This window comes from Cavia porcellus, unplaced genomic scaffold, assembly GCF_034190915.1.
Source record: "Cavia porcellus strain 051 isolate PalLab524CR breed Dunkin Hartley unplaced genomic scaffold, mCavPor4.1 scaffold_8, whole genome shotgun sequence".
In the NCBI taxonomy this organism is placed as follows: domain Eukaryota; kingdom Metazoa; phylum Chordata; class Mammalia; order Rodentia; family Caviidae; genus Cavia; species Cavia porcellus.
Genome location: NW_026947491.1, coordinates 93,689,971 through 93,823,808, shown reverse-complemented (window position 1 = coordinate 93,823,808; position 133,838 = coordinate 93,689,971). Strand labels below are relative to the sequence as shown.

The window sequence follows — 133,838 nt, the reverse complement described above, 5'->3', positions numbered from 1 at the left end:
GAACAGTGGATCCAGTTCAGGCTTCTCACTTAAGAGACAGGAAGAGGCACCGAGATACTCAGGCTGCGCTGAGGCTTCTCCTCCCGAGCAGGCTCCCATTGCTCTCCCTGGCTGCCTCCAGCAGAGCGCTGGCTGGTGACAGAACCAGATTCTGAGCTCCTCTCAGGCAACAACCAAGTCTTCCTGCATCCTCAGGGACCCTGTGAATCCCCTGGCCCTTGCTTCTGCCTTATTGACCAAAATTGTGTCACACGCCCACATCCAGCTTGAGGGGGAGCACAGAAGACCCTGCAGCTGCCCCTTGGGGCCTGGGGGTTCGGTCCCGGGGCCTCCATTGAATATCACCTACCGGGCCGGGCCCTTTTGCGAAACAGCTTAGTACTGGAATAACCCAGCGCATCTCCCTGTACTTTGTCGCCTCTGTGTTGCCTTGATTTGGTTGCAAACACCCAGAACTGCTACCCAAGTCATGCCACTCTACAGCTCAGGGAACAATGACCAGGAAGAGCCTCTGGTTGTTCATGTCAGGCACAGCGATTGGGGGTCTTGTTTACAGCACCTGGACAAGATAAGAGGTGGACGCTCAATCTGTGAGTGCCGGGGTGAGTCCGGGATCGGGAATGGCGGGGGGCTGAAGCGGGGGGCCCACATATCACGGCGTGTATGTGGAGGCAGACTGGCTTTCAGTACACGGAAAATCCGAGTTTGGGTTCTGAAAGTGTTTTGGAATTTTTTTCAGATATTTTAAACCTGCAGTTGATTGAATTCCCTGATAGGAAACTGTGGGTGCAGAGCACTGCCTGCCTTGAGCTGAGCGTGTTGTTCCCCCAAATGAAATCAGGGTCCCACGAGCAAGGCAGGGGACACGAGTTGGCTATTTATCATGGATACAGCCTGCAGCCACAGTAGAGAGCCGGTGAATTTCGTGACTGAATTTCAACATTAGGCATTCAAAGTGGGGTGTGTAAACTAAGTGTGTCCCAGCGGTAGAACCGGGGCTGGGACTAGGTGTGCACAGTTCCAGCCTCCAGCTCTCTCTCCTGCTCGTCCAACCTCTGGGCCGTAAATGTACCTGGCAGGCTCTGTGGCCTTTGTAAGAGTCACCGTTCACTCTCCGTAGCGTGCAAATCTCCCCGAGAGGCAGTCAGCCAATAGCGCTGAGGGTCTGCGCTCAGAGCCTCTGTGCAGCTACCCAGACACCTTAGAATTAGGAATGTGACATTGATGGGGATCTAATAAATATAAATCTTTGGGAGTTGTGTGGGGACTTTCCCAGTTTTTTACTTCATTTATTTCCAGACTCAAATTGGGTAGGACAGGCCGGGCGAGCTCACCCACCACCACAAGAGTTATTAATACCATGCCCTGCTGAATAAATCAGAGGCCCTGAAAAAAGTGTGGAGTCAGCGTTTGTCATGCTCGCGTGGGATTTACCGGGTTCCTGCATCTGAAGGTCTGGCATTAGGATTCACACGCCGTGCGCAGCTCTGCAGAGGGAAGGCACCCCCTGTCTCCTTGACTTTGAAAACAGGGTACACTCTGCATGCAAACAAGTCTGTGTGTATACTGGTTTTGAACAAACAACCAAGAAACACAGTTTCAGTAAACTATAGAAAGTGTATTTCCAGATCATTTTAGCAGGGGGAACCCAGCACCGGGGTGTCCAGGCACTGCTGGATCAGAGGTCGCCAGGCTGCCCTTAAAGACAAGCTCTGCTCCTAATGAGCGGAGTGACCTTGTGGGTCTCCTGTCACATGGGGGCTGCAGTTGTGTCCAGGGTCCCCCCAGCCTGCTGGCACCAGGCACCAGGACAGCTTATTCGTGCCTTTCCCTGAGAGCCAGGTCCCAAACAGAGCGTGCTAACCTTCCGCAGCGTCACTCTGGATTTAAAACTGATGACCTTTCGTTTTTACTTAGATGGGATTGTTGCTATTTTGGCAGATTTTTCTTTGCAATTTACAGACTCGTGATCACTGGGAACACACCGTTCTTTTCACTTAAGGTTTCATGGCATATGTCTGCTCACCCCTCACAGTCTTCTTCGTCACTATGGCTGTGGTGGTTCCACTTGTGTGGCGTAGGGTTGGGGCTGTCCCTTTTCCATCTGCCCTGTCCTCAGATTACACATCCTGGACCCAGGCTCACCGCCACCACCACAGCCGTGCCTGTCCAAAGCGCTCCCCGCTGCCTGATTATTTTCACGCTTCTCCAGCTGGAGTCGTTGCTTCCGAACTTGCCCTATGGTGTGCGCTTCGCACACGGCACCCGGAGAGGACTTTTCACACCCTGAAGCTCTGTCCTCCTCCTCCTCCGCTGGAGTCTACGCGGCCAGGTTTCCCTTCTCTGCTCCTCTCTCATCCCCGTCCGCTTCACTTGCTCACCCTGCACAGCCCTGCTGGGTCCCCCAGCGCTCTGACAGCCTCGTTCCTGTCCCCAAGCATTGCAGTGTCTGCCACCTGGGCCGGGTGGGTCTCCTGGACCCCACATCCTCGTGGCTCTTCTCTCTCACCATTTTCGGGTCTCTACTCCCAAGGCATCTCATTAGAGCGGCCTTCTCTGTCCACTCTGTGTAAAGCAGGAACTCCGCTAGGCCTCACCATGCCATTTAGTACCCACATATCATCATCTGAAATACCATTTGCTTATAGACTCCCCAACGCCACCACCCATGTCCCCAAATGGCAAATCTCCAGGACAAGGACTTTTTTGCCCACTGCTGACCCCGTGCCCAGACGGTGAGGGTCAGTCAGCTTTGCGCAGTGGGTTAATTAAGTCACTTGTAAGTTTGGTGGCAGGACATGTAGGAGGGGGCAGGAGGGGAGAAAAGGCCGAGAAGGGTTTCTATCACAAAGATCCCAGGTGCCACACGACAGCTTTGAATTTCATCACCGCCTAATCAGGAACCATAGAAAAGCTTTAATCACAGAAATGGCACGATCAGATTTGCATTGAGAAAAATAAGCACTGTGGCACGGGGGAGAAGGCATCTGACGAGGAGACAGAAGGCAGCAGGGGATCTGCTGCAGAGGTCCACGGGAAGCCAAAATCAGAAAATAGCCTGACCCTCTGGGACACTGCAGCACATGGCGAGCTCGGGGTTCAATTCCCAAACCCAGAGCCAAGCAAACAAGCCAAAAATAGAGCCACCATGCGACCCAGAGCCACGGAGGATGTCATCAAAAGTGCCGTCCGCAGAGGCAGTGAGCCACAGCTGGCAGTGGGGACAGCCTGGGGCCACCCATGCAGGACACGATGGGCCAAGGTGGTGGTGAGGGTCGGGGAGGTCACTTGACCCAAGAAGGAAGGAATTTCTGACCACTGCTACCCCGAGGATGAACCTTGAAAACATTTCCCCAAGGGCAGTGAGCCTGCCCCCAAGGGACATGTCCTGAGAGCACCCTCGTCCCTGGCACGGTCAGATCCACGGGAACAGTAAGTAGAACCGTGGTTGACAGAGAGACAGGCGGGGAAGGAGAGTTTCATGCGAACGGAGGTTGGGTTTTGCAAGATTCATGCAGATCCTGTGGAGGGGTGGTGGAAATGGTTACGTAGCTGTGGGCTTGTACTGAGTGTTATTACACTGTGCACCTACAATGATACACACGGTGAAGTATAGTTTATCACAGCTATAAAAGGATAAAAAGTCCCCAACAAAGTCCCCAGAAAGTTCCAGCAAGCTGGAATCGGGGCAGTGGAAGGGGAAACAGTGGAAGGGGAAACGGATTCAAGATACCTAAAGGGAGCTGGAGTCTGAAGGCTTGGGGGTCTGCTGGTTAAGGAGACTGAGGGAAAGGAGCCCAACCGCGCACCCAGAACGGGCGGACACGCCTCAGCAGAAAGAAAGGGGGAGGAGGAGGGAGAGGAGGAGGAGGAGGAGGAGGAGTCAGCTGGGAGTGATCAGTGCGTTCCCAGCGGGAGATGCCCACTTGCTCCTCTAGAGACAATGCAGGGTCTCGGGGAGAAGCCGGCCTGGGGATGGGGATGGGGATGCGGTGTCCCCCGGTGAGAGGCACGGATGGACTGATGTCCCTCGGAAAGTAAGCTGGCGAAAGAAGAGAAGAGGGCTTGGGGCTGGAGGTCTGGGCTGGGGAAGGAAGCAGCGGGGACAGAGGAGAAGAGGAGGAAGAATCAAGAGAGCCGGGAAGCACAGGGAGCCTGGTCTCACGGCCGGAGGAGGGGGCACCGGGTCCGAAGTCACAGCACGTTCGGGGCTCTGTGGGCCCTTGATTCTCATGGGAGAAAGTCCCTGGAGACACAGTAGGAGTCATCTTAGGAGCGTGGTAGGTTTTCAAGACAAATTTCAGTGAACCCACTGAGAAGAAAGAAGCTAAGTCACGGTAGGAATTTGAGGGGAAGACACATAGAATCTGTGCAGGTGTGTGTGTGATGGGTGTGCACAGGCCCATGCGTGTGCACCGTACAATCCGTGCAGGTGTGTGTGTCATAGGTGTGCACAGGCCCATGCGTGTGCACCGTACAATCCGTGCAGGTGTGTGTGTCATAGGTGTGCACAGGCCCATGCGCGTGCACTGTACAATCCGTGCAGGTGTGTGTGTGTGTGATAGGTGTGCACAGGCCCATGCGTGTGCACCGTACAATCCGTGCAGGTGTGTGTGTCATAGGTGTGCACAGGCCCATGCGCGTGCACTGTACAATCCATGCAGGTGTGTGTGTGTGTGATAGGTGTGCACAGGCCCATGCGCGTGCACCGCACAATCCATGCAGGTGTGTGTGTGTGTGATGGGTGTGCACAGGCCCATGCGTGTGCACCGTACAATCCGTGCAGGTGTGTGTGTCACAGGTGTGCACAGGCCCATGCGTGTGCACCGTACAATCCGTGCAGGTGTGTGTGTCATAGGTGTGCACAGGCCCATGCACATGCACTGCACAATCCGTGCAGGTGTGTGTGTGTGTGATAGGTGTGCACAGGCCCATGCGTGTGCACCGTACAATCCGTGCAGGTGTGTGTGTCACAGGTGTGCACAGGCCCATGTGCGTGCACTGCACAATCCATGCAGGTGTGTGTGTGTGATAGGTGTGCACAGGCCCAGGCGCGTGCACCGTACAATCCGTGCAGGTGTGTGTGTCACAGGTGTGCACAGGCCCATGCGTGTGCACCATACAATCCGTGCAGGTGTGTGTGTGTGTGATAGGTGTGCACAGGCCCATGCGTGTGCACCGTACAATCCGTGCAGGTGTGTGTGTGTGTGATAAGTGTGCACAGGCCCATGCGTGTGTACCGTACAATCCGTGCAGGTGTGTGTGTCATAGGTGTGCACAGGCCCATGCGCGTGCACCGTACAATCCGTGCAGGTGTGTGTGTGTGTGATAGGTGTGCACAGGCCCAGGCGTGTGCACCGTACAATCCGTGCAGGTGTGTGTGTCACAGGTGTGCACAGGCCCAGGCGCGTGCACCGTACAATCCATGCAGGTGTGTGTGTCACAGGTGTGCACAGGCACACAGAGAGATAAAAGCTGCTGGAACACAGAAGCCCAACCTTGCTGAAGAAAGAGTGGTCAGCTGATGGCACCATCCCTCCTTAGCTGAGGGTTTAGCTCTGCAGAGTGAGTAGCTTACGTCCACTTCCCCAGTCCTGAACAAAAGCAGGGTAACAAAGCCCTCACTGGACAGAGCTCTCATACCTGTCGTGGACGTCGCGGCCTTCTGTCCTCCTCAGCCTGCATGCCAGGTACAGAACTCTGCCTTCACCCAGGGAGCAAAGGCGACCTTCCCTGTCTCCCCTGCAGGGAGGGAGTCAGGAGCGGAGCCCTCAGGGTATTCAGAGAGCTCTGCCAGGAAGACTAAGGGGCAGGGCGGTGCCTCTTTTTGTCTCCTGCCTTTTCTCCCTTTCTGGGAGGAGGATGTGATGGCTGGACCTGCGGGAGCCAGACTGGACCCACCAGCTACTGTGAAGATGAAAGTTATGTGCCAAGGACAATGGAGACCCCTAATGCTGCCACCAGGTGCCACCCCTCCTCTGTGGTGTCTCCCAGCAGGTTGTCACATGTAGACATCGGCCTCTGCCTGATTGGAGATGGTTCTCTGCCACCCTCACTGAGCACGAGGCCTAAGTGATCCGTCTGTCATCCTACACGCCTGGCTGTGCATTGCTAACACAGTCTGGCTCTGGCCTTCTCCAAGAGCAGCCACTAAATCACTGCAATATTAAGAGCTCTGCAAAGCCAGCTGCTTAAGAAGTGTACTTACCTGGTTGCTGAGGCCTGAAATTCCTGGGGTTGTGGCCTGGGTCTTATTTTACCACTTGAGAGAAGGCTTAAATTGCAAACACCCGGGGAGGGATGTCTCGTCAGGAACTGAGTTTATTCTCCGAGGCTGTCCTGGGTTTTGATGGGCTGGGAAGGAGTGGGATGGGGGTGAGTGTTTGGGGAAGACAAGGCCATGGGGAAGGGCCCATGGAGCAGGGGTGCTGCCTGAGGCACAGTCACTGGGTCCAAAGTTCACCCAGAGCCCTCCCAGGTGAAGGCTAACCTTGGAATAACTTTTTCCGAAGTGCCCCCCACAAAGCACCATGCATTGACTGACATTATTTCATCGAATTTTTCTGGGGTCCGGTGGTACTATTCTCTGCTCATTGTACAGGTGGAGAAACTGAGGCACAGCAATGTTAAGTAAACAAGAGATCTGAAATACAATCCGAGATCCCGGGCGGGGACCTCAGCCCTCGGCAGCCATGGTCAGTAAGGCTCGGCCCAGAGCGAGGCAAAGGGAAGTTAAGCGTCACTCAGCGGGAGGCCTGGAGTGTGCTGGGTTTGTCTCACCCCAGAGCTGGCAAACACTCAGGGGAGAGGTTCCTTTTCCTAAATGTGTTCGAGGTCCCACAACACTTTTCCTTTTTTTTTTTTTAAGACAGGGTCTCTACATAACCGAGGCCTGCCTCAAACCTGCGGTGACCTCCCTGCCTCAGCCTTCTGAGTGCTGGGATTACAGGTGTGCACAGTACACCAGTCTGAGTACTCAATTTTGAACCCATTATAAAGCTAGAAAATGCAGTGCATCTCGCTTTTCCAGCACTGCCCTGCTGCTAAGCACAAAAGCTGCATAAACACACGGCGTCTGTGACCCCCAGGGCCGCCGCTATTCTCCTCTCTTACTTCACAAGTTTGGAAGTAGGCTGGTCATGTGACTTGCTCAAATATAATAAAATGATCAGATAAGAGCCCCAGGGGGAAGCAGAGCACCCCACTTCGGGTGGCTTTCACACTGACACACAGGGCTGGCTCTTCCCTGGAACCCAGAGTTCATGAAGAACCCACAGACCTCGGGCTTGAAGGTGGTTTGAGGATGAAACCATCTCCCCTCCTCCTCCTCCTCCTCCTCCTCCTCCACCTCACAAGTTGGGAGCAAAGGTTCACTTTCCACCAGCTGGGAGCTCAGTCACCACAGAGGAAAGCCGGACACACTGGCCATGCTTGAAGCACGCGGGAGCCACGATCGTAGATCACCCTGACCTTGGACAGCACCTGGAAAGAGGGTGGACAGCGGGATCCCCAGGTGTGTGCACTGCCCGTGGACAGGCAGAGTCACAGCGCAGGTGCAGCACACAGCAGCCAGCTGAGGCGCCACCTGCTCTGGTGCAGGGGGAGGGCTCACCAAGGTGGAGGGAGGAGTCTGCTTTCTGTGCCCACCCGTTAACCCAGCTGGCTGGATGGGACTCCAGACCCATACTTGGAAAGGTTTCTGTATGGAGACACGGCTGCTCACCCCGAACCCTTAGCATCACCCCGCGAAACCACCCCAAGGCCAGGACTGGTAATGTCTGTGTCTGTTACAGCTGGTTTTTGCTTAGAGTCTGGCTCGCTGGGTTTTCATTTTGTTTTAAATTAACACAGCAGCAAGAAACCATTCTCTACGATTCAACACTTGAATTTTGTTATCGTAATAAATGCTCAGAAGGCATGAGATGCTGTTTAGTGCTCAGCAGGCAGAAATAAAGATTGGCGAGAGCTTAAAAGTGTTCCTATTATTTTACTTGAGAATTATCCTAAGAAATAAGCAGAGATAAAAGTCATGATTGGTGTAGAAACAAACAGCTCTTCTGAAATCTGTCCAGAACACTCTCTCCCTCCCTCTCTCTCCCCCCCCTCTCCCTCCCTCTCTCTCTCCTTTGTAGGGATTTCCATTCCCCCACTTAAGGACATCTTCTCACCCATCACTCTTTCTGGCAGCCAGGGATTGGAGGGAAGGGAGGAGCCTATGGTGGCCCCACCCCGACCAGGCACTGCTCATTAAGACAGAGACAGCTATTACCCAGGCTGGGTCTGCACTGCGTGGTGCTCCTCGTGCATTAACTATCACTGCACAAGCCTGAGACGCCAGCGTGTCTCCTAATGCAGCACTGGTTAAGTAAGCTGTGCTGCTCCACCGGGGACTGCAGAGTCACACTCAGCATCACCAGTGTCGAAGGACAGCGTCCTTCACCTGCCGCAGCCCCTTCCTCCTCCCTTTCTGAAAGCTGGGGAAACTTCTCCAGACTCACAGTGGGCGCTACGCCCTCAGCCCTCCCAGCGTTCCCTGTCGGCCTCCCCACCACCAGCATCACCCTTGTCAAAGCCGCCAGGGACCTCCCAATTGCCCCGCCCGCCGGCCACCCCATCATCTCGCCAGACCTGAGCCTCTGGGGTTGGCGGGATCAGGGGCTCACGCGTTCCTGACACTCCTTCTCCACTTCGCTGCTGAAATCCAACCTCTCTTGCTCTGCTAACTCCCTGCTCACTCTTCCTTCAACTTCTTTTTCTGGTTCCCCCTCACCCACCTACTTCTGGACGTCAGGGTGCCCAAAGCCCAGCCCTCAGGTCATGGATCTGTGCATCTCACACATGTGTGGGGGCCTCCTCCTGCCGATCTGCATGCTTATGTCTGTCTCCCCTGAACTCGAGTCCCACATCAAATGCTCCCTCTCCTTCTGCATCTGGGTGTCTGACAGGCATCTCACAGTGTCCCAACGTGCTCCAGCACCCGTCCCTGAAACTTACCCTTGCAGCTGTCCAGTCCAGGGAAATGGTGTAACCACGTGCTCTGCGGCTTGGATCTGCACAGAGTAGATCTGTCCCCAGATAGCAGAATGATATCCAACCCTGATCTGGGTGAGCAGCACTGACCAGAGGAGGGAAGCCTGCCACACTGTAGACGGGGAAGAAGTTAGGAATAAGAGCTAACCACACTCTTAGTGACTCGAGGGAACTGTGCAAGACACAAAGATTTTCTTTCTCAAAAAGGCAAAATTAGGAGGTGAAAATTAGAAGCTGCAGGTTGTTCACATCAGCCAGAGGCCTCAATTAGGGCCCCAACTCTCTGGATTCATTTGCTTGTCTGCCACCAAATGGCCACCAAAATGAAAAAACGAGTTTATTCACCATGTGGCCAAAGATCCACTTTACTCTCTCAAATACATCCTTACGAGCAGAAGGCAAGGTGGCTAAGAACACCGAGAGCTGACCACGGGGAGCGGGAGGTCCCTAGGTCAGGGTGAGACGGTCACCGTCTGGGCTGGGCGCAGGCTGGTGACAAGGCCACCAAAGTCCCTTCTCTTTAGGATTATGTCCGGAGGAGCGCAAAGGGTGCTTCAGGGACGGGGCAGGGGAGAGGACAGGGCTCCCCAGTGCTCCTGGTCCACTCCGTCTGCATCCTCAGTATAGTACATTCTCCTCAGACTTCTGCACGGCCCCTGGTGTCTTGATTGAATTCTCTCATCAAAGGCACCCAGGACTGAGGACCACGGAGGGGCCAGTTCCTCTCACTGCTGCAGCAGCAGCCGCCCAGTACTTTGCTCCCCCAGCTCGGAGAGAGACAGCGAGACGCGGCCCGGCTGAAGGAAGTGGCTCCAGGTCACAGGCGTAGGCGGACACAGCTCACGTGACCGCCCAAGGCAGCCATTCTGTCTTTCAGCCCTGTGGGTCATCCGCACCCGAGTGCCAGAAATCCTGCATCAGGTCCTCCCCAGCCAGCTCTCTGTCACTGTCTCTGTCTCCGCCTCTGTCTCCATCCCTGTCTGCTTCAGGCTCCCTGTGGAAAGGCCAGCCATGGAGATCTGTGCCCATCGGGGTACTCCAGAGAACAAGAACCGCCAAGATCCAGTCCCTAAGGGAGGAGAGGGAGAGGGAAAGGGATTTATTCTAAGGAATTGGCTCTCCAAGGTGGAGGCTGGGCGAATCCACAGCCTGACCCCAAGGGCCAGGGCTGAGTCTCCAAGGATCACGGTGGCTGGCCAGGTCCAAGGCCACCTGCTGGGAGACACCTTCCTGCACAGGGGAGCCTTCAACGCCCATTACAGAAGGTTCCACTTTTAGTCTGAAGACACTGATATAAGCCCCACCCAAAAGACACATCTCAGAAACGTCCAGAAGGTGTCATCAGATTACTGGCCGCGTGGCCCAGCCAGGTCTCCAGATAAAATTAACCCCTCACCCGGGCTCCAGGAACTCCCCTTCGTGATTAAGGATGACAGGAAAATGATAGTCTGCCTTAGGAGAGTGGCGCAGAGACACTGGGGAGCGTTTCTGTGGACATGTGTGATTATTATAAGTGGCTTAAATTGAGCCGTGCACTTTAGAGCTTCCACGGGAGGCTCTCGTTTCTACTGTGGACTGTAGGGGAAGCCACAGAGCTAATAAACCACACATTTCCGTGTTCTCCCTCCTCCTCTTCCCATCACACCACTGCCCGGGAGGGAGCTGGGGACAGAGAGGGGGACACCCAGTCACCCCTGCGGTGAGGACCCCATCCTGGACCACAGCCAATGCAGTGACCCGCTGGTTAGTTTGCTGTAGCCCCAGAGAAGAAAAAACCTGAATGCATTGCTGGAGAAGAGGAAAGCAACACATGCTTTGGTATTTTGTACAGTGCCTACAGAGCAATATTTTTATACAACAACATGTTTCAAATAATGAATAGTTTTAAATATACTTGACAAAGAAGAAAAGGCAGTGAGAGAGCCCAGGTTAGGGTTAGGGTTAGGGACAGGAGAGAATGGCAGGACCGGGCCAGACGCAGAACCAATTTCCCCAGTGTTCCCGCCCAACACCCGGGCCCAGCTGGCCGCCACGGCTTTGTTCTTGAACTCTGCCATCAGCCTGACTCTGAATCCTCTAATCCTGGCATTTACCGTCATTGGGTCCTTGTCATCTGTTCCTCTGAGCTTGACCTCTGAGACTGAATCTGATTAACTTTATAATAAACATTTACAGAGAAAGTCTGAGCCTGTTCCCTGGTGGAAGAGTGAAGTCACGCTGGGAACATTGATTGTTAAAAGTTCTTTGTCATTGTTTGTCTATCATATCATAAATTACAGGGCTGGATGGTATTTTGGGGTTCACGGGGTTCAGCTCTCTGGGGATTCAGAAGCTGAGGCCAGAGGAGGCCAGCGGCTTGAAGAGGTGAGAGGGGAGCACGGTGCTGGCTCCCTAGGGTCCTTGGCCCTGAGCTGCACCCTGGGGAGGAAGAGTTCGCAGACTGCAGATCAGACCTGGGGAAGCAGCTCTGTCCCTTCCGCTGCAGAGGCCGGTGCCCCACCCCCATGGTGCACGGACATCACACTGGGAATCCGTGGCTCAGTTAGGCCTCAAACCAGCCGGCTCACCAGGCTGACCTGGCCCACGTGAAGGATCAGCAAAACGGAGGCTCGTGCCTCTGATGTCCATGAGAGCTGTCCCCAAGGGCTGGGACTGACTCACCGTGCCCGTCTGCAAAGCCAGTTTGGGGTGGTGGTCTGATTGCCAGATAAATCATGCAGGGAAATTGAAATGAGCCGAGGAGGCACAGGCGGGGCATTAGAGAGGAGAAAACAGCTCTCCACGCTGCTGTAGAGGAGCCCGGTCAGCAGCCGAGGGGGAAGCGGGGGAGCGGGAAGACAGGAGCGAAGATGAAACGCAAAAACCAGAAGGCAAAGATGAGGGCGAGGGGGGGAGAATTAAAAGAAGGTGAGGAAGGCAGAGCTGCAGGGCGGGCTGCCGACCGCGGGAGCAGGGACACAAACCCCAGAGGCGTTCCACCTCTCACCACGCCAGCTCGGTGATCTGTTCTGGGTTCATGGAAAGCCAGATGGGGCTGACGCGGCTTGGAGCCAGGGCGCCGCCCTTCCTCCTCACTACCCTTGCACAGGGGGTGACACTCACTGAGTTCTAGCTATCTGTCACTTACTGATTGATTTGTTGCTGGTGTGGTCACACACACCTGTCATCCCAGCACTCAGAGGCTGAGACAGGAGGATTGCGACAAGTTCAAGACCAGCCTGGGCTACAACATGAGCTCACGGCAGCCTGAATGCATAGGGAGACCCTGTCTCAGAAAGACCAAAATCAAAACAAAACAAAAAACTGAGTACCTAATTCACACCAGGCACTGTGCTAGGGTATGGTAATATTCACAACTGTCCCGGCCCCTGTGCTTGGTAAGCTCGCACTCTAACTCCAAAGCTAGGGATTTGCTACAAAGTCACAGAGAAGCAGCTGAGGCTCTTAGCCATGAACCCACCTGGGTCTCAGGACTTTTCTGCACATAAACCTGAATAAGAGAGGTTTTCATGAATAGAGGTTCATTTCATTCATATAAAAAATACTAGCAAATGGAGGTCTGTTTCACACTTACAGAGCAAACAGAGACATTCCAGAGAAGCTGCAGCCCGGGACCCCTCCGGGTCTGTGGCTCGGTGGCTGAGTTCAGGGGTGTCTGCACCAGGCTGCCTGAGCCAGTGCCCCGCACTAACTCTCATTAAATCTTATCGTTGAGTCTTGGCCCTGCTACTTATCGGTTGTGTGATGTGGGAAAGCGACCTGATCTCTCCAGTTCTCCAGCGTCCTGAGCCACGGGGAGCGGGGGAGAGGCCGGAGGCAGTCCATCCCCTGGCCTACCGGAAGTCGGACTGTTTAACAAGGAGGTGCTGCTGCATGGTGAGGACAGGGTGGGTCACCGCGGCTGGTATCAGTGTCCTGCCAGCCTTGACAGGTCAGACTTTGTCCTCGCGCCTGGCTGGGCATCCTTGGACACCATAATCCTGCACAGGAAGAAGGGGGAAGGGTTGAGGACAGGCCAGTACAACCGTGCTCTTTCACAGTCTGGAACGGAGACGCTTTCCTGACCGTCCCCTGCCGAGCACTGCCATCTACCAGACAAACTGTGTCTCGCGGCCACCCCTGGCTGGAGAGGTGTGAGCTTGACACACCATGGTAGGGGCGTGGGGACCAGGATGCAGGTTGGGAGCTAGCGGCGGTGCACAGGCGCCAGACCCCCCTCCCAATGTCCCCTTCCACCCAGGTCACAGGACTGGAGCTGGCGAAATGAACACCCTGCTCCTCACCCGCAGTGGCCCGTGGGTCACACGGCCTCCACCGAGAAAAGGCACCCAGAGCTCTTCAGTTCCAAGCAATCGACACAGCTGTCGACCCCGCTCCAGGGCCTCGTTCCTCCCTGCCCTGCGCTGCAGGAAGCCCTGGAAACTGAGAAACAACGCCTGCCTCCATCGACCACAAACTCTTCCTGACCAGAGGCGACCTCGGAGAAAGATCTCTGATCCCTGGAGAAAGAAAGCTGGCCGCGAGAAGCAGGAGCCTTGGAAATGTTCATACCTTTAGCCCGGCAATTTTATCCTAAGACTTCTCAAAAAACAGTTGGAAAACCGGACAAAAATTATATTAATAAAGATACTGACCACGTGCTGTTTTCAAACAGGTCACACAGCTGATTATTAAGTAATCGCAGAATTACGTCTATAAGAAGTTTTCAATGGAGTAAGAAACACTATGGGCCAGTCCTTGTCACATGGTCTGCTCGTGTTTTTAGGGTTTTGAGACACTGTGAGAAAATGCTCAGCACACATCCCTGAGCCGGGTGGGAGCACACAGAGGGGCTCAGCCGCTGCACGGTCTGTGGACTTAATTAGGTCCACACGCCGCCTCTGCAGCTCAGCCGTGACTTACTTTGGGTCGGTTTCTGCTAACCTCCGTCTCTTCATACAGTGTGGAAAGATAGAAGGAGAGAGGGGAAAACTGCAGGAGGAAAGCAGTCCTCAGCAAGGTGCCGCTGGGAACCGAGGCAGACTGCTGCCTCCCGCGCTGGGGTGCGCTGGGGACTGAGCTGGGCTGCCTTCCAGGCGACTGCTCTGCGCTGGGCCTCGTCCCAGCCCTCCCTGCTCCCTACCATCAAAATCGCGGTTGATCCGCTGCAGCGAGGCGTCCGCACTCACCCACCCTCGGGGCAGAGCAGAACATGCGTTCCTTGTGGTCACCGGGGACATCCAGGTTGCTGTTTCATTGGGATCTAATTTATCCCCGTGTGTTCATGGCTGGTCCCCACCTTGGTCCTACTGGGAGTGGCAGAAACTTTAGGAGGAGGGTCTTGTGCATGCTCTTCAGGCCGTGCAGGGCGTTCCCTCAGAGAAACTCCAGGCCCCCCTCCCGCTTCACTCTCTTCTTCTTGGTCACAAGGTGAGCAGCTGTGTTCCACACCAGCTCCCGCTGCGATGTGCTGCCCCTACAGGCCCAGAGGAACCAATCCGCCGTGGGCTGGACCCTCCAAAACCATATCCAAGGCAGTTTTCTCTTGCTAGGTTAACTCTCCTAGGTGTTTGCTACAGTGACAGAAAGCTAAGTCCCCTGCCAAACCCACTGTCGCCGTGCTGCCATCCCTGGCTCTAACTTGGCCGCTCTGAGGGACGGAGGACCATCCGCAGCTCTTACCTCTTGAAACTCTCATATTTCCTGCTTCTTCCCCCTCTCCTGATCCTTATCTTTCCCCTCACTGATGGCTTCTTACCTTCCTCTGCAGACTCCTACTCATCTGCTCCATCCCTAACAGTTGGGCATTCTGGATCTGGTTCCTGAGCCTTCACATCTGTCTGTTTGCTATATTTCAAGATGACTCTGAATTTTTACTTTTAATCGCCAATCAAATTCCAACTGCCTTGACCCAACATCTCAGGCATAGCAAATCCAGAAGAGAAATCTGTTATTTCCCACTGTCTCCTGTCTTGGTAAATGACACCTTCATTCGCAGAAGTGCTTAAGCCCAGACCCCAGCTTCACCTCTGATCCTCCCGCTGCTCCACCATATTGGATACACCAGAGTCCTTGCCACTGGACAGCCTACCCCTCATCTGGGGGTGTCACTCCCTCATCTCCTGAGTGGCCCCAAAGCTCCTGGTTCTGAGTGGACCCAGGATGTGGAAAAACTCTACAATAAGCCGAGGCTGCTCTGTAAGCTGCTCTGTGTCTTGGGCCATTCTGAACAGCCAATGCAATGGTGCTCCAAGTGCTCTGGGCTGGTTGGGGGACATTTGGAGCCTTGATCAGGTCCCTGTGGGTGGATCGCAGTGTAGGCCCTCGGGCCCCTACACATCCGTCGGTCCTGTCTCTCTGAGAACTTTAGGTCAGGGAGGCTGCTTGCTTCGGGCAGGTTCCTTTCAGGGCTGCCTCACGCTGACCTCTGCTCACCCTCACAAGGCCCTCCTTCCTTGTGTGCCTGCTCTCCCCCCATTTTTATAAGGAAACCTGTCCCTGATTCAGGGCCCATCAGTGAATCCAGAATGATCTCAGCTTGACAGTACAAGATCCTTAATTATATCTTCAAGGTAGCTTATTTTGCAAAATCAGGTCACATTCACGGGGCTTGGGGCAGATCTTTTTAGGGTCACCATTCAGCCCACTACGGTCCATCCTCTTTCCTAAGGGACAGTGACCTTTTATCACACAAATCAGTCAGTGTCACTGGACGCCCCTTAGTATTTCCCAGCGAGCTTCCTTTGTACTGAGAAGCAAACTGCACTCATGACCGAGGCCGCCAGCACACTTGGACCCGAGCTCCAGCACACCAGCCCTCTACCTGTTCCTCAGCCCCCGCTTCCTTCCACGTGGGATATTTGTGTTTTCCATGCGCTCTATTATGACACCACTTTGTGATTCTCTCGATGCCATCTTGTCATTTAAGTCACAGCTCACACTCCTCCACCACAGTGACAGCCTTCCCAGAGCACTCAACTAAATTAGCCCTCTCTTCCCAGACTGGCAGCCTCTCCACCCAGTTTCACATTTGCTTACTAATTTATGGTCCGTTTTCTACGGTCACAGAGGCCTTATCTGTCTCACTCACTTCTGTATTTCCCAAGGCCTGGCCACAGCGGAAGTGTGAACTAGGTACAGGATAAATAGTACGTTCATTAATAACAACACAAGCCACACTAAGAATAATGACTTTCACAGTGCGGCATTGTTCTGTGCAGTGGTGGGATGGTTGTTATTCTGGAGGTCACGGTGCAAACCCGAAGACAAAAGTTGCTAACAACCCTGAATTCCAGGCTCAAGGATCTTTCCAAAAGCCTCTGTCCACTGCAACCGGGGACCTCCCTGCAGGGCTTGGTACACACACTCCGTCTACCACTGCTCAGCCCTCACATGGGACTCAGAGACCATGGGGAGAGGGGAGAAACCATCACGGGCTTCAGAGGCAAGGCAGCATCTGTGGGAAGAGGCCACCCCTTCCCCTAAGTCAGGGAAGCCACGTGTGACGTCAGAGGTCACCGCCTGATTCATAGTTCCTTAGCTTTGCTGCAGCAGATTTAAAGATGGAGCCTTTGGAAGGTCATCAGTTTAGATCAGGTGATGCGGGTGGGCCCTGAGGATGGGACTAGTGCCCGAATTAGAAGATAAACAGATCCTTGAAAGCGCTCTCTCTCTCTCTCTCTCTCTCTCTCTCTCTCTCTCTCTCTCTCTCTGAATATAGAGAGAAGGCAGCAACCTGTAAGCAAGAAAGATGGACCCACTGGACCCAACCAGGATGGCACCTTGACTTTACAGTCTACAGCATGTGAGATTTAATTTCTGTTGTTTAATCCACCCAGTCTAGGGTGTTTTGTTACAGCATCCCAAACTGGACAGAACACTGGTGATGCAGTAAGAAGAGCTTCCCCTTCTCTGTGATTTATCTGTACATCCCTGGGCCCTCTATCAAGCTGCCCCCAAAGATAATGTGGTGAGAGGGCTCTTGGAGAATATTCCAGAAACCTAGGAATGCCCCACTGAACTTTCCCCTCCTCTCTCCACAGGGAAAGCCGAGCACTTGGTGGTGCAGGCTTGTATCTGGAGGCCTTTAGAAACACACTAGGGTGTGCGTGACTCTTATGCAAGCTGGATGTTTCAGTGAAAGGGAAGGAAGGAGCAGAAGGATCCATGGTGCCGTCTGGCACCCCTGGGAAGGAGACCGGGCAGTTCCCTCGAGGCCTTCGGCCTTCGGGGATGCAGAAGGCCGTGGACATTCCTGAGACCCTGAGCACTGCTTACAAGGTAAGGAGGGAGCAGAGTCCTTGAGCAGAAACTCCAGGACAAGTAACGGGGGCCAACAGGTGGTCCTCAAGCCAAAGGATCCGGTGACCACCTTGGGGAACAGCTCCCACATCGCCCGCAGGGGGACCGCCCCTCAGCACAGGGCCAGCCTGGGCCAGAAGCAGGCCGAAGAAGCCAGAGCCGAGTGCCTTGCACTGCCCCCTTGTGGACAATTCCAGAAGGCCTCTGCCCCCGCCTGCCTTCCTGGGGGTCAGTTATGCAAAACTGGGAAAGCAGGCAAGGAGGTTACCTCAACAGCATCTCAGCCTTGGCCAAGCCCCCAGGACCACAAAAGGCGTGATCTACCTGAAGCCAAGAACTTTTAATCGAGCTTGATATTGAGGTGGTGGAGAGGAACAGAGCTGTGCCTTCCAGGGAAAACCCAGAGCTGGTATCACCTGGGAGACTAGAAAGTTATTAAATCTGCCCAAGATGAGGAGCCCGAGCCTCCAGTCAACGGCCTGAGCTGCCACCAGCCCTCGGGAACGCACTGAGCTTTTAAGTCAAGGTCCACTGTGCTACCCTGCACGAAGTGGTTATACCGGAACCCAACCCTGAAGAGGAACTCTGGTCCCTGCAGCCGCTGGATCTGGAAATTGCCCGAGGAGTCACGGTGAAAGCCGGACCACATCTTGCAGGCTCTCGCACCATCCTCAGGACTTTCCTCCAAGGCAGGCTCCGCCTCTGTCACTGCCAGAACCCAGCACAGCCATCTGCAAACCCTGCATTCGGAGGGGGAGAGACACAGCTCCTGCTTCCTGCGGCTCAGTGTGGGGCAGCTGACAGCCAGGACAAAGAGAGACACACGGACCAGTCGTGATCTGCAGTGTGATAGGACTCAGAGTCCTGTACCCTGCACAGCCCAAGGTCTCAGGCAGGAGGCAGAATTCCTACCCAGTCTTTGACGCGTCGAAGGCTAAGAATGCAGTATTAAGCTGGGACCCCAACAGTCGGAGTAGAAAACTAATCAGAAAAGGCATAGACATGAATTTCCAGCACATCAAGACGTCCAGCCTGGATCAAGACGAACCCTCAAGGATCACTGTCCTATGCACACTACTGCCCTCTCCCTGTGCACTCTCCCCATCTGCCGGCTCCCTGCTCCTGGCCATCACTTCTGCCAGTTCCTCCACTGCCAGGGCTGCCTGCTGTGCTCGCTCCGTCTCGTCTCTCCCCTTCCTCTTGGTGTCCGTGGCTTTGTGATTCCATCACTTGCTTTCCCGGAATCCCTCACCCGTCCATATGCTGGGATGCCGTGTCATTCACCGCTCTGTGTTTGGCAGAGTCTGGGACACTTGATCCAAAATTCAAGATTCTAGAACAGAAGGGTGACACAGCAAAAAACTGAAATGTTAAGAATACCCTTATTTTGGAATTGCTTTGAACCTGTGAAAGGTTGGGAAGCCAGTACAGAGTGGCCCCAGGTAGCTCTCCTCCGGTGATCCTCATTGTTAATATTTTACAGTTCTCATGGCTAAGAAAACACATCACAACTCATGCTAACTAAGCATGCACGCAGGTTCCAGCAGCTTTTTCCTTAAGGCCCTGTACCCTTCCCAAGATGCACGGCGGGGGCCACTGTGCCGCTCAGGGCCTCGTCTCCAAGGAGGCACTGTGACCTTCGAGCTCGAATGAGGGTGGGCAGCCTGGGGCTGGGGCAGGAGATGGGGATGGTTCAGATCCTCACTGAGAAACACAGCCCAAGGAGTGGACGAGGGGAACTACGGACAGAGCAGGGAAACACATCGATCCGAAAAACAGCCTGCCCCTGGTTAGAACTTAGAAATCCTCTGTTGGTCCCTTGCTGTTTCTGGAACCCAGAGCCGCCCCCAGTTGGGGGACGTGATTGGTGAGGTTTCCCTGACCCCACCTCCGTTCTGCCCCTAACACGCTGTCTGCTTCTTCCGTGGTTTTACGTTTCTCTCCGTGTCACTCATCACTAATATGCTAAACTATCCCTTCTAGACACCGATGAAAGCCTGCAAAATGCCCCTCCATGAGGAGGTTATTTATTTTCTGTTTCCTTCAAGAGAGCAGGGCTTTTTGTCTGCTTCATTCACCTCTATTCCCTGCAGCCTAGAATGCTGTCACCACGCTAAGGGTCCAGCCCCAGCGGCCCAGGGACTTGGGTCTAGTGACGAGGGAACAGTGCTCTGCTGGCAGAAGCAACACCCAGGAAGGTGCACCTGAAGAGAAAGACTCGGCACCCGACTTCATCATCCAGCCACACCAGAGCAGCAGTACGGAAATAAAGAAGAGAGAATCCTGGACGTGCGACGTCCACCATCCCCAGGCAGGCCCGTCCCCCCACCCACTCCTGCGTCCCCCGCACTGCACCCTGCTGGAGACCACTACAAAGCGGCTCTGAGCAGGATTTAAAATCAACCAATTGGCTTTCTGTGTTTATCTGTGAGTCTGTCCTAGGCCTCGGCCCCTTGCCTGGTGACGGGAGCTGATTCATAGTAAGTGAACCTCTATGAATCACTGGTCCTGGCTGAGGTCTGTAGTGGCCTGTGAGGACAGAGATACCTCAAAGGGCAAGATAAGGCCACAGCTGAAGACACCTTGCTCCAGCACTAATTAAGTAAATAGAGTCTGCAGCTGAAGGCATCTCACTGCTGCAGTCTCCATCCTACCATAAATGTCATCCTGGAGATAAGACATTCTCCTAAATCGGCATAATTTACTGCTTGGAGAAGTCTTTGAAATGACTCCCAAGGTCCTGCTCATTTCCCACACTTTCCTCAGTTTCCCTGCCCTTTGTTTTGGACCTAATAAATGTGGGCAGTCCAGAGAAGTCTTTGTCTTAGCCCTCAGAGTCTCCAGCTCAGCTAAAGGGTTCTGACCCTCCTGGAGCCCTAAAATCAGGCCACGTGTCTCACTTTATTTAAGCCTTCACTGTACACCCATTGGAGATATCGGGGATCTAGGACAGGACCTGATAATGCCCTGCGATGTAGAGCTAGTGATGAATCTCCTTTTCGGTCTCAGGTCCTCATCAAGGCAATGAGCTGCTGCACAGATTCCCTGGCTCCAGAGCCACAGCCTGCAAGCCAAGTCCTTCCTGGGGAGACGCCCCTGCCTTCCGTCCGGGGGTGCTAGGAGGGCTCTGTGGCCCGCATCCCTTTCTCAGACAGCAGAGCTGGCAGCCGAGGCCAGGAATGGGCCTCCAAGGCCACTGCAAAGCTGCAACAGGGTGCCAGACAGAGGTGCAGTTTTGCGTTAGCCTGATGCTGGCCTCGCGGTGGGGTGTTCTCATTCTGGGAGTGCCACCTGCTGGACAAGAGCTTGTCAGCCACCGGTAACGTGAGGAGGCAGAGGGCTGGTCCCCCACCTCCTCCATCCTGAGCGTTAGTAAGCCTGTTCCAGGAAGAGTAGCCAGGAATATTTAAAAACAAAGCCTCCTCCATACAGGGGTGTCTTTTTCCACAAAGGAAAAAGGTAGAAGTGTGCAGTGTTTAGAAGGAAGAACCAAGCCGTCCACTCTGCTCTTCTCCCTTCCCAGCAATCCCTTGCTTCATAAAGGGAGAACTTTCCGGAAAGGTTGCACATGTGAACCGAGTCTGAATGGGGGGATTTACATTTTAGCTGCGACAAGGGACATCACTGCTTTAAAGGGTCCCCAGGGCAATCCTGTTCCCCAGAATAAGCACCCAGAATGTTTGCTTTTAAACTTAGCCTCCGTTTAATTTGGTTCCACTCTGGGTCCACCTGCTCGTGTGACGTGGGCCCGGGGAATTTCCAGTGACAGCCTGTAGCTCACACCCTCTAGGAGAACCAGCCAAGCCCACGTCCAGCCCATGTCGAGGGTGCCTGGAGGGGGTCATTCATGAGGTGTTGCAGCCTGGTCTGGCGGCAGCTCCAATGGCTCACACTTTCCAGAGGTCCCTGCCCACCATCACAGGCTTGTCCAATGCTGTTGGCAGGGGCCATCTCTGTGGGGGGCTTGAAATCATGGTTTAAAGTGACCCTGCCGTGGCCCCACCACCAGCTACCCCCACAGGGAAGAAGCCAGGGCGAGGCAGGCCGGAAGAGCCCGTCACTGTGAGCAGGGGACGCTCAGAGGACTCTGCACTGACCACTGTGGCCCGGAGTGTCAGAGCCATCACAGTGAGATCGGAAGGCCTCACCGCGATGCTCTCAGAGGCTGTGGGTAATTCCAGGCCAGGCGCTTTTGAAAGATGATTTTTTTCTTTTTTCCCCTAGGAACAGCAGGTTTGGGAAATCTAAGGATTATATAAAGTAGTTAAAAGCTTGAGTTCTGAGCTCAGGAAGAACTGGATTTAAAATGCAGTCCTGCCTTGTACTCCTTGTCATCTAAACTGCCGAGTAAATTGTGTCTCTCTGTGGGACTCAGTTTTCTCAGCTATAAAATGGGATGACTTTTGCCATGAGGCCATTGTCAAGATCAAGTGTGAAGGAGACGTAGATGACAGTGACCTTACCAGTAAGAATGAGGCCAAATCCCATCGGTCCCTCGGCAGCACGGGTAGGGGATTTGAAGGCCAGGGGGAAGGGTGCAGGGGCCAGGACATCGGACTGGAGATGGGAGATGGAAGGGTGACCGGGGACAGTCCCCGCAACTCCAGAGAGTCCAACCCCTTCCTTTTGGGCCTCGGTTTTCTCATTTGTTAGATGAAATCACTTTCTGCTTTGAAATTAAATCAAATGATATCTACTGCTTTAAAAATGGTTTACAGGGCTGGGAACAGAGCTCAGGGGCATAAGAGCCTGGCTGGCAGGCGCCAAGTCCTGAGTTCAATTCCAGTAAAAATAAATAATAATAATAATAAACAAATAAAAATGGTTGTGCAGCTTTGAGTCCTGGATGCATGCTATTATTACAACTGGTACGGTTATTCAGAGCTATGAAACTTCTACCCAGGCCTTAGGTCCTTAGTGTTTTCTCCACGTTGGAGCCGCTGTAAACACGCATGTTGGAGCACAAAGATCTCGAGGTGGGTTGTTATTAAACGTCTGACTGGAAGTGAGCTCAGGGAAGCAGTGTGTGGGCATTTGTGGGGGGATGCGGGGACACACACTCAGGCTCTGCTGGTGCCAGGCAGCTCCAAGGGTTCAGTGCGTCAGCTTCTCCCAGAGCTTCTGATCCTGGACAACCCTATGTGAGCCGGAGGAGCTGCCCAGAAGAGGAGCACAGACTCCCCAAGGGCTGGACCCTCCAGTGGAGTCCAGCACACGGGGAGTGACCTCGTGGCCCAATCAGAGTGAGGTCGGCCCAGAAGGGAAGCGCGTCTGTAGCTAAAATCCAGTTTATGGCTTGTCTTATTCTAACAGCTGGGCTATTGGTTCTTTGAGTAGACTGGGCCAGGCACAGTCAACAGCCAATTTGAAGGCAGGCAACCTGCTGAGCAGAATTCTCTTTTCTAGAAAATTTGGCTCCATCTAAATAATGAATCAATCCAAGGGAAGAATCTTAAAAACCATAGAAAGCCAAATTGTAGATACTGTGTATTAACCTTGAAAAGAACCCACATCAGAATAGAGGAGCTTTCCAATAAAATCTGTATTTCTTTACCAGCTAACGGGTTTGACTAGCTGTGCTTTAGGAAAATAAGTGGATCCCACTGTAAAGAACGCTTAGCCTTGAGAACTAGTCTCTCGCTCCACTTAGAAAATCAACAACATGCATTTTGAATATGATACTAAAACTACACATAGGAAAATTGTATCAACATAAACAAAGACTTCCTTTAACCCCCAAACCCAAAAAGAACCATGAGAAAGGTCTTGTGGTCTTCTTGTGTGCATTCGTATGTTGGTATGAATGAAATGGGACTAGAATCTCAGCTGATTTTTTTAAATGGCTATGAAAAACATTCTGACCTATTTTTGAAAATCAAAGAGTTCTGAGGAATGAAACTACTCCAGACACAGGGAGGCAATGACTGTGTCAAGGGCTCAGAAAATGCCACCCCAAAGGACTGGGGACCTGCGGAGGAGACAGCCCCCGAAGCAAGGTCGAGCTGCCCCTGCCCTGCCTTCCTGGTTAGAGCTGGGTAGAGGGCAGAGAAACTCTTTGACCTGCACTGTTGGGAAAAAGGCCTGAAGGTCCCAGCAAGGTCCTTCCTTTACCCAGGGCTGAAATCCACCTGAAAAATAAGGATCCGGACAGGCAGCCTCGCTGGCCCCTCGGGCCGTCTGCTACCATCCTGTCAAACCCCTTTCCCCAGACACATTTCTACACAGCTGTCTAATTTTCCTAAGTCCCAAGCATAAAATACAGCAGACACTTTCCCTTGGGTCTTCAGACGCTAATTTCCAAAGCTCCAAGACACAGACAGCGTTAAGTAAACATAGGACACTGTCCTTATTAATCTGTGTTTTTGACAGGAATGGTGGCCGCGACGTTTATGATGGGGGAGGAATACGTCTGTCTGTCCTGTGCCTGAGATGCTGCAATTCATCATCTGTAGTTTAAAAAGCATTATCTTCTTTTCGGAAGTCCTTTGTCTTCCGTCTGGACTTGTGCGGGGCCACAGCAGGTTACATCAAAGCTGGGGGTGTCTGAAGACACACAAAGGACACAAGCCTGTCAGGGCACAGGTGCAGAGTGGGGTATGCTTCTGCAGCCATGACGCAGCGCAGGCCACCGTGCAGGAATGTCACTGTGTGGTAAGGACATGTACGAGGGTTCGCCCAAAAGGACACAGGCTGCTCTGGCCCTGCCCTGCCGCCCGATGCTGCTGTGCTCTGATGAGTGCCTCTGCCACTTCCTCTGGGGACCTCACGAGTCAAACTACCCTGTCTGCCCCCTTGACCCTCGCATGCCTATTTTTATATTTTTCGGGGTTTTTTCCCTAAAGCTTCTCGTTTTTACCATAGCTGAAACCACTTCAGTATGTCCTGTACATCTTTCTTGTGCTCTCATTTTTCCAAAGAGACCTCAAAGTACACGCATCCTCATTAACCATAAAAGTCCTCGTTTAAGTCAGGGAAAGTTAGTGCAGACAATGCTATGCAGCCGAAGACGGGAGGGACTGGATTTTCCAGTGAGAATCCAGGACTGTAATTACAACTGAGTGGATAAAAAGACACTACAAAGATCTTCTGTAGGTCAGTAATGTTAAAATAAGTCTGCCCTTTCCTTGCGTAAGGTCCAAGGATCTGGTTTCTATCAAAGTGGCCGTGTGGTCTGGGACAGGGAAACTGATGTTATCCCATGAGTCATAAGCTGTTACGTGCTCGGAGGTTCACATGTCATGTTGTGTAAAACCTGGGCAGGAACCAGGAACATGTATATATACGCAGCAATCCAAGCTGTGTTTTTCAGCTTTCCCATTGCTGGGATGCAATACCTGGCACCCACAGCTTAAGGGAGGAGAGGTTTAATTTGACTCAGTTCATGAGAGTCAGTCCATGGCCTCTAGCTCCACCTCAGAACCATTATGGCGAAGGTCATGGAGCGGGAAGCTGCTCACCCGTGGAGGAAGCCAGGACACAGAGTGATGCGGAGGGCCAGAGAAGGAGATGCACCCTCCAAAACACAGCCACAGTGACACCCTGCTGCCGGCCAGCCCTGCGTCTTCACAGCAGTGCCCCAAGGTGGGCCATACTTCCACAAGAAAGCTTAGCGGTTTGGGCCCCGTTCCCTTGGCAGGGTTTGGTTCACAGGGAGGGAACTTTTTTGATATGAAAAAGAGTCAAGGTGCAATGAACACCACTGAATATTCCAGTAAAGGATGAAGACCGACACATGTTAAGGCTTATCCTACACCAGACACTTCCACGGACTGACTCCCCTCGTCCTGACGGCACTCCCTGCGGTGAGCTCTGCTAGCATCCCTGCTGGGCAGAGGGAAGTGGAGAGGAGCCAGAAGAGGTGAGGTGTGGCCTGGACCCCGGAGCCTGGTCCAGAGCCTGTGGGTCTACGGAGCCTCGTCCTTCGTCCTGCGCAGAAAGAACAAAGCCCCTGAGGGCGGACCTCAGGGTTTGCCCTGGCTCTCGGTCTCAGAACCCGCTAGAAACCGAGCTCCCTGGAGAAGGCTTCTGGCTCCCTGGGCTCTGCTGGGCCCGTTTTCTTTAATTGCATTCCTAGTGCCGTGAGCTTTAGCCACCACAGTCCAGATGGCTGCTTTCCGAAATGAGTGACTTTTGATGAACTGTGCTCCTCAGGAGAATCGCCCAAGAGGGCAGAGACGGGCTGCTGCTCATGCCGCGGTCCCAGGACAGGCACAGGACAGAAACGCGAGAAGCGTCTACTGCCTGGTGAGTAAATAAGCTCACAGATCTGCCCTTGATCACCAAACACAGAGAACACATGGCCAGTATGCCAGGAAGCGTGTGGCCATGTGGGAAAGCACCGTGTTGGGAAAACAGTTAAGCAAAACAGACAGCAGGTCCACAAGACAGATCACACGCGACACCTGCTGGTGACTCGCTGCAGAGAGCAGACACAGCCCGGCCCCCTTGTGAGGGCTGGCACCCGGCGCCTCCTCCCTCCGGCTGCCAGCCTCTGCTTCCTGGGTGGGAGGCGCGGACAGTGCGGAGTAGAGGCAGCCTGATGAGAGCTGGCTGTGACCCTGAAGGGAGGAGGCAAAGCACCCCGCTGGCTCCCACCGGCCTGGAACTGCTTCAGCCCATCGGGGATTTCTGTTACTCAGGGGCTTGTACAAAGAGAAGCGGCTTCCAAGGACTGTAATTTTTTTTTTTTTTTTTTTTTTTTTTTTGAGACAGAGTCTCAGTGTGTAGCACAGACTGGCTTTGAACTCACTCTGTAGCCCAGGCTGGCCTTGAACTCACATCCTCCTGCCTCAGTCTCCCGAGTGAGTGCTGGGATTATAGGATGAGCCACCACACCGGGCTCCAGGGCGTACGGTTTATCTCTATGCATTTCACCATGTTTGTTCCATTCGGAAACCTGACTTGTGGTCTAATTCCTAATTATTTATGCACTTAACGCTTATTTTATTTTATTTTAGATAGGCTCTGGCTCTGTTGCCCAGGCTGGTCTCCATCCCCTGAGTTCAGTTCAATGATCTGCCTACTTCGGTCTCCTGAGTAGCTGGGACTTCAAGCTCAGCACCACCACGCCCAGCCATCTGGCACATTTCTCCTGAAGGCTCGTCCTGTGCCACACACTGTCTTCATCACCGGGACAGCAACAGTCACAGCTCCACCTCTCAGCACAGACCAGCGTCCCAGGGTTAACAGGCAACTGCAAAAGCAGCCGGAATCCACGGCCTGTGGATGAAATCCAAGAGTTGACTAAACTCCCTTAATTGGTCAGCGCTGGATTTACACTTTTTTGTGCATTGCTCACTGTCTTCAATTCTTAAACATCCCCAAAGTAATGGTTGAGGTGAGACAAAAATACATGCAAAAGTCACAACCAAAGCACACACAAATCATCCCGCGGGGCAGTTTTAAAGTAGGCTCAGCATGTAATTGGCGCCAGGAGGAGACGGTTATGTCGGAGTTTCCAAAATACCTGGTTTAGAAATCCTACATGGAGGGCTGGGCATTTAGCTCAGCAGCATAAGCGCCTGCCTTGCAAGCGCACAGTCGTGAGTTCAATCCCTGGTACGGATTTTTTTTAAAAAAAAAAAAAGGAATCCTACGTGGAGACTGTTATTGAGGAAAATAAATGTTGGGTGGAATAGAGATTGTGCTCTTGCCCCCAACATCCTCTTCTCTCTCCCTGTGATATGATACTTGCACGCTCACACACACACACACACACACACACACGCCAGGCTTGTCCACACAGCGTGTTCTGCCACATGAACTGTGCGTGGAGATGTTGGTGGCCTCATTCAAGCAGAAGCTTCAGAGGCTTCCAGCGACTCGCCCTGATCTGTGCCGAGCGCAGAGCCCTCCTCGGCCCACACCCCAGCCCAGAGTGGAAAAGAGCACAGCGCTGCCCAGTGTGTAGCCGAGATGCGAATGAGAGGTAACGCCTGGTGGTCCCTGAAATCAGGGGTGGTTTCTATTGCACATAACCTGGCGAGAGAACCGGTTTCCTCACTACTAAGTAGGGTGCAAGTGGGGGTCGGGCAGATGCTGCATCGACAGACAAACACCATGTCCTGTAGCAAGCCGGAAAGTGAACGTAAGGGGGGGCTACGGTCAGCCGGAGGAAGACGTCAGAGACTTGAAACACGTTTCCAACGACCGTGAAGCCTGTGGTGTAATCTCTGTCTATAGTACACTGAACCCAGGGACAGTAAAATATGCATTGTTTTCACACGCCACAGAACAATGTCTAAAAGAAATGACACATGTACCACTGTGGCTGTGTCTAGAGGCAGAGGCAGAGTCTTTCCCCCTTTAATTTTGGGTGTTGGGTGTTTTTCTCAGCAATGACAAAAGACAGGCATGTGCTAACCATGAAATACTCTCAGCAAAACTCTCTCTGACTATAAAATTTAGCAATCAGTTTTTTAAATAGAAATGCCCACACATTGCTTACTTCTACACAATTTGTGGAACAAAGAAATTATACTTCTGATCTTAAAATATTTAGAACTGACCACTATGACTATTTGTTAAAATTACCTTAAATGCATTACTACAAAAATACAAGGGTCACTGACCTTTGAGCCTTCCCCACGCAGATCCTTGACACAGACTTGCAAGGGACATTGCCATGGACTCTCGGCCTCCAGCTGGACTCGTGCAGGACATTGCCGTGGATCCAGGACCTCAGCTGGATTGTTTGGGTCTCTAGTGTGTGGACAGATCTCCTGCACTTTTCTCTTACATATGACTCTTTGGGTGAATATTATGAAATAATCCTATAAATTATGTATTAAATCTGTTCCCTTATAAGACCTGACTACAACACCCATAACAGGGTGAATAGATTTAAAAATGTGGTATTTACACACAATGGAGTCCTCTACTGCCACAAAGAAAGATACATTTGAGTCATTTGTAAAAAATGGACCCACCTGGAGACCTTAAGTGGCGTGAAATAAATCAGACACAGGAGGTTAAATGTCACACAGTTTCTTTTATGTTAGAAACCCAAAGCACAAATAAAGAAGAAATAACAGATAACAGGAAATAGAGAGCTGGATATCACTCAGAGAAGAAAGGGATCAAGAGACGGGGGAGGAAGATGGGAAGGAAGGGAGGAAGAGCAGCTGGCGGGTTACACGCATGCAGCACTCCACGCAGGGGATGCAGACATTCCCGCCACAAACACGGACAGATACAAGGGCCAAAGTCGGGAAAGAACGGAAATGCACAGAAGACAGCGAATAAGAAGCATACCTTAAAAATAAAATTTTAGAGCAGAGAAGTTTAATTTCCTCTTTCACGCTCCCCAAAGCACTATGCAAAAGGACAGCTTAGGTTTCCTTTTATTTGTCTTTAAATTTTAAAGAGAAACAAAAACACAGAAAAACAACAGAACAAACAAAACCCCTAAAACAATAGCAGTATAGGCTTTAAGACAAGATGATAGGATTTAACAGTGGTCATTATGTGTGTATTGGTATCTTCGAAAGAGTTGCTGCAGATTACCAGATACAGGCGTGCAAAACTGACCACACAGTGTGAGCACTAACCGCTGCTTTCCTTGAACCAACAGGATTAATAGTGCAATTATCAAAAAATTAAAAAATAGTACAATTATCTTAGCTAATATATATATTAGCTATATATTGTATATAAATATATATATATATATATTTTTTTTCTCCTTTAATTTCTTTCCCCGTCCTATCTGGTTTTCCCCAGTAATTCTTTCGCCCTGTCTTCAGGGATTTAAGAATTTAAGGACTGGAGAAAACAACGCATGTAACCACCTGAAAGAAGCTTCCAGACCTGGGACTAAAACAGACAGAGAAAGATGAATTGATCTTTGACCCGGAATGTTGAAGGGCACCAGGCCCCTCAGGAAGGCAGCTGCGTGGCTGCCCCCCAAGCCTCGCCTTTGGGCAGCAGCTGGGTCAGGGTGTGGCACTGGCGTTACTGGCATGTGGGACCTGAAGGCGTTTAGCCCAGTTCTGGGCGTGGACAGTGGAAGCCCCACCCTGGGTGCGCTGACACCGTCACCAGGTTTAAAGCCTGGGTGGACTACAGAGGGTGGACGGGAGGCAGGTCCTGCACCGCCTGCTGCCCTCCCGCTCCCCCGACCCTGCGGTGGACAGCTCCTCCCCTGCGAGGCCCCTCTCCCCTGCACCCTGCCTTGGAGATCGCTGGCTGTGGCCTGGGAGCCAAATAAACCTGAACTCCTCTAACTCTGGTGTGAGGATTTCGTCTCAGCAATGAGAACAGGAGGGCAGCGACAGCGCAGCCCCTCCGGTGGCCCGGGACCACTGTGTCCAGCCTGCAGCCCTCCCCAGCACCGCCCAAGCCCGCCTCTCGCCTGCCTTCACCCTTGCTAGTAAAGACAGCCAGGCTGTGCGGGGCCGGCGGGCACAGAGCCCCACATTCCCCACTTTTCAAATGTGTTCCCTTTTTGCCATGCTTGCCCCTACGCACCTCATTTCTTACCTGGTGGGGTTTTCCTGCCTAATCTCGACACGGAAGTCAGTCTTCCACCCTGCTGCCGGAGATAACTCTGCTTGTAAAGTACACATCAGATCAGCCCCTGTTCAAAGCCTTATTAACTCCCTTCTCTCCAGGCGGTGTCGGGGTCCTCGTCCTGATGTTTTCGGAACCTGCTCCGGCCAACCTTCCTGCTCCCCGCCTGCGCCCTGTGCACAGCCTCAGAGAACTGAGTTCTCACCGCCTGGGCTGGGGAGGAAAAGGTATTCGATGGCATTGTAAGAACAGACGTTAGCCACTTCCCTGTCCTGAGACACAGTACCCGACACCCACAGTTTAAAGGAGGAGAGGTTGTTCTGGCTGCTCCTTCTTTGGTCAGCTCCCCAGAAGAAACGACCTGGCAGAGAGGCGTGACAGACAAACATGGACCGCAGAAAGCCAGGGGAGGGCAAGGAAGGGAGATGTCATTTTCCAGGTCACGCATCCCGTGACCCCCACTTCCAAAGCTGCGGTGTCCTGATAGTTCATCACCTTCAGGTGTGAGGCTCTCGCTGAACTACAACGGCAGAGTTTCTTCAGGACCATTCCGACAAGGATGGGAAACCCCGGCCGTGGAGTTGTGCATTGGGGGTACACACAGACAAGTGGGAATGTACAGCAGGGCTGTGGGTCACGGAGGGAAAGGCACTAAGAATTTCCCCAAAACCCACCTGAAGTCAGGCCGGGGAATGAGACATCAGCTGGGGCAGGGGAGGGGGGAATCCAGTCAGAGTCAGACAGAGTCCCTGCCGCTCTACCGTGCTGAGGTCCTTGTTACAGCAGATGGCACAGGGCTGTGCACAGATGGACCTGGGTTAAAAACTGGTGGGGCGAAGATCTCAGCGTGCATGTGCTGTACCTGTGTCTCTGCACTTTTTCCAAAGCACCTGATTTCCTGCACATCCTTCGAGCCCGAGCTCAGAGGTTAGCAAGCGCCATCCGCATGGTCACTGGTGGGATCTCGGCCCAGCCACAGCACCTGCCACTGTTCACAGGAGGTTAGGAAGCGGGGGTGTCAGGTATGCTGGTCACACTTTCCAGTAATATGCTCGGTCAGTCTTCAATCTCCAGACACCTTTCCAGGAAAAGAGCTGCCAAATTTAAAGCAGAGTTTGTTGTTTAATCTAACACCACTGACTGTGCCAAAATCTGAAAACAACAAAATATGGATCGTTTGCTGTCTGCCAGTTCTCTTTACCAAGCCATGCATTCCTGAAGGAAATGCTTTTTAGGCTTTCTCATACGGCTAGTTGCCAACAGAAGTTTCAACACAAAATAAGCAAGAAATAAATGCTTGAGAAATAAATAAAAGAATATATAAGTTCAGAAAAATAATAAGTAATATATTTTATTTACAAATACTTAAGACATTTTCCTGTTATGGGTTAGAAATAATGTACAATAATAAACAATGCTTAAAATAATGTGGTCAGACTTTATTAAAAAGATCACAGATTACTGACTTCCCTGGACAATGAATGCTTTATACTATTTTAAAATTTGTACATCATGGCTGTATGGACTATGGAATGCAGGGTAGGTGGCTTTCTGAACTTGGGTCATTATCTGTTTCTTTGCATGAAATTTCTCCTACAAACACTAGGAAGGTCCAAATCATACTTCAAGTTCAAATCCTTTTCTTTTGCGAGTAAATTATTTTATATTTAGGAGAACTCTACAAAATACATTCAATTGACCTGAACACAGGTAAGCAGTTAGAGACCTAGGTAGCCAATAAAATTTAACTTTGTCCAAGAAAAGTGTACCCGGTCTTGAGTGTCCACTAGCGCCTTCAGACTGAGGGTTCCTCTTGGCCACCCGAGTCCTAGTGAGCTTAAATCTTCCTCCCCGGAATCTCTGGAGCCACCTCCTCATCTTCCCTCCTTCAAGCGAGGACTGTGCTTTCTGCACACCTGGATCCTGAAGCTCCTGGCCTCTCCGGCAACCGTGAGATCTCAGAAAGTCCCCTGAACGCTCTGCATTTCGGTGCTCACCTTCACATGGAGAAAACAATGCTCACCCAGAAAGGTCACTGTGGGAGTAAAGCACAGTCAGGTATCACAGACCTTTTTGGGTCAGGAGTCACCCCAAACCCCTCTGCTTTGGAACCACATGGTGGGCATGAGGCAAGCTCGGTGTGCTAAACTGAAGCCTGGGAAAGGGGAGGCCTGGGGAGTAGCATCCTGGGACATGGAGTTCTCATCTGACCTAGGTGTGTGGTGGGCAGAACTCTGAGGACGACCCCAGGCTGCTGCCTCCTGTACACGTGGGTGGGCCTGGGAGTGAGGTCCCACACCGCCAGCCCCTGTGGAAGGCTCGTCTAATTGCATGGGCCGGGGATGTTTTTACGTGTTCATTTTGCATGAGGCCTTTAAAAGCTCAGAGTTAGCCTACATAGCCTGTAATTCCAGCACTCGGGGAGGCTGAGGCAGGATTGCATATCTGAGCTCAAGCTGGGTAATTTAGTGATTACTGAGACCCTGTTCAAAAATAAAAAATGGGTTGGGGCAACTCCGTGTAAGGTCTGGGGTTCAGTCCCTAGTACTACTAAAAACTAAGTAAACAAACCAATAAATACATAACTGTGGAGTTTTCCCAGCTGATGGAGAGCAGAAAAGCAGCTCTCAGGAGAGGGACTGGGAGGTGCCAGAGCAGGACGGAGTGAGCCGCCCACCCGTGCTCACCAGCCAGGCAGCCACAGACCTCCACACCCACGCGCTGGCTCTGGTCATCTCTGCCTGTCGGTTTCTTGGGCTGGAAAAAAGGCAGAACGGGAGGCATTTTCCTAAGGGAGAGGCGTTTTCACGTGGAAGGAAGCAGAGACAGAAAGGTGGGGAAGAGCACCTCGCCCCAGCAGACCGTGAGCTGGTGGGGCCGAGGGGTGCCACGCACAAACAGCCCACCTTAGAGGAAAGCTTGAAGGGCGCCAGGCCCGGACCCCTGCCCAGATCCTCAGGCACCTAAGGGCTGAAGTCCAAGAAGGCACCTGTGGGCAGACTGAGCAGCCTGAGCAGCCTGGGCATGCCAGTGCTGGGCAGAGGCAGGGCAGGTCTTCTCCAAGCAGCTGTGTAGACACAGGAAACCGAGGAGAAGGAAGACGTGAGCCGTGTCTTAGATGCAATACGGAGGGTGCAAATAACCAGGGCTACTCGCAGAGGGCAGGCAGGTGGAGGTGAGCTACCAACAAACAGCGCCCCTCACCCAGCAGGCATCAGGGCCCTGCTGGAAAGCGCTTCACTCCAGGGTGCTGTGGAGCAGGCTTTTCCTGAGGGCAGACCAAATCTAAGCATCCGTTCACTGGGAAGAGCGTGCTACAAGTCCGTCTCCAAAGCCCCTCCCTGGCCTCGCCGTCTGCCTGGCCACTCGGACAGGAAGTCCTGCCTGCCCACCACAGTCTCTTCCTGCCTCGAGGCCCGAACTCTGCCTGTCACTGTTTCCCAGGAGTGAGGGGGACACCAAGTTTGGAGTCAGCCACCACGACCGGGCAGATCTGCTTTGGTTTGGCACTGACTTTGGCCTTTGTAAGGCGGAGGAGCCAGACACTGACTTTCCCGTCTTTCCTGCCTTCTGGAGTAGGCATACGATCAGTGACCGAGTGACCACGTGCTGCTGTCAAATCTCACTAGCCTGCAATGTCAGAAATGGACTAAGCTGGTTCGCAGCCATTGTTAGTACCTGGATACAAGCTTCTAAATACAGGGAAAGGTTTAGATGTAACTCAGGGAAAAAGCGATTTGTGTACTTGGACTTCGATTCTCACCACTCTGTTGAAGTATCAAAGTGTATTTTCAATGTATGAGAATAAAATACCAGACTAATGATTATGAAAACTCTGTGCAATTAAAAATCTGTAATGCATAGATAACATGAAATAGAAAAAATTAGGAAAAATACCATATGCTTTTTGAACCAACAAAGCTTTATAAAAGTTTAAACAATGCAAGGCAGGCTGGGTGCCACGGTATATATCTATAATTCCAGCCATCTAGAAGGCTGAGGTAGGAGGGTCACAAGTTCAAGCCCCATCTGGGCACTTTAGCAATTTAGCAAGATTTTGTCTCAGGACTAAAAATAAAAGATCTGGGGGTGTAACTCAGTGCAAAGACCACGGGTTTAATTGCAGGTACTGAAAAAAATTTAAGAGGCAGGACCACAGAAATTAGATTTTGCCATAGCTCTACTCTTTACTGAAGTATTTGATATTTTGACATTCATGACAGTAAATAAAATAACCTCTAGGGCTGTATTTGCTTTTCAGTTGTTTCGTTCCATCTACACTACACATTCGGTTCTGTTTTCAGAACATAGTTAGCGTGCAGCCTAATGAAATTGGGTTGCTGTAAACAGAAGGATAAAAGACACTTCCATCATCAATTTTCAGCCAAAGGAAAACCACAAGGCAGACAAGGGGCTTCAGAACTGCCTTGTCATGAACTTTTACAAGTTGTGCAAACCAGACGAAACAGTAGCCATTATATTTTTTAAAGGCTGCTTGACAGAGAGAGAGAGAGAGAGAGAGAGAGAGAGAGAGAGAGAGAGAGACAGAGACAGAGAGAGAGAGAGAGAGCCTTTAATGTGACAGGGCTTGCTAACCGCCAGAGACTGCCCGCAGAGAAAGTGGCCCATGGACCGGAACTGGCTGGAGAAGAAGCCAAACAACGTCCCTTGAGAGTAAGCTTTTCCTGTCTACAAAGATGACCCCGTCCAGCGCTGTCAGGGACAATGCTAAAATTGGCAAACAGGCCATAAAAGCGAGGTTGGAAATGAAGAGAACAGTGACCTTGGATCCAATTAGACTGGCCCACGGCCCCGGTTCTGGGCCCAAGATTAAGGACAAATTTTTCTCAAGTGCGGTAGGAGGCAGCAGGACCCTCAAGAATATTAAGTAAACACGGGAGCCGTGTGATGTCTGCTTCAGAACAAAAGAGAAAATGCGCAGAGCTTCTGTTTGCAAAGTTACCTCAAAAAACTGTGTGCTCCCCGGTAAACAAATCTCTAGTTCAGGCGTCGAGCGAGTCTTCACCAGGGTGGAGCAGAGAAAGGAAGCTTTCTGACTCACTGGCCACACGTCCATCCCACTTGGGTGGTCAGTGAGGCTCCCTGGCCAGCGGGGAGAACTGGGGTCTTCCTCCAGGTGGCTTTCACACCCGTCAGGCTGGCCTGGGCCTGGCTACTTGGCGTAGTCACCGGGATCCAAAAGAAACAGGACAGCAAGATGACCTCCCTCCAAACCAGCAGCCACCCAGCTCTCGTATGCCCTCCCCACAGCCAGACTCAGGGGAGCCATTTCAGCGTGTGCATAGCTCTCCTGAACGACTCGTCCCTGTGATCCAAAAACCAGCAGCTTCTGTTGTGAGTACACTCCGGCAGCTTCTCTACCAACTGAGCTGTAGCTACTGTCCCCGCCCACGGACAGCCTTGGGTGACAGCTTCAGGGACCAGCTGCAACACACAACCCAAGAGTAGTCGGATCTTAGGGTCACTGGGGGTTCACGGCCTGCCTGGACGCTGCGCACACGGAGGTCAGGAAGCATGAGAAGGAAAGGATGGGGTGGAGCTGATGCTCCAGTGTAGCCCAAGCTGGGCTCCCACCCGTGGGTAGACAACCTGGCTGTTCGTAGGTTTCTCGGCCAGTCGAGGACTTCACAGTCACCTCAGGTTTTCGTTCAGCTGGTTTTCATTTTTCCCCTCTGCGCCCTTTATCCTCTCTTCCCGATGCTGACCAGGGGTCCAAGCAGCTTGGAAGCACAGCAGGGACCAGCCTGCTTTGTAACTGTCGCCGTGTAGCTCCCACACACGTTCTGACACCCTTGAGGGACCCCGGCTCACGCAGCCCCTCTCGGAGGTCGAGGTCCTGTCAAGGCAGGACTGCTGACCCCCAGCTCAGTCCTAGGTGTTCTCTGGGGCCGACTTCCTAAACAGATCCACAGAAATGAGTGAAGTTAATTCTTTGATCTCTTTATTTTTAACTTCTTTATTGTAATAAAAATAAAGCCACAGTACTAATAACCTCACAAATGTAGAAGTGAGTGAGGTATTTTTAAATGAGTACCTGGGTAATTACACCCAGGTCAACAAGGAAGACTTGGCTGGGCATGGTGGCACATGCCTGTAATCTCAGCACTCATGAGGCTGAGGCAGAAGGATTGCTGCAAGTTCCAGGCCAGCCTGGGCTGCACAGCAATCTAGACACACACACAGCCATCTTGGGTACCTCAGAGCTGTCTGTATGTGCCCTGCACCAACCACTACCTATTCCTACCTTCTGCATGTTAGCAAGCTTTGGCTTCTTAGTTTTTTAATTAATAGACATTTATTTATTTATTGTATCATGGGGATACAATAAGCCCCAGTCTCCTGCATGCTAGATAAGGGCTGCACCGTTGAGTTATAGCCCCAGTCCTTGAGGCTGGCTTCAGACTTGTATCCTCCTGCCTTAGCTGCCTGAGCAGCTTTAATGACAGGCGTGCACCCCTATAGTCAGCTAGACTTTACTTTTCTAAAAAGAGTTTTAGACTTACAGTGGGAAAAGATACACATAGTACAGAGGTGCCATACACACCCACAAGCAAACTCAGTTCCCCTCTTGCTAACATCTTTAAACAGTGATACAGATTATAATTAATGAGTCAATACTGATACATTGCCAGTATCAGATGTGTCAGGTGAAGTCTAACACACTCACATTTCCTTCCCTTCCGCTCATCTTTTCCCGTTCCAGAATCCCCTCCCAGAATCCCCTCCAGGCTACGTTACCTTTAGTTTCCCGGCTTCCTAGGCTCCTCTCTGCTTCTATAATTCCTCACTCTCTTCAGTTTTGATGATGCTGACATCTGAAGATTGTTCCTCAAGCATATGGGGGGGGGGCAGGGTGCTCCTCCACTAGAATCTGCTGCTCTCCCCCTGACTAGAATGGAATTATGGGTATTTGTGGTGATCACATGCGCAAAGTGCCATTTATTACATCACATCAAGGATTGTGGGAGACCAGAGAAGAAGGTGAAAACCGGACTGGTCTCCTGTGTGAGAACAAAGGTGAAAGGCGTCTTACAGGGACAAGGATACTGCAGGGTCTAGGGAAAGCCAACCCAGGTGAGATTAAGTTGTTTACCTGCTCGTGCTAATGGATCACAGAAGCAGATGGTCTTAATGGTTGATACATTGTGTCAACTTGAGGGATTGGGGGGGGTAATTAAGTGACTCAGGGGGATTCAGGGCCCTTACTTTGCAAGGCCCCTGAGCATCCCAGGCAGAGATGAGGTGGGCGTAGAGGACCCCTCCAGGCAGAGCTACTCACAAGCTGAGGGAGGAAGAGCGGCTTGCTTTCCTCTGCTTTATGCTTGGCTGCTTTTGCTGTCTTCTGTTGCCCTGAAGTGTTGCCCCTGTGCCATGTCACCTGCCTGGATCCAGCTGATTATGGGCTGAATTTACCACAACCTGTGAGCTAAATAAACCTTTTTTCCCTTAATTTGGGACATCGGGTATTTTGTCTCAGCAATGAGAGAAAAGTAACTAACACGATCTCATGTTACATTAATTGCTTGTTCTTATGTCTGAATAAAGACAGGACAGCCCAGAAGCTTGGGCTCCTCTGCCTAGAGGCAAGAACCCCCGGCTGCCCCTATGTTAAAGTAAGTGTGTCGCTTTGTCGTTCACCTGGGTCAGGGAACAAAGCTGTAGCAGGACTAGGTCCCTACGAGTGGTTCCTTGCATGGGGAAAGATCAGAGGGTGGGCTGCTTCCCCATGGGCGGCACCCGGGAAAGGACCTAGGACCAGCGGAGCAGGTCCTACAGAGGATGTTGGCCTTGACCTTGTTGGCTGAAAGAGAAACTGATTTTTGTAACTATTTACTTTCCTTGCTACTGTCTAACATACCTGAACGTGTAATCACTATAAGAAGGATTAATGAGATATTTACTTTTCTTACACTAAGACATCAAAATCAAAAGCATTTTATGCTCAAAAGCCGCAGGTGGTGCTGGCTACCGCGGGTCTAGGAGCCCGCACTCCTGCAGCCAGGTCCCCAGCATATCTGAGCATTTGATCGTAGCCCCTCCCGCATGGCCCTAGCTAACCCAGAGATCTTGGCAGAAGTAACATTTTGGTGTCTGGTCAACTTCCTTTTCGCTGTGTGGGCCCCCCACTTTCCCCTGCCCATGGATTCTTTGAATAAGTAGAGGGAGAAGTGTCACCATGGCTCAATATAAGTTGTCCAAAAACCTGCTTGGTGTGGCGTGTGTGTGTGTGTGTGTGTGTGTGTGTGTGTGTGTGTGTGTCTGCATTATTCTACCTAAAAACCAAGAACCTGGACACTGTTCCTCCTCTGGGACAACTGAAGTGGTCCAGTATGTTGGAGGGGATGAGTCTTATGGTGGGTATGAAGAAATCAGGAGGATTTTTTAAAAGGAGTAAGATAAGAAAATACTTTAGTCAATATTTTACAATATTACCTCATTGCACTTGTCAATAGGTCTTAATAAATGTAGCTCTTTAAAAGCAGAAGTGAAAGCAGGAACATAAACACCTCATGATGGTTAATCTTGACTGTCAACTTCATTAGATCAAGAAAAAGCTAGGGAATTAGCAATGTGTGCTTGTAGGTGCGGGGGAGTGTCTCAGGGATGATTGGCAGGTGGGACAGCAAATGGAGAGAGGAGACCGGCGCTGATCGTGGTAGTGCTGTCCAGTAGGCTGGAGGCTGGAGGGAACAAAACTGGGAGGAGAAACCGGCCGGCGAGGCTCTGCCTCCCTTTCCCTCTCGGCTTCTTGGCTGCCATAGTGAGCAGCTTTCTTTGTGACACCTTTTTGCCTTTTTCACAAGCTTGAAACAGTGGAGCCAGCAGCCCAGCACCAAGCCTCTGAGCAGCCCAGCCTCTGAGACCAAGAGCCAAAGTAAACCTTAGCTCCTTTAGGTTGCTCATCTCTTGGGAATGTTGCAGCAACCGGGAGCTGTCTCATGCTCGCCTTTGCAGTGCATCGGTCTGCTTTGTTACTGTAACAAAGCAGGCCAGATGATCAGCTTACCAAGGGAAGAGGTTGACCTTGGCTCACAGACTTAGAGGTCCAGTCCACGGTCACGTGGCCCTGTTCACCGGACTGTGGCAGCACAGTGCACCGTGGTAGAGTATATCGTGCAGGGGCCAGAGAGTGTGGCAGGAAGCACAGAGCAAGGGCTGGTGCCTCATGTCCCCTTCGAGGGCCATACCCAGTGCCCTGACTGCCTCCTCAAAGCCTGGAAACTGGACCTTTACCCCTGGGCCTGGAGCCTCTCAGACCAAAGCACAAGCCTGCTCTCTGCAGTGGGCTCTGTGGGAAGGTGCATCTCTGCCTTTGGGGAAAATGGCTCTTCCTGGATCATCTTGCATTTTCCCTGCTTGGTGAAAGTCAGTACTTGACTTCAAACTCACAAACAATTTGTTTTTAAAGTTCTCAAATGCTGTAGCATTTCATTCCAGCCTGTGCAATTTTGTCAATGGTTACTTTCCAGGCAAGTTTCCCAGGCATATTTAATTCATATTGAAGCTGACATAAATTACATTTAAACTGAAAATTACAGGAAACAATACTTTTACATTTTTAAAGGGAGTCCTCAGCCTAGAAAGCCACACGAATGTGTGTCCCTTCTGTGAAAGCTCCTTTAGGGAAAGTGAATCTCACTGAATTGCTTTCCTGGTCTCAGCCAATCTCCTTTCCCTCCACGCTTTTAAATGCTTGGGATTTTCATGGCCTCCCGGAACTCTGCCCTGTTTGCCAGTCTTGCTAGTGAAAACCACAGTGGTGCCTCAGCCCATGAATTTAGCTCCTCCTGCCATCCTGGGGAGATGCCAGGTCTGCTCAGCACCAGTGCAGAGTTGGCTAATTTTTGCCAGCACGTCTGTGCGTGAAACAAATTGTACAGGAACAGAAGCATCTGCAAAGCGAGGTAGTATTACTGTACTAAAAAGAAAAGCTGAAAAGATTGTTCTTGTAGCTTTTGGAGGGCAGACGATGAAGGGTCGGTGATATGAACAGGGAGGCTATTTTTAAAGTTACATTCAAAGTACTGAAAACAGTGATATTTAAAGCCCGGTTTCCCTTAACCTTTTAGGTTCCACATGCAAATATTATTCTGTTGATGATAAGTCTAGAATAAGAGGGCTTTGATTAACATTCTCAAGTTGAACAAACTAAACTCACTCCAACCAGTTCTGTTTATAACCCAAGTTTAATTAAATTTCCCTAAAACATTTTAAACTGCATTCATAAATTTAATGTTTTCAATTTTCTTTTTTTGGCACATTAATTACCTACCCTGACAAGCACAACTGCCTAAGCACTTGCAGACTAAGTGAATTTCGAAATACAATGAATCTCTTAAGCATTCTAATACTCTACTGTTTGCAAACCATAAAATCCTCTCATACCTTTCAGCAATAAACTACAAATCTAAACCCAATTTCTCCCCCACATATTCCAAGTTGAAATCAGAAGACTCATCTCTCTGACATTGTCTTGCACCCAATTATTTTAAACATTACAGGTACAATAAATGTGAAACTTGCACAATTGCTCCTAAATTTAAATAGAGAAGTGTTCACAGTGTGTGCTTGGTCTCTTGATCATTTTAGATTTACCCATAAATCTTCCCAAAACTAAAACACTGGTGTTCACTCTAACATGGGAACAGTTATATCATCTCAGACTGAGCTGCTGCCTCCACCTCACGCAAGTCATTTTATTGTTTCTGTCAAAGAGTCCTGGCCCAAGGCAGGATGTGAATTCCAGGGCGATTTCTCCAGCATCAAAAATGGAGACATTGGGTCTTTAGAAAATTAGTCATTTATTCCAGCTGGGGACTTCGGGTACAGGTCTCTGCAATGGCGATGGTTGATTTTGTGAGCCTGCCTCTGGGGTTTAAGGTTCCCCATTACCTAAGGCCGTGTTCCAGTCTCAGTTAGAAACCTAACCCCAGCCTCCACGTTACTTTGCCCCTTGGACTGGATTCAGCTGACGATGGCACTGCCTGGCGACCCTGAGTACATTTGCAAATGGTGGTCCTGGTCGGCTCTCCACACAAGCTCGAAGTCTTACTGCCGGCACACGTTTGCCTCAAGACAGGAGCAGAGTCCCGGGAGCGCTGAGCTGCATGCTGACTGAGGGGATGGGAAGGAGAGGGAGCCATCGGTGCCTGATGGCAGAGGACAGACTCAGAGGCTCGCGCTTCAGGAGCGAGGCGCCAGGGTAACTGCCCGGGACAAGGACACTCTGCCCTGCGACCCCTGCTTGTCCCTTCCAAAGCCCGCCCTCGTTGTCCCAGCCGGTGTCTGGGCTCGCAGTGCTGGTGATGGGCAATGATCTGAGCAAGGTCTCCCCTCTCTGCACCATAAAGACATACCATGCATTTCCGGCACCCTGGTGCCCCAAGGGGAGCTCTAGGTGCAGCTTGACTCCCTCGTCCTTCTGTGCAGGCAGGTCTGTTTTTCTGCTAAACAATTCCTCTCCGAATCGTGACCTCTTCGGCCTGCTCTCTGTGGCTGTGAGGCCTCCGACCTCTTTCCCGCCATCCCGTTTTCCCCTTCCTGCCCTGGTGGCCTTTCCCGTCTACTCTCTCCCGCGGGACCTTCGTCTCAATTCTCTTGCCCATCTCCACCCCCTGCATTCACCCTCAGGTCTTGGTTTGGATTCCCCTTCAGGCTGCGTGAGCCCGTTCCTCTGCAAGCACACATGTTCTAATAAACAGCCTCTTGGTCAAGCCACGGTCAGCTCCAGGGCTGTCCCAGCGCTGTGTTCCCAGTGCTGCTGGGCCGCACCGGGGTCAGCGCCCTGCTTGTTGGTAGTGAGATTCCACCTGCTGACGTGTCTGGCGCGTGGCCACGCCACAGAAACTCTAAGACACCACGATTCACTTGAGAACTCTGATCTTCAAGATGAAAGAAGAAACAACGCCTGCGGGAAGCTGGTTTTGAGATGTACAGGTCGAGTGAGGAGTTAAGAGACGATTTCTGAAGATTCAAAGCAGCCTAGAGAGAGTAAACGGTTTTTATTTTATTTTGAAGGTAGTAAAAACACAACAGAACAAGACAGAACAAAGCCAATCGAGACGATGCAATGACACTGGTGCAGAACTTCACAGCAGGTTACCGGGGTAACAGCAATAGGGACCACAGTATATCTCGTTATCTTCACAATAGCTGTCCAGTCAACTAGGTAGAGAGAAATCAAACCAAATACAGAACATTAAAAAATCAATTGAAAGAGAATATTGAATACAGCAAAACAATCATAACAGAACAAAAAAATGAAAACAACCCTTGCCTTCAAAGAGAAGATAGAAGGAAATCCTCGTATTTGCTATATTGCATATGGCCGTCCTCCCAAGACATGCTCAGGCCTCTGCCCCCAGTTCCTAATGTGGAGGGGAATGTTTTATTGAAGTCTAGGTTAAGGCTGACATTTTTCCTTTGAAGGCTTAAGTTGGCTGCAACACAGAACCAAGTAACAAGAGAAAAGGGGAACATGTTTGTTAACCTGTTCATGGGCATAGGAGCCACATGAAACGTGAGACTCAGGACGGGCAGGTGGCTCAGGTCTAACCACTGTTTACACAGGGGAAGGAAGTTAGGGCAGGGGGCAGGCAGGCTCAGGGGGCAGTACCCGACGTGAAGGAGTACAGGCCTTCCTTTGCAAATAGTTCTCTTTGGAAAGTAGCAACAGCTTGTCCCAGAGTCTAGGCGTGGTGACAGTTCTCAGTCTTCCCTCCTGTGACATGATTTCAATCTTTCTGTGTGAAAACTATCAAGGATGGGATGAAAAGCAATTGTGTTCCTTTCAGGTGGATCTAGTCTTGGCAGATAAGAGAGCTTCACATAAAAGCCTCTCCCTGTGCTTGGGTAAGCTTGGGTACGGGAAAGTCAGACAGACCTATTTCTGGGGCGGCTTCTAAGCCCTCATTTTCTTTCATGCAAAGTGCTCAGTTTGTCACAGTGCCATACTTCTGGGTATCATTTTCTGAGTCTCGATACCAACACATAAAAAACTGCCCAGGTCCTCCCCACACAGCCCAACGCGTGTACACAAGGGAACACGTGCGGTAGTGAGTGCCTCTGCACCCCAGACAGCCCCCCAAGTCCCCTGAGAGTGGTGTCTGTGGATTCCAACTTAACAAAAAAGATTTTCTGGTTCAGTTCCGTTGCCTGCAGACATCAGTAGTTCTGAGAATGAACTGCTCCCCCGTGTTTCAATTCTCCTATCCGGGAAATGGATTCCCTACTGGGCAGTACTGGGTGGACAGTAAAGTTAGTGATCCAACCTATCAGGAGTGAGCGGGAAAGAGGAACCTCTGTAAGTCTTTTGAGCAAAAATTTTTTTTTGTCTTTTTCCTTTTTATCCATACCAGGGATCAAACTTACAACTGCCTGCTTGCAATGCAGGCACTTATGCCGCTGAGCTAAATCCCCAGGCCCCTTTTGAGCAAATTAAAAATAACACAGGGAACTGGAGTTGGAGGAGCTAAGAAGCCCAACAGTCTAGTGAGACAGAAGGTCACCGCAACGGTAAGCGTGCACTTCCTGGACCCAGGACAGTAAAAGGAAGAAATCGCCCCGGGCTTGGGTAGGAGGCCAGGAACAAGGGAAGCCAGCAAGCCCTTGGCAGAGCCACCATCTGCTCTGTGCAGCAGCCAGCAGCCTGAGCGCCGCCATCCCAGCCCATGGAGGCAAAGCAGAACTCAGAGGAAAACCAAGCCCAACTCCCCTCCCTGAAAGCACCTACCTCCGAGAGGCTGCAGGTAGGGTTAACAACTGCATCTCCGTGACGAGTCCTGTGGCGTGCTGTCCCCCCCCCATCTGTTTCCTGCAGGCTGACTCTGCTCTGTTCCTGATGAGAAGGATGATTATGGTCCTGAAGAAAGTCCTGTATTGCCCTGTGGCACCTGCAACCTGCAGGCTTAGGACATATGGTCCCCACAAGATGCAAAGGTTCTGTTTTTCTTCCGAGGCTGAGTTACAAACCTGTCCCCAATAAGTCCCTTTGTCTGTACCCCACCTGCTTTCCCATCACTAAACAGGCCAACCCTTGGCCACATGTTCAGGCTCAGTCCTTTGGACAGAAGTCTAACTGAGTCAAGTGCACTTAATAAAATCCTCGTCTCCCAGTGATCTGTCCCATCTCTTAAACTCTGCAGAATATCTAGTATCAACCACTGCCACAGAAGATGTCACAGAAACGGTGGTGGCAGACAGTAGGGTAGGTGGAGAGGAACCCCAGCCTCCCTGCCTCCCAGTCCAAGGCCAATCCATCCGACTGGCCATACATTTCTGGAAGCCACTTGGTGAGGTGGTGGGGATGGAGGGTGCTTCAGGGTTCAGAGCAGAACAGATGTTATTATTTAATTTCAAGATACCTTTGTTTTTAATTTAAAAGTGTTCCATTAGCATTATTTTTGCATGTATCAATTAATACGAGGATTTCTCACAAGCAGTGATCCCCAACTACTGCTGTATAACAAACCATTGCAAAACTGAGTGATTTAAGATAGCGACATTCCTAGTTGCTCATGAATATGCAACGTGGGCAGGTGTTGGAGGACAGTTTGTCTCATTCCATGTGGTAGCTGGACTGGGCACCAGAAGACACAAGGCTCAGCCCTGAATCTGCTCAGCTCAGGCCCAGGGATGCAGGAACACATTGCAAAGTGCTTTTTTTGATTAGCCAGATCAATCCCTGCCTGAAAGAAGCCCTAGGTTGTTTAGTCATGTGAATCAATATACTTTCTTTTTAGTGAGTTTGAGCTGTATTTTTGTAGCTCACAACCAAAAGATTCTTAACCTCTAGGAGGGACAACAAGATGGCAAGCCAGAAGAAGCCAAAAGTGGGGTTCAGATTATCAGAGATTAAAATCTTGGCCCTGGCAATAGATGAGGAACAGATTTCCATGCATTTCTTGAAGTCGTTGCCCCCAGGAGATGGCAGGTCCCCAGGGAAGCAGAGAGGTGGACTTGGGAAGTGGGACGTGGCCCGGCTTGGGGGAGGCCTGGACAGCAAAACAAATTAATGCAAATGGTCATCAGACGATGTCTGGATACAAAACTAGACATCACAAAGCTCGGCAAGAACCATGTGACACACACACTGGCCGTCTCTGTAGAGGGGCCCAAAAGCAAGTACTGCACAATGCACTCACCTGCATGTGGCCCCAGGAAGCAGGAGGGCAGCCCCAGAGGGACAGAGGCCAACGCCTGCCACCTTGGCAGAATGCAGGCCTGGCTCAAGAAGTTGAGTCATAGAAAATAAGTTTCGGCACCTCTGGCTTTGTGGCCTGAGACTCATATCAGCTAAAGAATGATGGACCGGGGATACAGCTCAGTGGCACAGCACCTGCCTGGCACGCACAAGGTCCTGAGTTCGATTTCTGGTACCACAAAAAAAATAATGAAGGCTTTCCTGAAGGGGAAATTGTGTCACAAACCCTGGAGAAAATGTAAGGGGAGTAAAAAAGAGATCTCCTTAGTACTGCCAAGGAAGGTGATTTACAGGCTCTTCCACTGCAATAGGTGTTGTTCCCAACATGCAAATTAGCTTATCAGGATTGGTCGGTAAAATTTTCTGATATGCAAATTAGCTTATCCATGATTAGCTAATTGGGAAAAGTGATCAATTAGCATAATTACACCTCAGATAAACCTCACTGGCTATGACGCAGCCACTGAGCAAAGCTCATGATTGGCTAATTGGAATGATGTCAGGGAAGGCAAAGGCTGCAGTAATGCGTATCCATGCCGTGCCATACGTCAGTGTTTGTTCTGCTTTGTTCCAAGAATTCTAGCAGCTGAGTTGCAAGATAAATGCACTCAGCTGAATGAAGAAAGATATAAAGAAATATGTTACCATGTAGAATGGCATGGCATTTGCATTAACCCAGCATTGCTTTTTAAAAGTAAAGCATTATATTTAAATTCTTTTTGCTTTAGTGGGAACTAATCTTTTTTACTTTTATTTATTTGTTTGTTTTTTGAAACAGGGTCTCGCTATGTGGTTCTGGCTGGTCTTGGGCTCACTTTGTAGCCCAGGCTGGTCTCGAACTTGCACTGATTCGCCTGCCTCAACCTTCCGAGTTTGGGGATTGTAGGAGAGTGACAGGACGCCTGGCTTAAACTGATCTTTTTTTAAGTGCTAGTATTTTCGTAGGATTATTTTTTCTAGTGTGTGGTTATAGGGCTGTATGTATTTTAATTGGTTTGTTCCAACTAAACTTTTTTTTAAAGAATGTTTTAATAATCCTTGTTTTAACTACATCTTTGCAGAAGTATTTCTGAGGCTCTGTCTGATTCCTGGGGGGTTTTGTGTACTTCCTTCACCGGCCTCCAGGTGGCAGAAGCGGCAGCTGCCCGCTTGGATCTTGGGGCTTGCTGTCGGGCGGGTTCTGCTGCGTCTGAAGGCAGGTTGGGCCGCCTGCTCTCCTGGTGTTTTTCTCTCGCCTTCTCTCCGTTGCTTCTTGGTTTTGCCCTCCAACCATTCTCACTTAAAAATCTAGCTTCAAGAACAGAAGGGTCATTCTTTCCTCCTCTGCCCTGAGCTCCGAGCACCTGCTATTTGGACGTTTTCTTTTCTTTTTTTAATTTAAGGAGAAAAAGAAAGAAAAACGGAAAAGCGGTACAAGTTATACAGAATTTAAGAAAAAATAAACAATAGGAAATCACTAGTTAATAGATTACATATTGTTATCTTAGAAATAGTTGTTCAAGTTACAAAATTAAAGCATATAAAGTGGACTTTCAAACAGTGAGACTGCAAACAGTTCTGTTCAATGATCCAACAAAACTCAGTAATATGGTTATCTATCTTATACACTTAAATATATATGCAGTTATATCCTTTAGGGCACTTTCTTTTCCTTTCTTTTGTACAATGACAATTACACATTTTGGGTTTTATTACTGCCACAGTTCTTATTACTTTTTTTTTGAAGAGAGTAAAACCAAATGTGACATACCAGGACAGAGTCAGTCAAATCAAAATGATGGACATAATAGATAATGAAAAACAAAATACAAGGTGATCAACAATGGTTACCATACTGCCTCTTGCTATCTTTAAAAGAATTAGCTATATCATCAGTTATAATAAAATTGAACAAAACAGTAAAGAATAAAACCAAAACATTGGAGACATTACAGGACTTTAAAAGAAGATAATAGTCAACCAGAATGGGTGTCATAATGAATCTTATTGTCTTTACAGTTGTTGCCTATACTTTCGAACTTGGTACTATCAATCAATGTAGAATAGAGGAAAATCAGTCAAAGCAAGATGGTGAGGGCTATACAGGGTTTCAAATCAAGTTAATAGGAAATCAAAGTGGGTTACTATAATGTATCCTGCTATTTTTTTATTTTTCCCTTAATTAAAAAGATAACAATAAAAAAAGTAAGTAAATAATTTTTAAAAAGGAGACTGAGATAACAGAGGGCATAACAACAAAACAGCGCAGGTCAAAGCATAACCATTTAAGCAAAATAGTGTTTCACCACAAGATATTCTGACATAAAAGTGGTTACCATAGTGTCTCTTTCCTTGAAATCTTTGAGTATAACTTCGTATACTATAGCACCACACATATCAAGACAATGTAAAACCATTCAAGGGAATGACAGTATTACAGGATATTTAGAACCAACTATCAGAAAATGAACAATGGTTTCTGTATAATCTCCTTGTATATAAAAGTTTTTGCTTATATTATCACATGTAATAAAATCCAATAAGATACAACCTGTTAAGACCGATGGAGACAGAAGAATAAAAGCTTGATGGGACTTCAAAGCAAGATGATACTAAATCAGCACTAGCTATTATGATGTCTTGTTTTCTCCAAAATAGCTGCTCATACCATCCAATCTTCTCTGCCTCATTTCTGTTGAGCTCTTTTTCTGTTGTTTGTTGTCAGTTTGTCTTCTTCATTTCGCTTTCTGCCCCATTCATTGTGGCCTCTCTGCTACTGTTTCTGAAGTCTTGGTATTTTCCTTTTTTAGAATATCCTGCAGTATTCTCTGTAGAGTTGAATTGGTGGTTGCAAATTCCCCCAGTTCCTCTTTATCCTGGAAGCACCTTGTTTTTCCATCAATTTCCAGGGACAGTTGTGCAGGATATATCAATCTTGGCTGGAGGTTATTATCTTTCAAATCTTGAATTATTTCCCCCCACGTTCTTCGTGATTTGATGGTTTGTGCCGAGAAGTCTGCTGTAATTCTGATGGGTGTTCCCTTGTAAGTGATGTTTCTTGTCTCTGATGGCTTTTAGTATTCTGTTCTTATATTGGATTTCTGGAATTTTGATTATTATATGCCTGGGTGTAGCTATGTTTGGGTTGTATGTGGCTGGGGTCCTGTATGCCTCATACATCTGAGTATCTTTACCTTTTGCTAAATTAGGGAAATTCTCCTGGATTATTTCTGCGAGTAGCTTTTGTAGTCCATTTGTTTGTGTCCCTACTTCTTCTTTTATGTTCTTAATTCTTAAGTTATAGATCTTCTTATCATCTTCTAGCCTTTGTATTATTGCTGTTTGTTTTCTTGTTATTTTTAAGAAGTTTTTCATTTCATGCTCCCATATTACAAATCTGCCCTCCAGTTCAGATAATCTATCCTTAGTTTCTCTCAAGCTGTTATACCAGCTTTCAATAGAGTTTTTAGTTTCCTGGTAATCTCTTTGAACCTACTTCATGTATTCTATGTTTTCTCTACTTTCTCCATCAAACAATTCTCCCCTTTTTTTTTGTTCTTCCATTCCACCATCTGTTTTTTCTTGGGCAATGCTTAGCAGTTCTCTAACTATTCTACTTATATCTTGCTTTATTTCGTTAAATACTTCATTTTTAAACTCTTCCATGAGGCTCTGGAGATATCGCTTTATGTCTATTGGTGCCGTGTCTGATATTGCATGTTTTCTGTCTTCCTTTGTGTTTCCCTTTCCTGGATCAGTGTTCTCAGGATTGGGGATTGAGGACCCTTTCTTGTTGCTTCCTCTTCCCACACTTTTTGTTCCTTCCATACAAGTGAATGTAGGAGGCCCAATTTTTTTCTCTTTGTTGGTTACAGTTTGTTTGAATTGTGCCAGCTAGGTGTTCCCGCCCACTGCAGTGTACTAGGGAGACACAGACCTTGGCAGCCTATGCTGGGCCCATCCCTCCAGGTCAACCTACCAAAGGCTTCACCACTAGGGTGCACCTCCAGGCGCTGGGACCTGGTTTGGGCTAGCCCACTGGGTCTTAGTTAGCAGCATCACGCAGGCCAGGCACTCCCCTCCAATCCCACTTGAGAGGGGAATATGCAGCTAAAGTCACTGCAGTGTCCTGTTCTGGCAAGCCTGCCTGCTCCCAGAATGTCCTTTGCTGGAGCCTCCTACTCTATGAAAGGATCCCTGTTCTGCTCACTCACCACAAGTCAGTGTAGGGCTCCCTGCTAGTCCCGCTTTCAACTCCATTCACAGATTCCCACTCTCAGAGCTTTGGGGCATCTCTCTCCCTGCCCTGCAGATTTGGCCGCAGCAGCGGCAGCAGGAAGTTCTAATCGCGGCTTCCAGTGGTGCAGGTTCTAGCTTCCGCGCTGAGATTTTATCTGTTCCTGTTATAGCACCAGGATTGGATTTCCAGTTGGTTTCTCTTAGCTTAGTTTATTCCTCGGTCGGCAGGGTGTATCTCCCCTTGCTTAGGACTCCTCGTACCACACCATTCCTGGATTTTAAGCGGGGAATCTCAGAGAGCCTCCATAGCTGCTGCTGTCTATTCGCCATGTTCTCCCAGAAGTTTGGACATTTTCTTTGAGGAGCTCACTCTTACCAGGCTTTGGGGCTGTGGGTGACACACAGGCGGCTCCTCCTAAACCTGCCTCTCCACACGGCCTTCCCCAGGCACTGCTGGCCACACTCTGCCGCCCAGAGTGCCTGGCCGGTTCCCTGCCTAAGGCCCAAGCGCCAGACCCGAGCACAGGAGCAGCCTCTGTTTCTTCAGAACCCTTTACTTTGTCCCCATAAAAATTTTCCTGTCTGTAAAGTAGCACACCTTTCTCTAAAAAGCCTCCAGCACTGTCTGGGCCAGGATCTGTCCACGTCCCCCACTTCCAGGACACCCTTAATCTGCAGCTCCTGAATGGTCCCCAAATCCCGGGTGGTGGAGGCAGCCTAGTGGAGCTGGGAGATCTTGGCTTTGTTTCTTGACTCTTTTATTTTGAGAAGTTACAGAACTTAACTACTAGGAGCCTCATTTTTCTCATATATAAAATGGGAATAAATTTATAGCTCACACAGATATTGTAGAAATTAAAACAATACCTGTGAGATAAACGTTAGCAAAATGCCTAACAATAGTTCTGTGCCTGGCACACATTAAAGATCAAATGATCTCAAGTACTATTAAGACTGTTTGGAGTTTTCACTAAATTATTCTGAGTTTGATTTCCAGTCCCAAAAACCAAAACAAACGAACAAAAACATTTCACCGAATTACTTAATAAGTATCGAGGGGCAGAGGGAGCCTAGCAGAGAGACACATGTGACCGAATACAGGTGTAATACAATGTTAGGCCCTAATCCCATAAGAAGAGGTCAGAGGAGGGTGGTGGTAGTCTTCTCGGAAGCCGTCCCTGGGCAGATGCCCCACAGCAAGGTTGGAGGAGCCCGAGAGCATCTTGGGAAAGCCCTGAAATGGCCCAGGTAAAGCGGCTGAGGCAGGAGCATTCCCGGCTTGCGGGCACAGCGAGTCCTGAGGAGGGGCAGGGCTGGGTCACAGGCCCGAGGGCTTGTGCAAGCACTGTGAAGTTTTCATCACACTCGGCTGGGTTTGCAGCAAGCACAGAAATTTCAGTTCACAAATCAGAGTCCAAAAGCAGCCACTGTCATTTTCTGTCCTAATTTTGGTTTCTGTCTCCAGGTCCAGACTTCTTGCTGGCTGAAAACCGGTCCATTCCAGGCCCTGTCGGTCCTCTGCTCTTCAGGGTAGCGGCTGAGTTCTGAGATGCTGGGGGACCACAGCCTCCACTGCCAACTGTGCTTCGGCCCTGCCTGGTTCTCAGCTGTGGTCATCTGTCGGGGCACACGTCCTGGCTGGCCCTGGTCACAATCCCTTGTGACACTATGTTCCACTGTTGCCTTTGCATAACCCTTGTTTAGTGGGACTTCTTGTCCAGCTCTTGAGGCCTTCAGAGGGGGGGACAATTAAAAAAGTCCGGCTGTTCTTTTAACATGCAGGGGGCTCGGCAGGCTGCCCAGGCCCTCTCTACCCTGTAGCACCCAATAGGCCCGAGTGCTGGCCCAAACAGAGGGCAAAGTAGCAGGAGTCAGCGTGACGCCGGCTACTGGCCTCTGAGGGAGCTGCCACGATCCGCCTTGCTCAGTCTAAGCTGCTCCCGGCTGCCCTAGATTCGGTGGTGAGCGGCCATCTTCTTCCTCTGGATAACACACGTCAGCTCTCTTCTTCGTGCTGACACGAGTCGTGCAGGGCGCTGGCGGGAAGGGCGGCAGGCAGCCGCTCTTTCCGGATCTGCATCTGCACCAAGGCTCTTGAATTTGGAAGGAAACCATGGAAACCTCTGCACTCCAGCAGCCTGGTGGAGGTGACAGGACTCGCATCCAGTGACCTGCGCAAGGGTGGTCACAGGACAAAGAAAAAACTCATCGTGGTGAAATACTGGCTAACATTTCACAACAGCGGATTACCACGTGGGTAACTATTTGAACTTTCTAAATGTACTCGGTTGAGGAAAGGATAGGAACACGCAAGAAGACCGCCCACAAGTACATCCTTGTGGACTGCGTCGGATGGAAGGACTCTAAAGGACTCCTCAAGACTGAGGGAGCCCTAAGGAAGAGCCCAGCGGAAGGGGAGTGCCGGGGATCTCCTCTAAGGGCGGGACTCAGACCTCACCCGGGCACACGTGCCCGCAGGCCTTAAGGAATGACAAAGCTGGCTGTCCAGTCACCAGCCCAAAACTGCGAGCGGGAAACCATGCCTGGGAAGGACCATGGGAAACAGCTTCCCAGGATGCAATGGGCTGAGGCGGGGTGGCCTAAGGACCCCTGGGCCCACCCGCAAGGACACCAGGAAACTCCACACAAGTGAGTTTGTGAGTGTCTATTCCCCAGCAGGGAGGACCCATAAAAGAGAAACAGAGGCACAAAGGCCAGAACCAGGAGAGGCCCCTTCCGCCTGCAGTTCCCCCCCAGTGCCCTCCACTGACAACATCCAACATGACGCCCGTGGCAAGGAGAAATCCAGGTCCCCTGACACAGGGAGGCGACAAAAGGAGAGGCTGGCGCACAGAGACCACAGACGGGTGGCTGATGTGGCAGTGGAGGCTCACTGTAACCATGGGTGTTACCGGTCTCGGGAACAGGGTGCTGCAGGTCGAGAGCCATCTGAGGCTCAAGATGGCGTCAGTTATGCCAAGCACTGTGGCAGGTGGTGGCGATACAGTAAAGGAAGATGCCAGGCAAGAATCTCTGCCCTCTTGGACCTCACGTTTGGGGCAGGGACAGGCATAAATTGACAGGCAATTGTCAAGTAAACAACAAAAAGGACACAGATGGAAACTAGTGGTGTCAAAAGAAACAGGGGCCATGGTAGAGAAAAAGGGACTCTCTTTTGAAATATTAAGACTTCTTTGAGGTGGTGACAAAAATTGTGAATCTTTGTGAAATAAGCAAAAAATAAAAATAAAAAAGATGGGGAGTCTGGATCTCTTGTACAGTGTGCTCTTCAGGCTGCTTTCTGCTAGTCACTGTCCTTGAGCTATGCTACAACTCTAAATTGCAGATGAATGACTGTAATACGAAGGAATTTGGTCTGTGGACATGCAAGAGAATGCTGTCCTGTGGAAGCGGAATTGGTTTCCCTTCCTCTGCTCCTCTGTGGAAGAAGCCAGCTCTGCATATATTAAGTGAAGTGAGTTCATTAACAACATAGGAATCCAAGCAGCCAAATTGATAAATTTGGAATTTAATTAGCTGAGCTCAGAGATCATTCTTGTAGACACCTGTTTGAGTCCCACTGGAAAGTTACAAAGCTTTTAAACACAGAACCACAAAAAGACATCCTGTTGGAAACAATTTAGCTAGAATCTTACATTAATCTTTGGTTGACACCTGTATCCTGCTTCTTCGTTGAGCAGGTTAATTTTTTTCCTGTGGGTACAGCTCATTTTGCTTTTCTCATGGGCTTGTACCCTGAGTAATTTTCTATTTTCCTGGGTTAATACAGGACACTAGTGAAATGCAGGGCTCAAGATGGCGTCAGTTACGCTACAACGTTAAGCAAATTGATTTTAACATTCCTGATGGCCAGTCTTATGTCTGCTTTCTGTTACTATAATGTAATACCTGACACCGGGTAATTTATAAAGAACAGAGGTTTTTTAGCTCATGGTTCTGGAGCAGGGAACTTCAAGATCAAGCAGGCATATCTGATGGGGCCTTGTGCTGGTTTATAACCTTGTAGATGGCATCACATGGAGGGGTGCATGTGAGAACTGCAGGCGGGCACACTGGAGACACAGAATGGGACAGGACCACACTCTCAGGGGAACTGCACCAGCCCCTGCAATAAGCATGCAGCTTCACAACCTAACTACCCCTCAAAGGCTCTGGACCTCTCGGCACTGTTACACTGGGGACCGAATCTCAACATGCATTTTATGGACAACAAACCAAGTAGAACAGGGAGCAGCATGGCCTGCGTACAAAGCTGCTCCTCAGGCTCTCCTTGTCACCCCTGTGGCCTCTCAGGGTGTCCCTGTTAATGAACTAGGTGAAATCTTTAACATGCGTTTATTATATAGTCACACAAGAGCCATAACTTACCTTAAAAATGATCATCCTCTGACATATTTGACTTCAGTCCCCTCAAAGACTCTAGTTGGGGGACACTCAATCAACATTCATATCATACCAGGCTGAATGAGCCATAGGGTCATCTATTCATGATCTGTGTGCTGATAACACATACCGAAAATCACATCTGTAAGAGACCATCCAGAGAGAACAAGCCTCCAGCTTAGATGCAGACACAATTTTATCACAGCTGAGTATGAAGTTTCCTAACAAGGAGGAGGGAGCTGCCCTGTGGAGGCCTGCTCGGGCCTTGCCTGCGACCATCTCTCAGTTCGGGGAGCGCCACCACCACTGCTGCCATCTGGGGGAGGGGTTGGGGGCCTGTCTAGGCCGCGCAGGTGACCTTCTTTCAGCCTGGGGAGCTTTGCCACCAAGGAGGTGGATGCCTGCACAACAGCCGATCCCCAGGAGAATTTGAGATCCTTGCTCTAGGTGGTTGGGGACTTGCCTGGCTTGTGGCCATACTAGATTGGGCTTGGTGGGATTCGGGCCTGCCTGGACCACATCTGGTGGCCTTTTTTTGGTCTGGGGAGCTTTGCTGCAGGAGCGGGGAGCTGCGTGGCTTGAGGAGGCTTTAGGCTGCCTGAGCCTCTCCTGGTAACCTTCTTTTAATCTGGGGGTCTCGCTGCCCCAGGAGGGAGCTACACTACCAGAGGAGTTCCAGGAGCCCAAGACATAGGAGACAATTTCCAACATGCCTAGGGGAAGCTTTGAAACAACACCTGAAACTTGGAAATATAGAAAAATGACAAAACGAAAGACCAAAATGCAATCTCAAACATCCAGCCCATCCCAAGAAAGCCTAGGAGCCATGTACATAGAAGAAAACATATGCCATACAGTTGAAATACCTGAAATAATAGTAACTGAAATAAAGAGGCAACTCTGGGAAGCTTTAAAGGAATCCAAACTAGAAATAATCTCCCAGGTAAATGAAGCAATGATAAAAATAATGAAAGAGATGCTAAACACATCTAAAGAAGACAGAGTTAAAAATTAGAGGAACAAAACAAAAAGATAGAAACCCTGGATGAACAATATAAGAAACAAACAGAGTACATAAACTAGATTCAAAGAGATATACAGAAAATAAAAAACTCCATTGAAAGTTGTCAAAACCACCTCAACAAAAGTGAAGATAGGATTTCAAATCTCAAAGACAAGATTGAAGCTAGTGAACAAGAAAGGAAAGATCTCTTAAAAATAGCAAGGAATCAGGAAATAACAATCCAACAGCTGCAAGATGACTCAAAGAAAAATAACGTAAGATTGATAGGGATAAATGAAAAAGAAGGGGACATCACAAATGATATCAAGAGACTATTTACAGAAGTAATAGCTGAAAATTTCTCAAACATGAGAATGGAAACTGACATTAGGATTAGTGAAGCACATAGAACTCCAAATAGCCATAACCAAAATAAAACTACACCTAGACATATAATAATCACCATGCCAGGAATCCAACATAAAAATAGAATATTAGGGGCTAAGGATTTAGCTCAGCGGCATAAGTACCTGCCTTGCAAGCAGGCAGTCGTGAGTTCGATCCCCGGTACCGATAAAAAGGAAAAAGAAAAAAATAGAATATTAAAAGGCTGCTAGAGAGAAGAGACAGATCACCTATAAAGGAAAGCTTATCGGAATCACAGCAGACTTCTCAGCACAAACAGTGAAGTCAAGAAGAGCATGGAGTGAAGTATTTCAGATCCTAAAGGAAAATGATTTTCAACCTAGGCTGATGCACCTTGCAAAACTGTCCTTCCAAATGGATGGAGAAATAAGATACTTCCATGACAAAGAACAGCTAAAGAACTTCACGAACACCAAGCCAACCCTGCAAAGAATACTGAAAGACAGTCTAGATACACATAGGAAAAAACCACTAAACAAGGCTGACAAACAGAATGGAAAGATAAAGATGCAACAGCAAAAAGATAACAGGTCAACAATAAATCAACATATAACAGTTACAACCCTTAATGTAAATGGTCTCAATTCACCAATTAAAAGAACAGATTGGCAGAATGGATCAAGAAACAACATCCAACCATATGCTGTCTACAAGAAACCCATCTAACCCAAAAGGAAACTCACAGTCTGAAAGGATGGAAAACAATACTACATGCAACAGGAACCCCCCAAAAAGCAGGGGTAGCTATTTTGTTTGCAGACAGTGTGAACTTCAAACCAAGAATGATCCTAAGAGACAAAAAAGGTCATTACATACTGGTTAGGGGAAAACTTCAAGAGGAAGAGATAACAATCTTAAATATATATGCACCAAATTCCAGAGCACCTAGTTATACAAAGCAAGTATTAATAGAAAAGAAAAATCAAACAAACAAGACCACAATTATAACAGCAGACCTTAACACACCACTGACACCAAGGGACAGATCAATCAGACAGAAAATCAGCAAAGAAATAACAGAACTGAATCACACTTGTGAACAAATGGACTTGATAGACATATACAGAATGTTCCATCCAACAACATCAGAATACACATTCTTCTCGGCGGTACATGGACATTCTCTAAAATAGACCACATACTAACCCACAGAACGTATTTAAATAAGGGCAAAAGAGTTGAAATTATCCCATGCGTGTTATCAGATCATAGCACCATGAAACTAGAAATTAATGATAAAAATAACTAGAAAAATCCCACAAACACATGGAAATTGAATAATATACTCTTGAGCAATCAGTGGGTCACAGGGGAAATTAAAGAAGAAATTAAATAATACCTACAAGCAAACGAAAATACAAATACAACTTACCAGAGTTTGTGGGATGCAATGAAAGCAATCCTCAGAGGAAAATTCATTGCACTGAGTTCCCACATCAGGAAAACAGAATGAATACAAATAAACAACCTGATACTACACCTCAAACATCTAGAAAAAGAAGAGCAAGTCAAGTCCAAAGTCAAAAGAAGAGAGGAAATTATAAAAATCAGAGTAGAAATTAATGCAATAGAGACTAAGAAAACAATCCAAAGAATCAATGAATCAAAGAGTTAGTGCTTTGAAAGAATAAATAAAATTGATAAGCCCCTAGCCAACCTAATTTAAAAAAGGAAAGAAAAAGCTCAAATTCATGCAATAAAAAATGAAAAAGGTGAGATCACTATAGACTCTGTGGAAATACAGAAGGTCATCAACACCTATTTCAAAAACCTCTACTCCTGTAGGTTCGATAACACAGAAGAAATGGACAGGTTCCTAGAAACATATGAAGTACCAAAGCTAGGTCAAGAAGATGTAAAACTGTTGAATAACCCAATCTCTATTAATGAAATTGAAAATGTAGTTAAGGCCTTACCTACAAAGAAGAGCCCAGGCTAAGACGAATTCACTGCGGAATTTTACAAGAAATACAAAGAAGACTTAATGCTGACACTCCTCAAACTCTTCAATGAAATCGAAAGGGAAGCAATTCTTCCTAAGTCATTCCTGGAAGCAAATATTACTCTAGTACCAAAACCTGAGAAAGACCCAACTATAAAAGAGAATTACAGGCCAATCTCCCTAATGAACATAGATGCAAAAATCCTCAATAAAATATTGGCAAACGTGATGCAGCAAATCATCAAGAAGATTATACACCACGACCAAGTAGGATTCATCCCAGGAATGCAGGGATGGTTCAACATATGTAAATCAATAAATGTAATCCACCATATCAATAAAGCCAAAAGTAAGAATCACATGATCATTTCTATAGATGCAGAAAAAGCTTTTGATAAGGTCCAATGTTGGGAGCCGCAGCCCCGAGCCCGGTCGCCTCACTTGGCGGACGTGAGGCCTGTAGTAAAGAGTAAAGCCTGAGGTAGATTACCCCCCCCATCGAGCACGTTAGTTTCCTGCTTACCGCGTAAGCAACCCGCTCAACAATATAGTCTGCCTGGCAACTGATGATGTTAGCCAATCAGCTTGCCTTGCTTACTTTAACATGATTGGACACTGTATCCGTATATATACTGGTGCCACCCCTGGGGGGGAAGAAGAAGCCCGGAAGTAGAAGCCCAGAAGGAGCCGCGGGGAGCGGACCAGAGGAGGCTTCGGCTGGGAGCGATCCCAGGGCAGGCTGTACGGAGAAGGAAAATAAAAGAAAAGGTTGTCCACTGCCAGGCTTTGTCGTGTGTCCTTCCTGCCGGCCGGGAGCGGACATCGACATTTGGAGGCCCGCACGGGGACTGATCACCCCCGAGACGTGACAGCGGACAACGCTCCAGTACAGAGCTGCGAGACAGGTGAGTTGGGGATAAGCCTGGGCTCTGGGTGGCGCGCACCTACAGGGCTTTTAGACTCCCCTCAGGCTCACGCGTAAGTGGCGGATTCCTTGGGCCTCACGCGGTGAGTAACATATTAAAAGATGGGAAACATGCTAGGTAGCAACACTAAGAGCGAGGGTGGTTGTGGAGAAAGCTCTCAAGAGCTTACAAAAGTACGCAGGGTATTTGAGCAGGCCCAGTCGGGGAGCTCCTGAGAGGGGCCCGTCAAGGGGAACAAAGATGCTAAGGAGAAGGACGGGGCTCTAGCCTCGGAGTCGTCTGACTCCGAGGACGAGGGAAAGTTGAATGGCAAGGAGGCCAAAGAGACCAGCTGTCAGGAGCCTAAGTCGCTCGATAAGGAGTCGCAGGGTTCTTTCCCAGTAATTCAGGGTACCACAGAGCCATTTGTTGACTTTGTGGCCCGAATGCAAGATGCTGCCGATAAGATATTTTCTGATCCGGGAGTGGCTCGACCGCTGGTAAGGCAGCTGATTTTTGAGCAATGTACAAAGGAGTGCAAGGCAGCGATAGCTCCTCATAAGAACAAGGACCTCAACGCCTGGATTAGGATATGCAGAGAGATAGGGGGGCCACTCTCCAACTCGGGAGTGGCTGCTCTCCTGGCCGCGGCTGTACAGCAGAGGGGACCTCGCGGGTTAGAAGGGGAATGTAAGGCTAAAGGGTGTTTTGCCTGCGGGGAGCCAGGACACATTAAATGTCATTGCCCAAACAATACAGATGCTAGGCCTCGCCCTAGGAATGAAGAACCATATGTTTGTGGGCGATGCAAGAGGGGATCACACAAAGCTGAGGAGTGTAGGTCGGTCTTTGATGCTCAGGGCAACCGTATTTGTGGACGAGATGCTAGAGGGCCAAAAAACGGCCAGAGGGGGCCCCCTTCACAGGCGGGCCCCCGCTCCAGAGACAGGACAGCTCAGGATGGCAGCCTTCAACAAGGGCCACCCCTGGGTCAGCAGGTGTGGACCTCAGTGTCGCCTCCAGACTTATATTAGTGCCTGATATGGGTGTTCGAGTGGTTGAAACCACCTTTAAGGGACCGTTACCCGAAAATTCCGTGGGTCTGGTGATCGGGAGATCCTCCACGGCCCTTCGGGGTCTCATAGTAGTCCCGGGGGTCATAGATTCAGACTACACAGGACACATTAAAATTATGGTTCAATCTCTTGTGGGTACTATGGTAATCAATAAAGGAGACATTAATTGGATTAGGCCATATTTACATATACCAAATTCAGATCTCAAACCCCTGTTCGACCTTCTAAAGGGAGACCCAGATATAGCCTCCCACAGGAGGCTCACTCCTGAGGCAAGAGCTGCCTTACAGAGAGTGGAAAAAGCCTTAGGTGGGGCTACCTTACACAGAATTGAACCAGGGCGACCCTTTGATGTCTGTTTGCTACAGACTAGTCTACAGCCCACAGCGGTGATTTGGCAGAAAGGACCATTACTGTGGATACACCCTAAGGTCTCACCTGCAAAAGTCATAGAGCATTACCCGGAGGCAGTCGCTTCATTGGCCCTTGAAGCGCATGATAGAGCTGTCCAACATTTTGGCTCAGGACCACAAGCCATCCGAGTACCCTATACCGCCAGCCAGATCAAGACCCTGGCTGCCTGCATAGATACATGGGCCATTCTGAGATGTGTTTTCCATGGGGATATAAACAATCAATACCCTAAAGACCCTATCTTGTCATTTGTCACTCAACACCCTATAATTTTTCCAAAGGTTACTGCCTCTGAGCCATTAGTCCCAGCAACTACAATATACACAGATGGCTCCAAGACGGGGATAGGCGCCTATGTGATCCTAGGCAAGCCCCCGGTTACCATACAATTTGAACCTGATCAGCCTCAGGTGGTGGAACTGCAGATCGTTAAAATGATTCTTGAACGGTTCTCAGAAGCCATTAATATTGTCTCCGATTCTAGGTATGTAGTCAATGCTATGCAAGTGCTTGAGACTGCCGGTTTAATTAGATCCACTTCCACAGTGGCTGGACTGTTCCTGTCTATCCAGACATTGCTTCAGAACAGACACCATAAGGTCTTCACCACCCACATAAGAGCACATACATCCCTGCCAGGGCCTATGGCACAGGGGAATGCGGCTGCTGATACTGCCACTCGCCCGTTATGGATTTTTACCTTACTAACACCAATCGAGCGAGCCCGTGCCTTCCATGATAAGTTTCATGTCAATGCCAGGACACTAGCAAACCATTTCCATGTTTCCAGAGCAGATGCACGAGATATCGTGCGACTATGTGACTCCTGTGCCACATACAAACCTGCCATACCGATGGGAGTAAACCCTCGAGGTTTGATCCCTGGTGATGTTTGGCAGATGGACATCACACATATACAGGAGTTTGGGACTCTTAAATATGTTCATGTTTCCACAGACACCTGTTCTCACGTCATATTCGCAACAGCAGAAACAGGTGAAAAAGTGTCTAATGTGATCAATCATTGCCTGGCAGCTTGGGCCGCATGGGGCAAACCAAAAATATTAAAAACTGATAATGGACCAGCCTATATAGGCAAAGCCTTCAATGAGTTCTGCAAAATGATGGAGGTTCAATTAAAACATGGTATCCCATACAATCCCCAAGGTCAAGGAATCATTGAGAGGGCTCATAGAAGCCTCAAAGAAATTTTACAAAAACAAAAAGGGGGAGTAGGCCAAGGCCTGGCCCCAAAGGCAAGATTATCCATGGCACTATTCACACACAATTTTTTAAATTTAAATAATGATAATTGCTCCCCAGCCGTGGAGCACTGCAACCCTTCCCCCAACCATAAAGGGTGGGTGAAGTGGAAAGATGTCCTGACAGGACAATGGATGGGCCCGGATCCAGTGGTCAGCTGGAACCGAGGCGCGGTTTGTGTTTTCCCACAGGAATCGGGACGAGAACCACTGTGGGTACCGGAGAGACTGACACGGGCGACAAAGCCCTCGACTGAAGATCAGACCTGCCCTACCGGAGATCCATCACAGACCAACCAACAAGATGAATAGAAATAGCGGTAGCCCGAAATGGACAAGAAGATCCTCAGGCATATGCATGGCTCGCTCGCCTAGCCTACGACCGAGTCTAGGGGTGGTGAGCTTCCCACACTCCTCCTCTAAAAAATTATGACATAGCTGGGTAGGAGAGTCAATGACGGGTAAGAGCGTACTCCCCCGGTGCGACTCAACCTAAGCCAGGCCCTACCCCATCCTGCATGTAAGCCGCTGGACTGTTAGATGCTGCCCAGGTCTAAATTTCTCTCCGAGGGGATTTCTTTACGGAGAGGAAATGAGTGCAAGCTTGTGTGCATCCAGGTTCCGTCCAGTTTGTGCCTGGCCCTAGAAAAAGGACGAGGGCCTCAGGGCCTTGGCAGACCATGGGACGGCCGACCAGGGTCTAAGCCAAGGACCTACGGTGGGCCTACGCATAGGGCATAAGCCTCTGCACCCAGTCCAGGAAGGGCTACGATGCGCACATTCATAAAAAATAAAAAAGGGGGAGATGTTGGGAGCCGCAGCCCCGAGCCCGGTCGCCTCACTTGGCGGACGTGAGGCCTGTAGTAAAGAGTAAAGCCTGAGGTAGATTACCCCCCCCATCGAGCACGTTAGTTTCCTGCTTACCGCGTAAGCAACCCGCTCAACAATATAGTCTGCCTGGCAACTGATGATGTTAGCCAATCAGCTTGCCTTGCTTACTTTAACATGATTGGACACTGTATCCGTATATATACTGGTGCCACCCCTGGGGGGGAAGAAGAAGCCCGGAAGTAGAAGCCCAGAAGGAGCCGCGGGGAGCGGACCAGAGGAGGCTTCGGCTGGGAGCGATCCCAGGGCAGGCTGTACGGAGAAGGAAAATAAAAGAAAAGGTTGTCCACTGCCAGGCTTTGTCGTGTGTCCTTCCTGCCGGCCGGGAGCGGACATCGACAGTCCAACACTCATTCATGATAAGAACCTTACAAAAAAATTGGAATAGATGGTCTTTTCCTCAATATGATAAAGGCCAGCTATGACAAGCCAACAATCAGCATCATATTAAATGGCCAAAAACTGAAGGCCTTTACCTTAAAATCAGGCATAAGACAAGGATGCCCCTTATCACTGCTCCTATTCAATATAGTACTGGAAATACTAGCCAGAGCAATTAGACAAGAGAGAGAAATAAAAGGAGTAAAGATAGGAAAAAAGGAAGTTAAATTATCATTATTTGCAGATGACATGATACTCTACATAGAAGACCCCCAAAACTCCATTGAAAGACTCCTAGATATAATAAATAAATTCAGCAATGTGGCTGGATACAAAATCAATGCTCAAAAATCAATAGCATTTCTATACACGAGCAACAAAATTATGGAGAGAGAAATAAGAGAAGCCACACCCTTCACACTAGTATCCAAAAAAATGAAATACTTAGGAATTAATCTCACGAAAGAAGTAAAAGATCTATACAGGTAAAACTATAATACCCTGAAAAAAGAAATCGAAGATAATCTCAGAAAATGGAAAGACATATCTTGTTCATGGATAGGGAGAATAAATATTGTGAAAATGGCCATTCTCCCAAAACTGTTACACAGATTCAATGCAATCCCAATGAAAACACCATTAACATACCTCATAGACCTAGAGAAATCACTCCTAAAATTCATCCGGAATCAGAAGAGACCTAGAATAGCAAAGGCAGTTCTAGGCAGCAAAGTCAAGGCAGGAGGGATCACATCCCTGACTTGAAATTATACTACAAAGCTACTGTAATAAAATCAACATGGTACTGGAATAAAAACAGAGCCGAAGACCAATGGAATAGACTAGAAGATACAACCACAACTACAAGCACACTCAACCACCTTGTCTTTGATAAAGGGGCCAAGCAGGTTCACTGGAAAAACAACAGTCTCTTTAATAAATGGTGCTGGAAAAACTGGCTCTCCATTTGCCGAAAACTAAAGCTAGACCCATGTCTATCACCATGTACTAAATTAAAATCTAAATGGGTCAAAGATCTGAATATTAAAACAGAAACACTAAATCTGTTGGAAGACAAAGTTGGTAAACATCTTGAAGACATTGGGATAGGTACAGAATTCATGAACAGGAATCAAACCACTACTTCCCAGAATCAATAACTGGGATCACATCTTATTAAAAAGTTTCTGTATGTCAAAAGAAATCTCCAGCATAATGAAAAGAAAACCTACAAACTGGGAAAAATCCTAGTGAGCTGTCTCTCAGACAAAGGTCTTCTGTCTAAAATATATAAAAAATTTAAAAAAATCAGACCCTCTAAATTCAAAGACCCAGTCCAAAAGTGGGCATCTGAGATGCATACACAGTTCTCAGATGAAGAAATACAAATGGCAAATAAATACATAAAAAAATGTTCATCATCGTTAGTCATTAGAGAAATACAAATTAAAACCACACTGAGATTCCATCACACTCTAGAAAGAATGGCCAGGATCAAAAAAAAAAAATATCAACAACAAATGCTGGAGAGGCTGTGGGGAAAAAGGAACTCTACTGCACTGTTGGTGGGAGTGTAGACTGGTGCAACCATTGTGGAGGTTAGTCTGAAGATTCCTCAAAAAGCTGGGATTGGAGGTCCCACTTGACCCAGCTATTCTACTTCTAGGAATATTCCCAGAAGAACTGAAGACACCATACTACAGTGATATATGCGCACCCATGTTTATAGCAGCACAATTTGTAATAGTCAGATCTTGGAAACAACCTAAGTGTCCATCAGCTGAGGAATGGATAAAAAACTGAGGAATGGTATTTTTATGCAATGGAGTACTACTCAGCTATAAAGAATGATCACATTGAGATATTTACTAATAAATGGGTACAACTTAAGACCATACTCATAAGTGAAATAAATAAAACTCACATATATAAATACCATATAGTCTCCCTAAATAGTAAGAGTATATAAGGTTTATGGTAATCATGATTCCCCATTACATTATTTTGAAGCCTTAGTTGCAATGGGTTTGTCCTTGTTTGTTTGATTTTATTAACTGTAATGGTATGAACAGCTAATTTGAGGGAAACAAGTCATTATAATAGCCAGTATTGATATAATATCATCTTACTCTGAAGTCCTACCATGCTTTTGCTCTTCTGTTTCCATTGGCTCTATCATGTTGTACCTTATTGGATTGTTTTATGTGTGAAAGTATAAAAAATTTTTCTAAGAAAAATGAGATAATATAGTAGCCATTGTTTGTTTTCTGTCATTTGGTTCTGAATGCCCTGTAATACTCGCATTCTTTTGAATGTTTTTATTTTATTTTGTTATGTTTGATACTATTGTATATGAAGTTATACTCAACTATTTCAAAGAAAGAGACATTATGGTAGTTACTGTTAATTACAGGTTGTCTTCTAGCGAAATTCTGTGTTGCTTACATGGTTCTGTTTTGATCTGCTTTATGTCCTGTTTTGTCTTAATCTCTTTAAAATAAAAAAAAGAAAAAAAAAAAAAAGAAATTTCCTAACAGGGATGGCAGTTAAAGGAACGTTTAACAGGACTCTGATGCTTAGATATTTTGAGCATAGGGCACAGCTGTGTTCTGAGAATTTTTAAACTGCATAGAAAACTTAGAAATCAAGTTTGATCCCTTCACTGTATAGATGACTTATGCCAAGAAAGCTTAGGTCAGTGGGTCACAATCACTGTATTGGTCTCTGTTTCATTACCATAACAAAACATACGCTATATAAACTTATAAAAAAAAGAGGTTTGTGGGCTCCTAACTTGAGAGGGTGGAAGTCCAGGGTCAGCAGCCCTGCTCACCTGGCGCCTAGCGAGGCTGACCTCCAGGTGGCAGATGTGTGGTGGGAGTGCGGATCAGAACAAGAGATCATGGGCGACAGGAGCAGGGGCAGACACCGGGGTCTCAGCATCCCTCAGCGCCTCAGGAGCGACTTAGAACTCCCACCAGGCTGACCCGGAGGAGCCCATGGCTGCTCACATGGCCACACTGAGGCCCACAGCTCCAACACCAGGACCCTGGGAGGACAAACCACATCCGGACAATGCATCTCCTCACTGCTGAGACGTAACACGAAACACCCAGCACCTCGACTTCAAAGGGAGAGGTTTGAGTTGGCTCACAGTTCTCGGAGGATTCAGCCCATGCTCTGTGGGCTCCAAGAGGGACACAGGACAGAAAGCAGGGCAGGGGAAGCTGCCATACCCACATCAGCCCGTTACTGAAACCCCAGCTAAGGGGATCCATCTCACCCACCCAGCGATGTACCACAGGGATGCCAAAGAAAGGCAAAGAGAAAACATCCTGCCATGAGGAGCTGGGGAATGATCCAATGTTCTCTGCAGTACAAAAGGTCTGGTTTCCAAAAGCTCATGGCTTTACTGAGAGCAAGCAGGGTGGTGGGTGGGGGTCGCATTAGAGTCATGAGGAAACGAAATGAAACCTCATAGCCCTGCCAGGCCCAGCGCCTCTGACTGGCAAAGCACAGATAGTTCTGATGTGTGCAAGGCTGGCACCTCTACTGCCATGAACATTTGTTTCAATACAGCCAGCTCCGCATAGCTCGGTAAACACGGCAAAGGAGAGGTCAGGGACAAGTTGCCGCTAGGGTTTTGTTTTCCAGAGGAGAGCAGGGCCTGGTCTCCCACAAACCAGGAGGAAGAAAGAGAAGGGACCAAACAGAGACAAGAATGCACCCTTCCAGGTTACACTCCAGGAACCTGCCTCTAAGTAGGCCCCATTCTGCCATAAACTCATCAAAGGACCACAGTTGAGGCTTAAAATGTCCCCAAATTCTGGGGTCTGCAGGGATTGGCTGTGCAGCCGCTACAAACTGACTTACTGTTAGCGGAGGTCTGGTTGGAGGTGGGTCACGGAAACATTTTCCATAATCCAGAAATACACAGCAGAGGGCAGCCACTCACATAAACCATTGCTTTTATGTTCACGTGAAATTTACACCAACACCTCTACACATGGCGTCCCTTTAAAAACCCCATCTTAATTGAATGAACAACCCACAAAACAAGTCCACTCTGCAGAGACCAATATTCTCTGCAGCTCCTGTGTCTCATTTAAAAACAACTTGCCTATCTTGAGATACAATGTGCCTACTTTCCAACTGTTCAGAATGAAGCATAAACTTTGTAGTTTTGAAATCACAACCACAGGGCTGGAGTCTGATGCAATCCAAGTGAGGGCGTGGCTTTGGCGGCCACAGATTCTGCACCGAGGGGAACAGCCTGAAATTTATGTCCAGCAGTAGAAAGAAAAGGCACGTGTGCAATGCCTCACAGTGAACCACGAGTCCTCAGATGCGAAGTTCTGAATAGTTTAATGGAAACAGAGGATGATATACATTTCCTACGGCAACTGAGGCAGTGGTAGAAAAGACTATTATCAGCTCCCTAAGTTCCTGGATTTACTGATTAATTTTCGAGGGCACTGGGAAGGAAGGTTCTAGGCCTCTCTACACCTGTCCTGTTCCTTGGCCTGGAGCCAACCCCAACTTTGATCTGCACGCAGCCTTTCTCCTTGCATGCAGATCTGTTGCTGTGGCCAAACTTTTCTTTATCTACGGACATCGTATTGGATTAGGGTGTACCTTATTAACAACCTTATTTCTCAATAAGGTCACACAGCTGCCAGCGGAGACTATTCAGTCCTTAATTGCCACCCTTCCCCTTCCCCCTCCTCTTTTGACACACAGGTGGCCCTATTCCTTGTAACTTCGTGAGCGTGTGTTTTAGGATCTATCTGTTCTGGGTACTGAGAGGCCACACCCCAGGAGAAACCGGAAGCACATTATTATGACAATAAAAACCATTACCGAGCAGGTACTGCTATTTTAGTAGGTACTTTTCTTTTCTGACACGAGCCTCACCTTGTACTTTGGATTGGCACTGAATTCACTATGTAGCCCAGGCTGGCCTTGAACTGCCTGCGATCCTCCACCAGCCTGGCTAAGGTTCCTTTCCATTACCCTTTAAAATAAGGCGGTGAGTGTTGTCAGACACACCTTGGAGAGCTCCTAAATCTGCCCCATAGGTAAGGAATATTTGCACAAATCGGGAAGCATGGAGAACTATCTTAGGCACTTCATACAGCTACAGGTGCTCAGACAGAAGGGAAAGCAGAGCAGTGCGCCCCACTGGGCTGGGGTGTTTCTGCGTTTATCGCCCGCACCTCCAGCGCTCTGGGCAGCGCCCGGATGAGCATCGCAGAATGAATGTGTAGGGTAAGGCAGGGTCCGCAGCATATTCTCGGGCAAGCGGGATCTTTAAGGGGCTGGAAACCCGAGGCCGGGCGCAGAGACTCGGAGGCTTCGGTAGCTGGGTCCCGCCCCGCCCGAGGCCCCCGTTGCGCACTCGGGGCGCGCTGTGGGCGGGAAGCCCCCGCGTCCCTCCCCCCGCCCGGAGCTCAGCAACCGTGTCGGGCCACCCGGTCCCCGGCCGGCCAGCGTGCCCCGCGCCCGCCCTCCCCGTCCGCCCGGCCAGGCGCGCGCCCGCGAGCTCCCTGAAGCCCCGTGCTCATCCGGGTCTCCGCGGGCTTCAGCCAATCGCGAGCGCTCGCAGCCCTCGGGGGTGGGGCTCAGCCTCCCTCTCCCCCAAGCCTGTGGCAGCCACGGGTGTCGAACGAGGGCTGGCGCGCCGTCACCTGAGGAGAGCAGTGGACGGGGCAGCCCGGCATCTGGGCGAGGGCAGACACTGTGGGGGATGCGGTGGCTCCGGCAGCGAGCTGAGCGCGCGCGGGGAGCCCGGCCGGAGCCGGCGTAGTAAACACACTTCAGAAACGTGAGGTGCCGGGCGTCACGTGGGAGGAGCGCCAGCCAATCGGCGCGCGGGGGCGGGGCCGGCGCTGACGCGGCGGCGGCGGAGTCACCCGGGCGGCCTCGGGACCGTCCCCGCCGCGCTCCGTGCCCGCCGCGCTCCGTCCCGCCGCCGACCCCCGCCTGGCAGTCCCGTCTCTGTGCCCGCGTCCGGCGACTCCCCTCGGGCGGACGCGGCGGCAAGGTCTTGGGCACGCGCGTCCCCGTGCTGTCGGTGCCCGCCGGAGCCCCGGGCCGTGGAGTTATGCGTGTCCCGCGGGCGGGCGCGACGGGCGCGGGCTCCTGAGGGCGGCGCGCGCGGACCTGGGTTCGAGCCCGGGCCACCCGGCTCGGCTGCCCTTGCCTCGGCCCCCCCGCAGCGGGCATGCGCCGGGCCCCGAGCCCCTGACTCGAGGGCAGTGGGCGGCGGACGGCGGCGCCTGGCATGGGGGTGAACGCCGTGCACTGGTTCCGCAAGGGGCTGCGGCTCCACGACAACCCCGCGCTGAAGGAGTGTATCCGGGGCGCCGACACCATCCGCTGCGTCTACATCCTTGACCCCTGGTTCGCCGGCTCCTCCAACGTGGGCATCAACAGGTGGCGGTGAGTGTCCAGCCGCCCGGGAGGGTCGGAGGCGTGGGGGCCGGTTCGGGGTCATAGGCCCTGGATCGGGGCCACAGTCGACCTCGTGGCTCCCCGGCGGAGAGAGTTGGTACCGGAGCGCCTCGGCCTTCGCGGCAACTTAGTGCCTGTCTGAGCGCGTTCCTCAGTTTGCTGGGCATCTAGTGGTAGAGTTAGAGGAAGAAGACCTCCCCCGCACCTTACTGGCCCGGGGACGGAGTCCTTTCGCCCCTTTGCGGCCCTTGAAAGGGTTGTGGCTGTAACATTTACGATTCTGTGTGTCTCATACTTGATAGTATAAAAAGAAATCATTCATTTAGTACAGCGAGTTCCAGAGCCGTTTTCTTCCCCCTGGAGGTGAGGGTAGGCAGAGCAGGGGAAGCGGCCGCGGCTGGTTTCCTCTTTTCTCAGCTCTTCCTCCGCACTCCTCCTTGTGGTCGACCCGACAAAGCACCGTTTTTTCTTTCTAGGCAAAGTAGGATCCTTCTAGGTATCAGCGCTGGGAGAAATACTAGAGACGCTGTATGCTGCTGCTCTGGAGAAACCCGGCTGGAGGATGGTTAGGCTCCCGGTGGAGATGAACGCGTTTGTCGGAGGGCTGGATTACTCAGCGCTTCCTACGTGTCAGGCAGCGATTTCGTGTCGTGAACGTAGCAGTGAAGGAACAGAGTAAAAGCCGTGTCCGCGTGCAAGCGGATGTTCCAGGAAGTAATGTGTTTAGTGTTTTAGGCAGTGGAGAGTGCTGTGGAGAAAGTAAGGCCGAGGAAAACGAGGCTGGGGGTGGACTTTAAGTGTGATGATCAAGGTGAGAGTCACGGAGGAGGTGCCTGCGGACAGAAGGAGAAGGATGAAGCGAAACATTCGGGGTATGGGGATGGAAAGGGGACAGGCCCTGCAGTGGAAGCTGGCCTGACCTTTGGAAGGAACAGCGGAGCGAGCCGAGATGGGCAGAGCACCCCAAGTGGAAAACGGAAAGTGGGAGGCCTGAGGTCCCAGTGGCGATCGGGCCAGACCCAAGAGAGCTTCATAGCGATCGTCAAGACTTGGGCTTTTACTGGGAATGCAGTAGGTATAATTGCAGGATTATGAACAGAAAGATGACGTGACCTCACTTCAGTTTGAAAAAATCTCTCTGGTTGTGGTTTGAGAACCACCTGAATTGGGGAGTGGAAGAGGAAACAGGCCACTGCCTTCGTCCAGGTGAAGGACTGCGGGGAGCCAGTGAGAAGCGGAGGCTGAAGCAGGACACACAGGATTGGTTGGTAGATTGGATGTGTGGTGTCAGAGAAAGAAAAGGCGTTAGGAATGATTTCAGCTGTTGACCTGAGGTGCTAGAATGAGGCCACACTTTGGTAAGAAATCGAAGCATTTGGAAGGGTGCTTGGCATTCTGGTTTGCACTTTGTTGAAAGTTTGAAATATTTTCTGCACATCTCAGTAGCGATAGCAAATAGGCAGTTGGACCTGGCTGGAGCTCAGGACACAGATCCAGGCAGGGAGTATAAGTTGGAGGGTTACAGTTTATGGATAATATATGCAGCCATTTATTCATCCATCCATGTACTGAACAAATATTTGGCAAGCATCCACCACATGCCAGGCACTGTTTTAGGTGTAAGGGATAAACGAATAGCCAAAAATCCCACCCCATGTGGAGCTGCATTCCAAGAGGACCCATGAGACTGCAGAAGATTAAGAAAGTGAGGGTGAACTGGGTCTGGTGGACACGCCTGTGAAAGTTCAAGGCCAGGCTGGGTAACTTTTCCAGACCCCGTCTCAAAGTAAAAAAGTAAAACAGGATAGAGATACAGCTCAACACTTTCTTGGTTTAATCCCCACTATCACAAAAAAGTACAGTTTTAAAGAGACAGTTTGAGGCTTGAGCCTTGAGTACTCTTAGTGTCTCACAATTGTGCAGCGGTGGAAGAACTCATGTCAGACTCTGCAGAGGAGCTGCTAATAACCGCTAATAACTTAGAAGCCAAGTTAGAGTGTGTTGAGGAGGAGCGTGCGGAGAGAGAGGCTGCGCGGGAAGTGCTGGTCTTGCCCTGAGAGCTCTCAGTCTTGTCTGTGTTGGCTTTGGGAACATCAGTGGGAAGCCTGTTTGAATTGACCAAGACTCACAGCACCAAATTCAGCTTTTCTTATCTTAGCCCACTGCTTTCTTTCAGTCAATAATTTTATATTTAAACAAATTGATTAATGTGCTCATTGCCTTGGTAAGATGTTACCCAAACTCCTCAGCCTGGTGTCCAGAGTCTGCCTTTCAGTCTGGAATCTCCCCTCCTGGTTATATGTGTAACCTCAACTCCAGGGGGAAATCCTCCTGGTTTTCCTTAGCGGTATCTTGTATTTCCTTTAAACAATGCTCTTTTAGATTTTTGGAGTTAAGAGAAAAATACATTTTAAGTATCATTTTACCAAACCAGCACATTAACAAAACAACCATTTCATATGGTCATTTCCTTTTTGAAAGGGTGTTTTAACACAATTCCACTTTAAGGACATTGTCTCAGGATAAAGGACAGTACTTTAATTTGAATAAATTTAGCTTTATGAAAATCCATATTTCTTACAGAAATTATGCTAAAAAAGTTTTAATACAAAAATGTGCAACAGTGTTCATAGAAATATTACTCATAACAGTCAAAAGGCAGAAACAACCACATGTTCATCAACTGATTAACGGATTAAAATGTGCTCAGTGCCCGTCATAGGCTGTGATTTGGCCATGACAGGGCGTGAAGTATAGGCTGTGCTGGACATGTCCGAGTGCACCTGGGAGCGCAGTCCCCAAGCTCCATGTGCACGTGATTCGGTGCACACACAGTGTTTGCAGTGGGCAGACAGAGGCCATGCAGACCGAGGGTACCTCGTGTTTAGAGTGGGAGGTGGCACGGGTTTTTTGTTTTATTGTTTTTAAGTGATGAAAAGGTTCTGGAAAGTAATGATTGCAAACCTCTGTGATAGTCTATAAAATTATACACTTGAAAAAATTCTAGCTGGCCATGGTGGTGCATGCCTCTAATTCTAACTACTTGAGAGGCTGAGGCAGGAAGGTCTTAAGTTCAAGGCCAGCGTGGGCAACTTAGTGAGACTGTGTCTCAAAATAAACACTGAAAATGGTTTAGGGATGTAGCTCATGGATAAGAGTGCTTGCCCAGCATATTTGAACCTCTGGGCTCAATTCCCAGCACTGAAACAAACACACAAAAAAACCTACCTCTTCCAGACCTGTCCCTAAAGACACCTTTTCTGTAATAGATTTCTTTATTTTCTGGGCTCGATTAAGTCATCTAAACTCCTATACCAGTTTTTCGGTATTGCTTTTCACATGCTGTCTTAGTATTTAATGCATTCATTGCGGATATTGGTATTATCTTGGTTTAGGCTGCTGAAACAGAATACCTTGTAGGAGTTATAAATACTAGCATTTACTTCCGCCAGTTCTGGGAGCTGGGAAGTCCAAGGTCAAGGCGCCACAGACTTCATGTCCAGCAGGGGCCTTCTGCTTCATGGATGGAGCTGTGCGCCCTTACCTGGTAGGAGGATGAACTCAGGTCCCGTTTGTCGGGACACCAATCTCTTGGCATCGTCAGGTGGATGATTAGGTTCTAACAGAGGAATCTGTAGAGGTCCCAACATTGAGACCACAGCAGGTGTGTCTTCATATAATCCTTTCTCCTCAATGTAACAGATTAAATGTTAATTACATATCCATGTATTCGACAAATATTTGAATTCCTGCAACGTGTGCGTCAGTCACTTTGCTAATTTCTGTGGGATGAAGGATAGTCAACAGATCATTTCTTTGCCTTCAGGGAGTTGACAATTGGGAGAGAGATTTACTTAGGGGGAAAAAAACAATTACAGAAATGCTTTCTGCTGTCCCTGTTGGTTGTTTGCTGATGTCACCAATTCTTTTTGCTTAAATTGCTTGAGTAGTCTACAATTCACTCTCTCTCTTGTCTTCTAATTCATTTTCTACCCAGCAACCACAGTGATAATTTAAAATAAAAAATCTGAGTGTATAATTTATGCTTTAAAATCCATCAGTGACATGTTTTCCTCCCTTAGGTTAAAGTTCAAAAAGCCATAGCAGAGGCTTAAATCCTGATACAGTATGGCCTCTTTTATTTGTTTTTCTCCTATTTTGGGTAGTTTTTTCCACAGAGGCATTTGAACCAAGGCTTAAAGTTTGAGGTAGCACTTAGCAAAGGAAAGAAGGGGAGGAACTGCAAGCCGAGGGAAGGAGCCGTGTAAGGAGAGGCATGGGACAGGACTCAGCGTGCAGAGGAGGCAGGTGTGCGCAGGAGGCCGGTGTGCAGAGGAGGCCGGTGTGCACAGGAGGCGGGTGTGCAGAGGAGGCGGGTGTGCACAGGAGGCCGGTGTGCAGAGGAGGCGGGTGTGCACAGGAGGCCGGTGTGCAGAGGAGGCGGGTGTGCACAGGAGGCCGGTGTGCACAGGAGGCCGGTGTGCACAGGAGGCCGGTGTGCACAGGAGGCGGGTATGCAGAGGAGGCGGATGTGCGCAGGAGGCCAGTGTGCACAGGAGGCGGGTGTGCGCAGGAGGCCGGTGTGCGCAGGAGGCGGGTGTGCGCAGGAGGCCGGTGTGCACAGGAGGCGGGTGTGCGCAGGAGGCGAGTGTGCGCAGGAGCCGGTGTGCGCAGGAGGCGGGTGTGCGCAGGAGGCGGGTGTGCGCAGGAGGCGGGTGTGCGCAGGAGGCGGGTGTGCAAGGAGGCCGGTGTGCACAGGAGGCCGGTGTGCACAGGAGGCGGGTGTGCGCAGGAGGCGGGTGTGCGCAGGAGGCCGGTGTGCGCAGGAGGCGGGTGTGCGCAGGAGGTGGGTGTGCACAGGAGGCCGGTGTGCAAGGAGGCCGGTGTGCACAGGAGGCCGGTGTGCACAGGAGGCGGGTGTGCGCAGGAGGCCGGTGTGCACAGGAGGCGGGTGTGCAGAGCCATGAGTGCTGGAGGAGGAGGCAGGGGGCCCTGGTGCTCTTTGCTGCTGGGTTTCTTTCATCTGAGAGGCTTCAGCAGAAGGCGTGTATCAGCAGGTGGAGCTGAAGAATCTGAGAGAATCTGGGTGTGACAGTGTGCGGCTCAGGGAGGGCTCAGCGCTTCACTCCTCCTGCCTTGACTCCCCAGACAGGCAGGCCTCCGGTGCTACATACAGCAGTTCCTGGCAGTTTGAAACGAAACAAACAAAAAAAGCATATAGCAACAGAAAACAAACGTCGGAGCAAAAGAAGTCTGTTCAGAAGTCTGAGCAAAAGTCTGTAGTTTTATGAGTTTCTTACCATTTTTACACTTACGTGTAAGGCTCTGGTGAACTTGGAGAGGGCCCCTCAGTGTAGGAATAAGGGTAGAAGCAGCCTGTGGGTGCTGCCAGGTGGGGGGGGGTGGAGGGCGGCTGAAAGTGGGAATGTAGGAGTGTTTCGTGGAAGCAGGAAGGCAGGAGCTGGAGGCAAAGGTCCTGGGCAGGCTGCAGCCGGCATATTGGGCAGGCTGCCATGCTTACGGTGGAGACATTCACAGGCTGATCAGTAGAACATGAGTGTAAGATCAGTTGAGTCCTGTGTTTGGGGTTCTTTGAGCATAAAACCATGCACTTGTAGGATGTCTGACTGTCCTGAGACCTAGGTGCTAATCCTTGCTTTCCTGGTGAGCAGGAGGACTGACCTTCAATAAATCATTTCTGTTCCATTAATTCAGGAAATGCTTAGTGACGAATGTGTCACCTGCCCGCGCTGTACCGGGCAGTGATACACACAGGGCACAGAGATGAAGGTCAGGGCTGGGCTGCGGTGCAGGCTGGACTCAAGCCCGGTCCTGGGTTTGATCCCTGGCTCCCACACACACACTTGAAAGTCACGGTTCCGACACACAAGGAAGCTTTCACAGCGCTCAAAGATAACTGGGTATCAAATTGTGTTATAGAGCGTTCTTTGCTAGAAGTGTGCAAAGACAATCACAGACACGTGGAAGAAAAGCAATTCCAGGGAGATATAAAGGGAACTGGTGTGTGCTGCGGAGGTGAGCGTGTGCACGCTCATGTGTGTTGGGGTGGGGCAAGGGGAATGTGAGATGGGGCCAGAGTGCTTCCTGATGAGGGGAGTTGGTGAGTCAGTGTCCTGGGGAGGGGGAGGTTAAATGCAGTAACCCCAGACCCAAACCCCTTTCTTGCCTGATGCCACCGGAGCCTTCAGTTCATTATTTTAAAAGATGGTCATAAAAACCCCACCGATAAGAATGTGTGTTGCACAGTCTCCGGTGTGAGGTTGATTGCAGTCTAGTGTCCTGCTTACCTCTCTATCCACGCTTGCTTCTGGGGTGACCCCAGCTGATTTCCTGCGGCTCATCCCGGCACCACACACACACGCACACACACAGAGTTTGGCATTCCGGATTCACATGTGCAGTATTTTTATGTGATTCCAAATAAACATCTAAGCTTGCTTTTGTCCCCGTCTCCCTCCATCTCATGGTGTCTCTACATCACGGTAAGTGACAATAATCACCTAGTTGCTCTACAGAAAACTAAAGCCATCCTTCTGGATTTTTTTACCCTCAAACTTGGTACCTAGTCGACCAGCAGTTGTTACGAATTTGCCTTCAACTTAAGCCTCATATCCAAATGTCACCTGTCCTGCTGCCGTCCTGGTCAGGCCCCCAGGGTGTCTTAGGACTAGTGTAGTAGCTTCCTCAGTGCTGTGTTTGTGCCTGCTTTCCCTGTCTTGTCCCTGTGGAGCGAAGGTGATATTAAGGGGCCCTCGATGGGCTCGTTCATGCGCTCAGGTTCCCCTGGAGGCGTCCTTTCCTCCCTCCCCATGATGGAGCGGTTTCCCTCAGGCTTAGCTGGCTGAGTCTTTCAGTGTCCCTTCCTGGGCAGCCCTGCTCCCTCCCTCTCCTCTCCGCTTCTCTCTGTATACATGTTTTGTTTTTACAGCATTTCTCCACACCCAGAATTACACGGCTGTTGACTCACTTCCTTATCGTCTTACTCTTTTCTCTGTATTCCCTGACAGGAGTTGATACGTGTCTTTTGTGTTCTGTTCCTGTGACAGGGGGTCTCAGTAGATGGTCCCGAGCCTTTATGGGGCCCTGAGACTCGGGTGCTTGAGAAGGCAGACTGCCTTCCCAGCAGCGCTAAGACGCTGTCTGACTTCTGACTGTTGCTCTCTCACCTGCATGCAGTTAAGTTTCCATGAGCTGCGCACATCAGGAGGGCATCCTTGCTGTGTGGTTAGTGCATTGTGTCTTACAGTTTTTCAGCTTTCGTTTCTTACATGGTAAATACTGACAGACACGCCTGTGGGGTAAAACCCTTCGGGTTACTCAGTAAGTCTCAGGAATGTAGAGCATTCAAGGCGGCCCTTGCACAGGGTGGGTTTTCAGTGGCCTTGTGGATGGAACATGTGGAGAGGTCACTCTGCTGATTTGGTTGGTGGAGTTTCAAGCTGGCTTTTGTGCATAACTTACATCCGTAGTTGTAGTGTTGCCCATCTCTTGCTTTATGTCCGAAGGCCCTTGTGAAGCGAACCAGAACATAGAATTCCTCCAGTGCATTTCCTTTCCATCTCTGATGGCTGTCTCCCTGCAGCTAATTGATTAAACATTTTTAGTGATACACTTCTTATTGGGGACATTTCATTTAGTCTCCAATGAAATAACTTTACTTAGGCCCTTTTTATATAACTTAACTAAATTACATGGTCACAGTCAGCTGTTCGGCTGGCATACACACACAGACTTGTAAACTGCGCAGATTCCTGGCGTGCCTGGAATGGCAGCGGGCAGAACAGGAGTGGGAGAAGGCAGCAGGCTGCTGGAGACACACCTGGAGCCCTGGCTACCTCACAGGCTGAGGCAGAGGGTCAAGTGAGAGTCTGGCTTGAGCGACTTCGATGCTGGCTCAGAAATAAAGTTTAACAAGAGCTGGGGCTGTAGCTCCATGACAGAGCCTTGCATACCTTGCCATGCCCAGGTCCCTTCTTCCAATTCTTGGTGCTAAAAAAAGAAATAAGCACTCACCCATTTTCGTTTTTAATTTTTCTCAAACTGAAGTTGGCCTTGGCCCTCGGGGAGGCTGGCCGCTGCAGTGTGTCGATGGCACGGAGGGCACCGGCTAATCATGGCACTGACAGTGATGTCACTGCCAAGGTCCTAGCTCCAGAACCGAACGACTTCCGTGATGCTGAGACTGAAGTGACTCCTAGTGCTCTAAGAGGCAGCACCATAAGTGTTAAGTTCCTGCACTTAAAAACTCACTCTCAGGTGTTCTTACCTGGTTTGGCTGCGCGTTCTTTGCAGCTGGTGCTGCTGAGAGTTGGTCACCAGTGCTGCGGGCAGAGCTGGGCCTGTGGGAGAGGCTGAGGTCGCAGCAGGGAGTGGAGTCAGCCTGAGCGCTAGGGTTTCCTGGAGATGAAACACCGTTTTCAAAGGAGAGTCTCCCGGCTGTCCGCACTTTGCCGTTTTTCTCTTATTCTGGCTTTACCCTCTCAATGGCAGCAACAGAATCAAATTACATTCTTACTAATGTTTTGTTCTTACTCAGTTTTGCCATAGGCTAGGAAGAGAAATTGGGACCAGGTATATATTTAATTGGAAATAATATTTTGAGAGATGTTAGTGAAAATTAGGGAAATGAATGAGCATACTGAAAAAAGGATTTGGGGAAAGCAGAAACAAGTGGTGGTTTTCACTTAAAGAAATACCTGTGTGAGGCGGTCACGGTGGCACGCGTGTGGTCCCACCACCTCAGGAGGCTGAGGCAGGAGTCAGGCTCAGCCTGGGCAACACAGCAAGACTGTCTCAAAAAAAGACACGTGTTAAACTTTTTCATCTTCAGAGTTTTATTGTTTGAGTCATTAGTGGTAAACTTAGAGCTTTTCCCAAAATGGTATAAATCTTATCTGTGTGTTCTGAAGCGTTTAGGTTTTCAATTGCATATAAAAATCTTTGTTCTTTTTTTTATGCTGATTGAGCCCTATCTTCTTTTTCTCCAGATGGTGAGCATTTCCCCCAAAATGATGCTCGCTTATTCCAGTACTGTTTATTTATTGGTTAGTTGATTGATTTTGTCTCTTTTTCTTGAGATAGGATTTCACTATGCAGTTCAGGCTGGCTTTGAGCTCGCTTGGTAGCCCAGGCTGGCCTGGCACTCACAGCAGTTTGCCTGCCCCTGCCTCCTGAGTGCTGGCATTACAGGCATGCACCGCCACTCCTGGCTGTTCCAGTATTATTTATGGATTAGTTTCCCTACTGAAATGTTATCTTAACTATGCATTAAACTTTTGTCTATTTTGAGGTCTTTTTTCTAGACTTTGCAGATTTCAGGTGTGAATTATTTCTGTCGAGAAATGCCATCATTGTGGAGTGCTAATGCTCTGAAGTGTTTCCTTCTCTAAGAAGCCTGCGGAACAGGTTGGATGTGTGCTTTTGTGTGTGAATATGTGTGACTGTGTGTGCTTGTTACATACACACTTCGACATCTGTGTCTGCCTTCCATTACTACTGTACCAGGTGCTGGAGCACCTGGCACAGAGAGAGAAGGACTCGCTGTGGCTCAGAGCTCTGGTCCGTGAGGCTGGCCCTGGTGATCTGGGGTGTTGATCTGCCTGTGCTGCCTGGTGAGGTGACACCCTGGGGAGCATGGGCGGAAGCTGGGAGCCAAGAGAGAGGAAGAGGCCTCCAGGAGTGCCAGCCTTTACGCGTCTCTGCCCAAAGGTGTGACTAATTCACACAAGGTTTCCCTCGGGAGCTGATTTTGTTAGGTGTCGATGATGGGACCATATTAACCTGGTAAGTGAATTGCTAACTTTCTCTCATTTTTATGTTCTTCACCAATGTATATAACATGGAACATGATAACTGTATCACATAAAGGTTTGCTAGAATTCACCCAGAAGGAAATTTGGGCCGTGGGGATGGGATGCGTCTGTCTAGCTGGACATCAGACCGCCCATATAAACCAAAACCCTTCCAGGGAGATGAATTTAGCTTCCATTTTAGTGGCTTTGAAGTCTGTGACCTATTTTTTCCTCTGTGGTTTATTTATTTATTGTATCGTGAATTGAACTCAGGACCTTGCACTTGGCCAGGCAGGTGCTTCTGCCCCTGAACTGTATCCCCAGCCCTCTTTATTCCTCTTTAAAAGAGGGTTCATTGGGCTGCGTGTCAATATCTGACCCACCCAGTGTCAGTTTGGGATTTTGAAATTTGGGTAGGGGTGCAGAGGCTCTAGCTGGTAGGCACTGGGTGTTGAGCAGTCATGAAGAGCTAGATACTCACACAGAAACGGTGTGAGCACATGGCTGGGATAAAGGAGAGACAGTTCTTAGTCAAAACCAGTGCTCAGCCAGAATCAGACGTACCTGTGTTTGTGTGAGGCGGCTCAGCAGCCAGCACCCTCCCCGGTGGAAACATGAGGGGCTCTGTGGCGTCTAGAACACGGTAAGATGCTGGCTGCTGTCGCTGCTGCCATCCCTGGGCCGCAGGCACCAACCTGATGCAGCGTAAGAGGTGCACGACGGGAGAGGAGGCAGAAGCATTGCTATTTTAGGTGATGGGAGGGTGTCTGGGAGAGCTCAGTGATGCGGCTGGAGAGGGCGCTTCTTAGCCGTAGTGTACGGAACACTGATTCTCCGTGCGTTTGTGTGAGGCCTGTTTTTTTCTTTCTTTGGTCTTCCTTATACCTATCTGAATTTTTTCCCATAAGCAAATATATTGTTTGCTATATAAAATGCATTTTGTTGTTTAAACTTGTTTGTCAGCTTCCTGTCACTGTAACAAACACCTGAGGTGATCAGCTTATAAAGAGAAAGGTTTATTTGGGCCCCAGTCTGTGAGAGGCAGAGGCTCAGACTGGGACCAGGCGGTCCATGGATTTAGGACTGTGATGTGGGTGCTGGGGAGCAGTGGTGGGATAGCAGGAAGTGACAGGGAGAGAGGCCGAGATCCCACGGTCCCCTTCAAGGACATGCCTGCAGGGAGCTGAATTCCTTTCTATGTCTCCACCACCTTCGCTTCAGGATGGTGCTGAGCCTAACACACGGGCCTTGGGGACACTGCAGATCCAAGCCACAGCAGCATCTACTGTTTTGTATGTTACTTCATAAGTATATGTCCATCCAAGGTAAAACTATTTTGTGTGTTTGTTTTTAATGGACATAATGTTGTATATCATACTCTGTTTTCGCCATAAGCGCTGAAGTTTTACGACCGTTCACATTGGTTCTTCTAATCCTCTGCTTCTAACAGCTGCAAAACTGTGGGAAATTTACTTCCTCATTTTAGTGACGAGTACTTGCTGAGTTCTGGTTTCCTGACACCATCACGTATGTTGAATTGAACATCCTTGAACATGACTGTTTTGTTCTTTAGAACACATGTGCAAGTGCCTGGAACTGCTGGAGCACAGAGCAGCCCCGGAAGAGGTGCCTCGTCCTGGGGGGAGTGTGTGGCAGAGCGTACTGTCCACGTCACGGACCAGGAAGCAGAGGAAGAGGCCAGGGTCCCACACCCCCTTTAGGGGAGGGCCCCGAATGACCTGATGACCACTCCTAAGGTCCCCTGCCTCCTGCAGCTCCACAGCACCTCCCAGTAGCACCCCTGGGACCAGGCCTTCCACACATGGGCCTTTGGGGACGCTCAGGATCTGAACTATCACGGAGGTTTAACTAGGAGCGGCAGGGCTGTCTAGATTCCCATTAGCAGGGCATCAGTGTTCTCCTGTCTTTGCAGGTCAACATTTTTAAATGATCTGATTTGCTGAATTTTATTAGCTTGCCAAGTAGAGAGTAACTTTTAATTTGTACTTTGCCAGTTACCAATAGATTCAAATACTTCTTCTGAAATATATAGGCTTTGGAGTTATTTTTTTTCTTGTGTAAATGAATGGTGTTATGAATTGTGTGTAGATGTCCCATCAGAGCGTCATGTAGTCTTAGATGGGGCATTTTCAGAGCTGGCTGCATCTAGAGTGTGTGATGCTGGGAGTAAGGATGGGTGATTTCGAGATCAGTCCACCGATTGGTTGGGCACCACCCTATCCCAGGAGCCTAGACAGAGTGGAGAGGGGCGGAGGGCGCTGTTCAGGGCCCTGCCTGCTTTTGCTCTCACCTGCTTGTCGTGCACTGTTTTCTTCAAAGATGCCCTCTGCCATGCCACCCTGCCTTGGAGCCAGCCGATTATGGACTGAACCCTCTGCAAACTGAGCTAAATAAACCTTTTCCCCTTAAACTTAATGGGTCAGGTATTTTGTCTCAGCAACAAGAAAAAATAACTAATACAAATGGTATTTTAATAGTCTTAACCATTTTTCTGCTGATGTTGTCTTTTTGTTTTTAGGAATTTTAAAGTAAATACCTATTAAAATGTAAATATAGTAATGATCACAAACACATGAAAATATGCTCAGTGTCCTTAGTTATCAGGGAGATGCAAAACAAAGCCACAATATAATACCTTCATACCCACTAGACTATGATACCCCCTCATACCCACTATTACACATTTTTGAAAAAAGGAAAATACCAAGTAGAGAAATCGGGACTGTCACAAAATAGTGCAGCTGTGTGGAGAAGTTTGGTAGTTCTCTGAAAAGGTCAAACTAAAATGACCACGTGTGACGGATTGTCTAATGGTCAGCATGTGACGCCCAGCTGACCTGAGTCAGCATGGAGCTGGGTGTGGAAGGCCACCTGAGGACTGCTGTCAACAGCATAACAACAGAACTGGAAGGGAAGATGGTGCTGTTGATCCTCCTGGAAAACTTGTCATGCTGATTTTTCCGATATGAACTCGGCTGTTCTCGTTGGAGGAGCTTGGGTTCTCGTTGTCACGGAGGATGGCTGCATTTCTCTTCAGGAGATCTGTGGTCCTGACCTTGAGCATCACTTCCTGGCTCCAGTGAAGATCCCTCAGGCTGCTGGCACAGAACCTTCATCCTCCTGGCACAGACTCTCTAGCTTCCACCACTGACCTTTGGGCCTTTCCAGCACAGATCCATGATGACAGATTTGCATGAAAGGTTGTGGTGGGCTCTAGGTCTTCAGCTGGACTCGTGCAGGACATTGCTGTGGCATCCAGGCCCTTAAATCTATTCTCTTGAAAACCCTGACTACAACACTTTATGACCCAGCAGTACTTCTCCTAGACTTCTAAAACAAGTGAAGCAGGCATTGAAACAAGCACTAGTGCACACATGTCCCTAGCAGTTCCATTCAGAATCACCAGTGGTGAGAGCACGTCAGGTGTGGTGGTGCACACATGTAATCCCAGCACTCAGAGACCGACCAGGAGGACCAGTGCAAGTTTAAGACCAGTCAAAGTGAGCTCAAGGCCAGCCTGATCTGCATAGCGAGACCCTGTCTCAAAATGACCAAAAAAAGGTGTATCCCCATTCAGTGAAATATTACTCAGCAACCAAAGAGTGACATACAGCAATATAACATGGATGGATTTCTAAAGCATGCTAAGAGAAGGCAGACAGCAGAGGTTATGTATTACACGATTCCACTTACAGGTGAGTCCAGAGCAGGTGAATCCATAACAGAAAACACACTAGTAGTGGCCCACGATAGGGAGAGAAGTGGGGAGTGACCGCTCACTTGGTGCAGGAGACCTGATCTGTTGAGGCTGTCAGATAACACCATGAGATGCCGCTAAATTACATACTTTCAGTGATTAGTTTTGTAGCATGTGAATTTTACTTCAGAGATTACAAACAGCTTTCCTGTGTACCAAAGATTGGCAGACTTTTAACGTAAATGGCCAGATGATAAATATTTAGACTTTGAGGCCATCCGATCTCTGCTTCAACTACCCGAGTCTCCATTGCAGTGTCAACATACTGGCCTGTGTGTTTCAGCAGACTCTGATTACAGAGTAGGCCGTGAGCTGGACTGGCTGTGGGCCGCTCCTTGCTGAGCTCCCTGCCACGCACAAACAACCGGGTAGAAAATGGAACAGGAGGACAAAGCCTGAGTGAGGACTGAGGAAGAGGTAGGCCAGCCCGGATGTAACTTGACTTCAAACAGAAAGAAAGGGGTGGCGTCTCATTCTCCAGTAATGCAGGATGGGGATGTGCTGAATCCTGGGGCTCAGCCGAGACTGTTCTTTCCAGGCTTCAACACAGTGCAGTTCAAAGCTTTCTAGTGAGGCAGGAGAGGGGAGAGTTTTTTCAAGTGTCTCGGATTAATAAACAATAAAGCCAGAAGAAAACTGAGGAATTTTAAAAGGTTTTCCAAGATACAGCCCCAAAGCCAAAAAGAAAAGATGGGTAATTTCAACTAGATCATCATACCAAAGTAGTTTATGCCAGTGTCAGCATGCTAATGGCAACACGCTAAGGAAGGCAGGGCGGTGCAGTGGCACCTCCGTTCACAAACATTTGTTTGCAAGCAGTTTGGTTTGCAGACAGAAGCATTTGGCAAAGTTTATATAGAGACAGGGTCTCCTTACGTAGGTCAGGCTAGTTTTGAACTCACTATATCCTGGGCTGGCCTCATGCTGACAGAAATCCTCCTGCCTCAGCCTCTTGAGTGCTGCGATTAGGGGTGTGCACCACACTCAGCTCCAAAATTTGATTTTTGTTTGCAAACTCTGCATTGGGTGATAAGCATGACCATGACCATCTTTCCCACACAAACACAAATATGACTATCCTTTGCAAAATCATAGATCAGGTTAAGTTCTGAGCCAAGGTACCACTGTATAAAGTCTGATTTCCTTAACATACAGAGAAAGGTCAGTTACTCCAGTGAGTCACAAGCTTTAGGAAGTCTCCTTTTGTCCATGTGGAGTCTGTGCTGTTGACCAGGTGAAGACACTCGCTGGACTCGTGGTGGTCTCAGGAGTAGGTTTTGGTGAAAGGAGGAACTGGCCTGCCCTTCCTTTTGTGTGCTCCCTGCCTGCCACCCCTGCTATGGGATGCTGCGGCAAGAAGGTACAAGCCGTGGCCTTGAACTTTCTAGTCTGCAGAACTGTGAGCCAAATAAGTTTATGTTTGTTAGGAGTTTTCTAGGCTCAGATGTTCTGTTAGCCCCACACACAACAGACTAAGATAGCAACTTTTCCTAAAGGTTAGACAGCAGGTGTTTTCAGCTTTATGAGCCACATGTAGGATCTCTGTTTGATAATCTTTCTATACAACTCTTTAAAGTATAAAGCTTACTGAACGTGGGGACACATGCCGGTGATCGTGGTGTTCTGGGAAGGTGTTGAGTTGGAGCCCAGTCTGGGCAGTTTAATGACTTAACAAGACCCTGTCTCAAAGTACATTGCTTTAAAGTTCTAGCTCAGTGCTAATGCCCTGGGTTCAGTCCCCAGAATGACAAAACAAACAAATTTTGTGGGGGCTTACGAGAGCAGCCCGCGGGTCACATTCATCCTGTGAGCCATAGTTTGCAGACTGCTTCGTACACTATTGCTTATTCATTTGCATACTTTTGCTTTTGAAAAACGTTAAAACTACAACACATACTTTCTCTGCTTTGTCTCATTTAGTTTAGCTTTTATTTTTATTTTGTTTATCTCATAAATAGCATATTGTATACCTGCAAATTTTTAACTTGCTTTGAGTTTTTAACTCTTAATAGCAGAGTATAATCCATTCACATTTATCGTTATTACTAATCTTATGATTTTATTTTCACCTTATTTGCTTTATTATTTTTCTTGTTTTTTTCTAAATTTCTTTTTAATTTTTCCTTTTTATTTCCTTTGGCACATGTGAGTTTTATGTTGTTTTATTTGAACAGTGGTTATTTAAAAATACTGTTTTTTGTATTGTGGAGATTGAGTCCAGGTCTTGCATGTCTAAGCAGGTACTCTACCACTGGGCTTGTCCCTGTCCAATTAAAATGTTTTCAAAATATTTGAAATTAATTTTATCTTATTAACAGTTAAGAATTAAATATTATATGTGAGCTTATCTCTGATAAGTTAAATGCATTAACGTTTTCTCTCTCCCGTCTTTAAATTTTGGTTCTTTATTATTAGTTTACCATATTTATTTTTAGAAACCTTTTTCTGTATATTTTATTAATGTATATTAATTTTACAAAATATTGAGTTTCATTATGGACCCTTCAAGTGTGCATGCAGTATATTTTGATTATATCTATCTCCCCGTTTTCCTTCCTTTCCCCCACCCCTTATAGAATTTTTGAACAATTACATTAAACTTTTATAACCACGTTGGTTATAATTATTTATAATTAACTATACATTTTTTAACTGCATGCATTCAGATACCACCTTTAGATGATATATGCCTTTCTTGAGTTCCAGAAATTGTCCAGAGATGGTTGTTTCTGTATTGCCTAGATTTCAGGTCCCTTTTTTTTCTTTTTCATATGAATAAGTAATTGAGTAACAAAAAATTTTAATCAGGTATATTTGCTTCCTCCATACAACGTTAAATAATTTAATTTCCAGTTCTTGAAACTCAAGAGATCTTGAGTATTTGTATTAGCTTTTTTTTTTAACAGCTGAAAGCTCTGGTAACCCTAGATTGGTTCCTACCCTGTGGTTGAAGGTGGAGGAATGTATGAATTCCAGCTTTATTTATTTATTTTTAAAACTTTATGTTTAAAAAATACAAAATGGCTGGGGATTTAGCTCAGCGGCCTAAGCACCTGCTTTGCAAGTGCGCAGTCATGAGTTTGATCCCCGGTACCCAAAAAATAAAAATAATAATAATAATAAATACAAAGCAATTTCAAAACAAGATAATAGGAGAGTGACAATGGTTACTACACTGCATATTATTGTTAAATTAGCTACTGAAGGTACCTGATATAGGTATTCAATTGTCCAAACACTATTAGCAGAAACCTTTTTGATGAACTAAGAAATTAGTAGTGTAAGGATCCTAACTATCACACACACACACACATACACATATATGCACATATTATTCCTTTCAACTTCTTACACTAGGGAGACCAAACAGTGTTTACACAGGCATGTCTGATTTATTTCACTTTGTGAGGTGAGTATAGTCTCTAGTTGCATCCATTTACCTATAAAAGACTCCAGTTTATCCTTTTTATGGCTGAGTAGTATATCTGTTATATAAAAATACCACATCTTTTTTTTTTTTAACCATATTATCACTCTTCAGTTGATGGACATTTAGGTTGTTTCCAAGATCTAGCTATTACAAATCAGACTGCTGTAAACATGGGTGTACATACATTGCTGTGGTATGATGTTTTTAATTCTGGGAAGATACACAGAAGGGGAATACCTGGGTCAAATGGGACTGCCAGTCCTAGTCTTGAAGGATATCTACTGATTTCCACAGTGGCTGTACCAGTCTACACCCCCATCAACAGAAGGTTCCTTTTGTCCCAGCTCCACCATCTGTTATTGGTTGGTTTCTTGAGATTGGCCATTCTGTCTGGGGTAAGGTGGAATCTCAGTGTTGTTTTAATTTGCATCTCTCAAAGGACCAGTGATGTTGAACATTTTTTCATCTATTGCTGTGTGTATTTTTTCATCTGATAAGTGTACATTCATCTCAGCTGCCCATTTTTGGATTGGGATGAATTTGGAAGTGTTGCCTCCCTTCCAGTTTGAGCAGTGCTGACCAGTTTGAGAAGCAGTGCTGTTAGGTCTTCTATACATTTCTTACAGATTTCAGCACTGACTCTGCCCTGGCCAGAGTTTTCTGTATTGGTAGGGTTTAAATTGCATCTTCAGATTCATTGACTGATACCAGGTTATTTAGAATTTTATGGCTTCTTGATTCAGTTTTGGCAATTCATGTGTGTTTAGAAAACTGCCCATTTCTTCATTTTCCATCTTATTAGGATACAAGTTCTCAAGATAGGTATAGATGATCTACTGGATTTCTGCAGGGTGTATATATTTGATTCATTTGTTTATTTTTAATAAAGTTCACTAAGGGTTTGCAATTTTATTTGATCTTTTGAAGAACCAACTCTTGGATTCATTGATTCTTTGTATTATTTTGTTAGTTTCCAGTGCATTAATTTCTGCTCTGATCTTTATAATTTCCTCTCGTGTATGAGCTTTTGACTTAGCCTGCTCTTTTTCTAGAAGTTAGAGGAGGTTCAACATTAAGTTGTTTACTTGAGTTGCTCTGTTTTTCTGATAGAGGTACTTGCTTCTATAAATTTCCCTCTTAGGACTGCTTTCGTTGTGTCCCTTAAGTTCTGGTGTGTTGCATTGTCGTGATCATTGAGCTGTAGAAACTGTCTGACTTCTTTAACTGCATCAGTGACCCACTGATTGTTCAGGACGATGCTACTCAATTTCCATGTGTTTATGAAGTTCTGGTGGTTTCTTTTGCCATTGAGTTCCAATTTCATTGCACTATGGTCTGAACATGTGCATAGGATAGTTTCGGTTTTTGCATTTACTTGACTGTGTTCTTTGTGGTCTAGTTTGGAGAACATCCCATGTACAGCTGAGAAGAATGTGTATTCTGATGTTGTGGGGTGGAGCACTCTGTAAACATCTACTAAGTCCTTTTGTTCAAGACTTTGATTTAGTTCTAGTATTTCATTGTTGATTTTTTTGGTGCAGTCGATGTGTCTTTTTGTGACAATGTGATATTGAGATTCTCCCAATACAGTTGTATTAGTACTTAGTTGATTTTTCATGTCCATTAATGTTTGTTTAATATAGTTGCATGTACTGGTATTTGTTGCATATATATTTATGATGAATTCCAACTTTAACATCCTTTTAAAACATTTTCTTGGTTTCATTAATAATTGTGCCTATTATAAAATATTTAAAGTCCAAAGGTGCAAGGAAGTAACCCCATTAGCCAGAGAAAGCTCCAGGCAACATTTGACACTGCGGTAGCCATTCTGTGCGCCCAACACATCTGCCTGTGGTGTGTTATGTGAACGGTTCCACCGTTCACTGTACACCTTCCCTTTACTGTTCCTTTCTTTCCCTCCCTCCCTTCACTGTACCAGTTGGGTACCATTGTTTCTACTACAGAAATGATTGTCAGACCACATGGAATTCTGAACTGCCGTTTTTGTTAGAGACAGATAACGTTGAAAACTCATTTCCCCGAAAGCCTTTTTCCCCTTCTTACCCAGTGATCCTCTGTCACTCTAGTTTGCTTTGTTTTTTGTCTGTATAATCTTACCCTTTTAGAATTTTATACAAAGGAAATACAGTTGCCTTTTGTGTTTGAAGTGAAGCGTAGTAGCCTTTTGTGTTCTTCACTCTGCAGACCCTTCGGAGAGCTGTCCTCTTGTGGTGCTGGCCCTCGTCCTTCCTTCCAAGTGGTATCTTAGGCAGGAGCAGGCCGCGGTTCGCGGGCTGTGGCTACTTGTGTGACACTGGGCTCTGCCGGCCTGGGCCTTTGGGAGCCGCGCTGGCCCGGGCTGTGGGTGGCGCGTTTACTCTTCCCCTTCTCTCTCCCTTCCTGACTGACTGCTCTCCTGCCTCGGTCAGTCCTTCCTTCCTTCCCGCCTTCTCCCCTCCCTGCTTCCCTTTCACCCTCCTTCCCACGGTAGGCACGCGCCAGCTGCTGTGCTTTGGGTAACTTGTCTTGTAAGGCTCCTGCCTCGTCCTCGGCAGGGTGGCGTGGAGGCGGCAGGACTTTTTTTTTTTAAATTTTATTTAAAAGGAAAAAGAGAAAAAAACAAAACAAAACAAAGCGGTGTAAGGGTACAAGTAATACAGAACTACAAAAAAAAAAAAAAAAAAAACAGTAAGAAATCACCAGTTAATAGATTGCACATTATCATCTTAGAGATAGTTGCTCAAGTCACAGTATCAAAGCATACAAAGTGGACATTCAAACAGTGAGACTGCAAACAGTTGTGTTCAATGATCCAACCAAAAACATTAATATGGTCAGCTATTTAACACCCCTAAACACACTTGCTGTTGTATCTTTTAGAGCACTTTTTTTCCTTCTCTTTTTTTACAACAAAATTTACACACTTTGGGTTTTATTACTCCTTAGTTCTTATTACTTTTTTGGGGGGGAGAGAATAAAGTCAAATATGGCAAAACAAAGCTGTCAGTCAAAACCAAGGATAGACATAGCACATGATGTAAAAACAGAATACAAGGTAATCAACAATAGTTATCAACAATGTCTCTTGTTTCCTTAAAAAGAATTGTCTATCTCATTAGATATTATAAAGTTGAACAAAACAGTAGAGAACAAGACCAATAAAACTTAAGCATTGTAAACTAAAAAAGAGAACTATAGACCGATCTCCCTAATGAACATAGATGCAAAAATCCTCAATAAAATATTGGCAAATAGGATGCAGCAAATCATCAAGAAGATTATACATCATGACCAAGTGGGATTCATCCCAGGAATGCAAGGATGGTTCAACATACGTAAATCAATAAATGTAATCCACCATATCAATAAAGCCAAAAGTAAGAATCACATGATCATTTCTATAGATGCAGAAAAAGCCTTTGATAAGGTCCAACATTCATTCATGATAAGAACTTTACAGGAAATTGGAATAGATGGTCTTTACCTCAATATAATAAAGGCCATTTATGACAAACCAACAGCCAGCATCATACTAAATGGCCAAAAATTGAAAGCCTTTACTTTAAAATCAGGCACAAGACAAGAATGTCCTTTATCACCACTCCTATTTAATATAGTACTGGAAGTACTAGCCAGGGCAATTAGGCAAGAGAGAAAAATAAAAGGGGTAAAGATAGGAAAAGAAGAAGAATTATCATTGTTTGCAGATCACATGATACTCTACATGGAAGACCCCCTAAACTCCATTAAGAGGCGGCAGGACTTTCGGGGCTGGGGCGTGCGGACAGTAACCTGCCTGGACTCTGGCCAGCATGATGGGGTGCGCTGGGTCTGGAGGAGGCGCTCGGAGCGGCACTGTGAGCCCCTGCACCCACCTTTGCCTGTTCTGAGTGCCACTGGCTCCTTTCTGCTGCTCTGCTTTGGGAAGCAGCCTGGGAACCTGGCTGGGACCACAGTGCTGTGCTGTTTTCCTGAAAACTCTTCTGAAGTACCCGGCTGCAAGTATTTTGTTATAAAAGCAGGGGAAATGGACTGTAAGAAAACACGCACATTTTGCATTGTGCTGTCTGTTACTATTTTTTTTCTATAGTTACGTTGTTCAGATCAGCAGCCAGAGTTTATGTGCTATCTCAGTTGGTATTGTTTGGACAGTATTTCATTGAATTTAAGATTCTGGCAAATGGATCATATGTCAAATGCATCAGGATTTCACAGATTTTATGTTATAAAAATAGGACTCTTTGAAATAAGGGAGGTTGGTATAGTCTTGAATTTTCCCTTATGACTGTGGACACTTTAAATACCACATCTTCAGCACCATTCACAAAAAGACTGGTTGGTGTAAGGCGGAGCTTTTTCCTCACTGGTCAGGATCTCATCTGAGAGGAAAAGCCTTGGGCATCCTCCCCACCCCAGCCCGCCCTGCCCTTTGGACCTCACATTCTCCCTGGGAACCAAAGGCCACGGCAGTCAGCTTTCTCTGGGATCAAGGAATCAATCTCAACTCCAGACAGTCTGAGGATTTTTTCAGCAAGTAAACAGGAAATAACTTTTAAATGGGCACACACGCTGTCCGCCGTAGAGTATACACATTTTAAATTTTAATATCTTCGCAAATAATCAGAGTGACCATCAGTGGATAAATGGACTTTAAAAGTGTGTCACATAGGGCTGAGTGTAGCTCAGCGAGAGTCCTTGCCTGTGGTGTGAAGCCCTGAGTTTGATGCTTAGTAAGGCATAACATAAAATGTGTCGTGTGTGACAGTGGAATGCTATTCAGCCTTTAGAAAGCAGGAAATTCTGTCACTTGTGGCAACATAGATCAACCTAGAGATCATTCCGCAAAGTCAAATAAGCCAGGTACAGAGGCAAAGCCCGTGTGACTACACTTACATGCGGAATCTAAAAAATACTGAACTTGCAATTGTTTTGTAGAACAGTGGTTTTGAGAGAGGGAAGGTAAATGGGGGAAGGGAGACGTTGGTCAAAGGGTGCAAAGTCTATTTAGATAAGAAGGATAAACTGGTGATCTGCACAGGATAGGGACTAGTTAGTGTATATTTCAGAGTAATAGAAGATTTTGAAGTTTTTATCATTAATAAATGATGAATATTTGAAATGATGTCTAGATGTTAATGAGCCTGATGTGAATCATTCCACAGTGTTTACATGTAATATTACACTGTACCCCATAAATATATAAAGTTAGTATATGTCAGCTTAATGTGAGAAATTTTAGTATCTTTAGTCAAATTGGTCTCAAAAATGCCATGGTGGTTTTAAAGGGCCCCAGCGCCAGCGCTCTAGCGGGCCCGGCCCGTCCGCCTCAGCTTCCCTTTCCAGGTCTTTGCAAAGCTCAGTGCTTTGCATCTTTCCTTACTGATTCCACAGCCAGGTGATAATGCTGTTTCCTGAGGGCGTTCCAGCACCCCACGCTTTGTCTTTGGTCCTGGTGTGTGGCTTTGGCTGGGCTATCTCAGCCTGTCCTTAAGTCAGTCCAACAAGGGACCTTAACAAAACAACAGCGAAGGCCTCCGGGCTGCACTCCGAATCCACCAAACGAGGGGTCAGGGTGGGGCTCACGGTTGCTATGCAGCCCTTTGTCTTCCAGGGAGGGAGGGAGCGCTGTGAGGAGCCCTGCTTAAGACCTGTGACCTCGCTGGTTAGGGCTGTCAGTAGCTGTGATTACCCTCTGACCCACATGCGCGCCTTCTAGACTGTTGGCTTTCTTTTCAGTCTCTGCTGCAGTGCTGGAAAACTTGACCCAATCTTAGCGTAAGTAGTGAGACAGGAAAGCCAAAGAACACTCATAGATAAGAAATCCATACTTCTCATGAGTGTTAATCATTTGTACCTATTTGTCAGGTAATCAGTGTCTCAACTGAGCACATTTAACAGCAAAATTATTCTCTGCCTAATGCCACTTCCCCTCGCTCAAAGCTGGAACTTCGGCCCCTTTCGGAAGGCTCTGCTCTTCTCCCTGCTCTGGCCACTCTGACGTCAAATCTGTCGGATCCCCTTCCAAAACAACTTTAAGTCTGTTCCCTGGCCTGTTTTTCTCTTAACTACTAATTGAACCTCCCAGTTCATCTCTTGATTCTTTATAATCCAAAATCTTAAACTGCCATAGTTTTGTTCCTAAAATTGTGTTCTCTAATTGGGAAAGAATGAAAATACAAAAAGTGGATATTTTAACTTACAATGAATAAAAGCTTACATAAAATGAAACATACCATGTATATTAATATTATATCCTAGAATAGTAGGTATCAAAGAAATGATGGTTAAGTTTTAAATTGAAAAAAAATTAACCTCTAATAGTGATTTGGGGAAAGAAACTCCCTACCTGCTGGATGTCTGGTACAGAGTTTGTGTTCTCTAAAATCAAAGAATGAATTTTCAGAACAATAGAGGTTAATAGAATATATTTATTGAGAGAAACAAAGCTTCTGTCTAAGAGACTTCGGGCTCCCGAGTGGGTTGCTGAGGACCCTTCTCTAGGGATTTTTATAGAGCAAAACCACATGGGTCCAAGGTGGGCATGCGATGGGACAAAACCAGTAAGATTACAGTGTAGTTGCTCCAGTAAAATTGATTAAATCGGGATCGGTAGGGAAGTGAGTCTCCTAGCAAAGGCACAGGAGTGCAGAACAGGGCCTTTGCCTGCAGGCTGGCTCCTTAGGCTTCGTCAGGGTGGCAGAAGTACCTGGGTGCATTTGTTGTGTCCTGGAGGTCTGGCCGGCAGCAGGAGGTGCCTGTCTCCCCCACAGTGTGTGTGCCTGGGAGGACAAGCCGTTCTGTTACTAAGAGTCTGATAAGTTTTCATTATTAAAGTTGGGCTTGTTGTGTTAATTTGTAACGTAATAAGTTAATACATTTTTAAGGAAGTTGTGTTCCTTCCCTACACTAACGGTGTTAGGTATTTTGTGTGTATTTTCCTTCTTACTGAGTGCAGCCCAGGCAAACTGACGGGCTGGACAGCCGGAGTCCGGAGTCAAGACATCACTTTCGCACTCAGAATCATATTATTTTCAAACAAACAAGCAAACAGAAAGGTACTCAAGAGTTTTGGAAATTAAGTCCAAAATTAAAATGTTTCTTCACACACTGTTGTTGTGACTGCTGGTGGCTTGCTTAAGTGGACTGTCTTAAGATTACCGTAGTTTCTTGAATAGAGCCAAACTGAATTTCAGTGTTGAAGATGACAGGATTTCTAAGCTGGAAGTGGTCATCAGTTTGTCTGTTTCCCAGCACTTGATAGTTTTGATCATTTGTTTAAATGAAACAATGACATACTAGAATATGTCAACAAAAAATGTGTATATTTGTATATAGCTAGAGAATTTGAAAAGTATTTTGAGACAGGGTCTCGCTGTGTAGTCCAGCCTGGCCTCGAACTGGCTTGTATTGCCCAGGCTGACCTCAAATTCACAACGTTCCTCTTGCCTCTGCCTCTTGAGTGCTTGGATTACGGTGTGCATCACCACACCTGGCTTGAAGAAATATTTCCCAAATCTAAATGCAACTAAATAATATATGGTTGATTGAATTAGGCTTTGAGTGCTTAAAATAATTACTATCGCTGAGTAAGGTAAAGAGATCTTGGCAAAATATTATGGTAGATGTTGTAGTCAGGTTGTGAGAACAATTAAAATCAGGACATGGAATTCATAGCATTATTTTATGATGGCCACCCAGAGTTAACACAAAAGAATGCAGAACATCTGTCCTCAACACCAGCAACATAGAATATTCAGCCAAGGGCCTGACTCCTACAGAAGTGTCCTGTATGAGTGCAGGTGAAGAGCCAGAGCTCATGACAGTGCCTCCCACGAGTCCAACTGGAGGCCTAGAGCCCACGAGAAGGGCTCACACCAGTCTGTTTACAGATCCATGCTGGGAAAACCCAAAGGTCAGTGGTGGAAGCTATGCCAACGGGGTGAAGGAGCTGTGCCAGCAGGTGAGAGTTCTATGCTGGAGCCGAGAAGTCACACTCACAACAAAGACCAGGGGTTAAAAAAAAAAAAGCAAAGACCAGGCTGTCCTGAAAGGCTCCACAGCATCCTCAGCAACACGGAGGCCCTGGCTCCTCCTATGATAAGCACAGTCCACTACATGCCAGGAAGCCAGCATGACGAGTTCATCCTGGAGACCAAGTGGCACACGTCTTCCCCTCTGGAGCCAGGAAGCAATGCTTGATGTGAGAACCAGAGCTTCTCCAGGAGAACCAAAAGTTCAAACAGCAACTCGTAGGAGAACCCACAATGCCTCAACGCAATAACGCATTAACGCCTTCCTTCTCCTTCTCCAAGTCTGTCTTTATGCTGGCAACTTTCCTCAGGTGGAGCATCTATGCTCAGCACCCTACTAATTTAAGTCAACTGGCGTTAAGTTGCCCCCCCCCAGTTTTTAATCTGTAACAGTAGGGAATTAATTAAAATGCTTACTGTGTGGACTGTAGGGGAAGAAAACAAGAAATCCCCGGAAGCAAGCCCTCCCAGTGAATTGGCAGCACGTGCTGGCCACTAAGGACTAGCCAGATGCCAGCCCCTTCCACTGCAGAGGATGGGAAACAAGAAAAGCCAGCCCCACGCCATCCCCACCCCTGTCCGCATGAGTGACCAACTGATCACGAGAACACAAGCTGCTGCAGTATTAGCTATTGAGGTGAATTGTGATTTGATGCTTGTAGTGTTTAGGGTTTCACTGGCTTTGCAGGCCTAGAGCAGGTCGTCTGATCGCCTGTTCAGAGGATAACAGTATGCAGTGTGGCATCTGTGGGGGTCTCCTTCTGAAGGCAGTGGCCATTGTTGATTCCCTGTTGTCTTGTTTTGGGGTCCTGTGTCATTTTCATTGTTTTGTTGAGTTGGGTTTTATTCTGTTTTGTTTGATTTTATTATGTCTGATCGCATGGACAGGTATTTCAAAGGTAACAAGATATATTATGGTAGCTATTTTGGATTTACTGTCTTGTTTTGAAGTCCTTTATTGTATTCATTGTTTTTATTGGTTGTATTCTGTTCTGTTTTGTTTGATTTTACTGTGTCTGACGATATCTGCAGCTATTTTGAAGACAGTGGGAGGCATTGTGGTAACCACCATTTATTTACTATTGTTTTGAAGTCCTGCGTCCCTTATATTGGTTTGTTTTGATTGGCTTTATTCTGTTTTTATTTTGCTTGGTTTTACTCTCTTTAAAAGAAAATACTTCCATTGAAATTTTTATAGATTTTTCTACTCACTTGAATTTAGTGGCCTATATCTTTGCTAATTAGTCATTAAGGTTGTGCTTTAATGAACTTTTTAATTAAAAGTTTAGTAAGTATAGAAAGCTTAGCAGGCACATTTTTAAGACTGCTCAAGTCTGTCCCAGGTTGCAATCTTAATTAACCCCAAATACATGTAATTTTCTTTGTTCTTGGAAAAGAAAAGAAATAGTGAGAACTGATACACTTACAGGTCATAGGTTATGTTCAGTTGGACTTCAGTTGAACACTTGGTTGGGTCATTTACCCGTTTTTTCCGACGTGTGATGGGGTTGGGTGACTAGATGGTTCTCTTCTTAGTGAAGATGCTGCTACCTCTCTCCACCTTTTGTGCTGCTGTAACAGTAGTACAGACCGTAATTCACAATGGATAGACATTTGTTTGTCTGGTGTTCTGGAGGCTGAAGTCCCGGGGCAAGGGCCCCGTCGGACACGGCGCAGGCAGACACACAGGCAGGCACTGGCAGGCAGGAGGGTCCCACTGTCCTCTCCTAAGATGACTCCCCAGGGGCAGCACAAATCCCTTCTGAGGTAGTGTTTCACGTCAATGACCTCTTACAGCTCTCCACTGTTAGCACTGTTGCTCTGGGGGTACATTTCCAGCGGATGCTTCGGGGTGCATTCGAGCATATCATGTAGTTGTTGAAGAGTTAAGATAAAGGACAATGCTTAGCACTTTGAACTATGTCTCAGTAAAGTAAGCATATCTATTGTGTTATCAATACATGTATCAATATTATTTTAATATTATTAAACAATTAAAACAATAGTATTTTATTCTTGGTGTTTCATGAAATAAACAGTAAGGAATTGGTAAAGATGGTCCAGATTAAATGTGATCTCCTCTGATTGTCTTTGATCTACATGGTACCAAAATATTTGCTTACAAATATTTGTTTAGAAGCCTCCTGCTATTTACAGACCAAGACTGGTAGGCTGACTGATTCTGTTGAGATCTTGTAACAGAATTGTGGCCACTAGTCTGGGTCTTCTTCATTTGGTGTGTTCCCAAGAGCTGTATTCTAGTTGAGACTAGTGCTCACTTTAACCTCTGTGGAATTGCCTTTTTCAGCCTAGGTTTCAGCTGTTAGGCATAAAATTCTGAATTTTATCATTATTACTATGGGTGTCAGATACGTATCATCTGATTTGATACCATGTATCTTACTCATATCTACATTAGAGAAATTAATATTTTAGAACTATAGATGACTTTGGATGTCTAGATTTTTCAAAGCACTACTCATGTTCCATTTTTGGTATTGAAATTAATTTTTTGGACTTCTGCTGTCTTTCTTACTTTTCTCACTGCCAAGACAAAATACCTGACACCCAAGATGAGAGGATGAAAGGTGGATTTTGCCTTACTTTGTGGAGGTTTCAGTTTGTGGTTGGCTGACCCCAAGGCAGAGTGGCTTGGCAGAGTGGCAGAGGAGAAGCAACCCAGGGCAGGCAGAAGGGCACGAGCAGTGCGGCAGCAGACTGGCAGCACCAACGGCGACAGCAGCAGCCTCTCTCTGTGTCTCCTTGTCCAGTCCCAGGTGCTGATGGCACCGTCGGGAGACACGCAGTACAGACCGCGGCTTGGGCTGCTGGGGTCAGCGTCCTCGGGCAGGTGAATGCTCTCATCCAGCGAGCCCGACCGTACTGAAGCAGCGCGTGCTGACCGTCTGTCAGTAGTGCCTGCTTGTCTGTCGTCTTCCCCAAACGCACCATCATTCCATTTGCCACGTATGTATCAAATAATCTCGTCAGGACGTTAACTGAGACTATTTGATAGGGCTTTTTAGCGCCTTTTTGTTGTGGTTTGGTATTAGGAATTGAACCCGGGACCTCATGCACACTGAGACATGTTCTCCCGCCGAGCTCCACCCAGCCCTGTTTGCTCTAGGAACAGGCCTTGTGTTTGCAATGTATCTAAACTCTGTGTGGGGTAGTTGGTAGCTGTGTTATTCCCTGGGATGAGGAAGCTTGCAAGATCGGACAGCTTCCCTGCAAGTGCTCCAGCTAAGGATCAGACACGTTTTCGTCCTCTCCAGCCTGGGTCTCCTCACGGTGTCTGTGGTATTCTGTTGCTCTTGCCAAGTTGCGTATGTCCTGCGCTTCTGTTCTCTTCAGGTTTGTACGTGCTGTTTAGAGTTTGTTGTTAGTGTGTGTGTGTGTGTGTGTGTGTGTGTGTGTTTACCAGGGCAAGAGGAAGGAAACATTCATTTTGTGTTCCTGAGTTAGAAGCTTAAGTTCTTGGATAATTTTCCTGTCATGAGCATTAGTTTTAAAAGGGGTTGTATTGTCATCTTTAGCATTTTTAATAACTTCACCTTAGCATTCCTGATACGTAAAGATTTTTGGTTTTGCAGTGTTGTTTGATTATATATTAATCCTCTCATCTTGAAAATGTAGGCTTATTAAAAAACTCCAGCAGAGGCAAAGAGGACTTCTTTCATTTCTCCATGCCTAAGCATGATTTTCTCTCATTCTCTTTCTCGTTCATAATCGCACATACAGCACTGTAACACTCCTGTGTTAAACATTTTTCCTGATTTGCCCACCCATGAGCCTTAGCTTGTTTTGTATCACTATAACAAAACACCAGAGGCTGGGTACTCTATAAACAAGTTTTCTTTTGGATCATGATGCTGGTGGCTAGGAAGTCCAGCATCATGGCATCCTTGTCTGCCCCACCACGCACCCCGGTCACACTGGGATGTAAAACCGAAGGGGAAGCACCTCGTGTGCAAGGAGCCAAGCGTGGGGTGGCCTTGCGGACTGAGGACTGCTGTCCTGAGAACTCGGTCGTGAGAAAGCAGCTCGAGTCCCTTCCACGTGTCCCCTAGACCCAGTCGCCTCCCAGTAGAGCCCACCCTTAAAGAGCTCTGCCTTGTCACCCCGTGGGCTGGAGGTCAGCTGCCTGCAGGAGCCCCTGAGAGCTGCCAGTCCCGGCAGGGCAGCTCGTGCCTGCGGCGCTCAGCACCTCGTAAGCCTTCCTGCCTGGTGTGTGTCGGGCCGCGTACCGTTGTCATCTTCCTGCCTTTACTCTGGGCCAGTTCGTTCCCATTTTGCAGTGTTGTCTACAGAAGCATCACTAGTGGATGATGCTTTTTTTGGCAATAAGTTGTGGTACGTTCCTTTTTATTACTCTAGGTTATTGAAATGCAGTTTAGCCACATAGTCTACTAAATGTGATGGCTAAATCTTGGTTTTTAACTCTTTCCAGTATCTGGTGTAATAACTGTCCCTTTATCGGATGATACATACACTCTGAGTAGCCTCCTTGGGGTTATATTTATTTTCAGTCGTTTTATCTTGTTTCTAAGTGGTGAATACTTGTTCCTGGTTTAAAGGCCAGTGCTTACTCACCCACGTACTCAGCACGTGCTGTGTTCCTTGTTTCTCCCAGCATCTCCCACTTTCTCTCACAAGTATCTTTCGGGATTCACTGCACTGCAGGCCAGCTGGTGGCCAGCTCTCCTAGGTTGGATCTCTGAAGATCCAACCTGTGTTTACACTGCTGTGAACTTCTGGTGGCCTTTGTTCGCCCAGCATATTGGAAGTCTGTACTCAACTGCCACTCCTGCGATTAATTTTTTAAGGACAATATATTTCTTTTTTGTCTAATTTGGACTTTTTTTTCCTCCTACATATTTTGCATTCTTTTCAGTGACAAATCTAGGTTTGAGTTTCTCGTGCTCCTTGTGAATTTGTAAGTTTCTTGAATCTATGTGTTGGTATCTTTTCAGTTCAGAACAATTTTAGTTTTTGCTTCCTCAAATAATTTTCTGACCTTTCTTTCTTTTGGAAGTAACGTTGTATATGTGTCACATGTTTTTATTATATTCTTTTATGTCTTCATCTTTGCCATTTCTTTGACTCTGCGTTTATTTTATAAAATTTCCTGTCAGCTTCTTTTGTAATTTAAAACTTTTAAGTGACCTAGAGTATCATCTATAAGATATATGAGCGCTCATGTGTGTGGTGTGAATCACATACTGACGGGGCAGGGGATGTGCTCATACCTGTGTGCAGGGCATGAGGGTCAGATCAGGACGATTTGCTTAAACAGTCACCACATTTCCTTCTTTAGGGGCCCGCAAACACCCCCTTCCGGTTCTTTTTCCAGTGTGTAATGAGTTGTGGTTAGTCACCTGCTGCGTTACCACACTAGTGTGTGCCCCCAACCTCCTTGCGGTGTGTTTCCGCCCCCTTGGCCCTTGCCTGCGCCTTCTTGCCTCTAGTGATCGCCCTTCTGCTCCAGCTTCTGTCACACCAGCCGCTTAGCGCTCACTTAAGAACCAGCACTCATCAGTGTCGCTCCCTTCGTGCTGGCGCGGATGACAGGATTCTCTGCTTTTGATGGCTGATGTTCCCGTACGCACGTGCGGGTCCCCATGTTCCTTGTCCCCGCATCCGTGCTGTGGGCCTCAGCTGATTGTGTCTTGGCTGTTGTCATAGTGCTGCTGCAGGCGTGGCGTGCAGGTGCCCGTCTGATACACCAGCTGTATTTCCTTTCTGTACGCACAGGAAGAGGACAGCTGGGTCACACACTTCTGACCTTACCTTTTTTGAGGAACCGTGCTACGTTTTATTTCCAGCAGTGACGTATGACTTCACTTTTCTCTGCATGGTTGCCAGCATTTTCAACAATAGCCATTCTGTGATAGTGTCTCATTGTGATTTGCTTTTAATTTCTTTGATGAAAGAATAAGTACGTTTTTTATTATGCCATTGTCCGTTGTTATTGGATTGTTACAATGTTTTAATGTTCTGTAAGAGGTAACCAGAAATCACATGTACTTGATGTCTTGAAGTCTAAATCAGCTAGTGGTTTTACCACTGCTTCTACCACACAGACCCCCAAACACTGACCCCGTGTAGGTCCCCACCTTGCTGTGCTGGCTTCTCTGTGTAGCCGTGTTGCTGTGTTGGAAGTCCCTCCAAACCCCAGGTTGAAATCTAACCGCCTTTAACGCTACGAGGAAGTGCAGTGCGACTCGAGACGTCACGAGATGCCAAGGCCTCTCGCGCCCGACTGAACGGAGGCTGTGGGCTCCTGGTGACAGGATGGCTTTGGTTCCGTGTTCTGTCTTCCGTTTGGCTCGTTTGCCACTGAGCTGAGTTCAGGCGGCCAGGAGGCCTCACCAGATGACTCCCAGTCCTGGGCTTCCCAGCCTCCAGAGCCATGACCTAAGAACTTGGCTTCTTATAACTGACTCAGCTTATAGCACTTAACAGGAAAGCGAGTGTTTTAAAGGTAAAGCTGAAGCTTTGCCATCGTGTGGATGCAGGTCTTGGAAGTAGAGAGAGGTCAAGGGTGCTGTGGTGGAGCTCGCCACTGTCCAGTCCACATTTCCAAGTGAGCACTGAGAGAGTTCACATCTCTGCTCCCTTTCAGCCTCCCAGGCTGTGTAACTGGTTGTGGCCATGAATTGTATAAGGAAGTCCTTGGCTGAGGCCTGTGTGCCTCGCTGGTTCTTTTCCCGCTGTGGAGACTTGGAAATCTAGAGTCACATGGTCCAACAGCCGGGATGAGGCAGGTACCATGTAGAGGATAACTTCCTGGAGCTGCGGGGAGCTCGGCACAAGGAAGGTAGAAAGCTGTTTTGTCAAGCCAGTGATTTGCAGTTGCAGCATAAGCCTGTCCTCCACTGGCCAGACAGGTTAAACTTCGGGCTGAGGAACTGAAGGCTGGAATCACCTTAACCAGTATCGGCAGACGGGCACAGATGGTCAGAGGTAACTTTAAAGACAGAGTTTGCAGGGTGTCGGTGACTCCTCCTGAGACCACACTGATCGGATCTGGACAGGTTACGGCTTAGTCCCCAGTCCACACTGCCGTCAGGAGATGTTGGGGGCAGGCATCAGAGGGGTCGGGTGTCTGGGCCCTCCGGTCCCTCCCCCTTCTCACACCTCTGGTCCCCAGGTGAGTAGCTTGACTCCAGGCCCAGACTTTAATGACGAGGTGCTGCCTAGCGCTGGTCGACTGAGCGCGGCTTGAGGACCGCAAAACTGGAGCCAAAGTAACCCTGCTGTCCTTCGAAGCTGAACCATCTCGGAGATTTGTTAGGGGAGAGAACGCTGCCTAACATGCTGTGTGAAATCATACTGCTCACGTCTTCTACGCTTTTTTAGTGCTCTCCACGAAGATGATTACCATGAGACAGTGTGTGGGTCAGGAGCGTGGAATTAAAAGCAGCTCATTGGTTGCAGGATCCTAATTTTGCCACTGTATTATTTATGTGTCCTTGAGGAAACTTTCTAACCTTCATGGTGCCCCAGTTTCCTCATTGGCAATGGAGGAAGCACCTGTCCCAAAGAGTCACCGAAGGGCCCAGGGATTTAGCTCAGCAGCACAAGCACCTGCCTGGCAACTGCGAGGTTGTGAGTTTGATCCCCAGTACAAAAAGCCAGTTGTGTCGAATGTGCATGTGAGAGCCGAGTGCTTAGAGCAGCTGTGCACTTCAGAGGTGTTCGCAGCTGTCAGCATCGTCATCGTGACACCAGGCACTTAACTTCGTTTTTCTTTCATTCCCAGAATCTGCACCAATGCCCAGCACATAATAGTCTTTCAATAAATTTCTCATAGAAAAGTGGATGGTTGTATTTATGTAGCTCACGCTTTGAAGCAGTGTCAGTATGGGAAAGGTCCTGTTTGCCAAACCTTGAAGAAACCTTCATGATTACAGGCACTGAGGTAGTATAGATTTTTAAAAGTAGACTCAAGCCAGGAGCAGTGGTACACACCTGCCGCCCCTGCACTCTGAAAGTCTGGGGCAGTGGCATCCTGAGTCCAAGCTGGTATGTTTACTCTTTGTGAAAGGTGGAAGTTTGAAAGCAGACAGTTGGACTCCAGAGAAGCATCACACACAGATCTGGGACAGCATGTTTCTGAATACATTTTAGACAGATGGTATTTAGCTACCTGTAAACCCCGTGAAGCTTAGAACTGCGTCTCGTACCTGATTTGACTGACCTGCTGGGTCTAAAATTAGACAGGAATAAGGTTTCTGGACTATAAATAGCCCTGTGTGCCTTTTGCTATCAGAGGCATAAATTACATCAATTGTATTAGCGTAAATTGATCCCAGAAGCTAAGTGGTTTTAATCTTTTGAAACTCTTATTAATCTAGCAGTCCCTTCTGTGAATTGCCTGTTTCTGTATCGAGTTGCCAGGCCGTCTGTGAGGACGCAGGTCAGCTTCTCCCGCGCTGCCCTCTTACCTCTGACCTCCTGCTCTTCTGCTGCAGCGTCTCGAGGCACAGCAGGACCAGGCGGAACGGAGACGTGAGCACGCAGGTGTCACTTGCTTCCCGCCTCGAAGGAGCTGCTGCCAGCTGTCCACCATGAATACGTTTTCTGTGGGCAGCTCTGGTCCTGTTTTTCAGATTGACAAAGTTACCGTCCCATACGAGTTCCCTGAAGCTAAGTGGACACTTGAGTTTTTGTTGCTATTCTGTTTTTCTTCAATTGACTGTATAATTTTTCCTCTTTATTTTTTTAATGTAAAGTGCTGAGAGGAATGGAAAGTATTTTAATTGGTAATTTTAATGTGAGTAACAAATTTTTATTGTTTGTTTTTTTGTTTTTTTCAATACTGAAGATTGAACCCAGGGCCTTCACACTGAGCTACATCCTCCGCCCTTTTTTTAAATTTTGAGACAGGGTCTCACGAGTCTTTAAATTGCCTGGGATGGGGCTGGGGATTTAGCTCAGCGGCATAAGCGCCTGCCTTGCAAGCAGGCAGTCGTGAGTTTGATCTCTGGTACTGATAAAAAGGAAAAACACAAATAAATAAATAAATTGCCTAGGATGGGCTCAAATTTACAGTCCTCCTGCCTCAGCCTCTCAGAACACTCGGATTATAGGTGTGTGCCACTGTGCCCAGCTAGTAACTAATTTTTAAATGTTAAATTCAACAGTATTCTAAGGATAAGTCTTAATTTGATCAGCACGTGGTTTTGTATATAATGTTGGATTTGACTTGTACTGGGCTGGCGAATGATACTAGTTTGTGGTTTTCCTGTTAAACTGATTTGGTATCAAGGTAAATCTAACCTCACAAGATGGGTTTAGCAGTATTTGTCTTTTTTTCTGTCCTCTGCGTGAGTTAAGAATCCTCTGTGTAACAGGGTGCCATGGTGCATAACCGTAACCCCTGAGCTCTGGGAGGCTGAGGCCAAGAATTAGAGGTTGGAGCTTGGCCTGGACAGTTTAGACCCTGTCTCAGCAAGGGGCTGGGGAGACCCAGGGGTGCACTGACCTCCAAACTGAGCCGCCCGCACCCGTGTCTCTGGGGAGTTAGTTGCCCGGGTGTTCTTGGTGGCAGTGTAAGGGGCACTGAGTGCGGCAGGAAGCCTGGGCTGTCTCGCTGTGTTCTCCTGAGGACGCGTCCCTCTCCAGCTCTCCCGTGTCTGTCTGTCTGTCTGGTCTGCATTTGTGTTCTCCTCCACACTCCGCACTGTCTGTCCTGTGACTGTCTCTTTTCATCTTGCTTGGGATTCCTGAGCTTCCTGAGTTGGTATCGCTTGGATTTCTGGTCATTTCACATCTTTTACTCAGCAACTCAGATTAAGTGCATATTTACTTAGTGATTGATTGATTTTTGTGGGCCTTTTTTGTGGAACGTCTTCGTGGATTGAAGCGTAGATTGAAGTTGAGAACCCAGAGATGGGGACATGTGTGTATGTGTCTGTCTGTCTGTCCGTGTAAGATTTCTTTAATAGTGATAACTACTACGTTAGCATAGCAAATGTGGGATTCCTTAAGATGCAGTGTTCTGCTTGAGGTGTGTGGGGCCACATAAGGTCCTGAAGTGTCAGTAAGATTATGTCTTCATGAGATTTTTTAATAAACCTGCTTTGGAATAACTTTAGCCTGGTGGGACACGTCCAGAGGTACGGAGAGCTGCTGTGCTCGAGCCCGGTCCCTCTCAGGTTAGTCTCCCGTTCCATCAAAAGCGTGCTGATGAACTCAGCCCGTTGTTCAGCCTTCTGCTGTCCTTCTCCCCCAGGACCCCACCCAGGGCACCACAGTGCCCACAGTCGTAGATTCTCCCGTGATTGTTTCTCGGGCTTTCCTTGTTTTTGTGACTTTAATGATTTCGAGTGTTGCTCATGTATTTAGTACGATGGCCTTGAATTTGATTTTGTTTGATTTTTCTTCTGTCATGTCGTTCACCGTGATGCACTCAGCACTGGCGCCGTTTTCTGTGGTCGTGGATTTCCCGTGAGCGGGCCAGGTTCCTGCACTGCACAGTTACTATTTCTCCCTCTTCACACAGAGGTGGACATTGTTTTCTTTAAACCCAGGCTGGGAAGAGGAAGGCAGGTTTCCTAGTCTTACTGTGTGACCTAAGATCTGTGCCTGATTTATTCCTGAACTGTGGGAAGGCTTTTGGAAGCAGACTTCTGATCGGGGTCTGTTACTGGCTTCCTTGCTTTACCTCTGTCCTCAGAGGATTAGACTTGGGCTTGTGCCTTCTTACTGTTGGGGTGGCCCACTGAATTATTTTAAGAACTGGTGTTGTTTGTCAGTCTATTTCTGTCCAGGTAGCTTAACCCAGTATCCTGACAACAGAATGTGATAGTGGACTTTGTCTGGCATTGGTTTGGAACGTGTTTTGAAATGTTAATCACTTGACAGCGTGGGCAGCTGCTCTGGGCAGCACCTGGGCAGCACGTTTGCTTGTGTACCGACTGCCTACAGCTCGGGCAGGCGTCATTTCAACCAGTCGGTTCTCGTATTGGACACATCTGATAAAACTGTGGGGTTTTATGTTTCTTGTTACCTTAAAAAACTTTTAAATACACAATTCTTAGTTGTCCTGTATTTTAATACTTGGAATGGCAAGTGGTTGGAACCGGGCTGGGAGTGACACACGTTTTATTTTAGAAAGCACGAACGTGCAGCCGTCCTTCAGCCGCTTCTCCTCACCCCGAGCCCCACAGCTCTTCACATTTCGTGATTTAAGCAAGCTGCTTCTCTGCGGTGGGCACCTTTCCTGTGTCACTCCCTGGTTACCTGCATGCCAAGCATCACCCAAAGGCCTTTCCTTGTGTTCTTTGCTTCCGCGCACATACATTGAGGTTTTTCTGTGCTGCCAAAGTACACTCTTCATAATATAACCCATGGTCATAATTCCAGCACACCAGGAGGCTGAAGCAGGAATACCCTAAGTGTGAGCCCAGCCTGGGCAACTTAGCAAGGCCCATTTCAAAAATTAAAAAAAAGAAAAAAGGTCTGGGGACGTAGCTTGGTGTGGGGGTGTAGGGAGCCTTGCCCAGCTCCATGCATGCGTGTGCGTGTGCGTGTGCGTGTGTGTGTGTGTGTGTGTGTATGTGTGTGTGTGTGTGTATATGAGTGAGAGAGAGAGAGAGAGAGCCACATGGTATGAATGCCAGTGTTTAGGGACATAACCGGTGGTGTTACTATGGCTCACCCTTCAGTCGTTCTTCTGTAGAAAGCCTGTGCTTTTTGCTGTCTGGAAGTCTGACGGGCTGTGGAACCTGCTCTGACCGAGCCAGTGTGAGCGGAAGCGCCTAGGCTTGTCTGTAGCGTGGTGGGTGGGTGTGGGGGAGCAACGTTGGTTCTTTCCAAAGACAGACCGGGGAGCAGCTCCTGGCTGTGGTGTGACTTGAGCTCTTCCGCGTCTGCTGACATGTCCCTGTCCCATCCTGAGGGTGAAAACTGTACGCAGTCGGCTTCAGAGCCCTCAGCTGTCAGATGCACTCCCTAAAGCCTTCTGGATGGTCACATGCTCTTTAGGAACGTGGCGTTCTGTAGTGCAAATAGCGTGGGTTTGGAGGCAGACACACACAGGTTAATTTTTTACCCAGTTGCTTAGCAGACCCTGGAAAATGCGCTTGATGGGCTTTTAATCCCATCATGTTTAAAATTCTATCATTTTTTAATTGAGATACTTGCAGGTTGCTGGGGATGTAAAATACGTACCCCACAAACTAGACACACATTCCCTTCTTGTGATTTCTCCGCTGACCATCACATCAAGTTTTAAAACCCCCTTTCCTGCTCACGTTTTTTGTTTGTTTATTTGTTTTTGTCTTTTTCCTTTTTATCAGTACCAGGGATCGAACTCACAACCGTCTGCTTGCAAGGCAGGCGCTTATGCCGCTGAGCTAAATCCCAGCCCCTCCTGCTCACGTTTGTTCATTTATTTGGTTACTTGCTGAACTCCCGCTGCATGACTTCAGCACCGGAAAGTGGTGAGCAAGCCTGTCACAGCTCCCGCCAGTCACGCTTCTTCTCTCAGCTCTGCTGTTCAGCCGGTGACACCAGTTCCTGAAATGTTTGCCTCAGTTCCTTCCCCCGGCTCAGAAAAGGAAGCACCCAGAGGTGACTCGCCCTGAGGTGTAGATGCTATCCATTGTACCTCATGCGTGGTCTTTTCTCCCAGAGCGTGCTGCGTTGAGTTTATGTACATAGGGTTCAGGGGCTCCTCTCGGCGCGCGGTTCCAGGAGCACTGGACCCTCATGGAGAGTCGGGGGGGGGGGGGGAATTCCGTGTGATGCACAGCATGGCTCGAGTGCCTTGGGTTTTAGGAATCTCGTGGAGGGGTTTTAATTGACAGTGACTGGAAGAGGACAGTGGGATCAGTGTGGAGAGGACAAACGTGGGTCACTTCACTCAGTCCTCACGGTGGTCTCTCCAGATAATAGGTCCCTGATGACTGCGTCACTTTCAGATACAAATCAAGGCAATGTTGAGTTTTGTTTAGAACTTTACTGAGTCTTGCTGAACATTTCAAGAAATCACATCATCAGAGACACCACTACTCATGTTTGAGTTACCAGAAACACAGTTGGACTAATTTGTATAGCTGTGGAGTTAAAAATTATTCCATAACATCAGACTATCCTATAACTTGGATTTTCCTGTGATAGAAGCACATGTATTGCTTTATGATTCTCTACTTTCTCCCATATGTTAGTTAGAAAATTATATTCATGCCTTAAAGCTGTACATATGAGTATATTTTATCTCTAAATCTTATTTTAAGATTTTAAGAAAATAATGCAAAGTATTTGTTATAAAAATTAACTTTGTGATATGCTGTAGGATAGGTTCAGTGCCTTAAATTAATTACAAACCAGAAAAAAAGGAGCATAATCAAAGTTTTTCAAACCTTAGAGACACAAATTATTTAGCCTTTAAATCTCTAATAAACCATGGCAGAATTTCATTTATGACTTTGAATCTTCTTTATGACTATATATAATACCTAGAACTGATTTTGTTCCTAATTTAACTTTGTTGTTATTTCATATGGAAAATAGAAGATAATCTTGTGGGCTTTACTGATGCTAGTTGATAGTGTTTAATAAACTCTCCAGGGTCAGTGGTGGATTGTTTTGGGTTAGATCATCTAAGACCAGTTGTCATTGCTGAACATATTTTAGAAACTAACGTGCAGACCAGTGGACTTTATTCTCGTATGATATTAATTCACAGTGCTTTGCTGTCAGCAGCGGTGGGATTATGTTGTGTCGTGGCCTTGCCTTTTTTTAGACTATTTTATAGACAGAACTAGAAGAACGAGTTATATAAAGCTGTTCTAGCACAGACCGGAAAGTAGGTCATTGTGATGGGAGTATACTACACCGCCCAGTGGTTGCTATAGCAACGACCTACTTAAGAAACTATTTCTGTTGATTCATGTTGAAATCATCTTTTGTAGGTGGTACGGGAACCCTTATTGCATGCAGTTGGTTTTATAATAGAAATAAGCAGTGATTTCTGGAGGAAAAAATATGTTTTTAGTGTTTAAAGAAAGACATTTTCTCCCTAACACCTCTTCAGTTTATTTTAAAGTGATGTGTATTCAGGGTTGTAATCAAGTAACATGAGAACCGTGACAGTGCATGCAATGCAATTATTTGAAGGATTTTAATAAGCTGTACTACTGTTTGGCCTATTGAAAACCAATCTGAGGCAGATAGTAACATTGTTAGCTGAGTCTTCAAAGGGTGTAGTTCGAGAAAACAGTATATATTACATGCCAAACGGGAGGTGTGAAAAATGTGTCTCACTAAAATTATTCCCTGTATATTTTAATGGAATATGAAAATCATTCATTTCATTCAGAACTGAGTGCCTCTTTCCTGGCATGTGCCACGTGTAAAGGTTGAAAAGTGGTGCGTTTGCTGGAGCACGCTGAATCTGAATACAGAGAGACCTTCCTCTTTTCTTAGCTGAGAGCCAAAGGTGGGTTAACTTTTGCACAGTTTTCAAGTAACAGTTTTCACTTAGCACTGAAAAGAAACTGCGCCTGTCCTTGGGTTGATCCTCCCACCCAAGGTGTTGGAGGCCTGGTCGGCTTTCGGAGGAAGGGTTCTAGGGAGGGGGTGATTCGGAGTCTGGATTGCACTGTACCATTCTGTAGACCTGCTTCCATGTCAGCGTTGGCCTGTAACTGGTTCAGAGTCGCCGTCAGGTACAGCTGTGTGTTCACGTGATTCTGTCCGGTGCAGGAAGCCAGCTGCCTGCTTTCTGTATCAGCCTGCTCATTTACTCACAGAAATAGACAGGTCTTTGCAAAAGTAGAATGTTCTTATGGGAAAACATAGCAACTTCCATTTAATCAATGTCTTCCAGGTGCTGGGGAGTCTTCTAAATGATTTTGAGCTGTTTATAATCCTTTCAACAGTCGTATAAAACAAACTCACTGGGTCATTTTATCCTATTTCTGATCTTTTCCACAAGGTATAAAAGGCATATGATAAGATTTGTTTGCCAAGTACAGAAGCCAAGGCAGGTTTTAAAAAATTGTGTACCCTAGGGTACAGATGTGTATGAGGTGCAGCTTGACAGTGTCTCATGGCTGAGGTAGGCTGCACGCTCTGACATTCCAGAGGGCAGACGTTCAGCTGGAAAACAGAAGGTATAGCAAAGTAAGAAGAGGTGGGGATCAGCAGAGGGTTCCAGGCCCAGGAAAAAGCAGAGCAAATTCCAGAAAACTGAATTTTAGGAAAAAGAAATACTTCTGCGTGATGGGAGGAATAGGGGCTTGGAACCGTAGGTTAGTGGGCAAGAAAGCAGTTAGTTCTTTATTACATGAGGAATGAGGTTTAGAAGACCTTTGTACAGGAAGGCCGCCCCGCCTCGGGAAGGCGTGGCGTCGTGTGTGATGGCAGGCAGGTCTGTGTGGGGCGCCGCAGTAAACAGTGTGAGCACGCGATAAGAACCAGCGTTAGTGTAGCCAGAATAGAAACGGGTGGGAGGGGGTAGGAGATAGCGAGTGACACTTACATAACCTGCCTGCGGGACAGACGCGGCTGGGCGCTCCGTGTGCTAATTATTCGGCTCTCCCGAACACTGCCGGGAGAGGGAACCTGCTACTGTGCCAGTGTCACAGATGAGGAAATTAAAGAACACTTTTCAGGATTAACTGAAACCCATGCTTGTTGTCAGACCTGTTAAATTCTGAAATGCCTCCACAGTGGAGTACTGTGAGCTGGAAATTTACACTATGGGAAAGATGCTCGGCGTACGTTAGCCCGGGTTTACAGCAGAGACTGTGTGCCTCACTTGGCTCTCCTCGGCAGGGATATGTGCTGGTTACAAATGTCAAAGTTTTTTAAAGTATGTAAAAGTTTATTTTTCGCCCCCTCCTCAATGATAGATATCATTAACAGCTTGGTACATATCCTGGTTATTTTCTTGTGCATGTATAAGCATAAACAGCTGCAAAGGACAGTGTCACAGTGTTTTCCTTACTGATACTTTCTACTTAAAGTGTTTGAATACGAAGTATAGTAAGTGCCTATATGTGAGTCTACTGTACTCTGCAATTTTGTGTGGAATCAGAGATACAAAAGGTATCTGTGAAATAAAAAAGTGGAAAAAGATCAGTGATGTCTGGAGGAAACACACCGTATTGAAATGTGGCTACTAGTCACTGTTTCTCAAGGTGACAAAAATAATTGCCAGCCTACAGAACGTCATGGGGACACATTACTCAGTCCGTATGTCCCTGAGACGTTTGTTGGTTAATGGAGTGAAAATTTACTGAAAGCATTAAGAATGTTACTCAGCTTGTGAATGAGAAAGGGAAGGTAAAGGGTCAGCTGTGAATGCACACTAGCTTGTTCATTTTAAGATTTAATTACATCCTTTTGCTATTTTTCTTTTCCCATCTTACCCCGTGCACCACACAGAAACTTTTCCCAAAAGACTGATGTGAAGAACTCTTGCTGCCTGCTGCCGGTCTGGTACAGAAGGGAAAACTGTGGTGCTCCAAAAATTCGGTTTACCTTTGTCTGGGTTTGCTCAAGGGTTTGCTTCTGTACTGTTTCAATTTTAAGCAAATATAAAATTCTAGCTCATCCAGCTTGTTAATTTTTGATCTGTCTAAAAACTCTAAAAGCAAATATATCAAATTAGATGCTTCTCGACAAACGTCCGCAGACGTGCCACGTTATCCGCAGTTGTGGATCGTTGTGTGACAGCAGCATCTGACAGCTGTCTGCTCCGCAGCATTCGTACACTTCCGTATCGGGAAAGGGTACAAGATCGGGTTGGCATCTCAGATTATAGAATAACCCGATGTTGCAACACTTGGTATCTTTTTAAGAATTTTAATATCTCCTCCACCCTAGGTTTCTGCTTCAGTGTCTTGAGGATCTGGACGCCAATCTACGCAAGCTAAATTCTCGCCTGTTTGTGATTCGCGGACAGCCAGCAGATGTGTTTCCCCGGCTTTTCAAGGTAATTGGAAGGAATAAGCTTTGTCCGAGAAGGTGCTGTGTTCAGTGAACAGACTGCGGTCACCTCGCAGGAGCAAGCTGCTGCGGGTTTCCTTCAGGCGTGAGCAGGTGTTCCTAGGTGTGCACTGCAGCCCGCGGGCCGTCCGCACACCATGTGTCAGCGTGCTCCGTGTTGCTTCCTCGGTGTTCGGTGGCTCCGGGGCCTTCTGTGGGCAGATGCAGCACAGGGTCCTTGCCTCATTCTGCCGAACGCTTTTCCGCACCGCGCCTCTGCGGGTGCAGGTGACCCGGGGAGCCGCGGGCCGGCCTGTTCTCGTCCTTCTCCGCGTGCCGGGGAATTCGTGGGATGGTTCCCAGGAGAGGCCTGGCCCAGGGTGAAGGGTCAGGACGGCGGGCGCTGGCCAGCAGTACAAAGTCGTAGCGTGACAGTTACGTTTTTAACCTGAGAGAATCTTGATCTCTTGGTCGTCTCTACCAACAACGTTTCTCCAGATGAAAAGAAGTTAGACCTTGACGACTAAATTAATTCATCAGTTGCTCAAGTTTGTGCTGCTAGCTCGGAAAGTGCTCAGCCCAGAAATGCACTTCCCTGGCCCTCCTCTTACGTTCCCTTCCTGTTGCTCCCATTAGAATGTCTAGACGTGCATCTCCTCCTTCTCCTTGCAGGAGTTTGACTCTCATTGTTAGGACAGGAGGGCTCCCTTTCTAGACGGGAGGAGAACCGCCCTTCCCTGCATGGCGTCTGCAGTGCAGGAAACAGGTGGTGCCGGCCGTTCTCTTGGGTCAGTCCACAGGAGCGCGGAGGGCGGGGCACGGCCGATGGGCAGCGCGGTGACGGCGAGGTGCCTCGCTCTCTGGGGACTCCTGACAGGCACGGCTGGGTCTGGGTGTGTGGGGAGGTCCAAGGAGAAGGCATCTGAGAGTGCGCATGCGTACATGGCTGCTTCAGCCTCGTCTCTGAATCCGATTGGTAAAACTAAAATGAATTCTGGGATTTTATTTACAGTAACATATCAAACATTTTATTTACCTGTTTTTGAACAAACCTCTTCTGAGCCAGCTTGTGTTTTGTATTTTTCATTTTAAAATTTTTCTAACCAAAACAGCACCATTGGCTCAAACTGCCTGGTGCACTTAGATGTGTCTTGGCCTGGCAGTTAGGCAGAGGGGTTGGATTTAGCACGGGCTGTAAAGCACAGACACGTGAATACACACGCATGTACACTTCCTACTCTAGAGAAAATGCCACTTTGGAAGAGTTGCTTTCAGATTTATTTATGATGTACAAAGCCATAGAGAGAATAAATTTCCTTCTTATAGAATTAATGTTTGTATTTTGTTTAGAGGCGCTAACCACACGTGTTTAGACGTCTGCGAGGGTGCACAGGAGGTGCACGGGTCCGAGCTCGCCGCCGGGCGCCTGCTCTGGCTCTCCGGTCTGCGCCCAGGGGGCAGTCAGCAGCTGGCAGTCGCCGTGGGCGTGGTCTGCGTGGCTGGGACAGCGGCCGGGTGGCCCTGTGTGTCCGCTCGCCGCATTCCGAGTCTGGGGAAGCACGAGTGTGCACGCGGGAGCGAACACGCTCGGGATTTCTTACCAGGTTTTCCCTGATGAAGTCCTGACTTAATACAGGTGACAAGACGGCCTTTTCCCTTAACATCCTTCTGTGCTCTCCTGGAGACATGGTGACGCTGAGGAGCCACGCACCGGGTACACGTGAACGGCACAGTAATTACTGGTTTGTTCGGAAGTCACCGGAACAGTTAAATCCAGCGTCTTCCACAGTTTGGTGCCAGACGATAGACTGCCAGGATCATGTCCATCCCAGGGCTGCAGAAACTTTTAAAAATGAGCTTGTTTTAGATAACAAGTACATGATGAGTGAAGACTTCTCATTCTGTCCCAGAAACGGGCTTGTGCCTGCAATCGTTAGACAGCAAAACATGATAATTTTTTTTTTTTTTTTTTTGGTACGGGGTCCAAACTCAGGACTGCACGCTTGCAAGGCAGGCAGGCACTTATGCCAGTGAGCTAAATCTCCAGCCCGATAAAATAGTTTATTAAAAACTGAGTAATAAAAGAACTACAGGCCGGTGTCACTTCACCATTACATTGATGCCGTGCTTGTGGAGTAACTCGAACCCGCTTCAGTACCGCGGCACACGCACGGCAGGATTCATGCAGCGGGCAGTGACCACCTCCTGCCCTGCACAAGGCAGCGTCTGAGGGCCAGGAGAGAGGACACTGAGTGGACAGGAAGGCGCCTGCCTTTGGGGAATTGGCACGGTAGTGGGAGGAGGTAGATCAGAAACCAGTAGGGGAAGGCGGGCGGCCAGGCTGCCCTGGTGCTGCTGCCACGCCTTGGAGCAGGGTGACTGCGCCGTAGCTCTCAGGAGGCCTCCCTGGCCGCGGTTGCCACAGCAAACAAGCAGGGGCAGGGCACGGCCTGGCCAGTCCACTGTGGCAGGCGTGGCCATGTGCAGAGTCCACAGTCCTGTGTTGCTCGGCCTCCCAAAGGTGGTTTCTTCCCCACCCGTGGAATCTGACTTGTCTCTGTAAACGCATTTTAAACAAGTGTCAAAGAAGACTGCCCCTTCCACATGGTGGGCCTCCCTCGGGGAAGCTCAGGACTGCTGCTCTGCGTGGGAGAGAGAGGAAGTGTGACGCCGGTGAGCGGAGAAGCGGCGTGGACCGGAGTGGCAGTCAGCGTGTGTCGGCGGAGCACTGAAGCCAGGAGCTGCTCGCACCGGCCGCAGGGAGCAGGAGAAAGACCGCACCCAGCTAACTGCGGAACCCGCACTTAGCAGAAGCCACTGCAGAGGAGAAGCAGCCTAGCGCTCAGCGCCTGCACTTACTCTGTGGGCGGAGAGTCACTGCCGGGCGCGGTCTGTGAGTCTCTAGTGGTAGAGGCGCACATCAGTTTTGTTTCTGAGTCAGAGTAGCTTTAGAATTTTTAAAACCTGGTATGTGCTTGAGAAATTCACTTACTTCTTTTACGCCTTGGTCTCCTTTAAAGTCACACGTACAGATCTTTATTAATATTCCCCTGACATTCAGTAAGTAACCGTTATCATTACATCTCCAGACTTTGCACAGGTCACGTCTTTTTATCAGAAAGAAGATACACACAGTAGGTACCTCGGCAAAGCAGGCGATGCTGTGTCCACTGTCGAGGTGTGTTAGAGCGCGCCTCAGGGTCAGCAGGCGACTTGCAGGGTCTGCGGCCCGCTGACCTCAAGCACATCCCTCCTCCTTTAAAAACCATCTTACGTGCAGGTGAGGAGAGCAACCGAAGAGCCAAGGGCTGTCTGCGTGGTATTTTGAGGACAGGATGGGATGATATACTTACAAGGAATGTGACAAGATACAGTGCTACACAACCACATTTAGCTAAGAGCTAGTTTTAAGCATATTTCTTACTTTTTTATTTTAAAAATGAAAATAAAAATGATTATATGAAATATCAAAACAAAATAAAAGGAGATTAACACTGGTTAATATATTGCATTTTGTCATCTTCAAAGTAGTTCAGACTATAAGATATAGGCATTAAAATGATTAAACAATAGAAGGATGAAAGCACAAACTGTTCTTTTTGGTGAACTAACAGAGGTTAGTGGTATAGTTATCCATCCTGGGTGTGGGTGTGGGTGTGTGTGTGTGTACGTGTGTGTGCATAATCTCTTCCCTTCCTCCTCCCCCCATTCCAGTTGTTCTTTCTTTTTGAGCATTCTCTTCCCTTTCACTCTCACAATATCTGTTGTACATTTTATATCTTACTTATTCTTTTAGTTTTTACACTAGGGAGACAACATGATATTTACACATGCAAGTCTGATTTATTTCATTTATGAGCATGGTCTTGAGTTGTATCCATTTACCTATAAAAGTCTCAAGTTTATCCTTCTTTATAGTTGAGTAGCACTCCATTGTTTAAAAAGACCACATCTTTTTTATCCATTCTGTGATTGATGGGCATTTGTATTGTTTCCAAGATTTATCTATTACAAATTGTGCCGCTATAAACACGGGTGCACATGTATCACTCTGGTATGGTGTTTTGAATTCTTTCAGGAAGATACTCAAAAGAGGAATAACTGGGTCAAATGGGGCCTCTGGTCCTAGTGTTGTGAGGAGTCTCCACACTGATTTCCACAGTGGCTGCCCCAGACTGCACTCCCACCCACAGTGGAGAAGGGTTCCTTCTGGAGGGTCTTTGAATTTGGGGGGCTGATATGTTTCAAGTCTTTATGTAGTCTAGATGGAAGTCCTTTGGCTGAGGGACAGGTGGCTAACATTGTTTTCCCATTCTGTGGGTTTGCTTTTCACTCTGTCAGTGATTTATTTTGAAGTGCAAATTTAAGCATATTTCTTGATTGGTTAGTACCTAGCTAAACACCTTAAATTTATGAGAATAAGTTTGTTTTTTACTTTTCTTTAATTGATACATTGTACTGTTTTCTTCCTGCATACTTGACGTTTAATATATAACCCTTTGATGAGTAGAGTTCAAGCTTTTTTCTAGATAACTTATTGTTGTCTAGAAAAACATATAGATATGATACCCACAGTTGGTCCCCTCTCTTGTTTTAGGAGTGGAATATTACTAAGCTGTCAATTGAGTATGACTCAGAGCCCTTTGGAAAGGAACGGGATGCGGCGATTAAGAAACTGGCCTCAGAAGCCGGCGTGGAAGTCATCGTGCGAATCTCGCACACATTGTATGACCTGGACAAGTAAGGGCTGCTTTTGGTCTTGTTTTGATTGGTTGTACTAGCCCTTCACACTAAGCTACATCCCCAGCCCATGTTTTAAATTGTTTTAAAAATGTTTTAAATGTTTATTTATTTAAATTTGTATTAGTCCATGTTTGCAGTGGGACTGGTCCATGAGCATGACACATGTCTTCTTGTTTTTCTCTCTCTCCCTTCCTTGTTTTTGGCCAGCATTCACTTTACTGTTTTATTTTGTGTCCAGGCTTCACTGAGTTTGTGAGTTTCCCAGGCTTGTGTAACAGGCTTGGACTGGATTACTTTTGGTGTAATTATCAGCCTACTTTAGTTTGTATCAGTGTAGATTCCTTGAGTTGTGTCTTAATGTGTTTTACATATTTATCTATATTAATTTCTTGCTGTCATCTTTAGGCTACTTTAAGCACTTTAGGCTACTTTAAGCTGTTTTCATCTCTAAGTCCTTAACCCTCTTTTTTAATGGCTCTAGGGTTGCATGCTGTCTGTTTTTGACACCTATCAGGAGTCTAGAAAATGAAGAGAATGATCTTAAACTTAGGAAGCATTGTGCATGTACTTTGTAGTCAGGTAGGCCCTGAGAAGCTACATTCCCAGGCTTAGGTGATAGGTTTTATTTTCTGACTTTGAGCCTTTTCGGGGCGTATCACCCAGAAGTGCCATCCTTCTCACTCACTGCAGTTTACTCTCACAGGATCATAGAGCTGAACGGTGGACAGCCGCCTCTGACTTACAAAAGATTTCAGACACTGATCAGCAAAATGGAGCCGCTGGAGATTCCAGTAGAGACGATCACTTCGGAAGTGGTAGAAAAGTGTGTGACTCCTTTGTCTGACGACCATGACGAGAAATACGGAGTCCCTTCCCTGGAGGAGCTCGGTAAGTGTAAGCAGCTGCACACGTGGCCCTCAGCAAGCTGCTCAGTCAGAAAATTCCACACCTGCTTGTGTCAATAAAGTAGTTTGCATTGAGAGAGAAAGAAAAGGGTAGCATAAAAAGAAAACAAGCTCATGAAGAGCTAACAAGCCCAGTCTGGGAACATGCCGGGCCGCCCTGGGCCGGGAACAGCCAACCCCAGTCTCTCCCAGTGAGCCAGCGCCATTCATGGGCAGAGGCACCCAGCAGCATGCCCAGTCTGGGAGCCAGCACCATGTGCGGGCCACCACTGGACTCCCCCACCGTAAGTGACCGGCTTATCAGGAGAAGCACTGGCTGTGGAGGTAGCCGTCGAGGTGAAATGCTGTTGGATGCCTGCGGTGCTCTGGTGTTCCACTAACACTGCAGGCCGAGGCCGTGCTCTGGTGTTCCACTAACACTGCAGGCCGAGGCCGTGCTCTGGTGTTCCACTAACACTGCAGGCCGAGGCCGTGCTTTGGTGTTCCACTAACACTGCAGGCCGAGGCCGTGCTCTGATGGGCTCAGAGGGTCGTGCTGCACAGCGTGGCATGTAGGCGGAATCTCCTGAGGCTTGCAGCCATTGTTGATTCCCTGTGGTCTTGTTGTTGAGGTCCTGCATCACTTCCATTGATTCATTGGGTTGGGGTTTATGCTCTTTTGTTTTGTTTGATTATGTTAAATCCGATGACAGGAGCAGCTGTTTCAAAGATAGCGATATATTATGGTAGCAATTTTGGATTTACTGTTACTGGCTTGTTTTGAAGTCCTTTATTGCATTCATTATTTTGTTTTTATTGTTTCTATTCTATTCTGTTCTGTTCTGTTTGATTTTTTACTGTGTCTGAAGTTATCTGCAGCCATTTTAAAGACATTAAAAGGCATTATGGTAACTATTGATTTTGTAATGTTTTGGAGTCCTGTACTGGTTTGTTTTGATTGGTTTTATTCTGTTTCATCCTCTTTAACAAAAAAAAAAAATCATAAAATAGTTGATAAATGTGTACATTATTTATGTATTGTATAAACATGTGGTTTATGATCTGTTGTTAAGATGTGCATACATCCTAAAGAGGAGAGACCGTGTCCTGTGCTCTGTAAGTGCGGGCCTGGCTGTCCAGGCCATCTATCCATTTTTACTGTTTTCATAATTTTTCAGCGAAGTAATTTGTCCTGATCATTGTGGTTAAATAAGAATTATATTTGTTTCAGAAGAATAATCTATCCCTTCTTTTCTTCCTTCCTTCCCTTCTCTCGTTCTTTCTCCCCTCCCTCGCACCCGCCCTCCATCCTTCCTCCCAGGTTTCGACACTGACGGCCTGCCCTCTGCAGTGTGGCCAGGAGGAGAAACTGAAGCCCTCACACGTTTGGAAAGGCATTTGGAGAGAAAAGTATGATAATACACTCGTGCTCATTTGTGTAAATTGGCAGTTTAAAGATAATTTCACTGTCTTTTAAAGGTTAAAAATAGGGACTGGGGATGTAGCTCAGTGGCATAGGTGCCTACCTGGCAAGTGTAAGGTCTGGAGTTGGATTCCCAGTACAGAAAAATTAAAATTAAAAAGTTAAAAGTAGACTTGAAAAAAGGAGAATTTGACAGTTGACAGCTAGCTGGCCTTTGAACGCCCTCTGTCCCTGCTTGGGTGTTTCTCCGGGCTGCGGCCGTCCTGCTCTTCTCGGCCATGTCTGAGTGAGGGCAGCGCTGAGACCTGTGGCCAGCCCTGCGCCCCAAGGCGCCATGTTTTCTGGGGTGGACGTCTTGTAATGAAGGTTGCTTGGTTAAGTGGAACAGGATAAGAGGTGACCGCAGCAGTCAGCCGTGCTGCAGCAGTGAGGGAGGAAACTCAAAGCTCATCGTTCTCCGTGTAATACTTTGGGCCACGATTGGCCCCGGGCAGCTGAAGCCTTGGAAGGCGAAACTGGACGGGGGGGGGGGGCTGTCACCTTCCTGTCACCTTCCCCTTGATGGTGACAAGGCCCAGGGGCGCCGTCAGCCTGGACTGGGAGACGGGTTCCTCACGTCGGTGTTCTTGAGGGTGACTCCAGGCAGAGAACGCTGACTGTTGAGTCTTCGTAAAACTGAACCATGAAGTCTGTGGCTGGGATGACAGGTGCTCCCTGAGAGCTGGCATCCCAGAACATGCCGTGTGGAGCGGAGCGCTGCCTCGGGTGGCAAACTCGACTCGTTCCCTGAACTCGTTCCCCAAACTCGATTCGTGCTTGAACCCTGAAGCTGTTCTTTCCCATGAGAAATAATGGGGCGGGGTTATAGCTCAGGGCACAGGAGCCTGCCTGCCTGCCTGAGCAGCACAGGGTCCTGAGTTCAGTTCCTGGCACCAGAAGAAATGATGGAAAATCAGTACGTGTTCTGAGGCCCAAAGTTACACTTACAAATTCATTTCTCTAGGACTTTAACAAATTTTGCAATGATTCCTTCTTTAATCCTTTCATGGTTCTTACAGGTTTCCTCTTAGCTTTACTGCTAGTGTCACAAATTTTCTTTGGATCCATGGTTGCAGGATTTTATGCAATAGTAAAGCACACACACACACAAATAACCAGCCCCAGTGTGATGTCTGGGTGAGCAGTCCAAGAGTGCCAGGAGCTGACCACGGCTCACTGCCCGCCATCCAGGATCTTTCAGGTTGAATTTTTGGGTTGAATGTTGAGCAAAGTTACAAACACTGAGCAAACTTTTTTTGAACTTTGCTATTTGAGTAGTAGAAAGTTCAAGCGTGGAGCCATTCGACAAGCAAGGTGTCACTGCCCTGTTCTTGTTACAAGAGAAAAAGTAATTGGTTCAGGCGGTTTCTCTGTTCCCAGGCGTGGGTGGCAAACTTTGAAAGACCTCGGATGAACGCTAACTCCCTGCTCGCCAGCCCAACCGGGCTCAGCCCGTACCTCCGGTTTGGCTGTCTGTCCTGTCGGCTGTTTTACTTCAAGCTAACAGATCTCTACAAAAAGGTATGACCTAAAACGGAGCTTGTTTCTCCAAATGCTCTTCCAAACATCGCTGGTAACCGTCCTTGCGTTTTAATCGTAGGTGAAGAAGAACAGTTCCCCTCCCCTTTCTCTGTATGGGCAACTGCTGTGGCGTGAATTTTTCTACACAGCAGCAACAAACAATCCTCGCTTTGATAAGATGGAAGGAAACCCCATCTGTGTGCAGATTCCTTGGGATAGGAATCCCGAGGCGCTGGCCAAGTGGGCCGAGGGCCGGACGGGCTTTCCGTGGATCGACGCCATCATGACCCAGCTCCGCCAGGAGGGCTGGATTCACCACCTGGCCAGGCACGCGGTCGCCTGCTTCCTGACGCGGGGGGACCTGTGGGTGAGCTGGGAAGAAGGGATGAAGGTAAGGGCTCCGGGGGCGGCGCGGGCGGCGCGGAAGGGATCCTCCTGAGTCTTGTGCTTTAGAACCTCAGACGTTGTCTGTTATGTGCGTTCATTCCCAGTCTGGCTGTTTAGTAATAAGCATGTGATCGCCACAATACAGGTGCAGTTTTATGAGCAGGTTGGTAAATTCAGTACCATTTTAGTGAAAACTGGTTAAAATAATTAACCTGTAGTCATTTCAGTGGTTAAATTCACCTAGCTGTGAAGAGAACTGTTAAGGCTTCGTATTCTGGTTTCCACATGTGTCACAAAGTAGAGCCATCCACGGTTCTTAGAGTTCACGTTACAAGTCTGTAGTTAAAGTGCTGCCCTCTCTTAGGCGTCACCCCTCCAGCAGTGCTTCCCTTACACACCTCCGGTCACGCTGCACGTGATGGCATCACCCGCGGTTCTGCTAGCGGGATTTACAGGGCCTCCCTTTCTGGCTGGATGGTAAATTTCCCTACCCAAGGGCCATTTCTGATCCTGGTGTGTTTTGTTTTATTTTGCTTTCTCTTTCATATTTCCTAGCCAGAGTTACACACAAAAATGATGTGTAGCACCTAATTCCTGAATTAGAAAGACCACTTAATCCTGTTTCCCTGCGAGGCCAATGCGTTTCTAGAGCGCACCTGTGGGTGGCGCTCCCTCTATCTGGCAGTGGGGGAGCGTCTGCGTTTCCTTGGCAGTTTTGGGTAGCACGTGGCTTTAAGTGGTCCACTGCTGTTTTCCACCTACTAGCGTCCCGTTGTCCATGAGTGCCCTTCTGCCCTCCCACACCGTGGCACGCGAAGGGCGGGAGGAATCCTGCTCAGGAAGCCACCCTAGCACCCATGCCTTTCCCCCTTGAAGCGCCCACTGTAGAGCTCACCACACACGGGGAGGCTTCAGGATGTTTGACCTGCAGGTCTGTGCTAGATTCCTCTGCCTGACTTGCCTGCAGCGACCTCAGAGTTGCTTGCTTTGAGAATTGTGTGTGTGCAAACTAATCGCTCACTGTCACTCCTGAAGGTGTTTGAAGAATTGCTGCTTGATGCGGACTGGAGCATCAATGCTGGGAGCTGGATGTGGCTGTCGTGCAGTTCCTTTTTCCAGCAGTTTTTCCACTGCTATTGCCCTGTTGGTTTCGGTAGGAGGACAGATCCCAATGGAGACTATATCAGGTAAATCAAAGGTCATCGTTACTGCGTTCGGAATAGCTAACCAGGAAGAGCTTTCATGTTTAAGCAAGGTTAAGGGTTCCCACTCGAGATGGGCGGCAGAGATGAGATGGGGAAACAGAGCTTTTAGTGGTGTTGATTTGACTTCGGTCGCTCATAGCTAGTGATCTGCTAAAATTCGCTCGTGGTGCATTTTATTGTTAACTTTTCTTCCTTTTACTAAAAGGCGTTATTTGCCTGTCCTGAGAGGCTTCCCTGCGAAATACATCTATGACCCCTGGAACGCACCAGAAGGCATCCAGAAAGTAGCCAAGTGTTTGATCGGGGTGAACTACCCCAAGCCCATGGTGCACCACGCCGAGGCCAGCCGCCTGAACATCGAGCGGATGAAGCAGATCTACCAGCAGCTGTCCCGGTACCGGGGGCTAGGTGAGCGGCGTCCACTGCTGCGGGGGCGGCTCTGTGGGCCTGCCGTGCACTGTGACGGAACGGGAAATCTGTCCCCTCTAGGTCTTCTTGCATCAGTGCCTTCCAATCCCAATGGCAATGGAGGCCTCTTGGGCTACGCTCCGGGAGAGAGTACGCCAGGCAGCGGCGGCGGAAGTAAGTGAAGGACTCTCCACAGCTGCTCGCTGGAGCAGTGCAGATTTGATCACTGTGTGTGCTGCCGAAGCGAGCCCGGCAGTTTGTTTTATTTTAGTTTTAGCGTAATTTTTCTGTTACGATCTATCTGTTCTTTGCCTTATTAGTGAAGGTTAGAAGCATTGTGAGGCAGCGCTTCACACCAGCTGGGTGACAGTGCCACTGACTGCCTGGCCTGATAGCTTTCTGAGACCTAGAGCTTTCCAGGCCGCCACCTGGAACGGCAAAGGCAGGCTGGGCTCGATCGGTCATTCTGTGCCCTCTGGAACAGCCAGCATGAGAGGGAACACCGGGTGTAGACACACATGAAGCCCGGAACCTTCCTGGGAGGAGATGTGACATGGTCCAGCTGCTTCGGAAGAACAGTGGCGGTTTCTAGAAAGCTTTGTGAATCTCTGTGCAACCCAGAAATTCCCTTCCTAAGTGTCTGCTCCAGAGAGGCGAAGACAGACGTCCATACACGGGCTCATGCGTGACCCCAGCTGCGCCTGTCCTGCTAGAATGTGAGGAGGCCCCACGGCCCAGTGCCATTGGTGACGGGCAGCAGGGTGCCTGGGGCTGCACACACGCGTGTGTGAGAGACGGTGTGGCCTGGCTTCAGCCACACGAAAAGCCCACACGTGCCTGGCCCAGTCTGTGAGCGGAGCGGCTCAGGGCACAGGGGAAGATGGGGAAGGATGCGGGCGGGTGTGGGCTTCTTTCTGCAGTGGGGGAGCGCGCTCCGGAACCGCAGCATGGTGATGTGCACGGAACTCTGCACATCGATGTTTAAACATCACTGTGGCGTGCGCTTGCAACAGCTGGGTTTTATAGCATGTGAATTACACCTCAGAAACTACTAAAAGCCAAACCAGTTCCCACCGCAGACAGCTCAGCAAACCAGTAAGGGAGAGCGGTAGCAGGTGTCAGCTAATGAGGGAAGTCCCTGAGAAAGCGCACTGACCACACCCACGGCCGGCACTCGCAGGCCGAGGCGGGGCGGAGGGCAGTTCAGGCCCAGCCTGCGCCTGGCCGCACGGGAGTGATGTCCTTGCACTGCTCTCCGTGTCTCTTGTGTAAGCTAGGTGAGGGTTCACTTCACACACCCCTGCTGCCGTTGGTGTTGGACCGTGGTGAGGGGAAATGACCGGGTAGACTTTCTGTTCTTACAGAACTGTTACTAAAAACCAGACACCGCGGGGGCAGGCGCTTGCTAGGGATGGAGCCCAGAGCCTGCACCACCTGGCAGGGTGTCGGGCAGGCTTGCCAGGCAGGCGCTCGATCGGCCGAGGGCTCCACCCCTGGGCCCTGGAAGTCTTCTCTGATGAACTGGTCAGCCGCTCATGTCATGAATGTGAAAAAAACCAAGTGTACATTGTGAGTCTTCCATTCAGGATGTGCTGTGTGGACTCCCGGAAAGATGTAAAGAAATGCCTGCCTCTGAGAAGGGCCGGCCGGCTGCCCCAGACAGGGCCCGGACGCCCTGCTGCATCCTGCACAGTACGGATGACCTGTGGGCTGCAGCACTGCCACACGCACAGCCCCCTCGCTAAGCTGCTGGATTTATCGCGGGGCTGTTACTCAGACAAAAGCAGAGCCAAAAGCAAAAACACAAAGCCAAGAAGTATGTTAAGGCAAAGTCGGCTGAAGTGCTTAGGCTGACCTGGACCTTGGGTCATTCTGCCTCAGCTCCTGAGTAGCCGAGATCACAGGTAACACCACCACACTCAAGAAAGGAAGTTGTTTCCACTCTGTGCGGTCCACTTCCCAGTCCCCCAGCGTTCACTTTCATTTGTTTTATTTTGAGGCAAGTTCTTGCTATGCAGTCCAGGCTGCCCTTGACTCACTGTTTGCCTGCGCTGGCCTGGAACCTGCAGCGATCCTCCTGCCTCAGCCTCCTCCAGGAAGGCTGGTGGCGCTGGTGCGTTTTCTGGGATTAGGAGGTCCAGGTGCCTGCCTGGTGTGTAGCTCTCTAAAGGAATAAAACGCTGTTTTAAGGAGACTTCCAGTATAGCTATGAAGCTTGATATTTTTCCTGTCCTTTGCGAAGGCAGTCCTTCTCCTGATTTTTAACACTAGTTAGGTCTGTTTTTAACTCTGTAGAACCGAGCCATCCAGTTCCTTGCTAGTGTACGTGCTGCTGCGGTGAGCCTGCCAGCCTGTCCCGCTTCCGAGGCTGTTGTGTGCTGGGGCTGTTCTCGTTTATCTCAGCACTGCAAGCAGCAATGGAGCCACCAGCTTGAGAGACTCAAACCTCAGGACCGCGTTTCTGACTTGTGCTGCGCCACCAGCAAGCTGACCTTTCCTTCCAGGGTCTCCCCCAGCGTCCCTGCCAGCCCTGACCCCCGCCTTTGTGGTTGGCCACTTTCCCGCCCTCTGCTGCTGGCCGAGGGCCCCTTGCAGCACGCCCACGTCTGGTCACTCCTGTCCCCAGTGCCTTTAGCCAGTGTGCGACAGGACAGTTGAAGGGGCGTCTGGTGGGCTTCTGTGGTGGTGCAGCACACGAACGTCAAGGTGCCATCTCAGTGCCCCAGGTCCGGTCGCTGGCATTGGCCTTGGCATAGTCATGGGAGCGAAGGGTCCCACTGCCACAGCACTGGTGGCACGCATCACCTCGGGGGCCAGCTGAGGTCAGGAGAGGGGGCACAGCGCCATGGGTCTCCGAGTCAGCCGTGGCCAGTGCCACTGTCTCGGGACGGTGGAGCTGACCGCTTTGTGACAGCGTGTGGACAGCTGCGAAGTGGAGTCAGCAGGGCCTCCTTCGGTGACCCGTGGTGGGCACCGTCCTGTGATGCAGGGCGCCTTGGTGCCGCAGGCTTCCAGGTCCGAAAGCTTGTGAAGCCTGAAAAGCGGCGTTCACTGCGGGAGTAAGAACAGGGGCGGCCGGGGTCCGGTGCCGCCCCAGGTGACTGTCCGGGCCCAGGCGCTCCCTGTCGGTCAGGCGGCCTGGGGGGGGGGGGTGGCGCCTCTGCAGCAGCCCTGCTCCCGGTGCAGGAAGGGGGCGGGGAGGGGTGGGGAGGGCGCCCCCGCTGGTGCTCAGCTGCGGCCCTGCTGGGGAAGTGGGTCCCCGGAACGTCCGACTAGCCTTTGAACTGTCAGCGTCTCCGCGGACGGAATGTAAGTTCCTGATCTGGGCAGGTGACTTCGGCTCAGGGAGAACTGAAGAAAAGCATACAAGTGAATGTAAACTCTAAGGGTGGGCCTTGCGGGCCGAACACACACATCTGAGGTCTGATCAGAGGCCCCTTCCCGCCCCGCTGCAGGTTGCGTCCCCGGGAGCAGCAGCGCGGGAGTCTCGCACTGTGCGCAGGGAGAAGCTCCGCAGGCGCCGCCAGGTAAGGCGAGGCCCGGGGCACGCTCCGCCCGCGCGCGGCCCCGGCTCAGCCTCCGTCTCCTGTGTGCAGGGCGCGACCCCGCGGGCCCTGGGCTGGGCGGTGGGAAGCGGCCCAGTCAGGAGGAGGACGCGCAGAGCACTGGTCACAAGATCCAGCGGCAGAGCCCCGACTGAGGTAAGGCGCCCGGGAGCTGCTCCGCGTGCGGCCGTGGAGGGCGCGTCACCCTCGCGGGTGACTTCAGAGGGTCCCCTGCTCGGCCTGCACCCCAGAGTCCCGAGGCATAAATCCTTAGTGATCACCACAGAGTCAGTTAATTGTGGGACCAGGAGGTGATCTGTATTGGGCAAAAGACAAAAATACATGCACACATACACATTTATTTTACCTGTGTGCTGCTTCTAAAACCTAAATTCTTTCCAGTTGAATTTTTCAAATGCTGGCTTTGGAAATACGGACAAGCCGCATTTAGCTGGGTTGGGTACTGTTTTGTGATTTGAATCACTGTAAAAAGTATTTCTGTGGTACATTTGCCAGTCTTTAAAACTTTTTCTTTGGTTATCTTAAACTGTTTACATTTTTTATGTTAATCTTTTTATGCCTGCCTAGTTAGAATATAAATCTCTGAAAGATCAGTAAATACTCATCGTGTTATCATTTAATTTTTTGCACTTACACTTTCTTTTCTTTTTCTCCCTAAATCAGAGAACATTTGGAAGGAATACTGTTGCAGCTGAAATTGACCAGAGATCAGTACATTTCAATTAAATTATTTAAAACTATTCTTCATCAATGGAAAACGGTTACATTTTTGAATGCATTATTTCTAATGACATTTCTTTGGTTTGTAACTTTTAATGAATTTCACATAGGACAAGTGGTAATTTGTATATAAAGAACTTGGTAAAAGAATTTGCTTAATGTAAATACAGTCACAATTAGTATAGACCCATCAATATATTTTTGATAATTTTTCATGTATGGTAAAAATTTAAGTTGCAAACTGATACTCTAAAACTCAAACGTTTTGAGAGTGAATGTGGGAAAATAGAGGAGGTTTTTAGACTTTCTTAAAATACTTTGTTAAGTTTTAGGACAAAATTTTCTCAACTACATTATCTGACCTAACTTTGGACTCTTTGATAACAATGTTTAGAACTACACATGATCAGCATTAGTAGGTGTCGCCTGTTGACACACTGTGCTCTCAACTCCGTGTGTGCCTCAGCTGTGGAAGGACTGTGCGCCGTCGTCTCCTGTCTCCGTTTCTGTTCATTTGTAGCTAAAGTGACTTTGTTATTAAAGAACATGCAAATACAGAATACTGTGTGCTGGGTGGTTGCCTTTTGTTTTTGGAAAGGGCAGAAGCGTTGCTGCTCAAGAAGTGGTCACTGTTCCAGGGACAGGTTACCCTGCTGAGTGAAGGAAGCCACCACGTGTCCACTAGGACAGCGGGGGCCCAGCCAGATGAGGGGCGTGGAGGACGAGCAGTCCCTCCGTGCGGCTACCCCGCCCTGCTCCTGTGCTGATGTGCACAGAACTGGCCAGGACTCTCCTTATCCCCTCAGCTGGCTCTCAGCCGGCAGCTCCCGCCGCCGCTCCATGCCGTCTGCTGGGATCCAGCCTCCAGAAAAGAGGCAGTGACTCCGGCATAAAACATTACACCTCAGAGCAGAAGCACCGACCCCACGACGTTAGCACTACCTTGAATTGTGCTATGCAGATGACTTTCTCCACACCTTCTCTGCTGCACACTGCAGAGGTGACCTCGGGCCTCCTACTCCCTGCTGCCCGAAGTTCCCCTCTTCAAAAATTAACAAAACTTGGGCTTGCCCTGGGCCGAGGCCTTTGTTTCAGTAACCATCATCCCAGCTGGACCTTTGTCTCCTCAAAACTCTAAACCTGCCTTAGCATCTGTTCTGGCCATGAGTTGCAGGGAAATGGTAGATTGGCATTAACTCACTAGAATTCTAGTAACTTCCACGGGGTTACAAACATAAACCTCCTGGACTGAAATGAGGACCAGGGCTCTCCAAGGCAGTATTTTTCAAGATTATCTGCAAGAAAGAGTGAAGCCAAAACGATCTTGTCTAACTAAGTTGGGCAGCATGGACAGCAGTTAAGAGTGTGGGCTTTGGGCCAGGGATGTAGCTCAGTGGCATAAGCACCTTCCAGGTCCTGAGTTCAATTTCAGGTACCAACAACAACAAAAGTGTGTGCTTCCGGGTCAGATGCCTGCCTCTGCTGCTGAGTAATGTGGAGGTCTTAAATACCACCTCGTCTTACTTTCTGCATGCTCAGACAAAACGCCTGGTGCACAAAGTCACTGGGGAAGGGTGCATTTTGGCTCACAGTGTGTGGAGGTTTCTGTCCGTAGCTGGCTAGTTCCAAGGCAGAGCGGCACAGCACAGGAGAGAGAGTCCGCGACAAAGCAGGGCAGGAAGAAGGGAAAGCAGCAGCAAGTGACAGCAGCCCTCGTTCTGTCCCTGATGTTCCACAGGTTACCACCCCCCCAGGGCCGCCCTTAGTGCCAGCATCTCCAGAACCCCACCTGTGGCTGTGGGGGGGACAGAAGACTGCTGGAGGCGCTGGGCCACCTCCCGCCTCAGCCCGCGCCAGCGCCTGGTGTGTCGGGCACCGAGTGACTGTCAGCTGCTGGGCTGCCCGCCGTGTGGCCCTGTGCCGTGCAGTGCACAGCCCTGTGGCTGTGGGCCACTGCCATCCGTGCCACTGTTGTTACCGCACCTCGGTTCTCTGCTGGGTGCTTAGCATTCTGAGTGGTGCCGTGTCAGTAGTATCATACACACATGAGAACTGTATTGAACGGTAACTGAAGATAGAAACAGCATTTTTAAGTGACTGCATTTTTTCATAACCGCATTGCACACCTTACTCTGTGGGCCTGCTTTAGTCTGTAACTGAGAAATTCATAGCCATGGCTTTATCAGTTACCGTTTATCATCACCATCGGAGAAGAGGTTAACCATGTAAGAGCAATTTAGTAAAAACACTCAGCGTAGGCACTGGTACGTCACATAGAAACGTGAGCTGATTTTGTTTTGCATTTCACGAAATTTTTTTCAAATGCTTTTTCCTTGTGGTCTGAGTTGTGGCCAGAATGAATCCCTGGAAGGGAAAGGGGTGTCAATCAGTGTACTTGAAACAGGATAATTCTGTTTTGTTTCCCAAGCATTCATTTGCAGTACATACTGATTACATTCACCGTGGGGAACTGGCACACGGTAAGTGGCTTTCTGAAGCATTTTCGGTCTGCTCATCTGCGCAGCAAGTTAGCTTTAAATTGTTACTACCCACAGCTGGGCAAATTCAGAACCAAGCTTTTCGAATGAACCAACTTAGAATCCTTGTTTTTCATTTGTGTTATTGAATCTGCTCTATAAAAGATTGACACCATTATTTTTTTTTATTTTTTTATTTTTATTTAAGGAGAAAAGAAAAGAAAAAAAAACAGTGAAGGGGTACAAGTTATACAGATTTACAGAATAATAAAATGCGCAGTAGGAAATCACTAGTTAATGGATTACATATTGCCATCTTAGAAATAATTGTTTAAGTCACAAAATTAAAGCTTGTAGAGTGGACATTCCAACAATGATACTGCAAACAGTATACCCTCTTACCTACTAGAAAACAGAAACTTCCCAGAATTCAATACAGGACTGTAAACTGTTTTTAAAGATAACATGCGCGTAGTGGTCTCTTTTATTTCCCTCCTTCTCTGGCCAAAGCTCTCCCCCTGGTTTTGTAATCCTAGAGATGGCGCTGGCTAAAACTTCGGAATGAAGCCCGCGGGAGGGCACAAGGCTGTACCGCCAGCGCTAGACAGCCGGCGGAGCGCCGAGTTCAAGGCCAGCCTGGAGCCGGCCGGGAGACCCCATTTCAACAAGGAAGCCCGGAGGAGCGTCTGTTTGCAGAGCGGGTGTCCACGTTGTCCCGCGCACCATCCCGAGGCCCAGGCCTCGCAGCCCCGCGCCCCGGGACGGCAGCTGCAGCTCAGTGCCGTGTCTCCTGCGATCGCCTTCCTCACGGCGGATGACACGTTTTGGTCCTCTGCACCCCCGCCTTCGCGAGGCAAGGAGCAGCGTGCAGCACGCAGCAGCCCATGAGTAAGTCCGCGACGCGCGGGGAGCTCGGGGTCGGGGCTGCAGCACAGGCACAGCCGGCGCTCAGAGCTGCGGTCCCAGGCTCCACGCGACCCGCCGAGCTGCGGGGCTCGACTTTCACCCCAGAGCCGGCCGCCGGCTTCGTCCACGGCAGAGCAGGCGGGGTGGGCGTGGACGCGGCCGGGTCACCGACCGCGGGGGGGCGGGTTCCCGCGGCGCATATGCTTAGAAGGCCTAGGACGCCCTACGAATTGGGCTGGCTCTGCTTCCGAGTGAGCCGGTCCCGAGTCCGTCTCGCGGGCTGTGACGGTTTCGCTGGACCAGCGCTGCCGCACCCCCAAGTTTCACGCCGGGAAGGGAGGGCGTGCGCAGGCCGGGGGCGCGGCCCCGGCTTCCGGCTGCAGCGCCGGTTCCCACGCCAGCGAGCCCCGCCCCCTTGTACCCCGCCCCGCCCCGCGTGCCACGCCGCCGCAGACACCAGGTCTACAGGCCTGGTCCCCGTCGTGCCACGCCCCGGTACGCACCCGCCTCGGTGACGCGAGGGCGTCTCGCGTTTTGATTGGCTGCACGGGAAGCACGTGGACTTGCTGTGGGCGGGACAGTTTCCCGAGCCCTGATTGGCCAAGGGCGAAGCTGGTCGCCCTGCGGTGGAGTCGCGAAGGTCTGGGCTCCCGGACTGGACGGGGGTCGCACCTGGGCGCAGCGGTTTGGGGTTCCGCGCCTCCCTAGGAGCGGCCTGCAGTGCGCGCCCCTCTTCTGCCCTCGCGGTGACCCGCGGCCGCGGCTGCCCCGGGAGCTCCTCTGTGCTTGGGGGCGGCGCGGCGGTTTGCGGCCCTGGCGAACGCGCGAGCTGTGGGAGCAGAGCAGCGGGAGACGAAGCTGCCGCGGAGGAGCCGGAGCGGCGCGGGAGCCCAGCGCGTCCCCCGGCGCTCAGGAGGCCTCCCTGCCTCGGCCTTGCCGAGGGGCCTTCGCGGAGCGTGCCGGGAGCTGGGAGGAGGCCCGGGCCACGGCGGCGGCTTCCCCGCTTTCCTGCTCCCCGGCGGAGGCCGCAGTGAAGAGCCCGGGACACGGCCAGCAGGGGTCGCGCCGGCTTCCGCCCCTCTCCGTTTCCTGAGCCGCTCTGCGCCGCGCGGGCTCGCTTCCGGTGAGTGGGCCGCGCTCGGGCTCCGCGCCTGCACCGCCGTGCTGCGGGAGGAGCCTCAGGGGCTGCGAGACGCGGGCGGAGCTGCGGTGGCCGTGGCCGGCGCGGGAAGGAGCCCGGCTCGGGCGCGCCGAGGTGGCTGGGAGGCACGGGGAGTCTCGCCGCTGGGCTGGGGCGCAGCTGCGGCCGGTGCACGGAGGCCGGTGCGGGGACAGGGGCCGCCTGGGTCCTGAGGTCGGGAAAGTTGGCCTGCAGCGAAGCCGGCGTTCGGCCTTTAGGGTCCGCAGAGGGGTCGCAGGGCGGCACCCGGGGTGCGGGGGCTCAGCCGGCCTCGTCCTGCAGTGCGGCCCAGGCCACACGTGGGCGGGGAGGTGAGAAGGAGGCGTTGGAGCCCGAGCCGCAGGTGTCCGGCGGCTGCACCCGTGTGGGCGCGGTTTATACAGAGAGCAGTGGAGGAGACTGGGAGATGGCGAGGGATCCGGGTCCGCGGGATCAGCCGCTGGGCCCCCGGAGGAAAGCGCAGGAGGAAAGGCGGGGCCGAGTGGGCTGGCGGGGCTGGAAGCCTGGCCGGAGCCCCTGTGCCTGCGCTCGGCGGCGAAGCAGGAGGCGGGACCGCCTCGGTCCCCTTGGCCTCGCAGTGACTTGGCGGGGGTCGCTGTCATCACTGGGAGTGAGCTGGAAGATAAGAGTCCCTGCAGCCGGCTCAGGCTGGACTCGGGCAGTCACTGGCAGGTGTGAGGTAGCCTGACTCCAGGTAAAGCTTTATCCCAGAGGTGACAAACAGAAACGATGGGGATGGGGATGAAGCTCAGTGGCACCAAAAAGAAACAGAAAACAGGCCCCTGAGCTGAACTGTCCAGAGCAGCTAAGAGACTGTCCTGCTGGAACCAAGCGGCATTTGTCAGCTTGGCTGCAGCCTGTCTGCTGGGCTTGGGGATTCTGGAAACCTGGGGCGTCTCACGTACTTTTTTCAGCTCCCCTTTGTACACAGCGTGCTCTGTGCACTGTGAACCTGCGTGGCCCCCATGTGGCTCCCGAAGCCCGGGCACAGCTCCAGGGGCTCAGCCCTGGCAGGCCGAGCTCCCGGTGGCTCGGATGCCGCTGTGTCTTCTGCAGCTGGTGGCCCATGGGGAGTGTTTCCTGGAGGCTCCACCTCTCGATGCTCCTCTGGGCTGACCAGACTGGCTTCCCTGCTGGCTCAGGAGAGAAGGCCAGGCTTGGCGCAGCAGTGTGGGCTGCAGGATGGCGGAACTGAGCTGGTGGTCTCGGTAGCCTGTGTCGCTGTTAGGCTGTTCCTCCACCTCCCCTGAAAAGGGCATCTTTGTAGAAATTTAAGACTCTTGGTTGTTTTCCTGTCGTTTCCTTGAGGTTCAGTTGAGGTCCTTAAAGAAAATGCTAGAAAAGCTGTGCCTACAGAGACGTTTTGTCTGTATGGGCACTAAAGTGAGCTGTCATTGGGAAGAGTAAATTAAGATGGACATCTCCTCACTTTTCCTAATAGTGTAAGCATTTGCCGGGATTAGTGGGGCAGGGTTGGAAGAGAAGCCGGGCAGGCAGGAGCCAGGTGCGAGCTCTCCCTGCAGACTAGAACCCCACCGCTGGGACGCCCTGCAGGCCTGCGGAACTGACTTGGAGCGTCTTCATGTAAGACTTACAGGACATAAACACTGAGGCCTTTCCCCTCCTTCTGTTCTATATTGATCTAACCCTGGCCCAGTAGGGCCCTAAGGACACAGAGGTGGCCTGTGTCAGACCAAGGCAGCTGGACCAGGACTCTGGGCCCCACTAACACTGCCACGTGGTACTTGGCACTCACCAGGCTGGGATTTATTTTAATTCTGAGTTCATACATAGGAGCCCCATTGATGTAATAAAACAAGCATAGATTAATCTAAAACAGATTAACTGACCTAACTGGTAGTTACTCAGCAAAAACACCCTGAAATATAAAATGAGATGAAGCCCCTTTCCCAAGGAAAGTATCTGCTAATTAGCAGCTGTACACATGAAAGCCGTTTTTCAAAGGTGTGTGTGAGAAAGATGGGCAGGGAACCTTGCCAGCAGCGTCCAGCAGCCCCGGGTACAAGGAGGGCAGGCCAGCTGTGCGCATGTCACTTAGTGGATCCTGAACCCAGAGCTCCAAGCACAGATGAGCCTCCCGGGTCACCCCTGAGAGCCTTTCTCTTGTCTCGTAGCTGGGATGACAGGCGTGCTGCGGGCGCTGCTGGCACTGCAGGCCGGGCCCCGCAGGCTGTGCTGCTTCTGGACGGTGCCAGCAGCACCCAGATGGGCCCCTCGGTCACCTCACTGCGCCTTTGCAACGGATGGCCAGTCCCAGAAGGAAAATGAGAGAACAGTGCAACAGCTCTGCAAGCTGTCTGTTGACCTCAGGAAAATCCGCAGATGGAAAGGCTGGGTGCTGCTGCAGGAAGACAGCTACGTGGAGGAGGTGGTGCGCGTCCTGCAAGGCCTGGGCACCGACGCGGTCGCGGTGGCCAGCGTGTTGGAGCGCTACCCCGAAGCCGTGCTCTGCAGCCCCGCCGCGGTGGCCACCCAGAAGGACCTCTGGCAGCTGGTGTGTGGCAGCGAGCGTGAGTTGGCCAGGCTCATAGAGCGGTTCCCGGAGGCGTTCTTTACCATCCAGGACCAGGAGAACCTGGAGCTGAACATCCGACTCTTTCAAGAGCTGGGGCTCAGGAATGTGGTGATCAGCAGGTTGCTGACCACGGCGACCAGCGTCTTCCACCACCCTGCGGAGAAGAACAAGCAGATGGTGCGGGTCCTGCAGGAGAGTTACCTGCACAGGGGCGGGGCTGAGGCCAACCTCAAAGTCTGGCTGCTAAAATTACTAAGCCAGAACCCGTTCATTTTGTTCAGTTCTCCCGCGGCCGTGAGGGAAACACTAGAATCTCTCCAGGAGCAGGGTTTCACGAACTCGGAAATTCTTCAGCTTCTGTCCAAACTCAAAGGGTTCCTTTTTCAGCTTTGCCCAAGAGGCATACAGAACAGTATTTCCTTCTCAAAAAATGCACTCGAATGCACAGACCGTGACCTGAAGCAGCTGGTTTTGAAATGTCCTGCTCTCCTGTACTACTCTGTTCCAGTTTTAGAAGAGCGAATTCGGGGGTTAGTGCAAGAGGGGGTTTCCATAGCGCAGATAAGAGAGGCGCCAGCGGTGCTCGAGTTAACGCCACAGGTAGTCCAGTACAGAATAAGGAAACTGAGCTCCTCAGGCTACAGAATACAGGACGGCCACCTAGCAGATCTCAGCGGGACGAAGAGGGAGTTTGAGGCAAACTTTGGCAAAATCCAGGCCAAGAGAGAAAGACCTCTGTTTAACCCCGTGGCACCACTGGACGTTGAAGGGTGACTGCCTGAGTGACACCACTTCCAGCAGCACCGAGGAAGCTGAGGCTGACGCACCTCAGGCTGCTTTGGCTTCTGCGTTGTTTAAAGTTACTTCGAAACATGATTTCTACTTCATGGGCTGTATTTTATATTTTAAATTGTGTTTAAGTAAAGGTAACCTACCCTTGAACATGACTCCTAAAACTTGTGTAGTTTTGAGCCGGGGCATCTGTGTGGCATCTTGCTAAGTAAATCATTGCTAAGAAACCTACTTCACACTGCCCTCTTCACCCAGAGCAAACCCATCACCGTCTCCCCTCGCTGCCAGCCCCGCAACCTCACTCCCCTGTGGCTGAGTTTGGCAGTGTAGCCTTAAGTGAAAACTTAGCAAATTTCTGGTATATTTTTAAAGAAAACTTCATCTGAATTTTGGAGTAATTAACTTGGAGTATTATCCAAAAAGAACCACAAGGGCCGGCTCCTGAGGTCAGCTGGGTGAACTGACCCCTTCACCAGAGGAGAAAGAGCTGGTCACAGGCTTAGTAAGATGCGAATGAATTCTGTTGAGACCTCAATAGAGGCGTGAGGGAACCGGCGCAGAGGTCACACTGCCGTGTTACCAAAAACGTGGAAAGCACACAAACTGGAAGCTTTTGTGAAAGCTTCCCTATCAAAT

The 133,838-nt window shown here is 48.9% G+C and overlaps 2 protein-coding genes and 2 long non-coding RNA genes across 10 annotated transcripts; 2 read left to right on the top strand and 2 right to left on the bottom strand.

Moving 5' to 3' along the window:
- Window positions 1–26,241: 26,241 nt before the first annotated feature.
- On the bottom strand, window positions 26,242–35,432 carry LOC134477432 (uncharacterized). 5 transcript variants are annotated; one of them, XR_010049507.1, is made up of 6 exons: window positions 34,784–35,427; window positions 32,508–32,577; window positions 31,590–31,855; window positions 30,495–30,914; window positions 27,882–30,033; window positions 26,242–26,529 (listed from the first exon to the last, which is right to left on the bottom strand). It is a non-coding gene; the product is annotated as an uncharacterized LOC134477432 (long non-coding RNA). The 5 variants fall into 5 exon arrangements; XR_010049508.1 differs by having other exon boundaries at window positions 27,882–28,056; window positions 29,791–30,914; window positions 34,784–35,304; XR_010049509.1 differs by having other exon boundaries at window positions 27,882–28,011; window positions 29,791–30,914; window positions 34,784–35,304.
- A 6,396-nt stretch (window positions 35,433–41,828) lies between these two features.
- On the bottom strand, window positions 41,829–67,798 carry LOC134477431 (uncharacterized). 2 transcript variants are annotated; one of them, XR_010049503.1, is made up of 3 exons: window positions 67,650–67,798; window positions 53,651–53,807; window positions 41,829–51,432 (listed from the first exon to the last, which is right to left on the bottom strand). It is a non-coding gene; the product is annotated as an uncharacterized LOC134477431 (long non-coding RNA). The 2 variants fall into 2 exon arrangements; XR_010049504.1 differs by having other exon boundaries at window positions 41,829–53,807.
- A 143-nt stretch (window positions 67,799–67,941) lies between these two features.
- Window positions 67,942–125,871, top strand: Cry1 (cryptochrome circadian regulator 1). Its single transcript, XM_013142888.3, has 13 exons — window positions 67,942–68,403; window positions 110,314–110,422; window positions 115,013–115,155; window positions 115,862–116,046; window positions 117,364–117,452; window positions 118,885–119,025; window positions 119,105–119,416; window positions 120,448–120,599; window positions 120,823–121,025; window positions 121,107–121,199; window positions 124,481–124,552; window positions 124,622–124,726; window positions 125,255–125,871. Exons 1-12 carry the CDS (start codon window positions 68,246–68,248, stop codon window positions 124,723–124,725), a joined length of 1,761 nt encoding a protein of 586 aa, XP_012998342.1. The 5' UTR covers window positions 67,942–68,245; the 3' UTR covers window position 124,726; window positions 125,255–125,871.
- Window positions 125,872–129,684: 3,813 nt separating this feature from the next.
- Window positions 129,685–133,352, top strand: Mterf2 (mitochondrial transcription termination factor 2). 2 transcript variants are annotated; one of them, XM_003462321.4, is made up of 2 exons: window positions 129,685–129,817; window positions 132,010–133,352. In XM_003462321.4, exon 2 carries the CDS (start codon window positions 132,015–132,017, stop codon window positions 133,182–133,184), a length of 1,170 nt encoding a protein of 389 aa, XP_003462369.2. In that variant the 5' UTR covers window positions 129,685–129,817; window positions 132,010–132,014; the 3' UTR covers window positions 133,185–133,352. The 2 variants fall into 2 exon arrangements, with proteins under 2 accessions (XP_003462369.2, XP_063111591.1); XM_063255521.1 differs by lacking the exon at window positions 129,685–129,817 and adding an exon at window positions 129,832–129,949.
- The last annotated feature ends 486 nt before the right edge of the window (window positions 133,353–133,838 follow it).

Bases quoted from the DNA above. Each gene is read 5' to 3' on its own strand.
- Cry1 (XM_013142888.3), top strand. From the start codon at position 68,246: ATGGGGGTGAACGCCGTGCACTGGTTCCGCAAGGGGCTGCGGCTCCAC. The intron at 68,404-110,313 runs GTGAGTGTCCAG...CCTCCACCCTAG, and splicing joins GTGGGCATCAACAGGTGGCG to GTTTCTGCTTCAGTGTCTTG. The intron at 117,453-118,884 runs GTATGATAATAC...CTCTGTTCCCAG, and splicing joins AAAGGCATTTGGAGAGAAAA to GCGTGGGTGGCAAACTTTGA.
- Mterf2 (XM_003462321.4), top strand. From the start codon at position 132,015: ATGACAGGCGTGCTGCGGGCGCTGCTGGCACTGCAGGCCGGGCCCCGC.